General features: G+C 39.1%; 1 protein-coding gene and 1 pseudogene across 5 annotated transcripts; both read right to left on the bottom strand.

The window, feature by feature from the left end:
* Nucleotides 1–7,003: 7,003 nt before the first annotated feature.
* Nucleotides 7,004–8,109, bottom strand: LOC149206858 (DNA mismatch repair protein PMS1 pseudogene; annotated as a pseudogene).
* A 35,667-nt stretch (nt 8,110–43,776) lies between these two features.
* LOC149206857 (uncharacterized) lies at nt 43,777–120,285 on the bottom strand. Of its 5 annotated transcripts, XM_089395607.1 has the most exons (6): nt 119,588–119,784; nt 118,934–119,120; nt 68,378–68,480; nt 67,580–68,118; nt 44,775–45,381; nt 43,777–44,356 (listed from the first exon to the last, which is right to left on the bottom strand). In XM_089395607.1, exons 3-6 carry the CDS (start codon nt 68,429–68,431, stop codon nt 44,288–44,290), a joined length of 1,269 nt encoding a protein of 422 aa, XP_089251733.1. In that variant the 5' UTR covers nt 68,432–68,480; nt 118,934–119,120; nt 119,588–119,784; the 3' UTR covers nt 43,777–44,287. The 5 variants fall into 5 exon arrangements, with proteins under 5 accessions (XP_089251733.1, XP_089251735.1, XP_089251732.1 ...); XM_089395609.1 differs by lacking the exons at nt 118,934–119,120; nt 119,588–119,784 and adding an exon at nt 119,791–120,285; XM_089395606.1 differs by lacking the exon at nt 118,934–119,120 and having other exon boundaries at nt 119,582–119,784.
* Between the last annotated feature and the right edge of the window lie 23,894 nt (nt 120,286–144,179).

Genomic DNA, 144,179 nt, shown 5'->3' with positions numbered 1-144,179 from the left:
TATTATCATAAAATAATAATAATAATAATTGGGGTTACGGGCCATCACCGCCCCCCCTCCCCGCCCCCCAACAAAATTATTTATATTACGGGTTGGGCCAACAGAGACCCGGCCTGCCCAACCTTACAGTGTGACAGATGGAGGAGGCTGGCAGGGTTTGAACCTGCCCAACCCATGTAGGTCAGCCTGCGAATGGACGACCCCATATTTAAAAAGCCACCAACCATTTTAAAAATAATGTCGTTAATTAAAAACAAACACAAGTTACATATGGAGTACAAAAGGTTTTGAACCCAGTCTGTCCCCATCGTATTTTCCTCTGCCACCAATGGACCAATGACCCATCCATTGAAAACTCCGCCCACCACAACATATAAAAACCTCACTTTTCCATTCGACTAGGGGAGGCGTGGTGATACTGGGATAGCAACAAAACAATTTGTAAGTGGAACCAAGAGTGCCTAGGCCAGAACCACGCCTAGGCGGGCATGGCATTCGAGAAATATTCCTAGGGAATCTTGGGAGAATATTTTTGTAGGGAATCTTGAGGGAATCTAAATATTCTTTGGAGCTCTAGAGGTCACCTGCTTAGAATATGATCAATTTTATAGTCGTTCGACACAATTTCATGCCACGAATCCAATGGTGATGTTTGTTTCTGCATCTGAGCTTTTCATTTTTCATCCATGACATAAATTGGAGGTATACAAATCCTTTATGTAAAATTGATTATAATTCATTTTTGCTTCCATTTAATGAAAGAGGCCTCCCCACTTTGAGTAGGGCTTGAAGACATAGTCCACATTGGGTGAACTTTGTAATCAAATCATGTTTTGCCTTTGATCTCATGGTTACTTTATGATTTCCGCTTCTTTTTCATGTGTTTAAGTTACTTGGTGACATGATATTTTATATGCAATTTTGTATGCATCCTTGAAGTGAAATATCTGGATCAATTTTGGTACAACAGCATGTCCTCATGATGCGAGTTGCATGAGTGAATCGTGGCAGAGAAAGTTGACAAGTTGTTTGCTTAATATGACAAGACAATCAAGCCCAAGAAGAAATAACTAGATGAACATGCGTCGGTAAATCATGAAGGTGGAAGAAAAGAGCCTCTTGAACCTACCTCTCCATCCTCTAGTGACAGTTCTTCTTCTTCTTCTTCTTCTTCTTCTTCTTCTTCTTCTTCTCATCACTCTAACATACATCATATGAATACAACTAAAAATCCATTTTTAAGCTAAATGTAAAATTTTATTTGCCCACATATAATGGAGAATGTAATGCAGAGAAACTAAACAATTAGATTAGACAGGTCAAGGTTTATTGCGAAATTCAGCAAATCAAGGAAGATGAGGCCAAGATCCAATTAGAATCTCTTTCGCTGAATGGCATTGATCTCATCTGGTGGGAGAGAAAGTTGCAAAAAGGCAACAAAAACTTGGGTAATCTCCTTTCTTCTTGGTCCAATTTTGTTTCTACATTAAAATATTAGTTTTATCCTTTGGGTTATCGACAAAAGACTTTAATGGAATGGAAATATTTGAGACAAGGAAAGGGTCAAAATGTACAAAGCTTCATAGAAGAGTTTAGAAAACAAGCTTTGAATTTGGGCATTTCATTTGATTCACCTGAAATTGTAACAAAGTATATTGGTTCTTTACATAGTTACATCAAGCATTCTTTATTGTTATTTGAGCCTACTACTATTGATGTGGCTAGTGTAAAGGCCATTCACCTTGAAAGCGGGGCAAGAATGATAAAGAAGAGAAACCAAATAAATCATCTTTCAAACCTCATAATGGAAAGTTCAAAGGAAAATGCAAGGGAAAGGACAAGAAGGCAGCTACAACCAAGAAGGAGGAAGGAGAAAAGCCATCTTGCACACATTGCAAGAAGGAAGGCCATGATGATGAACACTATTGGAAGTTGCATCCAGAGTTGAAACCAAAGATATTTGGTGGGAAGAACAAGAAAAAGATGGTGGCAACCGCACAACAAGACCTTGGATCTAATTCCGGTGAGGAGACACTGATCATAGAAATGGGCATACAAGGTACTCTTTCTCCTCATGCTAATGAAAATTCTGAATTACATGCAAGTACAATTTCTTCAAATGAATCTCTTGTTAATGAATGAAAGAGTATTGAATTGTTCCACATTAGAGTCATAATGAAACATACTACAATGGAAACCTTGTTTGATCTAGGCTCACAATCAAATTTGATTTCAGAATCCTTAGTTAAGAAGTTAGGATTAGAGGCCAAGCCTCATCCGAAACCCTACCATCTTGGTTGGGTATGTGATAAAGCCAAATTACATGTAACCAAGCACTGTAGAGCTATATTTTTTATTTCATCCAAACTAGTAGATGAGTTTGATCTTGATGTTGTACCCTTGGATATTTGTGATATTGTATTGGGAGTCCATATTTGTATGACAAGAAATAAGTTTTCTTTCGCCATGAAAACAAGTATCATCTCACGAAAGATGAGGTGGAATACATTGTTAGAGGTCATTGTGCCAAAATTAGTGCTAATCTTGTAAGTACACGTCAGATTAAGAGATTGATCAATTCTAGCAAAGGGTGCATGCTCATGGATGTGATAGAAAAAGATGCAGAGACATCTGAAGCTTTCCAAGGTTGTGATACCACTTATAAAAATGAATTGTATCAAATTGTTTCTAACGATAATGGGATTTTTTAGGAACCAAGTGGGTTTCCTTCAAAGCGTGAGATCCAACATGAGATTCACTTGAAACAAGATGCTCCTTTACCCAACATTGGTATGTATACGTTTTAAACCATTGAGATGGAGGAGATAAAGAAGCAGGCACGGGAATTGTTGAACCAAGGGGGCATAAGGCCAAGTTCTTCTCCATGTGGCTCACCTATTGTGTTGGTGCCAAAGAAGTATGGTACATGGAGGATGTGCATGGACTACAAAGAACTCAACAAAATAACAATGAAGAATCAATACCTTCTCCCTCACATTGATGATTTATTAGATCAATTGAAAAATGTTGTCTATTTCACAAAACTAGAGTTGCGCAGTGGCTATCATCAAGTCAGGATTGCAGATTAGAATGTATGGAAGACTGCATTCAAGAAAAAATAGGGGTTGTTTGAATGGTTGGTGATTCCATTCATACTATGAAATGCTCCGGCCACATTCATCAGGGTGATGAATGATATTTTCATACCTTTTCTTGATGGTTTTGTATTTTTGTATCTTGATGAAATTCTTGTTTTCAGTAGGACATGGGAATATCACATGAGTCATGTTAAAATGATGCTTGATGTTTTGCAAAAAAAAATGTGTGTCAAAAGGTCATAATGTGAATTTGGAAAGATCTCTTTGGTTTACTTGGGTCACATTTTCAGAGGTGGACAATTAAAAATAGATCCTTCTAAAATTGATGTGATTGTAAAGTGGCCTAAGCCCACCAATGTTACAGAGGTTTGTAGCTTTTTGGGTGCATTACAATACTGGAGAAGGTTCATTGCCAACTTCTCCATCATTGCATCCCCCTTACATGCATTGAAAAGTGTGAAGCAAACCTTTCAGTGGGGAGGAAAATAGTTGAAAGCCTTTGATACATTGAAAGAGAAGATAAGTACTGCATCATTTTTGGCCTTACATGACCTCCAACAATCTTTTTAGATCGAGACAAATGCCAGAGGATACGCCATGGGAGCAGTATTGATGCAACAAAGGAAACTTGTATATTACCATTCAGAGACATTCTCCCAAGTTGTTGTGAACTATCCCACCTATGACAAGGAGTTGTATTCCTTGGTTCAAAGCGTGAAGAAGTGGAAGCACTATTTGATTGGCAAGGAGACCATCATTCACACAGATCACCAACCCTTGCAGTACCTCCAGTAGCAAATCAAGCTTCAACAAGCACGTCATTTCAAATGGATGGGATTCCTCCAGTAGTTTCACTTGGTAATAAAATAGAATAAGGGCACCAACAACAAAGTGGCAGATATGTTTTTTCGCCCTCTTATTTCTGTGTCTATAGTTTTTCAAACAACTTCTTTATCTTTTGAAAGTTATGCTAAATAGTATGTTGATGATAATGATTTTAAAGATATCTATGCAAATCTGACTCATGGATCATGGGTGGATAATTACCATTTGCAAGGAAAGTTCTTGTACCACATTGGAAAGTTGTGCATCCCCACCAATGATAGAATACATGTAATTAGAGAGGCACATACCTCTCTTGTTTCAAGTCATTTTGGTGTAGGGAAAACTTTGTGTCATTTGTAAAGGTTGTCTTACTGGACCCACATGAAAATATTGTGACTTTATATGTAAAGGGATGTGTGTTGCATTTAGTTAGCAAGCCCACTAATAGAAAATTGGGGCTCTACAAACCACTCCTTGTTCCGAGTCGTCCATGGGAAAGTGTGTCAATGGATTTTGTAGGTGGTTTTCCTTTGTCTAGGAGAGGTCATGACTATTTTTATGTCATTATAGATCGATTTAGAAAAATGTGTCTTAATTCCTTGTAAAAAGCAGGTCACTGCAGAGCACACTGCTCATCTCTTCTTCCAATTTGTATGGGTCCACTTTGGGCTTCCCACATCCATTGTGTCTGATCGAGTCTCTTTTGTTCTTAGAGAGTTTTGGACAAGTTTGTGGAGAATGATGGACACCAAGTTGAAGAGGAGCATGACATTTCATCCGCAGACCGACGAACAAATAAAGGTTGTCAATCACACAGTGATACATTTACTTTGTGTAATGCCCCGCTTAATCTTATCATGCAAATTTTATTAATGTTTAAATTACCTGAAAATATTTACTTATAATTATCAAGAAATATTGGTGAATACCTTCATTTGGGAAACTGTAAATTTTATTTATTGATATAAAATTTATTATTGTTATTATTCAATTCCCAACTTGTCTTCCCAAATTTAATCTTGAATAGGATATGGTCTCCTTCCATTATTCCAATTTAAATATCCATATCCCCAAAATGTCCTCTCATATTTACTTGGGAGAAGACATGGTCCTCTCCAATTAATTACCAATTTATATATTCATCTCTCATCCCCAAAATATTTACTTGGGAGAAGACATGGTCCTCTCCAATTAATTACCCAATTTTATATTCATATCACATCCCCAAAATGTCCTCTCATATTTACTTGGGATAAGACATGGTCCTCTCTAATTAATTACCAATTTATATATTCATCTCTCATCCCCAAAATATTTACATGGGAGAAGACATGGTCCTCTCCAATTAATTACCAATTTATATATTCATCTCTCATCCCCAAAATATTTACTTGGGAGAAGACATGGTCCTCTCCAATTAATAACCTAAATTTATATTCATATTACATCCCCAAATGTCCTCTCATGTTTACTTGGGAGAAGAGAAGTCAAATGTAAGGATGAGGGAGTAGTTATGACATTAATGAGAGGTGGTTGAAGTGGAGAGGAGAAGGGGGAGCATAAAGGAGGAGGATGAGGGAAGGAAGAAGGGATGCTTGGTCTTGCTTTTGGTTTTGGTTTGGCTGTGGTTTTGGAGGAATTGTTAGAGAAAGAGAAGGGGAGTATTTTTTTTATCTTGGACACACTACATCTGGTTGGACTTGGGCTCGGAGGGCTAGGGAACCTGTGGAAGTTTCCTCGACTAGGAATTACTTCCTAGTTGGCTGGGAGATAAATCAATTCGGTAGTCAAGAGGAGCGTTCCAGTAAGAGCAGCAGCTCAAGGGCATCTCCACCGAGTTTTCGGTACAGGTATTCCTCTATGCATAGGTTCTCATGTAAGTGATTGAAATGAAATATTCACAATTTAAATTGTAGGAATTAGATTTTAAATGGTAAATTATCATCGTTTAAATGTGTTGTCATAAATAAAATATTGCCCTTTTATTTCATATAAAATTAGAGAATATATATCTGGTAGAGGACCCTAGGAGGGGACCTTACACATGGTATCAGAGCTTAGGTTCAAAATCTGGACCTTGAAGCCGGTTACTTTATCGAATTTCATAGCCAAAACCAAAGCGAGTAGTACCCTCTTGATATCCCCAACCTAGCATCTTTCCTATCATGTCGTCGAAGTAGTAAACAATATTCATCTGAATAATCAGATCAGAATGTAAGGAATGTCACCTCTGGAAAACTGATTCATGTTTTCAAATCATCAGATATAGCTGAAGGTATGCAATGTGTTGCAAGAATATCAGGAGTTGCTTCCTTCGATTTTTTTTGTTGCCAAAACAACAATCTATTGATACTCCAGGTCATATCTCAGAAAGTCATCCTCACAGTTTTCCACCATGTCTGCAAGATGCCTGAGATTTTTACATGCACTCCATTGGAAGCCAGGACCTGTGTATTTACAATATCCTCACAACCAATATTTATATCTGCAACCAGGACCGAGAAATCACCACCAACCGTTCATCTTTTGTTCGTGCCATAGAATGCAGTAGCTTGTCCAACAGTTTTACTGGAGCGTCATAGTCATAATCCTTTCCATATTCAGAACGAAGGTATGGCACAGACAGAGCTGAAAATACAAATCTAGCTATGATGTAATAAGATGGAGGCTTCCCCTTTATATGTGCAGGAACTAGGCATTTGTGAGTAGAAAGCTCGATATCAAATTCATGATACTCAGAATCACGTAGAATTTTGACTCTGGCATGCTCTCCTGTGTACTTCTTTGAAACAAGGTAGCTAAAACCTATGCACTCACCATGCCGGAAAGGAACAATTCCATCATTAGAAATATGAATTCCATCAAAACTTAGAAGAATATCTGGAGATGTCAAGAATTTTGTTGTTGGAGCTGTCAGTTCTACCTTTCCCACATCATTGCTTCTTTACGGAGGACTCCTAAAGCAGCTTTTCATTGTAAACATTTGGCCTATTTCTTCCAAATTTGGATTTACCTTTATCATTTACATTTTCAATCATCTCACAATCCTCCACAAAAGAAGGTTCCTTTGTTTCTGCATTCTATGATGATAACAATGGGTTGCATGTGTGCCTCAACTGCGAGTCACTTTCAAAGTTATTTATAGCATAAGTATATTTATTAGGAGCATAATATTTTTCTAAGGACTCTCTTAGAGTAGACATAATAAGACCTTCATCATGAAGAAATATCTTTCTTTTGTCTGGAGTTACATTCACATCATATGTTATAGAGGGAAGGATGAAATTTAAGATGACCATAGGATATTGCCGAGAGTTATAAGATTTGTATAGCTCATTCAAAAGTTTCATCACTTTTGGCATGTCCACAAGGCAGCCATTCACATAGATAAACTGTCGATCTCCTGAAGCCCTTCCACTTCCAGATGCGGGCTTAGAAAAAAATCCTTCAAGATAGCATCCATCTGAGACACATATGTCTAAAGGGTCTAAACATGTGTCTTGGTACCAAACACTGTTACTATATTATCCTTAATGGAACCACTTCCCTGTGTTCTTAAAACCACATTCTTGGCATTTTTTCCTGTCACATTAGTGCAGAAAAATCGGACACCTTTGGAAATAAGAGCATAAGCATGTAATAGGGACAGAAGTCGGCCATATTCTCGGCGAATATTTCGACTGAACTCCTTATACCTTACAGGCAAAGATGAAAACAATTTTGTCACTGTAACAGTAGTACCAATCTGACGTGCCATACTTTTCTGGGAAGAAATCAAACCTGAATGGTCAAATGTCAATTGCGTACCAACAGTTTCATGCCTTGTTCTAGTTACAATGGTCACATCTCCCAAAGCACAAAGTGAACTTAGTGCCTCTCCTCAGAATCCAAAGGAAGTCAATGATTGCAGGTCAGAAAAATTTGAAATCTTGGAAGTATGATACTTGAGAGTCACACTCTGATAATTGTCAGGTGAAATACCACAACCATTATCTCCAACCTCAAAGGATTCTCCTCCATAATCTTTTAGTTTAACCTCAATGTTGCTTGCTCCTGCATCCAAGCTATTTTCTACAAGTTCCATAACAGCACTTGAAAGGTCTAGAATAACTTGTCCAGAACATATTCTATGCACATATGCTTTATTGATAGGTTTGATGGTTGTTGAATCTGCCCTTCCACCCATCCTCAGACATAAAATGATCCAATCAATTTTTCACATAACATTAACCTGCATGAGTATCGGGACTTGTACTCAATGCATCTTATAAATTAAAAATCCGCACTTTAAAGTCCAATGCAAAACAACACTTTAGTTTTATACTTTACATTGTCTGAAAAGTCTATTGAAAATGCAGATATTATGGACAATTCTATCAATGAGAACTTCATATAAACAATCCAATAATTATAAGATCAGCAATTTGGCCAGATTTGAAGTTTCTTGTGACTTCAAAGAATTAATATTTACATCAACCGTAGATATTGTTGGCTAGCTTCTATAGTCTGCAAGATTGTTTTAAATAAGGGTGGGTTCTCACTCTACCCTGATGAGGTAGGTCAATCATGTGCAGTGTAATCTCTTCTTGTCAAACTCTCCTCCTCAAAACACTTGCGAGTCCCAAACATGATACTAAGGTATAGGTATGGGTTTCTTGGTATCATCAGCTTAATCTTTTGCCACTTTTCCTCTGAATATTTGGCACCATTGTATATAATTCTTTCTTGCACTTGATATCCCAGCGATAAAAGCAATCTATTTGAATGATGACAACTCTTGCACCTTGGAACTTCTATGCTTAAATTCTATCAAGTTTGACTAAATTCAGAATTTCTTGAAGATGCACCTGAAGGGAAACAACAGTCACTTTAACTTCCCTTCTACCTTTAGAACTTTGTTGTTTGTTTTTCTTGGCTTCTTTGAATTCCAAACTGTCAATGTCATCTTGTGAGAATTGCACAAGTGAATCAGAGTCTTGCAAAGATAGTTGCAGCTCATTGTTTTTGAGGAATAACATAGCTCCTCAATAATTGTTCCTGAATGTATACTACTAGTCTAACTTTATCTCAGATGCTGACTTATGCACCATATAAGTTGATCCAACACCATTCACAGTCAAATCTTTATTTCTACTATTTTTGAATACCTGCCTTGAAATCAAATAACCTGAAATACACTTCCTTTGATGAAGAGAGTCGCCATGTGACTATCTCCTCTCCAAATCATAAGTGTGTGGAAAATAAAGATCTCTAGCGCAAGACATGCTCTTGGAAACCTTCATTGGACTACCAATTGGGAGGATAGAAATAGATTGAGATCCACAAAGTTACTGAGACAGACGTGTTGGATAGGCCTTGTTTATGTTATTAGGATTTTCATTGTGTTCAAGAGTCCCCCAAGTTACCTAGACCATTATGATTGGAAATTTCTAAATGGTTGGTGTGGGCCTCTCAAATTAGAATGAGAACATGGGTGCATAACAAGCAAGCACGAAGTTATGATTGAGCACTAGGCTTTAATAGCTCAAAAAATAAATAAAAAGAAAACAAATATGATGGTTATTGAGCATATTAATTTTACAAACCTGAAAATGTTTCATTGGAAATTGCCTAGAAACATATGTGGTTTTCAATTAGTTCACATGCCTTGGCATTTCTTCAGCTCTTCTTGTTGAAAAAATAGCAGTTGTGGTTATTGCTGCCTATATACGGTTGTTAGTACCGTTTCTTTTATTTTTGAAAACTTGTTCCCAATGATCTTATGTTTGAGATAACTATCATCCCTACATGCAGGAATCTCTATCTTAGAACTTGTATACTCTTTTAAAAGTATATGCAATCATATTTTGGTATTGAATTTATGAACTGCCCTCCTCACCATATGGTAATGAAGTAAATCCATGAGCAACTCTGAGTTAACTATTTTGTTCCTAAATAACTATGTTATGAAAATCAAAGCCATCTCTATTATTTATTTATTTATTTATGTTGGAAGTTGCTTGAAGAAATACATCTAGAGGTTGAGGGTTGCACCACATAGCATAGTTTTTCTTTGACTTAAGTGCTAGCTCTGAGGGGTAGCTATTTTGCCAAAATCATTTTGTATTTGCACTTGGCCTCGTCTCTTTTGAGACATGCTATTCAAGGGAGGCAGACTACAATTATAACAGAGCCATGGGGAATGGTTGCATACTCTGTTGATCTGACCAGTGAACCAATGCCCCATTTGTCACAGTCATTTCTATTTGCCTTTCCAAATTCTTTAATTAAAGCATAGATTGTTTTTGTACTGAATAAGTTTGAGTTGTAATTTGTAAATCTTCACACATAAGATGGATAAAGAAATTAGTCACGGGTTTCTACATTTAGACAATGGACATGTTAACTTAGAGAAGCCTTGTTTTACAGTACTATTATGTGAAAGTTAGTTTTAAGGAATTTAACCATTGGAACATGTAACTTTGACTACTGGATTCCAGTTTTATAAGGCATTTGGAGGTAGTCTGCCTTTAAAACAGAAAGGCTTTGAATAGATTTGGAACTACCATGTGTCAAAAAAAAAAACTCTTATCGGGGGTTTAACCGAGGTCCAAGATGTACTGTGATTGTCCTTAAGGTAATGATGAGTTCTAAATTAATGAACCCTAGATAGACAAGAGAACACATTCTAGACTTGGACAGTTCTAACTTCTCATCTTAACTTAGAAAAGTCCTCATGGTTCTCACGTGCAGAAATCAATATTCAAAAGAAATCATTTGAACAATGGCTCTTTGGCTAACTTATATAGGAGTCACCCATATTATACAGGGCATATGGAGGTTAGTTATCTTGAATGTAGATCCATTGGTTCAATAGGATTATTTGTATCTATTGTTGAAGTATTATTTTAGACAATCTACTTGCATTATTGTGCAGAATGTTTTAGGTCTATAAGATCATTTTGGTAGGGATTGTTGATGTCAACTAAAAAAAAAATGGGGTTATCTTATCATTGATTGTGTCCATGAATCTCAATGGCTATGGTTATGTTGCTGATCTCTCAACCTGCTAGAATTGTGGTAATTAGTCTTCAACTGTTTTGAAGGTTGACAAAAAAGTGGCCAGAATTGTTATTGATCTCTTATAGAATTTCTATTTGTGGTTTTGGAGCTGAACAGAGATAATTGTGTTATAGATTGTTGTCATTCCTAGAGCTAACTTCCTGCTAAAGTATAAAGTTGGTGGCTTTTCAATTAAAGCATAAATATTTACATTTAGAGTTATTCATAAATTAGAAATCATCCATTTTTACAAAGATATTCTCTACATTATTTGATGAATTGTTAGGCAACATTTAGGCATGAGTCACATTCTCATCCTAGACATGTGCTTAGTGTATGCTGACCACTAGAAATTAACTGTGAGATATGTCCTTTCCTTTAATGGGAAATACGAGGAATGAAATTTAACATTCATAGATTGGTTAAGTTGCTCTGCCACTTGCAATTAAGTCAAGATCATTGTACTAACTTAACTGTAGCACATTCATGTTAATAATTCAATAATAAGTGTGGATGACAGTGAAAGACATTTTATTTTGAAATCTAGATGTAACAAATATATCTATGTGTGGGAGAATTAATTGTATTCGGTTGCTAAAGACATAAATGATTTTATTGAGAGTTTGGTCTTTGTTTTCCATCCAAGCAACTTTTGGATTACTCTGTGTATGCCATAAAGATGGAACATATAATCATTAAAACCACCACAAGGAATTCAATATAAAAGTCTTACTGAAAAGTACCATCCTTTAAAGAAAAGACAAAGCCCCTGCCTGCTAGTGCCATAACATGAAATATGGAGCTGGCACTTCACTACCTTCCAAAGGAGATGTTTTTGATGAGTGCATGGCATGCAAAAATAAGGATGGGTTATGGTGAAGAAGGATTTAATCAATAATATATTATATGAAAAATACGTTAAGCCTCTCCAATCATGTCGTATTCCGATGTATCAGCGATTTGTTGTAGTAATATGTTTTCCAAAAATTAGATCAGTTCTTCATTACAGTTTGTATTTTAACTGTCTCGTTTAAGTGGCAAAATTCTATTTACATTATTTAAGTGGTGCTAGAATGAATCCTGTGAAGCCCGTAATGTGCTTTGTCAGTTTCATGGTCTATGCAAGTAGGTTATCCATTAGGTTGGGCTTAGGCTTCCTTTCTGTAACCACTAATCAACATTGATGTTAATATTAGCTATTAATTGATATTATTTTTAAAATTTATTGAGAAAGTGTGTTTTAGTTGGTACATTTTGGTGAAATTTATTAGCTCTCACAATCAAGAAGCAAGCATCAGGATGCAAGTCCTTGTGTTGACATCCTGCTCTTTGTAAGTGCTAACATCACTTGACCATGCCTATGTACTTTGTAGACATGGTTACTGGAGTCAATGGGTTTGACTTGGACTTGTGGGCCTGATTCACTAGCATGCTTGTGTTGTTACAAAGTGATAGTGAGTCAAACTTGCCAAGGTGCATTTTACATGTGAGTATTTTCATGTCAAAATTGGACCTGTCAAGTACTTGCAAGTCATTCATAGGTCAAAAGTTGATTCACTGATCCATTGACCCCTTTTGCTCATTTTCAGCATCATTGGAACACTGGTCATCCTCAAAACTGTCTGCAACAACACAGCCTAGGACCACATAATCTTGCTTGGAATTACCTACATAGTCCCTTTTATCATCCTTTATAAAATAAAAAAATAAAAAGACAAAAACAAAGCATGACCGTACTTGAGTTAACATGACATCTGGATTCCAAAGGCACATCCACCTCCAAACCCTCAACTACATTCTTTACTGTTTTTGAAAATCATTTCTCTTTTGACTTTGCAATTAGATCAATGGCAGGAGATATACTAGATTGATCTCTCTCTTCATTCTTTATTTAGCACTTGAAACAACCATGAGAAACTTTCCATTAGTTTCGTTCACATCATCTTTGATCTCACCAAAGGCTTATTTGTAAAGCTCCTGTTCAGTGCCAACATCCCCCAGAATAACATCACCTGGCTTGGACATTTCTGGTATATTTTTTGCCTCCATAAGATACATTTTCTTATCATGACATAATTTTATTAATGATGGGCATCCTGCAGTAGTTTCTATTTTACTTAATCCACCCACAAAATTTTCCTATTTTATATCTGTAGAAGAGCAAAATGGCACTATATTTTTAATTGTCTCTAGTACACAATAATTTTCAGGTCTTCACTTTAGTTGAAGTCTCTGCACATGACAACTCAGCTTCCATATGTAGACTGCAATTTGGAACAAGTACCTTTGGCATATTATTCCCACACAGCTCAGCCATTGATGATTGTTAAATAATAGCATTTGACCTTGATCTAGATCTGATCAGTTTGTTTGGAATCGAATGCTCGAAGGCAATGCGAGAATAGATTTGACTTCATCTCAAGGGATTTATAATGGGCTAAAGTTGAATTGGTTCCATTTGATCCATTTGGAATTCGATTCCTTGACTTCCAAAGTGAATTTACTTCTGTGGGATCCAATTCAAAAATAGTTATGGGCGGTACATTAGAAAGACAAATATTAGAGAGAGATTATGGATAAGTGCCTTTAATTAATAAAGTCACATGTTATAAATAATATTAAGTTAAACTGGGTTAGTCATGTCTTAATGAAACAGGGTGGTTGTACGGGGTAGTCTCGCTCCTCTTTATATATCTAGTCTTGACAATTTCCATATTAAGTTATAACAAGCAATACCTCCATTTCTTCTATCTCTTCTCTTTTTTCAAATATTCTGCTATTGTGTATGTCCATTACCCAACAAAAATGGGTCCAAAGACCAAGGTAACATGAGAGTTGAGTGTATTTAATCACCAGAAAAATATAGAGTTAGTGGCAAATTCAATTTGCGTAGAGTTAGAAGCAATCAAACTAAGAAGGGAATAAAATAGTAGGTGACCGAGTCAAGATATTTCCTAGCATCCATGGACTTGAGATTGAGCTGATCATATTCACTGAAGTATTAAAGAAATTATATGCATGAAACTTATACTAGCACTTTCTAGTGGAATTGATAGTGCACTAATCCATTGCTTGCCAATATTTTGGTCTTTTTTTTACTTTGGTACCACCTTGTAGCATATCCGGGTTCAAATGCTATTTTCCATTGTGGACAGTTGACTCTTGTTTCAACTCTAATTGTTGTTGAGGGGTTTCACAAGGTTGTCACATGAGCATCTGTGATGCCCATTTTGACTTAGATAGCTACCTATGCTAAGGCTCTATTTTGCAGTTCCATGTTATTTATTTATGAACGCTATGTAATATTGATGCATTTAATTGGACAGGTGAAACTACTTATATAAATCATTAGGTGGATTAGGTATTGATGATGGAAATTTTTGATGTATGACCAAATGCATGACTTACTTGATTACAGTTTATCTAGTGCATGACTTATCAGAGTTATTGTTGTATTGTATATGTCTTAAGTGGATATGATTTATCTAATGAATGACTTAGTGGAACTATGATTTATCTAATGTAAGATTTATTTCCAGTATGAACTACAAAATTGACACGTGGATACTAGACTTAATAACATGATGTCTAAGATCATGTATCTATATCTATTTTGTTGTTATATATATGCATGGATGAGAACTAACTTGCAGATTGGAAAGAACCATATGATAACCAAGATCTACTATTCCATTGGGGAAGGTCGAGACATCCAATGAGGAAAGGTATGATGTACATTGTTCTATTACATTTGGTATCTACTTGATATACACTCTTATGACATGGGTAAAATGTAAATGACAGGTGGCAAGACTACCTGACTGGATTATTCGATGACAAGTCCAACCAGCGTTGTAGTGTGGTCCATATTAGGGTTTTGACCCTAGTTGTAAGGAGGGGTGGAGGTATTTCCCATTGTCTAACCTCCAAACCTGGAATCGTGGGAGGGCAATGATGGACACGCTCCCCTAGACGTGTGATGACGATTACCAATTGGTGTTGACCCTAGTTGTAAGGAGGGGTGGAGGTATTTCCCACCGTGTAACCTCCAAACCTAGAATCGTGGGAGGGCAGTGGTGGACACGCTCCCCTAGACGTGTGATGACGATTTCCAGTTGCCTACTGGGGAAGTTAGGTCGATATAGTCGATGCTTCCACCATATTGGTTTTATCAGTGGTTACATTGGTATAGTCGATGGCATAGTATATAACAACATAGGATGGATAGGGTGGGTACGGAAGTAGGTTACGAAGGATAGGAGGATATATATTAGTTAAAGACTCTTGATGGGAAGTGGTATCATTGCTTGACTTATTAAATTTTACTACTATAACTCTCTCTCTATTTTGTTATGCCTTCGAACTCTTTGTATCTTTTCACTCTAACTTCGGGACAAAGTTTTCTGAAGGAGGGGTGTATGTAATGCCCCACTTAATCTTATCATGCAAATTTTATTAATGTTTAAATTACTTGAAAATATTGACTTATAATTATCAAGAAATATTGGTGAATACCTTCATTTGGGAAACTGTAAATTTTATTTACTGATATAAAATTTATTATTGTTATTATTCAATTCCCAACTTGTCTTCCCAAATTTAATCTTAGATAGGATATGGTTTCCTTCCATTATTCTAATTTAAATATCCATATCCCCAAAATGTCCTCTCATATTTACTTAGGAGAAGACATGGTCTTCTCCAATTAATTACCAATTTATATATTCATCTCTCATCCCCAAAATATTTACTTGGGAGAAGACATGGTCCTCTCCAATTAATTACCAATTTATATATTCATCTCTCATCCCCAAAATATTTACATGGGAGAAGACATGGTTCTCTCCAATTAATTACCCATTTTTATATTCATATCACATCCCCAAAATGTCCTCTCATGTTTACTTGGGAGAAGACATGGTCCTCTCCAATTAATTACCCAATTTTATATTCATATCACATCCCCAAATGTCCTCTCATGTTTACTTGGGAGAATAGAAGTCAAATGTAAGGATGAAGGAGTAGTTATGACATTAATGAGAGATGGTTGAGGTGGAGAGGGGAAGGGGGAGCATAAAAGGGGAAGGATGAGGGAAGGAGGGGGGAATGTTTGGTCTTGCTTTTGGTTTTAGTTTGGCTATGGTTTTGGAGGAATTGTTAGACAGAGAGAAGGGGAGTATTGTTTTATCTTGGACACACTACATCTGGTTGGACTTGGGCTCGGAGGGCTAGGGAACCTGTGGATGTTTCCTAGACTAGGGATTACTTCCTAGTTGGCTGGGAGGTAAATCTAGTCGGTAGTCAAGAGGAGTGTTCCATCAGGAGCAGCAGCTCAAGAGCATCTCCACTGGGCTTTTGGTATAGGTATTCCTTTATGCATAAGTTCTCATGTAAGTGATTGAAATGTAATGTTCACTATTTAAATTTTAGGAATTAGATTTTAAATGGTAAATTATCATCGTTTAAATGTCTTATCAGAAATAAAATATTGCCCTTTTATTTCATTTAAAATTAGAGAATATAGATCTGGTAGAGGACCCTAGGAGGGGACCTTACACTTCGAGACTATTGTGGCAAGCATCTCAAGTTGTGGGACGAGAAACTTCCTTATATACAACATGCATACAACCGGACAGTGCATTCATCCACTCAAAGCTCATTGTTCAAGACATGCTTTGGATATTTTCCAAAGGATCCCTTAGACATGTTATTTGGGAGAGATGAAAATTCTAGTGGGCAAGATGACAGGGAAAAAGCACAAAAGTCCTTTTAACGAATTCAAATGATTCACGAGGCAGTGAAGGAGCAGTTGGAGAAAAGTCAAACTCAATAAAGCCTGACATGACAAGCACCAAGCCGATCACAAATTCCAAGTGGGAGACAAAGTGTGGCTCCACATTAGCAAAGAAATAATGAAAGGGGAAGGAAAGAAGTTGAGACCAATCTGATATGGCCCATTCACCATATTAGAGATGATTGGAGACAGTGTTTGTCGTCTCGATTTTCCAACATGCATGTAGATGTAATCAATGGTGAAGGTTAAAAATTTGAAGCTTTATGAGCCTCCTTTTATCATGGACACTAAAGAGGTTGGACAGATTCCTACAGTGGACGACTTTGCACTTGAATACTTGGACAAGCTACCTAAGGATATCATTCTTGACAAGAGGACTAGAACTTCACGAGGGGGAGACATGGAGTATCTCCGTATTGCTTTTAAGAGAATGCATCCAAGTAAGACTTGATGGAATGAAAAGGAGAAAGTGAGGGAGTGACTCCCTCACTTTCTAATTGATAGATAAGACTTTCGGTAGACCAAAAGCTCATTAGTGGGGAGGAATGATCTAGGTGGCTCTAGAAATAAAAGTAGTCTTGAAAAATATCAAAAATAAAAGTCATCAAATTAAAGTGAAACCAAGATCATATCGTAGTGCTCATTGTCCTGATTCCAATGGTGCGAACGACACTCAAATTCGAGTTTCTATGCTCAATATATAATCGGTCAAAGTTCAGGTCAAACTAGGTCAAGTGGTAGTCACTAACAAGGCAAGAATTTGGCAAAGGGACAACGCACAGAATCTGGCGGTCAAAACAGGATAATTTGTCGCCTCTTTAATTTGCCCAGTGACCCTTAAAAACTACCACTGAATTTTTTTCTATTATTATCATAAAAAACAAAAAAAAATATAAAATTGGGGTGGCAGGCTGCCACCCCCCCCCCAACGACATTATTTATATGTATATATATTACGGTTCGGGCCACCAGAGACCCAGGATTGCCTAACCTTGCGACGTGACACGTGGAGGAGGTCAACGGGGTTCGAACTCGCTTGACCCATGTGGGTCAGCCTACTAACGGGTAGCCCCAAATTTAAAAATTTGCCAACCATGTTATGAAACCAGCTCAAGAAAAGATAGATCAACGCCTTAGAATTCAGCCTCTTCGAGGGGGAAACCTCCTTTACATTACATAAATGAACAATTCTTGGATGATTCAAATGACAAAACCTCCTTTCTATATATAGGAGTCTGAGGAGTCACAATATAATCCAGCCGACCTAACAATAATAATATAAAGCCACAAAAATAACAATAGAGGGATTCTATGGGGCACAGTAATAACAATATGGGGGAAATAGGGGCACAACAATATTAATAAGGGGTATAACTACAATAGTAATGGGGTAATCACTAGTATTATAGGGACCCAACAAACCATTTTAAAATAAATTTCATTAATTAAAAAAAACGCAAGTCACGTATGGGGTGCGGTGGGTTTTGAACCCGGTCTACCCCCGTTCTATTTGCCTTCGCCATTAATGGGCCAATGACCTGTCATTGAAAACTCCACCTGCTACAACATATAAAAACTTAACTTTGTTATTCGACTAGGGGAGGCGTGGCGGAATTGAGACAACAATGGAATGATTTGCGGGAGGAACCAAGAGCGCCCAAGTGGGCACGGAATTTGAGAAAGATTCCTAAGAAATATTGGGAGAATCTTTTTGTAGGGAATCTTGAGGGAATCTAAAGATTCCTTAGAACTCCAAAGGTCACGTACTCATAATATGGTCAATTTTATAATTGTTTGACACGATTTCGCACCAAAAATCCAATGGTGATCTCTGTTTCTGAATCTAAGCTTTGCATTTTCGTCCATGACAAAAATTGGAGGGTCATTTATGTAAAGGTGATTGTAATTCATTTTTGTTGTCATTTAACGAGAGAAGCCTCCCCACTTTGAACAGGGTCTGGAGACGTATATCACAGTATGTGAACTTCGTAATCAAATCGTTTTGTGCCTTTGATCTCATGGTTTCTTTATGGTTTCCGCTTCGTTTTCATGTGTTTAAGTTACTTGGTGACATGCTCTTTTATATGCAATTTTTTTTGCATTCTTGAAGTAAAAGATAGAGATCACACATATATGCGAGGAATCCATCCTAACACATGCATTCATCATATCTACATAGAAAAACATGCAAAACCTATAAGACTCTTGGATTCAAAACTATACTAAGAGAGAGGGGGGGTGGGGGGGTAAATCAATATAATGACAATTTTTACTTATTTAAAGCTAATTATACATCATAAAACATCAATCTCATAAACTGAAAAAGTAACACCAAGTATATGTGGAAACCCATACAAGAGAAAACCATAAAACTTATTTATATGAAAGATCTTGTAGGAAATAACCTACTATTATATCAATTTGTAGGCTCTAACCTACGAGAGACACCAATCCCTCTGTTGCTTTGTAGGCACCAACTCACATGAGACACCAATCCCATATTTTTCTATGTAGGCATCAAATCACATGAGACACCAATCATGTCTACTTCTTGGTAGGAACCAACCCACATTAGACACCAATCCCCCCTGTTGCATTGTAGGCACAAACCCATAAGAGATGCCAATCCCCTCTGCTGCTTTATAGGAACCAACCTAAAAGAGATATCAATCCCCACTTCTTGTTTGTAGGAACCAACCTATAGGAGACACCAATCCCCATTGCTACAAATATTTGTATGCACTAACGTACTTCACCGAGTCTCCTTGCTTCCTCACAAAGTCTATTAGTTTCTTCTACTTTCACCGAGTCTTCTTGTTGCTTCTATCTTCATTTGTTCTGTTAGTTTCTTCTTCCTTCATTAGGGATCCCTGCTGCTTCTTCCTTCACCAATTCTACTTCTCCCAAAACTTGTTTCATTTGGCTTCTTCCAAATAATGTGTTAATTTTCCACAATGTTCTATGTCGTTATAATCACTTTAAATTTTTCTTCCAATTTCAATCACCCCAATAATAGATAATAAATTATAGATAAAACAGTAAACAATAAATGCACAATAGAAGATAGTCAAGCACAATGAGACCCATAGATTTGGTTAAAGACCAAGGAAAAACCCCACAAGGGGGAAACCCTTTGATTAATTCTTCTTCTTCTATTAGTCAATCAATTTTCAACATGAGATACATAGTTCAAATAGTACATCCAACAATCAATCAAAATCAAATCCTTGAATTTCCAAATCAACCAATCCAATATAAGTCAACAATGAGAGATAAAGTCAAATATTGTCAAAGGTACCAGTCTGAAAATTACAACCCTACCAAAGTATAGTCAACAAAATTCAATGATTTTCGCTAACCAGTGAAATTCAATGGTACAACTATTTAGAAATGTTTTGTGAAACCAACAATGAACTCAGCCTCCCTTTCTCAGTCAAACCCATTCAAAACAGTCAAAAAAATCCTCCTTCAATTTGGTTAAATTCCATAGTCAACCTGCGTCAAACCCTAGCTCAGATGTACGATCAAACCTAATCAAGTATGCCCAGAAGTTCAGTCAAAATCTCCCTAAATTTGGCCTCCCAAAAAATATCATAAATTTAATAAAACCAAGTCAAATAATCTAAAGTCAAACATAGTCAACATTAGGCAACACCATCCCAAAACAGAAAGTCGCCTTGGCCAAAATAGAAATCCTTATCCTCCTTCGCATTTGTGAAGTAAACCTACAATTTAAAATATGTACAAACCAATTTTGATGTGATGTGTGATGTGATGGGATGGTCTCCAAGTGAGGTCAACAAATGCCTATTTATATGAGGTTAAGGAGGGCTAATTTCACACATGTGGGGCCGACTTGTCAAACTCAAAAAAACAAATTTCATTTGACCATTTTTAAAATTCCTTTGGAGGAGAGGTTCCTCCATGTGGTTGTTTGGATTTTCCTTGGGGAAATTCATCCTGTAGCTACCAATTTTCAACACTCCCTCTCATTTAGGGAGGAATTTCCAGTTGCACCATAAGTCTCATCTCAAATGTACATGTCTAAACATAGAAGAACCTCATCTAGTCTCATCTAAGTTGAACAATCAATGACTCGATCCATAGAAGAAGAAGAATAATCCACTTGATAATAGGGGAGATTGGTTTACTACAACCAAGTCTATGGTAGTCATAAATGACCTTGGTAAAGATCACACACCATATGTCCACTCACTGATCCTCACCCAACTTGATCCTTAACAACCCGCATCCAATACTTAGGGGAGATTGATTTACCATAACCAATTCCATGGTAAGCATGTCCACCATTAGGTAAAGATCACACACACGTAAGTCTCCTCACCCACTAGCCAAATGAGTGACAATCTCGGCAAGCTTAACCACCTCATTGTCTCCCTTGTTCAGTAATGGCATGAAGGTGACTCACAGGTAGGATGCATACTAGGGCATGTACTAAGCCAAGTTCATGACTTCAACAAGTACACTCACACCTAGGATCGGCTGCATGACCCCCTTCATGAAGTCCATGGCTAGTCATAAATACGGGGGAAGGCATGTGTTCAGTGTTCTCAATCAGCAGTGTTCCCTCTTGGGGAGGGATACATTCTCCTACAATCCAAGTTTCTCTCTAAAGAATAAGAACTTTGCTTTCGACAATGGCTTGGTGAGAATGTCTGCAACCTGCTCATCTGTCGAGATGTGTTAGAGCCTCACCTCTCCTCGTAGTACCATGTCTCTAATGGAGTGGTACTTGATCTTGATGTGCTTTGACCTATCATCGAATACTAGACTCTCTAATGGACCAAATGGTAGCGTGTATGGGAAACAAGTGCAAATATTTCGTCATAATATTCTCCTTCTTTCTAGGATAATCCTCTAGCCACGAATCTTGCCTTGAAATTCTCAATGCCACCATCAACTACATGTTTGATTTTGTACAACCACTTAGAAGTCACAATAGACTCCCCTTCAGTCTTGGAACCACCTCCCATACATCATTCTTGATGATGGACTCATATTCCTTTTCCATGGCATATCTCGAAACTTGTTCCTTCACAGCTTCTTCATAACTGCAAGGTTCATATTGTATAATGTCACTCATCAAAGTTGCATATCCCTGATATCTACAAGGTTTCTTGCTTTCTCTAAATGTGCCTCTCAGGGCTAAGTTTCTTTTAGGATCCTGTAATGTATCACGAATCCATATAGGTCTCTTCCTCATGGGAGGACCACATGCAAGAGGATCCAAAAGATCCATGGGTGCCATAGGCTCATCTGCAAGATCAAGCTCGGACATGGATGGTTGAACATCTACATCCATAACATCATCCCATCTCTCAGTGCTAGTAGGGATAGGAGAGTCCCTTACTTTCCTAAGGGAAATATCCTCATCAAATATCACATCTCGGTCAAACTCAATGTTCCTCTGGCCTGGAACATATATCCTGTAAAGATACCTTTCTTCCCTAAAGCTTCCAACTTGTACCTCTTCTCCTTTGGTACATGAAAGTAGATAGGGCAGCCAAATATTATCAAGTGTCCAACTTCCAATTTCACACCTGTAAACACATCTTCAAGAGTCTTGTTTCCAAAGGAACAATGAGAACTCCTATTTTGGACATATACAACAATATTTGTATCTTCTCCCCACAGAAACATAGGAAGCTTTTGATTATGAATCATGTCTTTGGCTTATTCCAAGATAGTCATGTTCTTCCTCTCGACAACTCCATTTTTTTGAGGGTTGTATGGAACGATGACCTCCTTCTTAATCATGGATTCTCTATAGAAGTCTTTTAACTCATTTGAAATATATTCTCCTCCATTATTTGTCCTTGATATCTTGATCTTCTTTCTTGTTTGATTTTCTACAAGAGCCTTGAAATCTCTGAACACATCAAAAACCTAATCCTTAGTCTTCACATAAAATATCCAAGTTTTGCGATAACAATCATCAACAAATATCGCATAGTATAAATATCCTCCAAGATATTTCACCGACATGGGCCCACAAATATCACAATGAATAAGATGAAGATATCCTTAGATATGCTACTGCTAGAAGAGAATGGTCCCTTGGCATTCTTCCCATTAACACATCCATGGCATACACCTTCATGATCAACCTACACAATGGGTATCCCTGTAACCATCCTTCTCACAATAGGAAAAGATTTATAATGAAGGTGAGCAAATCTCTTATGCCAAAGTTCACACTAATTTGAACTATGATGGACCAATGTTTGAATTGGTCATCCACAAACTTTGTATAGTCCATCATCTCTGACACCCATTGTGAATGTTTCCCTCATATTAGAATTCCTTAGCCAAGCAAGGACTTTACCATCAATGAATGCAATTCTAAAACCTGTGTCTTCCATGGCAAAGATGAAGACAAGGTTCTTCTTTAGGCTTTGCACATACAACACATCTTGTAGAAGAATGGTTTGACCAGAATTCAAATGAAAAGAAGTAGAGCTAGACCCTTTGACATCATGAGTAGAATTATCCCCAAGTAAAATTTTCAAATTGGTTTCCCTCTCAACCAAATTTGAGATAACTTCATAACCTAGTCCAATGTCAAGATGCCCCACTATCCACTAGCCAACTATCAATGCTATCCAAAGAAGTTCTAGAAAGAGCAACAACAAGAACATATTCAGATTGAGAATTTGCAACATTATTAGCATACCTTGTATTTCTTTATCTTTTTTGAGGGTGCGAGGGCTCTTCAACACTTGCATGGTAGCAGGATATCTTCCTCTCCTTCTATTGTTGAAGTTGTTTATGTTTCCATTATTGTTGTTATGTGGCCTTTGAGCATTTCTTCTATCAAGACAATCTTGGGCCATGTGGCTAATCTATCACACCTGAAGCATTGCACTTTGGAAAAGTCTTTCTTATTGTTTTTGAAAGGTGGGTTTGGCTTCTTTGGCTTCCCTTTGAAATATTTCCCTTTTTATTTTCCTTTCCCTTTCTTGACATTGGTTACAAAGGTTGTAGGTTCTCCTTCCTCTTGCTTTTCTATTATCCCTCTAGAAATGAGCCTGGATTCCTATATAGTGCAAAAGCCCAAGAGTTCATCACATGAGGGAGGTTATTTTCTGCTACTAATACCTGCAATGAATGACTCCCAAGACATGGGGAGCCCACCAAGGGCCATCTACACAAGTTCCCTATCAGAAAAAATTTCTCTAATGGAAAGAAGTTGATCTCTTATTTGAGAGATCCTCATGAAGTACCTTGTTATAGATTCTTGCTTGGACATCTTGATGTCAAGAAGTTGGCTCTTCAAAGAAATAATGTGGCTAAGATTGTTGACCTCATAGATCCCAATCAATTTTTCATACATCTCCTTTGACTTCTTTAGCTTGGACACATAAGTGATGATCTGATCTTGAGTGAATCAATATTGATTTTCATAGCCTTGACCTCACCTTTCTTGCACTTGGATTTAACACTGGCAGTGGCACTCTTCAAATATTCAACTACATTACCTTTCACATATTCCACCACCTCATTTTCTTCAAGGGTCAAATCTAATCTAGCCTTCCATGCTACAAAATTGGAAGTGTCATTCAGCTTATCCTCGGTCTTAAAGTAGAAGGAAGTCATATTGCCCAAGAAAGTGATCTCTAATCAGCAAAAAGAGTCTCTCCAAGGGGTACTCTTTGGTCTCCTTAGACTAACCTTCATCTCATCTCTGATACCATGTTAATTTTAAACAATGTTCTATGTTGTTATAATCACTTTAAAATTTTCTTCCAATTTCAATCACCCCAATAACATATAAGAAATTATAGATAGAAAAATAAGCAATAAATTCACAATAGAAGATAGTCAAACACAATGAGACAGAGATTTGGTTCAAGACCAATTAAAAACCCCAGAAGGAGGAAAACCTTTTGATCAATTCTTCTTCTTCTATTAGTTAATCAATGTTCAACATTAGATAATAGTGCAAATAGTACATACAACAATCAATAAAAGTCAAATCCTTGACTTTCCAAATCAACTAATCTAATCTAAGTCAACAATGACAAATAAAGTCAAATCTGGTCAAAGGTACCAATTTGTAATTTTCAGTCTTGTGAAAGTACAGTCAACAATAATCAATGGTCTACCCTAACTAGTCAAAGTCAACGGTCCAACTGCTCAGAAAAGTTTAGTCAAAACAATAGTGAACTTGGCCTCCTTGCTCAGTCAAACCTAGTTAAAAAAGTCCATAAATTTTTCCTTTAATTCGATCAACTTACATAGCCAACTTGTGATAAAACCTTAGGTCATATCTGAGGTCAAACCTAGTCAAAGTATGCCCAAAATTTTGGTCAAAGTATCCCTAAATTTAGCCTCCCAAATTAGATCATAAACTTGGTCAAACCAAGTCAAATAAGCCCAAATCAAATAGAGTCAACATTGGTCAACACAATCCCAAAACAAAAAGTCAACTCAGCCAAAACAAAAATCCTTCTCCTCCTTCACACATGTAAATTCAACCTGCAATTTCAAAGATGTACGAACCACTTTTGATGTGATGGGATGGTCTCCAAGTGAGGCCAATGAATCCCTGCTTATATGAGGTTAAGGAGGGCTAATTTCATACATGTGGGGTTGACTTGTCAAACTCAAAGAAGCAATTTTCCTTTAACCATTTTGAAAATTCCTTTGAAGAAGGGAGGTTCCCCCATGTGCTTGTTGTGCTTCTCCTTAGGGAAATTCATCTTGTAGCTACCAATTTTCAATAGAATGAACTTGCACAACATGCCATGTATCCAATTTTGCAAATATGCTTATGAAATTCTACCACAAGTTCCCAAAGATCTCTTCTATGTCTCATCAAAATTTCACAATGTGAAACATCTCAATAGAAAAGTTATTGCAAAACTTCCAAGCTAGCCTAATTGAATCATGATTCATGAACATTCAAGAAGCCTAACTTCCTCACACTATATCTCCAAATTATAATGATTTTGAGGTCTGAGATTTCTACCAAAATTACCTCGAAATATCTCCTCTATCTCATACAAATTTTAGATTTTGAAACATCACATAAATAAATTTATAGAGAACATACAAAGTTGACTTGTTTGAAGTAAATTTCAAGAGAATTCAAGAAGCCTATATTCTTTAGACCATATATCTGATATTATAGCGAACTAGGGACTAAAATTCAAATTACAAGTACATGAAAATATTATGTCTATATTCTCCATGTTTCACTATCTGAAACGTCCCATAAAAAAATTTATAGAGAAAATTCCAAGCTGACCTATTTGAAGAATATTTCAGGAGCATTCATGAAGCCCAAATTCCTTAAAGTGAATTCCTTAGAGAATCAAGGTCTAGAATTTGAACCATAGGTACAGGAAGATATTCTATCTATATCCTCCAAGTTTCACAATCCGAAACATCCCATGTAAGGGAATAACTGTAAGTTTTAACCCCGTACAGAAATTACCTGCATACAAATCCTAAAACACAGAAAATAAACAATGCGACAGCATAACACATAAAACACATATACACAAAGATTTTCCCCTGGATCCCAAAACCGGGACTACCAGCTTGAATTTTCATTATTTTCCTTTCAATGTTATAATACATATTTATCCATGTCGAAGCATCCAATACCATGGACTGAAACCATCGCATCTAAAAACATGTGCGAAAATCATGCACAAAACCATAGGTGGGTCTGCCCATCCTAACATAGGGTCCAAAACCAAAATTTTCCGAGGCGCTACCCCGGACTCCATAAAGTGGGGTTACAGGTACACCTCAAACCCCATGTGACACCCCCCCATCCCCCTGCTACACAATTGATGCAACGAAGTTGGGCTCCACCCCCCCTCTAACCCTCCGGTTAACTACGCGGGCTAGTCGTGGAAAGAATATAACACAATGCAACATTCTTCCACTTGTTGTTTTCTTTCCACAGGGGGCCACAAGAGAGCTTAGTCATTTTTCCAGCCCTGAAATGCCCATTGCCTCTCTACACCAAGAGAACTTCTCAGAGCTCACAAATTTTGTCAATGCATCTGCAATATTCTTCAAAGTGTCCACCTTTACAAGCAACACCTTTTTTTCTTCTATCATATCCCTCACAAAGTGATACTGAACATCAATGTGCTTCATCTTTGAATGGTATGCAGGGTTCTTTGCCAAGAAAATTGCACTTTGGCTGTCACTATCTATCCTTATAGCTTCTTGTACTAACCCCATACTTGAACACAATCTCTGCAACCAAACTGCTTCCTTGCTTGCATGAGTGGCTGCCATGTATTCTGCCTCTGTAGTTGACAGTACCACTACAGATTGTTTCTTACTTATCCAACTAACTACACCTCCAAATATGTTAAACACATACCCACTTGTAGATCTTCTCTGATCTAGATCTCCAGCCCAGTTTGCATCAACAAAGCCATGAATATCCAACACTCTGTCCAATCCTGTTCTTCCTAGGTAGCACAAACCATAATCACTAGTGCCACGCAAATACCTGAAAACCCACTTCACGGCTGTCCAGTGCTCCTTCCCTAGTTTTGACATAAACCTGCTCAATACTCCCACTGCATGTGCAATGTCTGGTCTGGTACAGACCATTGCATACATCAAACTACCGACTGCACTTGCATATGGAACACGGGACATGTCCTCTTCCTCTTCTTGTGTCTTGGGACACTGTTCAACAGATAACTTCACACCTACAAGAATAGGAACCTTCACCAGTTTACTATCCTGCATATTAAACCTCTGCAGTATTGTCTCAACATAATTCCTCTGGTTTAACCAAAGCTTCCTCTTTGCCCGATCTCTTTCAATTTCCATGCCCAAAATATAGTTTGCAGCACCAAGATCTTTCATGTCGAATTTGGAGGACAATTGGGTCTTCAAATCCTGGATAATTTCTTTTTCAATTCCAACCACCAACATATCATCCACATATAAGACCAGATAAATAAAATAGTCACCAATTAATTTAAAATATACACAGTGATCTGCTTTGTTTCTAGTGAAGCCAAGTCCCCATATAAATGTATCAAACTTCTGATACCACATCCTTGGTGACTGTTTTAACCCATACAGAGACTTCTTTAACTTGCATACCAGTTCTTTCTTACCCTTCACTGCAAAGCCTTCAGGTTGCTTCATGTATATTTCCTCTTCCAGATCCCCATGAAGAAATGTTGTCTTCACATCCATCTGTTCTACCTCAAAATCAAAAGCAGCAGCAATAGATAAAAGTAATCTAATAGAAGTTACCTTGGCAACAGGAGAAAAAATATCACCAAAATCAATTCCCGGCACTTGGGAATAACCTTTTGCTACCAACCGAGCTTTGTATTTCTCCACCTTTCCTTCTACATTTGCCTTCTTCTTGAACACCCATTTGTTGCCAATGGGTTTCCTTCCAGCCGGCAACTCCACCAGATCCCAAGCCTCATTTTTTTGCAAAGGGGCCATTTCATCAACCATGGCCTCTTTCTAGAGTTTGCCATCCTTTGAATCTACTACTTCCTTCACAATTCTAAGATCATCGTCAGTAATAGATAAAGCAAAATTTGAACAGAAAGCAGATGGACTATACCTTTCTGGCTGTCTTCTTTCTCGAACTAATCTTCTCACACCTGGAGTTTGTGGCTCTTCATCTTCTAATTCCTCCTCTGTTGTAGAGTCTGATTCTTCTTCCTTAAGCTCAAACTCTATCTTCTCAGGTTCCTTTGGTTGAACTTCATGTTTAATAACATCTTTTACCTCTCTGAACACCACATCTAGGCTGTACAAAACCTTCCGTGTGACTGGATTCCAAAGCTTATAACCCTTTAAACCATCCTTATACCCAATAAAGATGCACTTTTCAGATTTACTATCCAACTTGATTCGTTTCTCCTTTAGAACATTTACATATGCATCACATCCAAATACCCTCAGATGTGAAAGAGAGGGTTTCTTACCAATCCATACCTCTTCTGGATTCTTATCCTCCAACACTGATGAAGGTGACCTGTTGACCAGGTAACATGCAGTATCCACCGCCTCTGCCCAGAATTCTTGCCCTAACCCAGCACCACTGAGCATGCTTCTTACCCTTTCCATCAACGTCTTATTCATTCTTTCTGCAACTCCATTTTGCTGAGGTGTATATGGAGTAGTCTTCTATCGTGTTATACCACACTTCTTACAAAATTCTTCAAATTCCTTGCTGCAAAACTCTCCACCATTATCTGTCCTCAGCACCTTTATCTTCTTCTCTATCTGATTTTCCACGAGAGTCTTAAATTCTTTAAACCTATCAAAGGCTTCAGATTTCTTCTTAAGTAAATATATCCATGTATTCCTTGAGAATTCATCTATAAATGATACATAGTACACAGACTTACCTAGTGATGGAACCTTCACAGGTCCAAACACATCACTGTGCACAAGTTCTAATATCTATTTGCCCTCTTACTACCAGAGGGGAAACTCACCCAATTCTGCTTCACATATACACAACTTTCATAGAAATAAAAATCCAGAGAGCTATTACTCATAGCTTCTACCATACCTTTATCATGAAGTATCTGAAGGCCTTTCTCTCAAATATGTCCAAGCCTTTGATGCCACAACATGATCTTTTCTCTAAAGACCACTAAATTTTCTGCTCCACTTTCAGGAACCACAAAACTATTTCACCCATCAATAACAGTGCTACCTTGCCGCTTGTACAGAGTTTCAATCCAAATTCCTCGCATCAATACCAGTGCTCCCCTAACCATCTTGCAGGTATCCTTCTCAAACACTGTTTTTACACCTGCATCATCTAGCTTGCTAACAGAAATCAGATTTCTGTCTAATGCAGGAATATGCAGAACACCCAGAAATGTTCTAACCCTTCCCCCTTGCAGCTTCAACTTTACTTTTCCACAACCAATGATTCTAGCCTTCTTGTCATCCCCCAAGAAGACATCACCACCTTCATATTTCTCATACTCGCAAAACCACTCTCTATGGGGAGTGAAGTGAAAGGATGCACATGAGTCAATCAACCATGCCTCATGATCTACATGTGTACTTGAAGAAGCCAAGTACACATCCCCACCTTCATCTGAGGTGGTTTTCGCCTCTGCAGAAGGAGCATCATCAGATCCCTTTCCTTTATCAGGAGATTTAGATTTACAATCCCTTTTGTAGTGTCCTTCCTTTCTGCATTTCCAGCACACCACCCTTACAAGTTTTCCTAGAAATTTAGATCTCCCTCTAGATTTAGATCTCCCACTCAATGACTTACTTTTGTTTCTGTTCTGGAACCGTCCTCGTACAGACAAGGCATCACCATTATGGCTCTCCATATTTTTCCGTCTCATCTCCTCCATCGGCAAAGATGAGACTATTTCATCAAACTGCAAGGCAGTTGCATTGCTACCTATTGCAATAACCAGACTATCCCACGAATCTCGTAGAGAACACAACAAACTAATGCACTTATCTTCATCTGAAATTTTAATATCAATAGATGCTAACTGACTTACCATAGTATTAAATTCGTTCAGATTCTCTGTCACTGAGTCTCCATCTTTCATCCTCATGTTATATAGTTTTTCCGCAAGAACAGTTTATTCACCAGAGACTTAGATTGGTACAAAGTCCCTAACTTGTCCCACAAAGCCTTCATCGTAGCTTCCCCTGATACATTCAACAATACTAAATCTGAGACACACAATCGTATTGTGCTCTTTGCTTTCTGATCCAACTTCTTCCATTCTTCATCGGACACTCTCGTTGGTTTAATACCCAGATCTACCGCGATCCACTGATCTTTATCCACCAACAGATCCTCCATCTTGAGTTTCCACAACTCAAAACTCTGACCATTAAATTTCTCGATCTCTATCTTTTCACTGCTCGCCATCTTTTTTTCACCACCAGAATCAATCTCGTAGATCTCCCACTAAACAGGGTCTACCACAGGCCTGAGCGAAACCCCTCAGCAACAAAGGCGTCCCCTTGAAGCCAAAACTGCTCTGATACCAAATGTAGGTTTTAACCCTGTACAGAAATTACCTACATATGAATTCTAAAACACAGAAAATAAACAATGCGAGAGCATAACACATAAACACATATACACAGATATTTTCCCCTGGATCCCAAAACCTGAACTACCAGCTTGATTTTTCATTATTTTCCTTTCAATATTATAATACATATTTATACATGCCAAAGCATCCAATACCATGGACCGAAAATCATTGCGTCCAAAAACATGTGTGAGAATCATGCACAAAACCATAGGTGGGTCCGCCCATCCTAACATAGGGTCCAAGGGGTTACAGGTACACCTCAAACCCCCTATGAACCACCCCCGCTCCCCCCCCCCCCCCCCCCCGCTACATAATCGGTGCAACGAAGTTGGGCTCTGCCCCCCCTCTAACCCCCCGGTTAACTACGTGGGCTAGTTGTGGAAAGAATATAACACAACCCAACAATAACTAAATTTTCAAACTTACTTGTTTGAAGAAAATTTCGAGTATTTATGAATCCTAAATTTCTTAGAGAATATCTCCAAAATTGAAGTGAACCAAGATTTGAAATTTGAACCACATGTACATGACGATCTTATATCTCCATCTTCCAAGTTTCATGGTTTGAAACCTCCCAGAGCAAAAGTTATAGCGAAAATGTCAAGATGACTTGTTTGAAGAAGATTTTAGCAAAATTTATGAAGTCTAACTTCCTTAGAGAATATCTTTGAAATTATAGTGAACTAAGGTCTAAAATTTGAATTAAAAGTACATAACAATCTTATATCTGTATCCTCATAATTTCATGATTAGAAACATTTCAAAGCAAAATTTATAGCAAATATGTCAAGATGGCTCATTCACCCCATAAATCACAGTTTTGCTCCTACCCTTAGGCTCCAAGAATCACTGCAAAAATTATTTCTCATTTCCTCTTGCAACTTCAAATCTCTTCTTCGATGGATTGGTGTAAGAATGAACTCATATGCCCTTTATTTATAGTGTTTGTATGCTCACTTATGGGGCTGACTTGTGAAATTGGTTGGATCGGTTTGCTTGTACGTTGATTGGGTTATCCTGACTAAATATTTCATATCTCCTTAATCATATGGAACTAGAGGGATTGCCAAACATTGTTGGAAGGGTATTGGAATAATATTTCCAACCATATATCATGTTGACCTTGCGGCCTACACCTACCTTCAAGTCAGTGAGAAAAGCCTTCAACCCCACAAGGTGTGGTTGGTGGCAGGGAACTCAGAGAAGGGGTTGTCACACTAATCTTGACTTTCTCTATTTGAGCGATCTCCTAGGTTAGCTAAAGGGGGTGGTCCCTAATGAAAAGTTAAGTTAAAAGATGTGAGTTTCTAAGAGAGCGTTATAGTGAAAATGGATTACTTTCTAAGGATTTATGAGCAAATATGAAGTGATCAACTTGAAATAACAATGTCAATCATTAATATGATAATAAAAAAACATAAAACCAGTGCCTTATAAGGAATTTGCTCAACAATTTAAAGATATATTTGCTCAAAGTAAAATGCAATGCTCTCAAAAGAGAAAGCAAAGTAACCCTGAAATGTAAATAAGAATTGTTAGCACAAGATATGTAAGATACAAAATGCTTTTGAGATAATCAACTTTATAAATCAAAGCATGTGAAACATATCTTGCCAAAACCCAGAAATTAGTAATTAACTTGGAAATGTAAAAGAAATGAAGTGCCAAACCAAGACATCAATATGCAATTAGACTTGAAACATGAAAATAAAACACTTGTTTGAAATGATTACAATACTTGCTTTTGGAATAGACTTTGCATATGAAAACTCAAACCATCAAGAGACAAGTAAAGTAAATGTAATGGAAAGCGCTCTTGGTTAATTTTATTAATTAGCTCTACAATAAGATTACAATTTAACTTTTCAATCCTCAGACCTCACCCTCGCCCAATGAAATGGATCTCACAGTGAGAAATCAATAGAGGATCTTTAAGATGTCTACTTCAACCAACTTATGTTGGAGGAAAAATTTTAATAAGGCTTGGGGCCTTCCTACACTAAAATGCCTAAATGAAATGCAAATTGTGTTAATTCCCCAAATTAAAATAGTTATACATGCAAATGCTTCAAAGAGATTGATTTGCAATGCTTGAAAATGAAATAGTATTCAACATAAGTTGCAATTATAACTTCAATTGGAGGAATAAAATTAGCTTACAAATGTTGCATGTGTTTCATCAATGAATTAAAATGATACAAGTAATTTGCTTGAAAGTAATTTGCTCCAATATTCAAGATAACAATGTAGCATAAAATTGAAGCATGTATTCAAGTGCTCATGAAACAATTTACCAAAGTAAATGGAAACGAATCAAAGTTTGTTAAGAATATAAAATGCTTGCATGTAAAGGACGAATTGCCCAAAGTAAAGTATAAGCTTGTAGCTCCAAGCAACAATGAGAAAGAAAATGCAACGCTCAAATGAAATTGTAACAAACTTTAACTTAATGAAATGTGATAATGAGGTTGTGTTAATTCCCAATTAAAGCATGCATGTAAGTGAATGAAGTATGAAAGCTTGAACCATGCAAATGTCAATATACCCAAGAGAAGCCTCCCTCTAAATGGGAAGATAGGATACCATGAGAGAAATCTCAAGCTCCCACAAGCAAGTTAGATCTTTTATTAATATTACAATGAGAAGAGGGCCCTTCAAAGTCCTCAACTAAACTTCAAGGAGAGTCCTCACAATAATTGCTTGAAACTTGGACACTAGACCTCCTTTCTTGAGAAAGTAGTGACAAGATCTCACAAAACTTATGCAAGGGAAACAAGGTCTGAGTTTCCTCCAAATGCCCACAACTTAAAGAGGAAAATGGGCAGCCCTCTAATGAACTCGACTTGGCCAAAATAAGCCTCAAAACGGCTCACGACATTCTTGGAAATCGAACCCCCAACACTTGCCAAAGGTCCTGCAAACAATTATTAGATGTTGCGGGAAGTTGCTCTTCAAAATCTACCACACAAGAGTTAGCAAACAATCCAAACAATGAATGCAAAATAAGTTAAGTATTAACGGAAAAATCAGCAAGATAAAATGTATATGTACAATTATAATTTACAAAAGGCTAAGTTAAAGAGTGAGAGTAAACTCTCGTCTTTGCTTAGCCATCTTCAAACTCTTAGATAGCAAATGAAAGAAATGAAGTATAATGTTTTTTAAAAGAGATTTAAATTTAGAAGTTCTCACCTTGTGTACAAGCTATGTGCTAAAATCCCTGCAAAGCCACTTTGTAAGATAAGACTATGAAAGTTCAAAGAACAAATGAGAGCTCTTTTAAAAATGTATCAAGAGTGCGTTGGTCTCTCCAAAGACTTCCCCAAACGCTTGATTCTGTAATCCCAACAAGATCTTCCCTCTACAAAACTTCAGTCAAGAATTAGTTCCATATAGATTTAGCAATAAACAATGATAAGAAACTTTAGAGATTTATTTAAAACCAACTAGAGCATTATATACCTAGAGCATACTCCTAAATCAAATGTCAATGCAAGATAACTCTACATTAACGAATCTACAAGAGCATATGGAAGCAAATTAGACCAAAGCATGAGTTAAAAGAATTATACCAATGCTCAACAATTCATCACACTTGAAAAGGAGGAACACCTCATGAATGAAACCCCAAAGTCTTTATTGATATTTCTGAAAGTGTACAAAGCAGCAGCGCTTCCGCAAGCACAATAGCTAGTAACAATATGATACAATGTGAGAGCCCATGGCTCTATTATATATAGAGTTGGGAGTAAATCCCAATGAAGAATGACAATGACAAATGGCATTGGAGCCAATGCCAATGTAGAAGTGATTAAACAAGTGGCATGAGGTGACAATCCCAAAGAAAAATTCAAATTTGTTGAATAGAGTTCCAATGCCAAGTGTAAAAATCGAATTATGGCAAGTGGACATCATTTTCTTCATCCCTTATGTGCCAAATTCAAATTTTATGGTGGAATGACAAGTGTATATGGGGGTAACCTATGTGGGGACGATTCCCACAAAAATCTCCACCAAATAATCTCCCAAATGTGCATTAAATTCACAGTAATAGTAAACCTGTAATAGTAATAGTAAACCTGTAATTGGAAACTTGTAATATTAAATTGACAGTAATAGTAACCCTGTAATTGGAAACCTGTAATAGTACTCGGATGGGAAGGGAACACACGAGCGAAGATACATCACAAGCTAGAAAGCAAGTCAGTTGGCAATCCATAGTGATGGCTAAACCAATCAACACATTTCAGAAAGATTCATACATACTCATATGGAACAGTCCATACATGCATGCGTAAGAAAACAAATATATATGTCATTTAGAGTAAACAAGACAACTGGAATACAATACAACATATACATGAAACGTGTTGGCTCTTATTATATAAATAAGTTTAAGTTCCAATCATACAATACATCCATGTACACCCGCTAGCCCCAATAGTGGAACATTACAGCCACATCCGCCTGCTCCTCCAAATAGATGAACTATCTCTATGTAGTGGAGAAGCCAAGGCACGTTACAATATTGTCCAAGCTCTCTCCAAGGTAGTCTTATCGGAAGCTTGGCTAACCAAAATCCTATACAATGAGTTATGAGGTTCTATTTATAACAAAGAGTGGGGTGTCCCTTGACATTCCCCTTTATGATAGTTCATCTACCCTCATGACTCTTCATCTACTCTATGACTGTTACATCCAACTATTGACACTTGAACTTCCACTTGACATGACATTACATTACAATGCACATGTGCTCATGTGAGACGAAATGGATTGAACAAGCCATGCAAGACATCACTGGCACTTGGTCCATTGAAGTGAGACCAACTCTTTGACATGCTTGTAATGGTGAGGGTGGTGAGTTGATGCCAAGCTTGGTCATCCGTGATGGTGTGCATGCACCCCATGGTGACATCTTACTGAAGCAAACTCTTCCCTCCGTTGCAACCGGTGCATTGGTTCGGCTCCTTCATCCAACTCATCCGCTAACATGCGCATGGTCTTCTTGGGTGCGGCTGAACCGACAACACAATAATTCATAATGTCTGTGTTGATATTCAAGTGTGTGCCGGTGGTCATGCACATCAACTTGTCGAAGTACATGCTTAGCTCCAGTTGGACTTACTTCTTGTCTTCACCCTGGTGAGTGTGCTGAATGGGTTGGATCGCATGCGTGCGCACAATGACATGCATACTGCTAAATCCCTTGCATGCGATCAATAACACTGCTCACCATGTCTGCTTTGTGCCAGCTACTGGGATGGATCTTTAACATGTACGGGCGTAGTTTCATCCATGAGTGCATGTTGCGTCCACTGTTGTTCTTGTTCCTATTGCAACTCATTTGTCTGTCTGTGCAACTTCATGTTCTTTCCTGATTTGTTGCTTCAGCACATGCAACTCATTCTTTGTTCCATTCTCTGTCTTCATGCGATCTTCATGTCGTGTCGTTACCTCATAGCCTGAGTCTCCAAAGTTGCTTTTATCATTAATGGATATGCTTGAGCTCGCAACTTTTTTTTGCCTCTGTGTTGTCAACAACCTTCCTCTTGCATTTGTTGCATTCATTGCGTTCGTTGCATTCGCTGTGTTTTTTGCATTCGTTGCATTCGATATGTTGTCTTCCACTGTTGTTCATAATGTTGCTGCTGTCATATCTTAATGTCCTTGTCTACGAACAACTTGATATCTTCGTGAGTAGGCAAGCTCATAGACATTTGATCGACTGCATCTCCAAGTGTGCTCTGAACAGTGCCTTCAACTCTGCTCTCTTAGAAACAATTGTACCTGTACTGCTGAGAGGCAAATGAACACCTGCAATACCTGGAGACATGGCAACACTCATGGCAAGCAATCTGTCAGTCGAACACGAAAATGAACTTGAGAACTGACTTGCAACATACCTATGTGACTAATCATGAAGGTTGCGCAATTTTTTCTGGGAGGTCGGGAGACGGACTACCAAGACTGCACAAGGCACAGTCTGGGCTGTTGACTGCTAGAATTGTGCAATGTGCAATCTCAGCTGGCAATGGCTACAGGCTCAGAAAATGCATTGCGCAATTTTCTAGGCCAGTAGTCACTGTCCCTCAGAAATGCGCAAAACAGTCTTGGAGGATAGTGCCTGGGCAAAAATGCGAATTTCTTGAGAGGAAGACAGAGCCTTCCTTCTCAGAATCACGCAATGTTTTCTTGGTGAGGCTGAGTCTAGGTCAAGGCTGCCTAGACTCGCCGACGGGAAATTGAAATCAAATGTCGAAGTGAATGCATAGCGATACCAAGTGTAAGCATAAGTGAATGATCATGCATGCAAATGCTGAATGACAGACTCAGAAAACAGAACAACATGCATGTGGGTGAGGCGAGTCGCCGAATCGACGACCATTCGTGAAAAAGAGTTTCATCCATACGACAACAGTGAGATGTTGATGAAAACTGAAACGGTGCTAGTACAAACTAATCTGTATTAAAATGACAGCAGGCACTCACTGAAATCAAATAGACAACGTTCATACAAAGCGAAACACAAAAAATGCCAAAAATGGAACACAAGTCATGGAAAGAGGGCTTACCCCAAAACAGTTAAACTAAATGTGCCGACAGCTCCAAGATGTGATGTGGGATGTCAGAGCTGCAAGGTTGATGTGAGGAATGAGCTCTGCAGTGTCCAATTGATGAGTTTTGATAACATCGAGGTTGTGACGCGCATGCCACAAATCTAGGGAAAGCGACACTTGGTAGGAGGTTTCTGAAATGATCATTGCATGTAACCTCCAACTGCCAAAAATACGTCCCTGAAATAAGCGTTGCCTTTGCATGCTACCTTGGGAGAAGAAGCCCATGCATGCAAGTCTGTTGTTCTTGGTCCCGAAGGGAACCGGTCAACTCAACTACACATACAAGAGGTTGCTCAACTACTGGGAGAAAATGCACATTTCTGGCTGGGAATTGGGTTGGATGCCCAGGAGATTTTCACAATTTCTGGGCAAAGTAGCTGATTGCTACCAAGATTTGCGCAAATTCTGGGCTGAGCAGCACTACTGGGGAAAATTGCGCAATTTTCACTGAGTGTTCACTACCAGAATTGTGCAATTCTGGAGCCCAGCACGCTGTTAGTCAGGATTGCGCAATTTCTGGAGGGAAAGCTGATTGCCCTTCAAAATTGCGCAATGTCTTTGGGAAGTTGCTCATTTTGCAGCTGGACCAAGTCCGAGTGATCAACCCATGAGGGGAATGCATCACGCTATGATCGACAGGCTGCCTTTGCGCAAGAAAAACACTAAAGCTTGTGTACTTGACAAAGCAAGACATGCTGTTGTAAAGGTTGGAAGGGAGGCTCCCAAACAAATCTAAGGCAAAATTTTGGAGGGTTTTTGTAGCCGCTACAACATGTGTGCATACTAAATAGAGCCAATCATAACTATGAAATTATCTATGAATTTGAAACTCGGTAACTTAAATTAAATGAGCATAAAATAACATAAAGAAAGTGCATAGAAAACAAAGCATCTAATCAAAAGACTTGAAATAAACTTTGCAGAAAATTAACATTAAAGAAACTAATCTATCTTGCAGAAATGAAACACTAAAATACATTCATACTCATCAAGTGGCCATCATGAAGTGCATGAGAGGCGAAAATTTAGTTATTGATCAAACACCAATTCTCATCATGAAAGCACAACCATATCAAAGGATTGTATTAAAATCAATGGTATTCATAATATCAAGTATAAACATAACCAATCCTTAGCATTCCAAAACTTAACATTGAAGCATGAGCATAACTCCCAAACTTAACACCCTTTGAATGAAGAAGACACTCCTATTTATACAAAAGCTAAGATAACTAATTCATAAATATAGATCCACAAATCTCTCCTAGATCCACAAATATCTCATGTGGTTACAACCATGTGTTAACATCTAGCAACTAGTATCTATTCATATCCTTTCACAAATATCTCATGGCTTTGATAGGAGAGACTTATGAAAACTTCCATGATTCTTTTCCATGAAATGTGCTTGATCAACGATCTTAAATCTTCCTCAAATCTTCAAGAGTTAGAAGAGGAAATTCGAATTTGAGACTTAGAAGCCAATTATGACTATGCTGGAATCTTCAAATATGCCTACACATATCACAACACTCATTCAACTTTTATATATAGGTGAACACATATTATTTTTCTAATATTTAACCATAAATTCACTCAAAATACCAAAATAAATGTATTGGAAAATAATATGTCAAAACCCATATCTAATCATGAAGATCGACTTAGTTCATGGTTATGGAGTTGCAGAGTATGATAAATATTGAAGGAAAATGAAAGAAAAGAGGGTGAAATGAATGACCTTTTGAAGTCCCAACATGGCTTATGCTTCCTTTTTTCTACAATTTAACACTTTTGACTAACATAACTTCCCTTGATGGTAAATTCTCCATTTCTACAACTTTTGTTTTTGTCATCAAAGGGGTGTTCCCCTCAAATTGGTGCTTCTCCTTATTTATAACTCTCCCACTTTGTAGATGTCAAGAGAAAGATGTTTCTCCCCCCTGAACTTATGCACTATTGTTAATTGAAATGCATCATTTGCTTTAATTTTTGTTGTTAATTCATATCCTACAAACTTTCCATTTCACCATTCTCCCCTGCAACTCACTCTCAAAAGTTCTCCTCTTCTTAATGCGGTGTAGTCTCTTATTTGTTTTTTTTATTGATGAGTTGTTAGGCATGTTACTCCCATGGAGGAGTTTTTCTCTTTTAATCTTATTGAGGACATATACATTGTTTGGACCCTTGATTGCAATTGCTAACAATCTTCCTTAATCTACTTTTCTTGTTTCACATCCTTTGGAATTGAATGCGAGAGATCGTACCCTTGACCAACCATTTGAGCTACACTTAGTAGATTGCACTTTAGACCTTCAACCAGCAAAATTGAGTCTTTGTCATTCCATTATCAAGATTGATTGTACCTTTTCTAATTATCCTTCACGAATCATTATTTCCAAGGGTGACACTTCCTCCTTTGACTTCGTTTAGAGAGAGAAATTTGCTTCTATCTTCTATCATATGAGCTAAACATCCATTATCTATATATCGTTGGCTATCTTCAATTTGAACACATAGGGCTAGACCACATTTTACCTACTCCTCTTGCTTCCTTCTCCACACTCTTGTTCTTTGATTTGTACCTCTGGCAATATCTTCTTCTCTACTTTGATTTGGAAGCCTCAATGCACTGCTTCTACAATCATGAGCTTTGTGCCCAAAATTATTGCACTTGAAACATTCAACATGATCTAATAAGGGGGAAAATGAATTGCAATTTTTGACATTATTCTCATTAAAACTTCTTGGATTGCTGCTCACACAACCATTCCTTGAGATCTTATATAATCCCCTACTTCCATTCCTCATATAATCATTTCTTACATATGCTCTACAATTTATTGCCTTATGACCAGAATTATTACATGTGAAACAATAGCCATAAAATATATTTTGATACCTAGATGTAAAAGGTCGTCTTGAGAGAATTATTATTTTGAATCCATCACTGGTTCTCGGTTGGTCTTCACTTCTTTTCTCAGTGTTGCTTTCTTTCATTTGTGGATTGGATCTCTATTAGTCCTCTCCTTCTTTCTTGTTGACGTTTTTATTAATATATATTTCAAGCAAATTAATATAACTTTTAGGTTCCTTTTTTCATTTTTCTTCTGATGACATAAAGCTTGATTCTCCCTTGGAAATTTCATGATATCCAAGACTTGTTTTAATAAGAGATCTTTGGAAACTAAGAATGTTATCTAATAATTCAGTCCCTTTTACAAACTTTAAGTTTAGATTCAACCGAGCTTTTTCCTTCTCTATATCCTTCCTTAAGGATACAACCTCTCGTTCTAGATTCTCACAAATTTCTTTCCTTTTCTTTTAGTTGACTTATCAGTGTATCTTCTATTTTCTTAGCCTCTTCTAGTTCTACTTGATGCTTCATCAAAATCATTATCTTTCTTTTCATATTTATGTAATGGATCCTTTAGCAATTTAATTATTTCATCTATATTTTTGTTTCTTCTAGGGTACTCATTATATCTCCTTCAAGATCTACCTCACCTTCAACTTCTTCCTCTAAGTTTGAATCTTCATTTTTTGATGACCAACAACTTGAGCAATCATGGTTAGGAACCTTCTTCATCATCAATATATTCCAATTTTGAATATGGACATTTAGAAGAAAAGTGACTTACTTTACATAATAGTCATCAACCAAAAGCATACATAGAGACCAATATCTCTTGGAGAGTCAAAATTCTTAGTCCTCAATTAAGGACTAATTCTCATCAACTCTGTTGTGAAACAGGGCGCTGGAAAAGGCCAAAGGAAATGTGGGAGGAAAGAGTATGCATTTTTTGTTCTTCTAGAAAAGTGGAAACAAAAGAACATTTCATTTTAGAATGTGAAATCTTCAAAGACAACAGAGAAAGTTATGTAGATATGCTGGCAGCTAGCTCTTGGGATAATCTATTTAGCGAAGAATTTGTCGAGAAGCTGGGAGCATTTATTTTGAAGCTTCACAGAAAAAGGGCCGAATACATCAAGCAGATAAAGCAGCACTCTGTCCCATAGGCTACCTTTAGCCTCGTGGAAGTTAAAATAATTTCCTTCCTTCCTTCCTTTTTTCCATATTTCAAAAACAAAAAACAAAACAATACAATCTGGTTAAGTCGCATTAATAATAATAGTTGTGAACAGTGTTGAAAATATCGGTATCGGCAAAATATCGGCGAGGGTCCAAAAAATATCTTATCGGAAATATCGGCAAGTATCGGCAAGCATAAAAAATGCATAATATATTCATTTTTTTCAGATTTCCAAACATATAAAGCAATAACAACATGAACTAAACACATTGGCCCATAAATATGAAGAAGGCACTGATATATATGATGTCAAATAGAAATGATACATCAAACTTCAAAGGCGATACCAAATCCTGCTGATCCCTGATAATTGTCCAATCAAAGACTCAAACAAAATAACATCACATATCCTGCTAATCCCTGATAATTGTCCAATCAAAGACTCAAACAAAATAACATTACATATATAAAACTTTAAAATTATTTCATCATCATGAGTTATAAACTTATATGTAGCAAAAGTTGCAAAACAAATAAAAGTAGCAGCTATCTATCTGAGACCATTGGCCTCTCCCTAGCAGCTTTCTTTCTGTCTTGTTCAACAATTGCTTCAAGAGCTTTTTGTATAACCTCTGCACTAGAAACCATACAAGGCATTACATCTGCATCATGTGCAGAGAGTCTAGCCAGATGGTATTTCAATCGTGTAACCCCTCCTGACATCTTGGTCCCACACAATTTGCATGATATATATGCTTGATTTGCCCCACCAACAGCCTCCCCATACTCCCAAAATGGGTCCAAGGCTTTTGGCATATTTGACATTTGTAGTGAACTAATTCAAACCTAGGGCATAAAAAAAAACAAAAAATTGGCATTAAACCCCCCAACACAAAAAATAATAAGTAATAACCACCTCATTTAAAAAAAATTACTACATTATTTGCATTTTGCAATGTGAATGAAAAATGGCAATAAGAGGGTGCATAAGAAAGTTGAAAAAAAATGAAGCTTGCTGTCCAAATATGGAGAAAACCCTTGCAGTGGCTCATGGGCATGAAAATCATAGCAAATGGAAAAAAACAAAGAAACAAAATATTGGTAGGCAAAGAGGCAAGCAAGCATAACCCTAAATCTATGAAAAAGTCATTAGCATAGGGGTTTTTAAGAACATAACTATTAATGGAAGAAATGAAGTTTGTCTCACTATTCTTCAATCTTTGATCCACAAAAAAATCTTAGTTGGTAGTGATAATCGTTGTTTGATCCTCAAACCCTCCTTGACAACCACCACAAAACTCTTCCCCTTCCTTCTCCAACACTCAGAAACAAAAATGAAGAAAAAAAAACGATTTTTCATTTTTCTAGCCGCGACAAAACACGGCCGGCGATATTTTATATCGTCTCGCGATATTTTTCCGAGATATATATCACGAAATATTTCCGATATCTCGGAAATATCGCGATATTTCGGCTCGCCGAAAATATCGCGATATTTCCGATATTGAGCGATATATCGCCGATATTATCTTCACTGGTTGTGAATATCTGAATGAGTTAATAGAAGAAATATTGCCAAGGCTACCAACATAATGTCTATGTAAATTACACTGTAATCACTAAATTAACCTTTTTCATCAACTAAATCTATAACTAATGAGTGAGTTTAGATTCCTCCTTATAGCGGTCATCACTCTGGTCTTTCAATATAAACATCACAGTGTTTAACATATTATTAAACATTATACTAAACATCATAGTGGTCAAGTAAGAGTAGACCAAGTGGTCGAAATGGATTGTTAACTCACTCACCACCTGTGTTCCATTTCCCAAAATGACATGCTTCATTGTATTGATTAGGCTCAAAGCATAGACTAACAAGAGAGGTAATTTCTTGCTCGACTAACAAGAGAGGAGGGCGAGAAAGTTAGGCGCCAACCAAGTGAGAATTTTCCAGTCTGTCCGAGGCCAATAAATCCATCTTTACCGTTAAAAATAAAAATATTATTATTCCCCTGCTAAACTGCCCATGCGTTGTGTGTGTATTTTTCCAAAGTTTTGGTGCATCGACGGCCTACATATGTTGAAATAAAAATAAAAAATGTTATTATTCCCCTGCTAAACTGCCCATGCGTTGTGTGTGTGTGTTTTTTCAACGTTTTGGTGCATCGACGGCCTACATATGTTGAAATTTGAGGAAAACAGAATTTTCCCTGAAACGGCCACATTTAACATGGGTCATTCAAAATGCATTACTTTTTAAGAAACCGGAAACAAGTGCTAGAAAGGTGTTAATGATGCGTTTTCCATCACTAGCTGGGTGTTTCACCCATTAATGCTTTCTTATTGTCACGTCTCAGGTAATTGGGCCTATTATTCTAATGGTTCTCTATTGGAGACATACTCATCACTTCAGGGACGCTAAATTTCTTTTTACCCAAACAAGTTCTGGAAAATTTGATGCAATCTGCAACTTGTTTGGCAGGGATGCCAACCCATCTGTACAGCTTTGCATATTAAGGGACTTGTATAATTACAGAAACAAAAACAACCCTGCAGCAAGAAGTAGCATCCTAGAAGAATATTATACATGATTTCGTTCTAAAATCAGTTTTCAGTTTAATTCCCGCATTTTGTCGTCAAAGAAATATAACATTTTTAAATATAGTGTAACCGATGAAATTAAACGTGCCAAATTACAAATGCCTGCCAAGGGACTATTATGTTGCCCCTAGTGTGTGCAATAATCCTCTCCAACATTCTTTCCATTACAGTATGCCAGACAGTAGGGTCCAAGGGAGCACGATTCTTAGAATCGATGACACAGAAAACATCTTCGATAGACTCTTCTTATGTGGAAATTCTGCCTCTCTGTACACTGCAGCAAAAATGTAAGTGGTTCAGGTTGCAGGATAAGGTAACTTTCATAATTTAGAACAGAGTTTCAAAAGCAACATTCCAAAGTTAAACCCCTTCCTCACATGGACGCAATGATCATTCACAAATATGTAATTATTAAATATCTTGCACTTGGTAATTAACCTGCTATACTTCAATGACCTAAAATAGAGAAGGGATATCACATGCTTAGATATAAGACATCTTATTCCTAGAGTCTTGAATACAGACCTAATTCCCATTTCTATAAACATTGAGGTGATATCAGTAAGAAGCATGTCCTGATCAGGGCCCTCAATTATGATATCAATATGTGACAATTTGTTTAGGAAATGAACCCTAAAACTAGTCCTGCTGTTCTTTTGTTCTGGCTCTAATTCAGGTTTGTATATGCTTACTTTTGGATGTTCAACTACCGAAACATCTTTTGGATCTTGAGCCAGATATCTTGGCAAAGCTTCACTAGAAGTTGACTCAGCCAATCTCGCGCCTGCGAAAAATCCATTTGTAGGCAGCTCTTTATCCAGTATGCCTCCTATTTTCTTGTTCAACATAGAATCTTCTGGAAATGACAAAGGGCTGGCATGTGATACATAACACATATGGCAGGCTTCCTTTTCATTGATATACATTAACTGTTCGTCAGTTTGGGGGTATTTAACACCATGGCTTCGCATGCTGCATTCACCCTCCGTTGAGAGTGGACAAGTATATGAGCAATCTGTCTCTCTCCCCACTTCTTCCAAATATCCTCCATCCATTGTTTCCTTGGAGTCATTGACTATTTGAAAGGGGGGTGCAGAAATGATGGCATCTTCTAGGGCATTCTTTTCAGTATCACACTCCCCACATTGATCTGAATCACTAAGTAGGCAATTGTTGGAAGAGTAATTTGACTTGCTACCAGAACAAGGCAATGTTCCATCTGACAAGATCATATCCTCATACTTACAGCAACCGTTGATTTTATCAATATCCTTGCCGGATTCACAATACAGCAGTCTCCTGCACAAATGTTTATGTAGATAGATTAGATCTATCCTTTTAGGCTAATAAAACGACTCAAATATGCAATAAATTTATATCATATTTTTGGACACTCTGAAGGTGGCCATAGATGGAGACTGCAGTATAAAATATTTATATATAAAAAGCTAAATTAGAATAAAAAATCAAGGAATATCATGTTTGAAAGAAGTAGCTGGTGAAGCTATATTAGGATCGGTATTCAGATTCAATCACCGGCCTTTAAATTGCAAGTAGGATTACACAAACATGTTTCATTCGCAACACTTTTGTACGAAGATCCGTTATTACGCTAAAATAATGTAATGACGTGTAGAGACATAAATTTAATTTGATTTAAATAATAATGTCCACCAGTGATCATAGTTGGCCAATAGAACTGTAAAAAGTACAGAGGTGTTGATTTTTCAAATGCATTATAGACTAGCACTTATTTCTGAACACTGATAATTACTTCTGATGATTATATGTCTTCTTTTAGCATTCACAACTTCCTCATCAAGCAATTATACTTCAGAAATTCAACCATGCAAGAATAAGAAAAAGTAGTGATTACAATGCACAGAACCAACACAATGTTTTCCCTGGGAAAACCCACTTGGGGGTAAAAACCCAGCAAATCTTTCCATAGAGAATCAATTCAACAAGAGATATCAAAGTCATAGACAAACTGACCAAGGTGATAGTCCAACAAGTGCCAAGTTAACCCTTCAGAAATCAGAACATCCACAAGCTGTCAACAAAATACTCTTGGTCAAGGTCTCCTTCAGGTCTGAACTAGAGCCTCTTTCTCCATCACAGGGAGCTCACACTTCACCTCAGAAATGGTCTGCTACAGGACTGTACTAGGGCGAAATGCCTCATTAATGATAAACAAGCTCACTCTAGAAAGAGATCTGAGTGGCCTCTAGGACTATTCTCCAACCAAGGTCTAACTGACACAAGGAGAATATCCTTTACCGGACCATTCTTCAAACCAGGGTCAAAGTGACACAAGGAGAATGTCTTCCACTAGATCACTCTCCAACCAAGGTCATAGTAATATAGGAAGCATGTCAGTCTGCCAGACCATCCTTCAACCAAGGTCATAAAGATACAAGGAGAATGTCAGTCCATGATGCTATCTAATCTTTCAAACCATTCTCCAACCAAGGTCATAATGACACAAGGAGAACTTCTCCAACCGAGGTCATAATGATATAGGGAGAATATTGAACCATTCTCCAACCAAGGTGGTGAAGACACAGGGAGAATGTCCATTCATAATGGTGTCTCATCAGTTCTCCTTCAATGAGAGAGACAATTTCCACAAGCCCTAGCTTGTACTAGAAATACACAAACTTCCCTTTAGAAAGAGGCATCGTAAGTAAATAAATTATCAGCTCATCAATGGAGATGTAATGGAGCTTCACAGTTCCCTTCAGCACCATTTCTCAAATGAAATGATTTTTGATCCCCAATGTGCTTTGACTTGTCATCATGGTCATCACTAGCACTTGATCAAGATAATCTTGTAAGTAATCACACTACTTGTCAACCTGCCAATATTGCAATATACTCTACCTGCTACAGATGACTGCTTCATGCTCATCCAATAAATTATAATAAAGTCCAAACTGAAGCAACATCTTGATGAATTCTTTCTGTGAACTCTCTGCAAAAAATCTGCAGCTGTGCTTCTCAAAACATCCATGACCAACTTGTACCATGCTGGTACTTCAACAAACGTCAAACAACATATTTAATCTCAACCACAAACTGATTTGCTCCCTTCACTAGATCACAGATACTTTAAGACACCCAAACTGGGTGCTCCCTCTTAGACTATTACAAATCTTGTTGTGGTAATACAGGAAGCTCCTTCTGCCACTCTTATATTTCAGTATATTAGCTATGAGTAATAGTCTATTACCACGAACTCAAAGATCAGCTCCCTCTGAAGTTAAAAATAGGGTTCCTAAGAAAGTCTTGATTGCTAAAATTCCAAAAACAAGAATCCTATTGCAACAACTGATATTATTTCTCCTAATTGTTAATTAATTAACAATTTATCTGCTATGACAAATATCGAAATAAATACACTACAACTTTCACAAATAAAACTGCGGAAAAATAATGCGCTGGAAACTGAGAAATGCTAGAACACACATAAAAATAACACAATTATTTTTGGACAAAAGTCCCCAGAAAAACCCAACTTGGCAAAACCGGTGCAGCAGCTGAGGGTTTTATTATTATGCAACAGTGAGAAATTTTAAGTAAAGCAAGATGCCAAAATCTGGCGATCCTAAAGAGAAAAACACTGGCAAAAATCTAGTGAGGAATTTCCCTCACCCCACAGCACTCCCGGCACGACTTGCCTTCAGAAATTCGACCCTCTGACCGACTACGATGCTCTGCGTAGCCCTCTGGACATCTAGCTTCAGACTAGCCTCTGATGAAGTCATTATGCCTTCTGCTGACTGGAATTGAAAACGTCTCTCCCTCTTAGAAAATCGATCTTGCCTCTAGAAACTGTTGCGCTTCCCCAACGTCAACCTCTCTATGGTTCTTCTGCCTCTCTGTAAATGCACTCGTTGGATCTGGAATTCTTCCTCTGGCCTCACTGTCTCTGCCCCTCTCTCACTGCTTCGATCTCTAACTCTCTCTCCGACAACTGACTGTTGCTACTCAGGAAATCGATCTGCCAAGAAATCGAACTGCTCAAGTGTTTTCTCCATCACCACATCGACCTCCTCTTATAATCCTTTGTTGGAGCACCAACGGCCAAGATTAAAACATAATCGATGGCTAAGATCATCTTTGGATCAATCTGTGTGAGTTTCTAGATGATTCTCGCCTTGAATTAATTAATACTGATTAATTAACCATATTCCCTCAGTTTAGACTTAGGAAATATTTAAAAACAAGTTAATAATCTAATTAAGTCATTTCTAGGCAGAATTTCCAGAAACAATTTTTTGGTTTTGGATATCTCATGTATTCTAGCCTCTCCGCAAAAATTCAAAGCTAGAACACACCTGATGCTACAAAAACGAGCACTCCCTCTTAGCGAGGAATGTGTTCTAGTGCTGCACACCCTGTCTCTGCATCATCTCCTGTCACGCTGCTGATGTCTAGCTACTACTACCCAACAACCACTACACAACTTTGATATATGTTGCATCTATGTTGTTGCTGACACTACCAACACTACATCTACATTGTAACTCCCTCTCATTTGTTGTTGCTAAAACTACAACATCTACAACTGAAAAGCATCCAAAATACTAAATCAACTTTGATCAGTATAGCATCTGTCACCCGAGTCTCTGACTGCTGCTAGCATCTGCACTATCATTGAATAATTTGCACTGCTACTAACTCTGCACTGCGCTCCCCAACATCTGACTGCTACTAGTCTCTACAACTGTCACTCTGGCATCTGACTACATCAACTGTCACTAATCCATCCTACTACTAAATACTGTGGGCCCCCGTAGCCAGGTGATGATCCAGGGGGTGGACTCCTGAAGGATCTTGCCCATTTGTAGCAATCTGGGGCTACAACACCAAATCTCCCCACCTGACTCCTGGAGGTATATCCGCAAACATGGCGAAGTCTTCCTCCAACCTGCAAAACAACCTATCGATCTCTGTTGAAGTTGCCTGTTGGTTCTGCTTCTCCTCCTTTTCCTTCTTCCTGAGAGGACACTGGGTACTGTAGTGACCAAGCTCACCACACCTGAAGCACTTGACCTTTGACAGGTCCTTCTTCTTCTTTCTCTGCTCCCCCTGTCCCTGACTGGGACCCTTTGATGTGAGGGCCACATTCTCCTCCTCCTTCACCTGCTTCTATCCGCTGTTGTTGCCACTAATGGAGCTCTTTAGAAGAACTCACCTCAATTCCTCCTACTGCAAGTCAGCCCACATCCTGTCCCACTTTGGTAACTTGTCTCTGCCCAATATGCTTTGGACAAAGACCTGCCAGTCCTCGGAGACACTGTTGAGTGTCAATTTCACTAGCTTTGTAGGTTGAGACGCTACCCCAACAACTGACAATTGGTCTCGTACCTCCTGAATCCTGGTGAGGATGGGATTTATGCCCTCCCCTTTTTGCATCCGGATGAGCCTCAACTTCTCCTCAAGGTACATCTTTCGCTGCTTGGAAGTATCTTGATATAACGTGGCGAGAGCATCCCACATCTACTTGGCAGTATCTTTGCCAACTATATGCGAGACTATATGATCCCAAACTATGTCTAGTATCAGCCGCTTTGCCTGTGCCATCTCCTTTCTGTACTCTTTCAACTAATCTGCATCCTGAGGAACTGCCACCACTGCATCAATATAGGTTTTCAGACCATATTCATCTAGAAGGAAGGACATTCTTGCCTTCGAGATGACGTAGTTGGAAGCTCCATCTAACTGTGAAAATTTCTAAAATAGAAATCCTACTGCAGTGATTAATATTATTTATTCTACTTATTACTTTAGAAATAAGTTATCTACTGTATTCTTATGGCAAATATCAAAACATATTCTACTGCAACCTTCACAATTAAAACATTGCAGAAAGTAAATGTAAGTAAAATGCTAGCACATATACAAACACAATGACAGTTATTTTTGGACAATTGTCCCCGAAAAAACCCAATGCAGGAAAACCGGTGCAACAGATGAGGATTTTATTATTCTTCAGCAAAAATCATCATGTATAAATTGCACTCAGCAATATTTCTAAGAAAAAATTACAGACGTTCCTGAACAAGTATCTGACCCGAGAGAGAGGTTGCTCCACCCTCTGCGTCTCTCTGGCTTGCCCAGCCTCACTTTCTCTGGCCTACGCAATGCCTACGTCACTCAAGCCAGCGCTGCCACTCCAAGCGTCAATATGCCCAGCGCTATCCCTTCTACTGCTCTGCGTCTTTGTCCCTGTCTCCCTTACTGATGTTGAACACTTTCTGTCTCTCCTACACCTGCAAATCTCCCTTTGAATCGATTTTCTCTTACCGAACTTCCCAATGAGAAAATCGATTTCACTTGGGCAACTGAGTATCTGCCTAGTGTATTTTCCAAATGATCCTCAAGTCCCTTCTTATATCTTCCTATTGGACAACCAATGGCCTAGATTAAATCATAATCAAAGGCTTAGATCGTTTTGGCTTGATCCGTGGCTTTTTCTAGAAGTTTCACCCCTGATTAGATTAATACTCATTAATATTTTAATTTTCCCAAGTTTAGACTTAAGAACCCCATTAAAAATATTAATTATCTTAATAGAATCACTTACGGGTGGAATTTCCCAAAATTCTTTCTGGGTTCTTTGGAATACATGTTCCCAAGCCTCCCTGCAAAATTTGAGGCTTGGAGCAGATCTGATGCTACCCCAAATCAACACTCCCTCTTAGCGAGTAATGTGCTCTAGCAATACGCTGCTACTGCATACTGCTCTGACTCTGAAGCATCATCCTTTGCGCTGTTGATTTATGACATGCTGTCCACCAACTACTGCGCTGTTGCTGCTACTGTACTGTTGCCTTTGACACTGCCACTACCAATGCTACATCTGTACTACAACTCCCTCTAAATTGTTGCATCTATGCTGTTGTTGGCACTACCACTGCCAACTGTCCCTGCACTACAACCTGCTATTGCTACTGAAACAGATTTTCAACCATACCCAACTGCTCTAAACTGAATAAACTTAGCTCTTCTGAGAGCCTTTGTGAGTATATCAACCACCTACTCTCCTGTGGGAACATACTATAGTTGTACTGCCCCACGCTGAACACAGTCTCTGATAAAGTGACAACAGATATCTATATGTTTCGACCGATCATGAAATACTAGATTCTGAGAGAGTTTGATGCAACTCTGATTATCACAGTAAACCTTGGTTGCCTCCATCCTTTTTCTGAATAGGCTCACAAGCAATTTTTTGCTTCTACTAAACTCAGTGCTACCGATTTCTGCTTCTTGCTGCACCAATATATCATTCCTGATCCAACACTGAAGCAGTACCCTAAGGTACTTTTTCGGCCTACTAAATTCCCTGCCCAATTTACATCGGTGAACACATTCAAGTTGATATCATCCCCTCTAAAGTACTTAAACCCATATTCGACTGTTCCACGTACATACCTAAGTATGTGTCTTGTTGTTTCCCAATGCACCCTTTTTGGTTCCACCATGAACTGACTAAGAGTGTTGACAACAAAACAAATGTTTGGCCTAGCGTTGACCAGATACATAAGCGACTCAATGAGCTGTCTATATAAGGTGGGATCTACTTTATCCTCTGATGCATCTATTTTCTTCCAGTTGGTGATCATGGGAGTAGCCATGGGTCGGCATTCTTGCATTCTGAATCTCTTCAGAATCTCTGTAGCATACCTTCCTCGTCCAAGGAAGATCTCCCCATTCTTCTACCAAACTTCCAACCCCAAAAAATAATGCATCAATCCCAAGTCCTTCATGTCAAATTCGACTTCAAGATTCTTCTTGCAGTCCTAGATGAGCCTAGATGATCCAGTTAGGAACAGATTATCTACATATAGTACCAGAATAAGTGGCTCATTCTCTACCAGTAAATAGTAGAGATTGGGATCAGCATCACTCTTAACAAATCCCAACTGCTGCAAGTATCTATCAATTCGACCATACCATGCTTTAGGTGCCTTCTTGAGCTCGTACAGGGATTTATTTAACCTACAAACATGAGACTTCTTCTCATGAGTTTCTAAGCCTTCGGGCTATTCTATATACACCTCTTCTTCTATCACTCCGTTCAAGAATGTTGTCTTGACATCCATTTGGTGAACCTCCCATCCCATTTGAGCTGCTAGGGATGTAATAGATCTAAATTTCTAATAGAGGTGTAACGAGCAACTGGGGCAAAGGTCTCTTCATAATCTATCCCTTCTTTCTGAGCATACCCCTTTGCTACGAACCTTGCCTTGTACTTCTCTATGCTGTCGTCTGCAGCATACTTGATCTTGTAGATCCATCGTGATCCTACAACTGATCTATTTTCTGGTCTAGGTACTACTTCCCAGACATCATTCGTCATGATGGAGTTGTACTCTTCCACCATGGCATCCACCCGTACTTGGTGTTGAACAACTTCCTAAAAGCTAGAGGGTTCTCCAACTTGAGCTACCAATGCTTGGTATCTATCTGGTTGTCTACGCTACCTCTTCTCGGCTCTAAGAGCTCCAACAAACCCCTCTATGTCCCTAAGTGTCTGCCGCACCTCTCCACTTGTTCTACCACTGGTGGTGGGAGGTTCAACCAACTCTTCCTCATGATCGTGTTGTTCCATCCATCGAGAAGCATCAGCGTGTCCTCCCTCTGCAGAAATGCAGGTACTAGTCACTGTACTCAACCCAGGTGTATGCTCTCCTGCCTATCCTTGCCGTTGTTGAAATTTTTAAGTCTAACTCGTTAGAAATCCCTACTACATTATCTGGTTTATTTCTCCTACTTGTTTATTACATTAACAAGTTATTTATAAATATAAATACTGAAATAAACACAAATGTAGCCTTAACTCATATACAGATCAACAACTGAAATACTAAGACAAACACACAAGGGGCACTGTTATTTTTGGACAATCGTCCTCAGAAAAACCCAATGCGGGAAAACCGGTGCAACAGTTCTGAGGATTTTATTATTATGCAGATTCTTGAGTACAACTAGGGTGCCAAAAGGGCTTATTTTCAAGGTAGTCTCTCTCTGAGTGAGTAGATTTAGAGGAAGGACTCCCAGTTTGAAAGTTTGTTGAGGTAGAGGGAGCAGCGTTGAAGCCTCAGCGTGAGGATAAGTTGTTGGGATTTCTGCAAGTCGTTTTGCTGGGCAGAAAGATGTCAGAAGAGAAGGAAGGAGCACGGTTGAGGGAATTTCTTCCTCAGAGAATTCCTAGCCAAGGAATTCTAATTCTCACGAGTTGAGCAACAATAGAGGGGCAAATCTACAAGCTCCAGAAGGAAGTGCGTAGGCCAATCCATGGTTGCGCAGAGGAGAGAGGAGGCTATTCGACATTTCTATTTCGCAGAGATGGCAGCCGCATCTCTAGGAGGGAGGTGGGTTGATTTGGAGTTGTAGTTCGAAAGAGCTACAGATAAGCAGGATCCTTGAGGAGCCCACCTCTCGGATCAATTCCTTGCTACGGGAGCCCAAATCAGAAGTAGCAGGATGGACTAGTGTCGGATGGTGCCGAGGAGTGTCGGGGAGATAGTTGCAGTGGCTAGGAGCACTAGAGACTGAACAACGCAGAGCAGAGTTGGCAGCAATGCAGATGGCACAGAGCAGAGGTCAGCAGCAACACAGTAGATTTAGAGGGTCAGCGCAGAGACTAGCAGCAGTCAAGCTTCAACATTCATGTGGTATCATACTGAAAACAGTTAGTTCAGTAATTTGGGATGTTTTTGCATTCCTGATGGAGTAGCAACAACAGTTTGTAGTGCAGTGGCAGTTGGCAGTCGCAGTGCTAGCAACAACACAGATGCAGCACTTGAGAGGGAGTTGTAGTACATATGCAGTGTTGATAGTGGCAGTGTCAACAACAGTACAGTTACAACAGCAGCGCAATAGTTGGTGGACAACATGTCAAACATCAGCAGCGCAGAGGACGATGTTATGAAGTCAGGATGATGCTTCAATGGGAGGCATTGCTAGAGCACATTCCTTGCTAAGAGGGAGTGTTAATTTCTGGTAGCATCGGATGTGCTTTAAGTCTCAAATTTTGCAAGGAGGCTTAGACACATGCTTTCTCCAATACCCAAAAATCGTTTTGGGAAATTCCACCTAGAGACAGTTTTATTAAAATAATTAATTATTTTTAATGGGGCCCTAAGTCTAAACTTAGGAAAGTAAAATAATTAAAGGGTATTAATATAAACTATGGGTGAAACTTCTAGAAGAAGGAGGAGATCAAGTCAATATGATCCTAGCCATTGATTAGGATCTAATTTGGGTCGTTGATTGATCAACGAGAGGATTATAAGAGGAAGCTTGATGGGCACTTGGAGAACAAACAGAGTGAATTCAGAAGTTTGATTTTCTGACGCAGAGTAGCTGCGGGGAGAATAACTATAGTGAGCTTGTACAATGAGGGGCAGGGATAGTTGGGTTGGAGTATCTTCTCCAGGACCCAGGATACGCAACAGAGAGAGGCAGAGAGACACTAGAAGGGTTGACGTTGGGCTAGAAGGGCCCACGTAGAGCTTGACGCTGAGCCAGAAGGGCTCACGCAGAGACAGCGCAGTCATCCAGAGCAGAAGTCCGAGTTTTGCAGAGGAACTCACAGTTCTGAGTTGGGAGGGCTAGAAACTGCTCTAGAAGGCAAGACGTTTCCCAATTGAGCTGACGCAGGGCCAGCGCAAAGATAGCTGGGGACAGTTGGTTCAGCTGCCGGAACAGTCAAGAATGTCTGATTAGAGTGAGGTAATCTCACTAAGTTTTTCTGCAAGTTTCTATAATTGGATTGCTGGAAGGGCATCCAGAGTTGTATTCAAAAACTAATGCTTAATAATATAAAATCCTCGGAGTTGCTGCATTAGTTTTCCTGCATTGGGTTTTTCCGAGCACATTTGTCCAAAAAAATATTGTCACTTGTGTGATTTTTTCTCTATTGTTTTGTTCTTGTTTTGGGAAAATTAATTAATTAAGTGAAGGCTGCAGTTGCATTAGCTTCGATATTTGGTGTAGGAAGCAGTAGATAATTTGTTTCGGTAATTAACAGATAGGAGAAGTTTATTCAGTTGTTGCAGTAGATGATTTAGGTGGGATTCTTGAACTTTCACAAAGTATAGGCACAATGCAAGAAAAATGGCAGGGAACTCCACCTAGGCATCATGCACCACCAACAATGTTTGATCATACCAGGTCACCTGGGCATGTGATCACTAGACAACATAAGAATACAAGCATGTAAAGTGCCATCTCCATCATGAACAAGATATACACTCAGAATATTACCACAAGGTTGAAAACAGCATAACCGGTAATCCTGCTAAGCTCCAGGGGCATCTTACAGTTGTCTATGCAAGGAGCCACTCTCCTAACACCACACACCCATGGCTAAGACAGTGGTCAAAACAAGCCATAAGGGAAGTGCTAGGGAGAATGTGGACATCTATAATAGTACTCATGGATCTGATCACTCATCCATCAAGATCCTCTGTAAATATTTGTCACAAAATGCAAGGTAAACCTCATGCAACATAATAGATAAAACCACCAACACTTAATACATGGGATCATTGTGTTGAGTACATTTCCTAGCATTACTTTGTGTTAATATCTATGAGGGAAGTATGAATGTCAACTGCAGGCACACATTCTAACTAATTCTATTCTTGCCTTTCCAAATCATGCAACCTACATGGAGAAATTATATTCAAATTTCAAACAGAAAATGAATTGCTGAGCGCTAGACTAGAATATTTGTACATTAGATCATAGTTGTGGACCACACTATTATCTTAGAATTCAAATATTGAATATTTGTGATACTGTAGATGAAAAACAATTATGTTCTGCCCATTCTATATAAGTTTTTAATGTTGAAGTGTAACTAGGTTCGGTCTTCATAATGACATTGTAATTATGATTTTTGTAAATAAGAAAATGAATTTATTATTATGCTTGCTTCATGGGTTTCATGAGCAAGAATTTTTATGTATAGATGGCTCCCATTGAGAGCCTTAGGATTTATCTTTAAAGGTCAAAGAGTCAATGTCATGTAGGAAGAACCCTTCTTGGGCATGTATCAAATGTATTTGAGTCATAAACAATGTCAAGAAGCCCTCCAAATGATAAGCACAACCCTCTTCGTCATGTTGACCTGCAAAATCGAATTAAAAGCATGTTATTTTTGGTAGCATCAAAAGTGCTCTAGCCCTGAAAATTGGTGAAGAGGCTAAGGCACGTGAGTTTTAAAGAACCCAGAAATCCTTTGGTGAAATTCCACCCGGATTCTGTTTTATTAAAATAATTAATCTTTTTAATGGAGTTCCTAAGTCTAAACTTAGGGAAATTAAAATATTAATGGGTATTAATCAAAATATGGGTGAAAATGATATAGAAGGCAGATCAAGTCATGTTTTAATCTTAGTCGTTGATTAGAGACTTAATTCGGTTGTTGAAGACTCAACAGGAAAAGTATAAAATGGAGGCTTGGGGTTCATTTGGAAACACACACACACACACATAGAATTGATCTAGAGTTCGATTTCTGGGCCTAGGAAGCTGAAAAATTCGAACTAAGTGATCATTCGGCAGCAAAGGGGCAGTGAGAATCTAGAAGGAGGACTTTCCGGAGAATACTAACAGAGAGACGGAGAGAGCTTGCACAGAAGCAACGCAATAGCCAGAAGAGCTGACGCTAGGCCAGTCTGGGCCTACCCAACCTTGATGCAGAGCCAGAAGGGCCAGTGCAGCGCAAAAACGATGCCTGTCACGCAGAAGCCAGAACTGTTGGAACAATGAAAACTGTCAAGAACGGTTGGAACAGTTGGGATAGCTAATGCAGAGGGCAGAAGACGTGACGCAGGGCTGACGCAAACCCTGAAAGGCTAACACGGGGCCGGCGCAAAAATTAGCCAGGGTTAGCCAGTCTTGTACCGGATCAGCCGGAATTCTGCCGGGTGAAGTGAGGTAAAACTCACTCAGATTTTCTACCAGTATTTTTCTCGGATTGCTAGACGAGCATCCTAGATTTGTATTCTGATATTTCTCCTGCATAATAATAAACCCTCAGAACTGTTGCACCGATTTTCCCGCATTGGGTTTTTCTGGGGACTATTGTGTCTAAAAATAATTGTGTCCTATGTATCTTGTGCTTTGCTTTGTTTTCTGTTTCATGAGATCAAATATTTAATTAGTGTAGGTTGCAGAAGTAATTTGTTTCAGTATTCAAAAGAATAGCTTGATGATTAAAAATCAAGTGAAGTAGATTCAGATTTGCTGCAACAAGGGTTCCTTTAGTCTAGGAATTTTCACAAAGCAGTCATAATGAGACACATCGGTTCACTCTATCCTATCGGCTCAAATATGGAGGACAAACTACTATATATACCCCACTAGGGTCTGTGCAAAAGAGGAGGAGCAAAACTCAGATTCTCTGTGATTTTTGGATGGGTACAGGTCTGAGATCTTCGCATATACACCTCTAAAATTTCGGATGGCAAAAACAGTGAGACACTTTCGGATGGGTACCACAGAGGGACAATCTCGGCATAGTTGTGACAAGGAAGATCTCGGTGCAAGGAGAACACAGTCACAGTCTCAGTGAAGATCTCAGTGCAGGAAGAAAATACAGTCATAGTCTCGGTGATGAAGATGATCTCAAAGATCCCACAGTAGCACACACAGTCTCAGCATAATTATGATGAAAAGATCTCATAGTGACACACTCTATCTCAACATACTTCAAGGTACAGTCATGATCCTAGCATAGTTATGGTCTCGATCTTGATGGAGACATAGTCACAAGGTTATGATCTCGGTGAAGGTACAACTATGGTGAGACAGTCATGATCTCAGTGGATCTAGGTGCAGCTCTCATTCATATATATACATATCTCAATATGGAGATCTCGTTGATGAAGACCTTGGTGAAGGTGCAGTAATGGTGTTGCAGCAGTAATGAAGATTTCGGTGGTGCAGTAGTGATGGCCTCAATGGTGCAGCAAAGATGATGATCTCAACAGTGACAGAGGAGGATTGGTGTCTTGGTCTTGAAGTGGCTAAATAGGTCAAGGGTCATGGTCTTGGTATTCATCCATTGGAATCCCTATAAGAAGAATTTCGTGCGGGTTTTCCTCTCAAAGAGTGAGAGGATTTGGCCCTAGAAAAAAGCCAACATCTTGTGTTCTTGTCTCTTTGTTTTGGTAGCTATTTGATGAACTAAGAAGACACACTCTAATATTAAAGATAGTGCTAATAAGAAAAATTAAAAACACCTCACAAATAGTTATCATGACTAGAAGAATCTCATTAACCTTGATTGCCCTAGATGCTTCAACATGGTATCAAAGCTAAGGTGCTAAAGTCAAAGTAAGGGCAACAAAAAGAGACATTCAAGGATCATTTTCCAATAAGGGCATCAAAGCAATTTGAAGGGCTTTTTGTTTCAAAACCTACATCAAAGATTGAAGGATCAGTATACAACAACAATATACAATGGAAAGGGCTTTTGTCTATATAATCAAGGAGATAGTCCTACAACAAGACTGATATGGATCCTTATTTGAACTTCTCAAATAATTTCATAGTCTCATACTACCCACAGTCTCGGAGCTATGCTATTAACATCTCGGTGCCACAATATGATTAAGTAATCTCAGTCAAAAGAAGAGAAGGCAGTTCTTTGTGTTGATTTTGGGTAGCATCGGATGTGCTCTAGCCACGAAAATTGGTGGAGAGGCTAAAACATATGAGATCTCCAATACCCAGAAAGGGTTTGGGCAGATTCTAAACAGTTTGGGAGATATTAAGAGTATTTTTAATATTTTTAATGGAGTCCCTAAGTCTAAACTTAGGGAAAATAAAATATTAATGTGTATTAATATAAAACTGTGATAGAATGGTTCAAAAGTCATGGATCAAGCTAGATCTAATCTTAGCCGTTGATTAGGGACTTAATCTCGGTCGTTGATCTGTCAACAAGAAAAGTATAAGAGGAGGCTTGAGGGTCACTTAGAGAACGCACTGAGGGAGACCAGTCAGTTCAATTTGTGGAGCGGGGTTAGCTGAGAAATTGAACCAGTGTTCTGGAGAGCAGTCAGGAGGCAGCAAGTACGGAACAGAGAGACGGGAGATCAGCACAGAGGTAGAAAAGGCAGACGCAGGCCCAGAGGAAGCCACGTAGAGGCAACAGAGACTGCGCAGAGCCAGCAGGGCCTGTGTCATCCACCAGAGGTTGCAGGAGTGACACAGAAGGTCAAAGAGGTTGCGCAGAGTCTCAACAGGCTGACGCAAAGGGTTTCAGGTCATGCAGAGGTCAGTAGGGCTGACGCTGGGTTTAGAAGAAGTTTATCTATCTATGGGTAAGCCAGTTTGGCACCCTGTTGTATTAGAAAATTGTTGAATAATAAAATCCTCCCTTGCTGCACCGGTTTTCCCACATTGGGTTTTTCCAGGGACATTAGTCCAAAATAACTATGTCAATGTGTTGATTCTTGTGCATATGTTTGTTTCTGTATTACGGTGTGATATCTGCAGTAGTATTTGTTTTAATGTTTATTGAAGTAATTTCATGAATAACTTATGGTGAAATAAGTAGGAAAAGTAAATCAGTTGCTGCAGTGATAGAATTTTCACATGGTATCAGAGCAAGTAATCAAACTGCAGAAAAGGGATATCTGTTGGGATATAGTGAGAACGCTAAGGCATACAGAATCTATCTTCCGGGGAGCAGGAAGGTAGTAGTACGACAAGATGTAAAGTTCATGGAGGACAGAGCTTTCAAAAGATCTCGCGAAATGCCTTCCGAGGAGTAGAAGAAAGAGGATACGTTGGTCATGCCTTTTCAACCAAAAGAAGTGAAGAATTCTTCCTCAGGTCAGGAAGATTCTCAGGATGAGGAGGAGGAGCGAACAGAAGCACCTGCTGGCAGAGGAAGAACTAGCAGGGAACTTCGTCAGATTCTGCATGATGCAGAGAACTTCATCGGTGAGCCAAGGAACAATAAGAGGGAGCGAAAACAGCCAGACAGATATTAGGCGTTAGTAGCTCAGGATGGAGAGCCTGCCAGTTTCAAGGAGGCAGCTCAGCATCAAGTCTGGCTAGATGCAATGATAGAAGAGTATAACTCCATAATGGTGAACGATGTCTGGGAGGTGGTGTCAAGGCCTCAAGACAGATCTGTGGTAGGTTCAAGATGGATCTACAAGATCAAATATGCTGCGGACAACAACGTTGAGAAATACAAGGCCAGGTTTGTAGCTAAGGGGTATGCTCAAAGGAAGGGATTGACTATGAGGAAACCTTCGCCCAGGTAGCCAGGTATACATCTATTAGGACCGTGATATCTCTTGCAGCCTAGATGGGATGGGAGATCCATCAGATGGATGTCAAGACGACATTTCTAAACAGGGTAATAGAAGAAGAGGTATACATTGAACAACCAGAGGGCTTTGAAACTCATGAGAAGAAGTCTCATGTATGCAGACTGAAGAAAGCCTTGTATGGGCTGAAGCAGGCACCGAGAGCATGGTATGGTCGAATAGATGGCTACTTGCAGAAGATGGGGTTTGTCAAGAGTGACGCGGATCTGAATCTCTACTATCTGGTCGTAGAGAACGAGCCGCTTATCTTAGTATTATATGTGGATGATCTCTTTTTGACAGGATCATCCAGACTCATTGAGGACTGCAAGAAGAATCTAGCCACAGAGTTCGATATGAAGGATTTGGGACGAATGCACTACTTCCTAGGGTTGGAAGTTTGGCAGCAAAAAGGAGAAATCTTCTTTGGGCAAGGGAGGAATGCTACAGAAATCCTGAAAAGGTTCGGGATGGAAGACTGCAGACCTATGGCTACGGCAATGATCACCAACTAGAAGAAGATTGATGCATCAGAAGACAAGGATGTCGATCCCACCCTATACCGGCAGCTCATAAGGTCCCTGATGTATCTGGTCAATACCAAGCCAGATATTTGCTACATTGTCAACACCCTCAGTTAGTTCATGGTGGAACCAAAGAGGGCACACTAGGCAGCAGCCAAACATGTTCTCAAGTATTTACAGGGAACAGTTGATTATGGGCTCTTATACACTAAGGGGAAGGATATTAGGTTGAGTGGATTTATTGATGCAGATTGGGCAGGAAGTTCAATGGATCGGAAAAGTACCTTTGAGTATTGTTTCAACATTGGATCAGGAATGAACTCTTGGTGCAGTAGAAAACAAAAGTCTGTGGCTCTGAGCTCATCTAAGGCAGAATATATGGCAGCAAGCACAGCGTCGTGTGAGGCCATATGGCTTAGAAAACTGCTGGTGAACCTATTCAGAAGGAATATGGAGGCGACCAGGATCATGTGTGATAATCAGAGTTGCATCAAACTCTCTGAGAATCCAATGTTTCATGATAGGTCGAAGCATATTGATATCCGATGTCACTTTGTCAGAGATTATGTCCAACGAGGCGCTGTACAGTTGAGCTACACTCCTACAGGAGAACAGGTGGCAGATATCCTCACCAAGGCCCTTGTAAAGTCAAAAATTGACTACTTCAAGGAAAAGATGGGGATGGTAAAGAACCCCTTTCAGAAGTAGAAATGAGTGTGTTAGCAACACGAATAAAGAGGGGGTTGCAGTGTAGATGCAGTGTTGGGAGAAATGACCAGCAGTAGCACAGATATAGAGGGAGTTGCAGTGCGGATGCAGTGTTGGGAGAAAGGACCAGCAGCAGCACGGATGCAGAGGGAGTTGTCGTACAGATGCAGCAGTGGCAGTAGCAGAGTCATGGGCAGCAGTACAGGATGCAGCAGTGCAGAGGATGTTGGGCAGGGAGGCTTAGCATCAGCACAGGGACCGATGCCGGATGATCAAGGTGATACTCAATGAGGAGTATTACTAGAGCACAGTCCTCACTAAGAGGGAGTGTTGATTTGGGGTAGCATTGGATGTGCTCTAGCCACGAAAATTGGTGGAGAGGCTAAAGCACATGAGATCTCCAATACCCAGAAAGGGTTTGGGCAGATTCTAAACAGTTTGGGAGATATTAAAATAAGTAATATTTTTAATGGAGTCACTTAGGGAAAATAAAATATTAATGTGTATTAATATAAAACTGTGTTAGAATGGTCCAAAAGTCATTGATCAAGCCAAATCTAATCTTAGCCGTTGATTAGGGACTTAATCTTGACCGTTGATTTGTCAATGACAAAAGTATAAGAGGAGGCTTGAGGGTCACTTGGAGAACATGCTGAGGGAGACCAGTCAGTTCAATTTTTGGAGCGGGGTTAGCTGAGAAATTGAACCAGTGGTCCGGAGAGCAGTCAGGAGGCAGCAAGTACGGAACAAAGAGATGGCAGATCAGCATAGTGGCAGAAAAGGCAGACGCAGGGCCAGAGGAAGCCACGCAGAGGCAACAGAGATTGCGCAGAGCCAGCAGGGCCTGCGTCATCCACGCAGAGGCTGCAAGAGTGACGCAGAAGGCCAAAGAGGCTGCGTAGAGTCTCAACAAGCTGACGCAAAGGGTTTCAGGTCACGCAGAGGTCAGTAGGGTTGACGTTGGGTTCATAACAAGTTTATTTATCTGTGGGTAAGCCAGTTTGGCACACTATTGTACTAGAAAATTGTTGAATAATAAAATCCTCCCTTGCTGCACCGGTTTTCCCACATTGGGTTTTTCCGGGGACATTAGTCCAAAATAACTATGTCAATGAGTTGATTCTTGTGCATATGTTTGTTTCTGTATTATGGTGTGATATCTGCAGCAGTATTTATTTTAATGTTTATTGAAGTAATTTCATGAATAACTTATGGTGAAATAAGTAGGAAAAGTAAATCAGTTGCTGCAGCGATAGAATTTTCACACTTTGATACCTCACAGTCTCGGTGCTAATTCAATCTCTCTATTCAGTCTTAAAATAACCACAATGCTAGCCACAAATTTGGTGTCATTACAATCTTTGTCATACCACAGTGATCTCAATAACTTATAATCTGGAGCAGTTTTGGTGCTTGGTGCTTGGTGCTGGACAATGCAAGAGAGTCTCAAAATAGATCTTTGAAAAAGGATTTCAATTGTTCAACTCAAGCAAGGATCTACAATAAAATCACATCAACTCGAAGATCACTCGGAGGAAGCATCAGTGCATCTCCAACATGATCAAGATGAAGTTTTATCTTCACATGTCAAGTAAGTATTTTCATTAATCAATTTGGTAAAATGACTTCATGATTGCAAGGAGATCTATATGTTGGATGGGTCATCAAAGATCCTTGCATGGAATAAGGAGAATTGTCATCCTCATACATAAGAGAAGTCAATGAACATATCAAGGAAAAGGTCTCCTTTGAATTCATAGGAGGGAACTCTTAAGGTCTTCTCATCCCAATGTAGTAAGAAATGAGAAATAAAAGAGATATATGAAATGCTAGAAGATATACTCTCTGAAATACAGTGAAGAAGGTCATATCACTTAGACCTGATTGAAGAATGAAGTAATATCTTCATAAGATCTCAATTGAGAGATCCGGGAGAGATGATAAGAAGATAATCATCATTGTTCTAACTTCTAACTGATATGCAAGGTAACAAATGTCCATGAACAAAAAGGTTACCTCATTCGACAATTTGTGGTCTCTATGCTAGATAGAGAAAGACAAGTTGATGGAAAAAGTGTTGAAGGTTAAAAGACTCAAACATTTGTTGAAAGGAAAGGGAAGTTTGGTCCTCAAACAAGACAAAACAGTGCTATGGAAAGATTATGGAAAGAAAGCTCATATCGCTGGAAAGATGGAGGGATCTGATGAAAAGGGCTAAGGAAAGAGGGAGTAACATATCTCTACTATGATTGAGATGGTATCCCTCACAAAAGGGTCCTATTATAAGCTCCTAAATCTTGTGTTATAGATATGGCCATGATAATAAGATGCATCGTGGCATCATGAAAGCATTAGAAACAAGAGCTCATGACATCACCATGGGAATCATGAAGGACAAAATCCATGGCAATCAAACATGAAGGATATAACTCTTGGGAACCTCATTGAACATTGAAGGAAAGAAAGATGTCATCCAGGACAAGGCTCATCATACATCAAGACAAAAAGGAAACATCTGCCAAATGGGGATATGCAAGATCCTCAAGGTTCTCTGATGGAATCCTCATCGGAGGGTTCACTAATCTAGAGAGGAAGCAAGTGTTTCATCAAGAACTCCAACTTATGGAATTCATGGGATGATGGTATGATGACATGAGAAATGAAGCAGATCAAGGGATTGAAGATCTTTTCAATCAAGGAAGCTGCTGAAAGAAGCCTAGATGACCTAAAGGTAAAATGAGGTATGTATGCTTGTGTTTAATATTATAATGTCATGTCATATGGTTGCAGGTGGCATGGATCATTACTTCTATCTTAAGAAGCATGATCAAGAGAAAAAGGATCTCCTCCTCTGAAAAAATGCAAAAAGGCATAAGTCACACTAGATGAAATCAACATAATATGTCTTCATATGAAGTATGAGGTGGTTGACTACAATTAAGAAACTCTGATTGAAAAATCCTGGGAATGAAATGTGTGAGGAAGGAAGAGATCGTGAGATATGCAACCATGATAAAGGCGATCAACATCCAAAAGACCAAGAAGATTTGACTAGGAAAGCTCCCGGAAAGATATGAAGACTCTAATGAAATTCTGAAAAAAGATGAAGACCCTTGACAATGGATATCTTTGGGAGATGTGTCAACATGTATGTAGGATGTTGATACCTACAGGAAGATGTCATGGTGAAGAGCCATCTCGAAAGGTACAATTTGATTTAGTGTTATATTTTGATTTCTTGAATAATATCTGGATGAGTTCATGCAGGGCTACTAGTACAAGAGTTGTAAGTACAAGTACAACTGGCATTCATGTGGTGGATGGAAATCCCTGAAAGAAACATGATGAAAAAGTAGCCATATGATGAAGGTTCCAGATATGTATCAAGAAGGCCACTTTCCATGAAAGGAATGACATGACGAACCAAGAAAGAAAGTGATGGATGGATGATGCCCTACAAGGAAGAAGCTCGACTGAATTTCATGACATTAAGGAAAGAAATTGATCAAACAGCTAAAGGACCCACAAAGAAGAAGTTGCTAATGAAAAGGAGAGTCCCTAGTTAAGAGGGAGATCTGACAAGTCCCTAATTGAGAGGGAGCTTGGGCAAGTTCCTAGTCAGAGGGAATTTGAGTACATTCCTTTACAGGAATGGGCATATCTTCCCTAGTTGAGAGGGAGAGATAGACACAACATTCTTGTCTTCACTTGGGAAGAAAAAAATGGAAGGATTGGGTAATCATCTGGCATCCGATGCTCTTTGAGGATATGTATAGCATCCAAGATAAGAGTAGGCAAGAGGACCGATATTCTTTGAGGGTTGGTAACCCAAGATAAGAATAGTCTTAGAAGGTCATACTCAGTGAACACCCGAGTGGGTATGCACCTTGAGAGACAATGATGAATGTATCTATAGTCATTGGTCTCGCCAAAATTGTGCTCTGATCTAATGAGAGACAGAGTTTTCAGTCAAGGCCTTGCCGTGGAAACAATGTTGGTTACTATGATGCTATACAGATGGGTTACCAATCCGATTCTTCTTATGAGAAATTCTTCAGATTGAGAATGACCAAGTACCATTATGAATACCTCCCTAGTTAAGAGGGAGTGTTAAAGAAAGTGTAACTAGGTTCGGTCTTCATAATGAGATTGTAATTATGATTTTTGTAAATAAGAAAATGAATTTATTATTATGTTTGCTTCATGGGTTTCATGAGTTTTATGTATAGATGGCTCCCATTGAGAACCTTAGGATTTATCTTTAAAGATCAAAGAGTCAATGTCATGTAGGAAGAACCCTTCTTGGGCATGTATCAAATGTATTTGAGTCATAAACAATGTCAAGAAGCCCTCCAAATGATGAGCACAATCCTCTTCATCATGTTTGCCTACAAAATCGAATTAAAAGAAGTCATAAGGAGACACATCGGTTCACTTTGTCATGTCGGCTCAAATATGGAGGACAAACTACTATATATACCCAGCTAGGGTCTGCGCAAAAGAGGAGGAGCAGAACTCAGATTCTCTGTGATTTTTGGATGGGTACAAGTCTGAGATCTTCGCATATACACCTTTGAAATTTCGGATGGCAAAAATAGTGAGACACTTTCGGATGGATACCACAGAGGGACAATCTTGGCATAGTTGTGACAAGGAAGATCTCAGTGCAAGGAGAACACAGTCACAGTCTCGGTGAAGATCTTAGTGCAGGAAGAAAACACAGTCATAGTCTCGGTGATGAAGATGATCTCAGAGATCCCACAGTAGCACACACAGTCTCGGCATAATTATGATGAAAATATCTCATAGTGACACACTTTGTCTCAACATACTTCAAGGTGAAGTCATGATCCTAGCATAGTTATGGTCTTGATCTTGATGGAGACATAGTCACAAGGTTATGATCTCGGTGAAGGTACAACTATCGTGAGACAATCATGATCTCAGTGGATCTAGGTGCAACTCTCATTCATATATATACATATCTCAATATGGAGATCTCATTGATGAAGACCTCAGTGAAGGTGCAGTAATGGTATTGCAGTAGTAATGAAGATTTCCGTGGTGCAGTAGTGATGGCCTCAGTGGTGCAGCAAAGATGACGATCTCAGCAGTGACAGAGAAGAGGATTGGTGTCTTGGTCTTGGAGTGGCTAAATAGGTCAAGGGTCATTGTCTTGGTATTCGTCAATTGGAATCTCTATAAGAAGAATTTTGTGTGGGTTTTCCTCTCAAAGAGTGAGAGGTTTTGGCCCTGGCAAAAAGGCAACATCTCGTGTTCTTGTCTCTTTGTTTTGGTAGCTATTTGATGAACTAAGAAGACACACTCTAATATTAAAGATTGTGCTAATAAGAAAAATTAAAAACACCTCACAAATAGTTATCATGACTAGAAGAATCTCATTAACCTTGATTGCCCTATATTCTTCAACATTTAAAACCTCTACATGCATTTTATGGCTTGTCAGGCTGTGTACATTATCATATAATTTATCAGACGGTATATTTTATAGGGTAGTCATGTAGTCAAATGTATTTTTAGTTATAACTTACTAGTATTGGATATACAATGAGCCTTAATCTGCTTTCTGGCCATTCAAAATCAACACTGACTTATTGTCTAATGGGATTGGATTAGTACTACTGTAAATGCCAGGCCTGCAGAAAATGAGGCTATTTCATTCTTGTGTTATTTTAAGTTGCTCAGAGATACACCAGCTAATGCAGTAGACTGCTTGCAAATGACTTGGGCCTAAAGTTAAGGCATGTGCAAATGAATCTTATACAAATAAGATCCCGATATATCATCACTAAGAATCATTAATATTAACAAAGAATCACTGATATTATGTACATACTAAATACTGCAAACTTGTAAAGTTGAAACTTGAAAATATGGGCATTAACGTACCCTGATCTGAATTCATTCCAGGACAAGATTTTTGTTACTTCAATGCCTCTTCCCAGTGGCAAAGTTGAAGAACGTACACCCGGCTGTCTGCGTACATGCTTTATGTATTCATTAACTGCCTCATCAAGTGCATTATCCGCCACAATAATTGCCCCATTTTTTAGCCTCAAGAGATCAAATAGTTCAATGTAACATTCTGAATTTTCAGAGAGAAAAGCAAAATCAACCCCTTCGTGTAGAGGTAGCACATTTTTTGGTTCATCTGTCATAAATTTTACATATTCTACTAAACCAAGATACTTTACATGGTCATTCACAGCTTCCTGCTTATCTTTATCAAAATGTATTGACAACACAAATGAGCCTGTAGCCCGTGCAGCTGCTGCTAAAGCAATAGTTGAAATCCCACAACCGATCTGCAGAATATGGTGAGCATTATTCCCTGCTGCTAAAGCTGCAATAAATTCTGCAATGGATGGCTCTAAAACCTGTAACAAGGGTGACTTGGGTAATTGCTGTCTTTCTGTTACACTCCTACACTGCCACAAAATATGGGTGCCATATTCAAATAGATGGTCAGTTAGTCATTCTAAAGTTAACAAGACTATTATAACAGCCATAGTCTGATAAAATATAGCCACTTCATCTAAACTACAATGCTTATAGGCTTGACATATATCCTCAGAACTTAAACCATCACAAAATTCAAATTAGAATGACCAGGCGAAACCCAACGTGACGGTTAATTTACTTTCATTTCTAGCAACATTGATAATTTAAACTTGGGAACAGAGGTACCAGTTGTATTGTATCCCAAAATGCTGAACCAGCAATTTCTGGAAACCAAGGCATATTCGAAACTTCCTGTCACTTTAGCATGGAAACATCTGTTTGGAATCAACTGCAGTATCCACACACATATAGTCATTACCCCCTTCTCTCTAACAACACACTAAACATCCATTCAATTAGCACAGCACAAGCAAGACCATTGAAGGACATGATTTCTAAGAAATTTGAGTAACATAATGCCAAAATCGCCTCTAAATCAATCATTTTAATAACATCATGAGCAATTAGGTGTTTGAAATAATATCTTTTCCCTTAGGCTTAAAGAGAAAATCATATATGATAGGGTAAACTTGAGTCTTGACTCGGTGAAAGAGTCAAAGTTGTTAGGTCCAAAGTGGTTATTTTGGAAACATGGTTTTGGTGGCTAGTGATATTAGTGCCCATGTATTACATGTGATGAAGCCTTTAAAAGGTTTGGGTATCTCCAATGTAGTGTGTCTAAGTTGAGCAGAGGGCTCACTTGGCCGGGCCAGATGTTGGCTGGATTGGCTGCTTTTAATCCATAAGATAATAATAGATACATTATTAGCTGGTTTTTCCAGGTTTTGTGTTTTCCAGGATAAAATTTGTGCGTTTTATGCGTTGTTGCTACTATGATTGTTTTCTCTCACACTGTCTCTCTAGTAAAAACAAGAGAAAAAATTAAATAAATCATAAACACATAAAAAATAAAGCATAGACACAATCTTTTTTACCCTGGAAACCCTTATGGGAAAACCAGCTAAATCATAGATCCACAATTCTTGGCCCAAAGGAAAATTGCAATGGAGTCTCATGCCTTTACATAGGCTACAATACATAAGAATACCATGGGAAAAACCATGGGTTATCAAAACTTGGAGCCCGAAGACCACCAGCAGCTAAATTGCAGGAAACGTGGGTCTAGGGTTTGTTTCCGTACGGAAACGAAACCAAAACAGGGAAACCCGTACTGTACAGCCCGGAAACTCGTTTCCGACCATACTGGCCCGTTTCTTGAGGAGGAAACATGGCAAGTACGGCCGGAAACGAGTTTCCGGGCCGTATGACGGAGTTTCCTCATGCAAATTGACTTTTTCTTATGTTTTTTTATTATTTTGTTTTCTATTGTTTTATTGGGCGACTAAAGTGGCTTCTAAATTTAATCATAATGTTTAAATGTAATAAATTATAATGTATCATGTATGCTTTATGATTGCACATAACATTTCTTAAATGTCCTAAATTCTAATATATATATATATATATATATATATATATATATATATATATATATATTCGCATTTCCCCGTTTCCAAAATTTGGGGAGGTCACGTTTCGTACCCGTGCCCATTTCGGAAACTCGTACTCGTTTCCCCATTTCATGCAACTTAGATTCGCTGAGAGGGGGAGACGTCTTCAGTTCTAGAGGTCGGGAAGGAGTGCCAGAGAAGCATCTTTCTAGTCAACAGAAGGCAGAACAACTTCATCAAAGACTAGTCAGAGGCTTGACATCAAGCAGGCTGCGCAAAGCAGTGCAGAGTCTGACGCAAAGGGTTAGAGGGTCGAGTTTCTGAAGGCAAGTTGTGCCAGTAGATTGCTTGTGGGGTGAGGAAAATTTCTCACTAGATTTTTGCCAGTATTTTTTCTCTGTAGGATTTCCAGATTTCGGCATCCAGTTGTACTCAAAATTTCTCACTGCTGCATAATAATAAAACCCTCAGCTGCTGCACCAGTTTTCCCAAGTTGGGTTTTTCGGGGGACTTTTGTCCAAAAATAATGGTGTTATTTTATGTGTGTGTGCTAGCATTTCTCAGCTTCTAGCGTTTTATTTTTTTGCAAAATTTTATTTGTGAAGGTTGTAGTGTATTTATTTTGATATTTGTCATAGCAGATAAATTGTTAATTAATTAACAATTAGGAGAAATAATATCAGTTGCTACAATAGGATTCTGTATTGGAATTTTCACATGGTATCAGAGCGTAGTTGATCAGCAGGAGAGATCAGGAAAACAAAGGAAAGGAATTTCGCTGCTCAGTGTGGGCAGCAGGCCGAAATTCCCAATGGCAGTGCAGTCTTTTGCCAGAGGGACCGCGTTGCTTGACGAAGACCAATTTTTCTAATAGGGGCAAAAAAATTTGATTCTTCCAGATCGAGTGATTCCACAGGCAGAGGGAGAAACTTAGATTTTTCGTTGGGTAGATCTCTAGCTGGACGCAGTGGTTTTTGCAGTAGTTCGCTAGAGCAGAGCTAGTGTTGGGGTGGAAGAGAGAAGAGCACACACAGAGGGAAATTTTTCCTCAGAGAACTTCTAGTCTCAAAAAGTTCGATTTTCCTTGCAGATTGACAATGGTTGTGAGCAGATCTTCTCACTCCAGAAGAAAGTGCGAATAGCATAACAACAGCCAAGCAGAAGGAAAGAGGAAGTTTTCGACAGTTCGTTGAGATGGCCATTGCTGGGCTTCGTGATCAAGACAGGTTGGATGGAGCTTCCAACTACATCATCTGGAAGGCAAGGATGTCCATTCTTATAGATGAATATGGCTTAAAAGGCTATATTGATATAGTGGTGGAAGTTCCTCAGGATGCAAATCAACAGAAAGAGTACAAGAAGGAGATGGCACGGGCGAAACGGTTGATCCTTGATGGCGTTTGGGATCATGTTGTTTCACATATAGCTGGCAAAGATACTTCCAAGTAAATGTGGGATGCTCTCTCCAAATTGTACCAGGTTACTTCCGAGCAGCGGAAGGTGTACCTAGAGGAGAAACTGAGGCTCATCCGGATGCAAAAGAGGAAGGCATAGACTGTAACACCCCCTCCTCCCAGGTCCACCCAAGCAACCAGCCAGTCGGGAAAACATATGATGAGAGAGATTACTAGGGGATTCAATCTCCTAGGTGACCTTAAGGAAATGGAATCGACAGAATATATCAAATAAACCCATCCACATCAGTAAACCACCCTCAGGAGACATGCCAGCCACTCCGACAGCCTATCCTTGAGTCCCACTGATGATTTAAGCCTTTTAACCCAGAGTCGCTCTCATGCTATAGGCAAGACAACAACCAACAACTCAAAGTCACTCTCATAGGCCTCTGTGCCAACGACTATGGACTTTTCTCAGTAGACCTGTGCCAGCGACCTCGAGATTTGAGCCACTTTTCTAGCCCAGAATCCTGGCCTTTGCCCAGAACTTGTTACAACCTTCAGAATCCATCAAAGACATGATAACAATGCTGATAAATCAAAATCAACCTCAGGACTAGGCCTGAGCATCCCCAACCGGGACTGACATTCTGTCAAACACTTGGTATCAATGCAACCTACAGGTCTAGGATACAAGACAGAGCATAAATGACTAAAAAATTATGAAACATAACCAGAAGGATCACCTCCTCCATTGGACTATTATATCATCAATTAGGTCTTGCATCCATCCATTTAACAATTAGAAGTAAATACATGAAATAGCCATGACAAGAACCAGTCGCATAACCATGCTTATAACCAACATTAAACCATATAAATATCAAATATATGACAACCATTAAATCCACATATAACGCACCACCCGACCATATACATGGCTGAACCAAATCTCTCTTTCAGCCAGTCACCCCCGTGCTGTATTCCAAGCATGAATGCGGGATCTCATAGAACAACCAATCCAAGAACAACTAAGGGAATCCAGAGGTTAAACCACCTCCACCCTCACTAAACCGTGATCACACCAAAACTGGTACTCCGATCACAACCGAACCGAACTTGGAATGCCATCCGGAATCCATCACTATCCTTAAGGAATTTTTCATCTCCTTGTCTCTCAAGCTTTACCACAATCCAATCCCAGACTACTATACCCTAAACTGAGACCAGTCTCTCAAGCTTTACCGCAATCCAAACCTAGATCACTAGGCCCTAAACCAAGACTTCTCCCTCAGGCTTTACCGTGTATCCTGCCAAAATCGGTCAAGGGATTCCTAGGCCTTTGGGAATGAACCTTGAGACCACCTCCGCTCTGGATTCTGAAATCCATCCAGCAAACCAAAGCTCAAAACCGAAATAAACATCCCAACACCATGGCATTCAGAAAAAGGCAAGGCTAGGCTAAAAACCACTGTCGTAACCCAACGAAACCATGCCACCAACAACAAGAGAACCATACACCAACATGCAAAGCCATGCATGTCCAAACCAGCTAGGAAATCACACATGCAAAAGGTTACCTGCAAGTATTCCTACTGAAGCTGCTTGATCTTGCTCTTCTTCCTTGATCCTTGCTTTCCTTCCTTTCCCTTTGCTTGCTTTTCCTTCCTTGATCCAAAGCTAGAGTGCTCCAAGAAAACTCTAAGTGACCAAGAGTGAGAGAGAGAGAGAGAGAGAATAATGAGAGAGCTCCAAACTTGAACTAACAAAAGGTTAGCAAAAGCTTGCCCACTGATCCTCAGAAGCCTTTTTATTAATGAGGCCTCTAATTTCTTCATTTTCCATTATTTTCCTTCAATTTCCTCCTCACATGTAACCTATGACCTTTCACCTTACTTTTATCCTAATTTCCTTTATTTTCATAAATAAATGTGCCAAAAATGCTTTTTTTCCTTTTAATGCCTTAGCCTTTGCCAATTTTCCTTAGCCAAAACACACATCCAGTGATGCCCACTAGGATATCTTTGCCCAACATTCAGCTTGGAATAAGTGTCCCTTAACCGTGGTCTTATTTTGCCTTTATTAACTTTTATTACATGAAATTTTCACCAAGGATGTTACATAGACCCCTTCCTTACTAGGATTCAGGAGGTCCAAGACCAGTTATCAGCTGTTGGGGCAGCGCCTCAACCCACAGAGCTAGTGTTATTGGAACTCAATAGTGTCTCAAAGGAGTGACAGGTCTTTGTCCAAAGCATATTAGGCAGAGATAGGTTACCAGACTGGGATAGAATATGGGTCGATTTGCAGGAGAAGGAATTGAGATGAGCTCTATTTAAGAGCTCCATCAGTGGCAGCAGCGCAAATCGAAGCAAGTAAAGGAGGAGGAGAATGTGGCCCTTGCATCAAAGGGTCCCAATCAGGGACAGGGGGAGTCGAGAAAGAAGAAGAAGGACCTGTCAAAGGTCAAGTGCTTAAGGTTTGGTGAACTCTGTCACTACAGTGCCCAATGTCCTCTCAAGAAGAAGGAGAAGCAGGACCACCCTGCAGCTTCAGCAGAGATCGATAGGTTGTCCTCCAGGATGGAGGAAGACTTCGCCATGTTCGCTGATATACCTCCAGGAGTGAGGCGGGGATATTTGGTGTTGTAGCCCCATAGCGCTACAGATGGGCAGGATCCTTGAGGAGTCCACCTCTTGGATCATTACCCGACTACGGGGGCCCACAGTATTCAGTAGCAGGATGGATCAGTGACAATTGATGCAATCATATGCCAGAGTGACAGTTGTAGAGACTAGTAGCAGTCAGATGCTGGGGAGCACAGTGTAGAGTTGGCAGTAGTGTAGTCGACAGTGCAGAGTCAGCTGCAGCGCAGATTCTTCAGTGACAATACAGATACTAGCAACAGTCAGAGACTCGGGTGACAGATGCATTATACTGATCACAATTGATTCAGTATTTTGGATGCTTTTCAGTTGCAGATGTTGCAGTTGCAGCAACAAGAAATGATAGGGAGTTGCAGTGCAGATGCAATGCTGGCAGCAGTACAGTAGAGTCAACAACAGCACAGATGCAGTGTATATAAGAGTTGCACAATGTTTGGTGGGCAGCAATAGCCAGACACCAACAACGTGAGAGGAGATGATGCAGAGACAAAGTGTTGTGGCAGGATGTGCAACACAAGAACACATTCCTTTCTAAGAGGGAGTGTTAGTTTTTGTAGCATCGGATGTGTTCTAGCCACGAAATTTGGTGGAGAGGCTAGAATACATGAGATCTCCAAAACCCAGAAATAATTTCTAGAAATTCCACTTAGAAATGACTTAATTAGATTCTAAGTCACTTGACACGGGGCCACGAGACTTGAAGGACACGAGGATTCGACTGTCGAACACAGACACGTTGACCCCCCGGAACAGGACACGTTAGGACATGTTATATATATATTAAAAATTAGATATTTCTTACACAAATTCTCATTCATGATACAAATTCATTGATTCAAACATAGATCTTCATCTAGATGTAAGTTTTACAAAATTGCAAAGTAACATTATACATAAAATACAATTGTGACGTAATACATATTCATCAATGATCCAATAGGATAAAGACATGATACTATAGTTTTCTCATTAAGTCATCAAAATCAAAATGTGTTACATAGGTAGTAGCAATGCCAATGGAAAATAGAAATAGAAAATACAAAACAACTATAAGCCTCAAGGCAGTGGGTAGCTCATGAGTCATCAACCCTCATCATCAAATCAGCATCACTGTACTCATCACCATGGTCACCACTGCTCTCCTCTACTGCATCCTCCTCTGTATCAAATATCATCTCTGCATCTATTGGTGTGTAGGATGACCCCTCTACAATATCACCATCATCAAAAGTTACAGGCTCTAGCTCTAACTCATTAAGATCCAAGTTGGCCAACGCCAACTCAACACTGTTGTCCAAACCCATATCATCATGAAAGACATCCCACATATTTGTCTTTCCCTTCAACCACTCATCCCTCTGCCTATAAATAAGATGAAGGTTGGTGTGCACATACACAATTGTCTCTGTCATGGACTGCTCAAGCTTGCTCTTCTTGACACTATACAAATTCCCATATGTGCTCCAATTCCTCTCGCAACAAGAGGATGAAGTCACCTAAGAGAGGAGCCTTATGGCTAACTACTGTAGAGGAGGGCTTATTGCCCCATGAGTTTCTCACCAAGAATAGGGCTTCTTAGCCCCCCTGTCTAATATCGTCATATCTTGCAAATCGACCAGTGCCAGTGGAAAACTCTACAAAGGCATCTTCCACCTCATCAAGGGACGCTCTATCCTGAAAAATCTACCTCAATGCATCTTTCCTCCCCTGTGAAATTTCACCATCCATGTGAGGATGGAATCTGTGGGAAGGTCCACCATTCAACCACTCATGGTTGTAGTATTTTGGGTTCAATGAGTGAGCCAAACAATGTAAAGGTGTGCAATTATTGTCCCAACTGCTGACAAGAATATCCTATATGGTGGTGAAGAAGGCCTCTGATGATGTCTCATACTCGCGTCACTCACTCTGTAAAATAATGCTCCTCACAGACTCAATCATGGAATCCCATCTCTCATAAACCTCTCCTAGGATGGGTTGGTCTATATCTGCAAATCGAAGCAAAGAAATGATAGGGTCCATGATCTGAATAAGTAGATCTACCCTCTCCCACCAAGCATCATCTAACACTGTGTCCTTCACTCTTTTTGAGGTTGCTTGATCTGTCTTTCTCCAAAAAGACCAAAACTCTGAAATAACCATGGCCCCAAGAGTGGTCTTGACCTCCCTCAACCTCTTCAACATGATGAATGAAGAGGCAAACCGTGTATCCGCAATCTTCAACAATGATAGATTGGTGTACTCCTTGTAGATAGTGAGGGCATTTGTATGATTTTGTACAAAGTTGTGGATATGCCATGCATCCTCAATAATGCTTCCAATCCAAAGCACATCAGAAGCAATAGATTTAAGTGCTAAATTCAAAGAATGGACATTGGACAATGCAAGGTGTCCAAAATACTAGTGGATATTTAGCTTCCACAATCATGCCAGTAGCCTCGCAAACAGGTGCATTATTTGTAATGATTTGCACACAAGAGTCAACACCTACATCTTCAATAACTTTAATAAACAACTCACCCATATATTGTGCATCCTTGTATTGTCCAAGTGCATCCACTGATTTCAAGAAAACTGGATCATTCAAGGAAGACACCATGAAGTTGATGAGTGGGTGTCGTGCTGGATCTATCCAACTATCAGAAACAATGCTAACCCCAAATGTTGGCCATGTTGGTTTAATAGGCTCAAGCATTTTGTCCACCTCTTTCTTTGCCTTCGTCAACAATGTGGTTCTAAGCTTCTCTGACCCAGGAGACACATACCCTGATGGAGCCCCTTGACTTAGCGCTCAACACATCTCAATAAATAAAGGTGAACATGCAACATTAAAGGATATGAAGTTTTGATAGAAAAAAATGCAGTGGTGAGATCAAGCTCTTCCCGTTTCTCTTTCTGAAAAATATTGTCCATTGGACCAAGTGCCATTGCCTTTCTTTTTGTTGCTTGTCCCCCACCAAAACTCTCAAATGGAAATTTGTTGTTGCTTTTTCTCAAGAATGGAAGGGGATTATCATTCTTGTTGTTTTAAAGATGTTGCAGCCATCGTTTCCATACCAACATTGGCCTCTTTTTCCATTTCTTTCCTCTTAGCTAAAGACACCTGTGTACATGTTGCAATTCCACAACTTGGTAAAGCCAACAAATGAACTTCCACACGATAATATGTGCTCATGAAATGATTGTTGCAATAGTTGCATTTCCAAACAACATTGCCTCCTCCCTTCATCTTGCTGCCTGGATCTTACTCTCTTGTGACATATTTCCACAAGGGATATTTGTTATCTTGAGGTTGTTGCCTTCCCTCAACATTTGAAGTTGTTGTTGCAGCCCCACTTCCAATAGAGGGAACACTTGCAGACCCTGATGAAATTAGAACAGGAGGGGCATCTCCAATGGGGACATTCTTCCCCTTCCTTTGCCCCTTCCCTGTTGCCCTTGATTGAGCCATGAATGCTGTAAAAATATTAAGAAAAAATGCACAAATTTGTAAAAAAATGCACATGCAAACTGTTGTAATAAAAATGCAAAAAATAATAGAGACAAAATGCACTTACTTGTTGCTTGAATCGCCTCCAAAATGCTCCCACACCCTTTTCTCTTCGCTCTCACACACCCACAACAAACCCACAGCAAGAGAAAATGAGAAATGTGATGTTAGAATGGCCCAAATCCGCCTTTTATGGTCGTGTGATAGTCCAAAAATCGGGACATGTGTCCCAGAATCGGGACACGAGGGGCCTAGGCACGAACCCGATGTCTTAGAATAATAAAATAGGAGGTTCTAGAGGGGACCATCAGATCTATAAAAAAAGAGGACGAGCCCATTGGAGGACATCTTGGATTGATATTCCTTCTTGTATGAGAGGTTGGGAACTCAGTTCTCTAATTCCTTGGTAGCCCCAGGACGGAAACCCTCGAGTGATTTAGTGAGATTGGGCAACCACCCATATCCCCTTGGTGAATTCATCCAGAATTTACCAGAGAGCTTAGTAGTGGCAGTTCAATTCAGTTTTGGAGGTCGGTGCAGTGCAACATATTATCTTGGAGGCCAGGGTTCATCTCAACTATTTTGGTTGAATATGAATGTAACCCGAGTTTATCCATTATAATAAAAGATGAGAATTTTTTTGTTCAATGTGTCATTGGATTGGAGTGCTCTGTTTGTTTTATTTTACATGGCAATCTTCTGTGAAATTAATGATAATTTAATGGTGAAATTTGGGTTGAGTTTGGTTTCTACAAATTTAGCAAAATATCCCGTTTGGAAAATTGCAGTGGTATCGGAGCCTTGGTCTTGGCTCACCCTATGGAGTTGCAGCAATTATGGTCTGACAAAATGCCCAACAAATTGTTGTCCCATGAGCAAATTGTTGGATGCATAATAATCATTCTACAAATTGAATCCGTTGTGAAAAGTTGTCAAAGAGCCGAGAATTAAAAAAAATATTTATGGAACCAAAATTGGCATCGTATTAAATTTTTATGGGCAGTGGAATATTATGTTGATGAAGATCAAATTTTTTAGACAAGGTCGAAATTCATAATATTAAAGGAGGCCGTAAATTTTTTATTGAAGGCAGTCGAATCTTTTATGAAGGCCATTTGAAGCCCAATATTTCATTGTCGTGAGAATTTGTAAGGAACCAAACTTAAATTATTATAAGGAGCCAAATATTTATTTCAAAAGCCCAAACTTTAACAAAGAAAAGGGGCCGACAACATTGTGTTTGAGCGATTCATGCTTCGTGGGACCGAGAACGCTACATATTATAATGTTACGGGCTGACTATGTTTTTAGTGTGTTATTTAAAAGGGGGCCCATTTCCAAAGATTTTTTTGAACTCCAAGCTTCATAAAGATGAAAATTTTGCCATCGAAGGTTCCAGGGGATGCAAGAATTTTTTCGATTGTTGTCGAAAACTTTGTTGGAAGTCGCCATCTCAAAATCGACGGAAAGATAGTTGTATTGGTTTTTTCTTCTCTTTCGAGCAAGTCTAGGATTTGAGGTCGCAATTTCTCTTCTCTGCATATTCTCATATTTTCGATCAGAGTTGAATATCCATGGATCATTGGGGGCATCGATTTGTTTAATTGCAGGTGTGAGTGATAGAAAAATCATATGTGGAGATCTGCGAACGTGGAGGTGACGTCAATACAAATTGTTAATTACTGTGGGATGTGAAAATTCCTAAAACTGGAATCCTATTACAACAACTAGAAATTATTCTCCTAATTGTTAATTTTATTTAACAATTTATTTGTTGTTTTTCTACGACAAATACTAAATAAATCACACTGAAACCAACACAAATAAAACTGTTAAAGAATAAATGTTGGAAGGAATGCTAGCACACACATAAAAATAACACAATTATTTTTGGACAAATGTCCTTGGAAAAACCCAACTTGGGAAAACTGGTCCAACAGCTGAGGGTTTTAATATTAAGCAATAGTGAGAAAATATGAGTACAAATGGATGCCAAAATCTGACAATTCTACAGAGAAAAACATTGGCATAAATCTAGTGAGGAATTTTCCTCAACCCACAAGTAATCTCCCAACTCAACTTGACTTCAGAAATTCGACCCTCTAACCCTCAGTGTAAGCCTCTGCACTGCTCTGCGCAGCCTGCTGGACGTCTAGCCTCAGACTGGTTTCTGATGAAGTCTTTTTGCCTTTTGTTGACTAGAAAGACACTTCTCCGGCACTTTGGGACTCCTTCCCAGCTTCTGGAACTGAAAACATCAATTCCTCTCAGTAATTTGACTTTGCCCCTAGAAGTTGCTTCGTTGCCCAGCGTCAACCTCTTTGTGGCTCTCTTGCCTCTCTGTAAATGCACTCGTTGGATCTAGAATGCCTCCTCCAGCCTCACTGTCTCTGCCCCTCTCTCACTGCTTCGATCTCTAGCTCTCTCTCCGGCAACTCGCTGCTGCTACTTTGGAAATAGATCTTCCAAGAAATCGAACTTCTCAAGTGATTTCTCCATCCCCACATCTATCTCCTCCTATAATCCTCTGTTGGGGCACCAACGACCAAGAATAAAACTTAATCAATGGCTAGGATCATCTCTGGATCATTCCGTGTGAGTTTCTAGATGATTCTCGCCTTGACTTAATTAACACTGATCAATTAACTATATTCCCTAAGTTTAGACTTAGGAAATATTAAAAAACTGGTTAATAATCTAATTAAGTCATTTCTAGGCAGAATTTCCAGAAACGATTTCTAAGTTTCAGAGATCTCATGTATTCTAGCCTCTCCACAAAATTTCAAGGCTAGAACACATTCCATGCTATAAAAACTAACACTCCCTCTTAGCGAAGAACATGTTCTAGTGCTACTGTGCACTCTGTAGCAACACCCTGTCTCTGCATCATCTCCTGTCACGCTGCAGATGTCTGGCTGCCGCCCACCAACGACTACGCAACTCTGATATATGTTGCATTTGTGTTGCTTCTGACCCTGCTGAACTGCTATGAACATTGCATCTACACTGCAACTCCCTCTCATCTTTTGTTGTTGCAACTGCAACCTCTGCAACTGAAAAGCATCCAAAATACTGAATCAACTGTGATCAGTATAATGCATCTGTCATCCGAGTCTTTGACTGCTGCTAGTATCTGCACTATCACTGAAGAATCTGCATTATTGCTGACTCTGCACTGCTGCCAACTCTGCACTGCGCTCCCCAGCATCTGACTGCTACTAGTCTCTGCAATTGTCACTCTGGCATATGACTGCATCAACTATCACTGATCCATCCTACTACTGAAAATTTGTGGGCCCCCGTAGCGAGGTGATGGTCCTGCTGCAACAATCTGGAATTGATCTAATTGATCTCCTTGTTTCCACTGTGCAAGACCTTGCCCATCTGGCACACTGGAGTCTCATACTCCTCGTCTTGGATCAGGTGCCCCACTATCTCCTATCGAGCCTAATCCCTGGCTAGGATCCTTCCTTTCTTTGCAACTCGCACTGGACAACTCACACTTCCTCCAACAACTGGAAGTCGATCTGTTGCCCACATATGCATTCTGGCTAACTCGCACGGCCTCTTCTGGCAATCTCGTACAGTCATCCCTCAAAAGCTTAAAAACTATGTTGCACGAAAATTCTAGGAACCTGGCGTTTCGAGATGTACCCATACTTGAAACTCTGAAACTTGGCCGAAACTCAACCGAAGCTCGAACTCATGTAATCATCTATGAGAGTTAATATAGACTTGGATTTCCTTCTAAATTGTCATCTATGGGTCTTATTCCCTTCTTTCTTGTAAGATAATGTGCTATTCACTTATTTATAAATTTCATTTTAGATATATAAACATATATGACATTTCCGCCAACGTTTGGACCAACATTTCCATTTTTGGGAAGTGACATTTCTAAACATACCCATTTCGGAAACTCTAAAACGTTTCGACGCTTCGTGCAACTTAGTTGCAAAAGTATGGAAACTCAAAATTAGAGGAAATAAGACTGAAAATCTCTCTCTTTCCCACTTCTCGGCTGTTGGATCTGTTATTCACACTCCTTTCTAGAGAGAGAATATCTGCTCACAACTACTGCCAATTTGCAACTAAAAAAATTAGATCTCTAAATCTCGAGATCCCCTGAGAGAAAATTTCCCACTGCTATGTGTGGTCTTCTTCTTTCCACCAGATGTTGGCTCTACTTGAGCATACTATTGCAAAACTTCTGCGTCCAACTAGAGATCTGCTCAACAAAAAAGAAAAACTGAGTTGTTCCCTTTGCCTCTAGAATTACTAGATCGAATTTTTTTGTCCTTCTCTTAGAAAAATCGAATTTCCTCAAGAAATTCGGCCTTCTGGCAAAAAGACTACGCTGCCCTTGGGAATTTCGGCCGGCTACCCTTACTGAGCAGCGAAAATTCCTTCTTTTCACTTCTGAGCTCTTCGGAAGATCAACTGCTCTCTGATACCATGTGAAATATCCTAAAACTGGAATCCTATTACGACAACTGGAAATTATTCTCGTAATTGTTAATTTTATTTAACATTTTATTTGATGTTTTGCTACAACAAATATTGAATAAATCACACTGCAACCTACACAACTACAACTGCTGAAGAATAAACGCTAGAAGAAATGCTATCACACATAAAAAAAAAACACAATTATTTTTGGACAAATATCCCCGAAAAAACCCAACTTGGGAAAACCGATGTAGCAGCTGAGGGTTTTAATATTAAGCAACAGTGAGAAAATATGAGTACAACTAGATGCCGAAATTTGGCAATGCTACAGAGAAAAATACTAGCAGAAATCTAGTGAGTAATTTTCGTCACCCCACAAGCAATCTCCTAGCTCAACTTTCCTTCAGAAATTCGGCCCTCTGACCCTCTGTGTCATCGTTTGCGCCGCTCTACACAGCTTGCTAGACGTCTACCCTCAGATTGGTTTATGATGAAGTCGTTTTGCCTTTTGCTGACTGGAAAGACACTTCTCCGGTACTCTGGGACTCCTTCCCAGCCTCTGGAACTAAAAACGTCAATTCCTCTTAGCAATTCAACTTTGCCCCTAGAATCTGCTGCGCTGCCCAGCGTCAACCTATCTGTGGTTTTTTTGCCTCTTTGTAAATGCACTCACTGGATAAGGAATGCCTCCTCCAGCCTCACTGTCTCTGCCCCTCTCTCACTGCTTCAATCTCTAGCTCTCTCTCCGGCCACTGACTGCTGCTACTCTGGAGATTGATCTGTCAAAAAATCAAACTTCTCAAGTGATTTCTCCATCCCCACATCGAACTCCTCTTATAATCCTCTGTTGGAACACCAACGGCCAAGATTAAAACTTAATCAATGGCTAGGATCAGCTCTGGATTGATCTGTGTGAGTTTCTAGATGATTCTCGCCTTGACTTAATTAATACTGATTAATTAACCATATTCCCTAAGTTTAGAATTAGGAAATATTTAAAAACTGGTTAATAATCTAATTAAGTCATTTCTAGGCGTAATTTTTAGAAAAGATTTCTAGCCTCTCCACAAAATTTCAAGGCTAGAACACATCCGACGCTACAAAACCTAACATGGGAGCATGTGTTGGGATCATTGGAGTCTCGATCGAATCAGCACCAACACGAAATTGCCATATGCTAGGAAGACAAGTCGTGAACCGAATATCACCACTGAAGTTAAGTTCTCTCTGATGAATCGAACCCTGGAGAAGAGATTGAGGCCAACGTAGTTCTTTTTGGGCGATTGCACCACGCCATAAACAAGCGTTGACGTCGCGTTCCAAGTTTCAGCGGAGTTATCACTGACCTGAGTCAACTTTCTTTGGGCGGAAGCATTGACACTCGTTGACTGGAGTCGTTGAGTGTATTGGGCTTGGTGACAGAGCTATTTTTTTTGGAGCAATTTAATATGCTTGTGACCGCATGACTGTTTGCCTGGAGAAAGCAACCAACATAAAGAATTAGTGGCCACATATGAAGGGAAAGACAATGTACACTATATACACCTATAGCATGTTGATTTGGGGTAGCATCAAATGTGCTCTAGGCCTCAAATTTTGTAGGGAGGCTTGGGCACATGTATTCCAAAGAACCGAGAAAACGTTTTGCGAAATTCCACACAGAAGTGATTTTATTAAAATAATTAATATTTTTAATGGGGTTCCTAAGTCTAAACTTAGGAAAATTAAAATATTAATGGGTATTAATCTAATCAGGTGTGAAACTTCTAGAAAAAGACACGGATCAAGCCAAAACGATCTGAGCCTTTGATTATGATTTAATCTAGGCCGTTGGTTGTCCAACAGGAAGATATAAGAAGCGGCTTGAGGGTCATTTGGAAAACAAACTGAGAGATCAAAGAAATCGATTTTCTGAAGTGAGAAGTTCTTAGGAGGAAAGTCGGTTGAGGAGATTTCTTGTAGTAGAGAGGCAATGAGAATCTGGAAGAAGGAATTTCCGGACAGTACAAGGTAGAGGGAGAACAGAAAGACGTCCAGAGGAAGACTGACGCTGGCCCATACAGTGCTCATGCAGAGGCAACTTAGTCCTTGAGGGGCAGTCGAGTTTCCTATTGAGGGAAGTTGAGTTTCAGTTGTCGGGAGCCTAGGTGTGAGTCCAGAAGGCAGAAGTTCGAGTTTCTCAACTAGCAGAGGATTTGGAAGAGGGGCAGCGTAATACCCAAGAGGGGTGATGTAGAAACTGCCGAGAGTGACGTAGTTTTGCACAGAAGCCACACAGAGGGTGGCATAGAGCCTCCAGTGCAGTAGGATCAGTCACTGATTCTCCAGTGACAGGGTGAGATCATTTCACCAGTCTTTTGTTCAGTATTCTCTCTGTATCGGATTGCTAGTTGAGCATCCTAGAATTGTACTCAGATTTTCTCCTGCATAATAATAAAACCCTCAAAACTGCTACACCAGTTTTCTCGGATTGGGATTTTCCGGGGACTTTTGTCCAAAAATAACAGTGTCCTATGTGTTTCTATTTTCCTTGCTCAGTTTCTATGTTTCAGAATCATATTTAATTGGTGTAGGTTGCTTCAGTAATTTACTTCAATGTTTCATGAAGAAATTTGAAATAAGTTTGTAATGTAATTTACAATCTAGGTGAAGTAGATTCAGCTCGTTGTTGTAGGATTCCTGAGATTGTTAGAACTAGGAATTTTCACATGGTATCAAAGCTATTGATGTAAAACAGGGAAGAGCAGATCTAGCACTGAAGCAAGGGCCAACTCACTGCAACAAGCATCAGTTCGAATCCCCTGAGGGATTGCGCAGTCCTAGCCAAGAGAGTTGTATTTTCGTGGGTGTCTCTCTTTAAGTGAGCCGACAGAGAGGTAAGACTGCCGATCGAGAATTTGCCGAGGCAGAGGGAGTTACGCAGTGCTAGAGAGATGCAGTTTTTTGCAAGCTAAGTGCTGGGCAGAAAATCCGTCAGAAGGAGGAAGCAAATCGCATAGTGAGGGAATACTTCCTCAGTGATTTCTTGCCGAGGAAATCAATGTTTCTCATTTGCTGAGCAGCAGAGGAACAACAGCTTACCAACTCCATCAAGGAGTGCGTAAGGCAGCCTAGGAGCTACGTAGTAGGGAGAAAGAGGGAGTTGTTCGACATTTTTCGGAGGACATGGCAACTAGTGGCTTGAGGGATCAAGACAGTTTGGACGGAGCTTCCAACTATGCCATCCGGAAAGCTAGAATGCCTTTCCTTCTAGATGAGCATGACCTCAAGACGTATGTTGATAGTGTGGTAGTTGAACCTACAGATGCAGATCTGCTAAAGAAGTACAATGCTGAGATGTCAAAGGCCAAAAGGATGATCCTGGATGGAGTCAAGGTTCACGTGGTGTGCGACGTTGCTAGCAAAGGAACTGCTAAGGAGGTGTGGGATGCCTTGGCCACATTGTATCATGGATCTTCCGAGCAACGGAAGATGTACTTAGAACAAAAGTTGAGATCTGCTCAGATGCAGAAGGGAGAACGTGTGGATTCATTCCTCACAAAACTGAAGGAGACCCGTGATGAGCTATCAGCTGCGGGACATACACCTCAGGATTCAGAGTTAGTGAGGCTGGCTCTAAATTTCGTCTCGGATGATTGGCAAGTCTTTGTCCAGAGTATCCTGGGCAAAGCAACATTGCCAAATTGGGACGAGATGTGGGCAAATCTGAAACAAGAAGCACTGAGGAGAGACCTGCTCAAGGTCAAATTTGACGTGAGCAACAACAACAGTGGGTCGAAGCCCAAAGTAGAGGAGGATGATAACACAATCCTTGCATCGAAGGGATAGTGGGGGCAACAAAGACGAAAGAAAGACATCTCCAAGGTGAAGTGCTTCGAATGTGGCGAGATGGGCCACTATGCATCCCAGTGTCCTTTGAAGAAAAAGGGCAAGGATGAGAAGCATGATCCGAAAGTTGCAGCCGCAAAGATCGAATAGAAAGACGAGTTCGCTATGACATCCAAATTACCTCCAGGAGGGAGGTGGGCTAATATAGAATTGTAATTCGATAGAGCTATAGATGGGCAGGATCCTTGAGGAGCCCACCTCTTGGATCATCACCTTGCTATGTGAGCCCATAATCAATAGTAGCGGGATGGAGAAGTTTTCAATTGGTGCCATGGAGTGTTGATTCGACAAATGCAGTAGTTAGTAGCGCCAGATCTTGAGCAGCACAGAGCAGAGAGGCAGCAGTGCGTGGAGGCACGGTGCAGAGCTTCAACAATGCAGAGGCTTCAGAGGACATTGTAGGACTAGAAACAGTCACGATTTCAACACTGAGGTGTATCGACTGGATACTTGTCCAGTTTTGGGCGTTTTTGGTTGCTTCTCTCAGCAACTGAGTTGCAGTACGGATGCAGTGTTAGCAGTGGCAGTGCTAGCAGCATAGCAGAAGCAGCGTTTTGAGAGGGAGTTGTAGTACAGATGTAGCATTGGTAGTGGCAGTGTCAAAGGCAGCAGTGTAGTAGTTGGTGGACAACATGTCAGACATCAGCAGCGCAAAGGACGATGCTTCAGAGTCAGAGCAGTGTGCAGTAGCAGTGTATTGCTAGAGCACATTCCTCGCTAAGAGAGAGTGTTGATTTGGGGTAGCATCGGATGTGCTCTAGGCCTCAAATTGTGCAGGGAGGCTTGGGCACATGTATTCCAAAGAACCCAGAAAACGTTTTGGGAAATTCCACCCAGAAGTGATTTTATTAAAATAATTAATATTTTTAATGGGTTTCCTAAGTCTATACTTAGGAAAATTAAAATATTAATGGGTATTAATCTAATCAGGGGTGAAACTTCTAGAAAAAGACACGGATCAAGACAAAGCGATCTGAGCCTTTGATTATGATTTAATCTAGGTCGTTGGTTGTCCAACAGGAAGATATAAGAAGGTGCTTGAGGGTCATTTGGAAAACACACTGAGATATCAAAGAAATTGATTTTCTGAAGTGAGAAGTTCTCAGGAGGAAAGTCGATTGAGGAGATTTCTTGTAGCAGAGGGCAGTGAGAATCCAGAAGAAGGAATTTTCTGAGAGTATGAGGCAGAGGGAGAACAGAAAGACGTCCAAATGAAGGTTGACGCTGGTCCACGCAGAGGCAGCGCAGTCCTTAAGGGGAAGTTGAGTTTCCTGCTGAGGGAAGTTGATTTTCAGTTGCCGGGGTGTGAGTCCGAAAGGCAGAAGTTTGATTTTCTCAGCCAGCAGAGGATCCGGAAAAGGGGCAGCGTAATACCCAGAAGGGGTGACGCAAAAACTACCGGGAGTGGCACAGTTCTATGTAGAAGCGACGCAGAGGGTGACACAGAGCCTCCAATGCAGCAGGATCAGTGAATGATTCTCCAGTGGCAGAGTGAGATAATTTCACCAGTCTTTTGTTCAGTATTCTCTCTGTATCGGATTGCTAGTTGAGCATCCTAGAATTGTACTCAAATTTTCTCATGCATAATAATAAAGCCATCAATGTTGCTGCACCGGTTTTCCTGCATTGGATTTTTTCAAGGACTTTTGTCCAAAAATAATGGTGTCCTATGTGTTTCTATTTTCCTTACTCAGTTTCTATGTTTCAGAATCATATTTAATTGGTGTAGGCTGCTTCAGTAATTTACTTCAATGTTTCATGAAGAAATCTGAAATAAGTTTGTAATGTAATTTACAATCTAGGTGAAGTAGATTCAGATGGTTGCAGTAGGATTCCTGAGATTGTTAGAACTAAGAATTTTCCTAAGATGGTTGCAGTAGGATTCCTGAGATTGTTAGAACTAAGAATTTTCACATAGCAGACGTTGTATCCCTTGTTGATTCAAATTTAAAGAAGGGTTGAGTTGGGGTCTTTCCTTGAAGGCACTCACTCAGTCTATTAATCACAATTGATTCCAAAAATTGCATAAGAAACGGGCCAAATTCTATAGAAGTATATATTGCCATTTGGATGCTTGCTCAAAGGGGTCACATTTGATAGGTCATCGACACCTTGAACGAAGAGACATCTTCAACAGTCAAATCCATTTCTCATATTTAATTTACATCTGGAAAGTGCTATCATTCCAAGAGGACGAGACTCATAAGGGTCCAATTTATATCTTCATCAGAGGTCGAGAACCAACGAGGATTGCATGCCAAATAAAAGGAGGTCGAGCTTTCAGCCTTCAAGCCTGAAGATTACACTATGGGATCTCTCATTACAAAGTCTGGATGTTGAAGTCTGCATAATGAGCTTGTTCCAGGTTCTTCTGCTCCTATACCTAGTTCATGAAATATTTGTTTGTTTAAAGTCCTTTGCTATGCAGACTTATGTCAATATTGTGTAAATTATGGGCATGATATTTGTGAGATTTGTAATATTTAGAGTATTTGTAGTGTCAACTTGAAGTACATATTCAAACATCAAATTTTTGCTACGACAAAACCCTCCACACTTATCACTTAAAATTCTATTAAACTCAAATTTGAAGTGAGGTTCAGGGGTTATCCACTTCTGTCATGTTTTTGAGTCCTTAAGAGTCAACGTCATTATAAATTGTTGAGTGCATTGTGACACTTGTCGAGGTATTGAGAATAGCTTGGTGCACTATCCATTGTAGTGTGGCTGCTGGTTTATATGTTGCAGAGACTTGAGTGTGGTATTATAGCTGTCCTATGAGGACTAGATATGGTTGTATGAGTGATGTATGAACTGCTTCCATCTGTTAATCGTAAGAGCCAAAGTTTGATGTGCAGAATTGTGTACTAATTCCATAGCCTTGTATATGTTACAGAATGATGGAGTTTGTAAAACACCTCATGAACCAGCAAAGCAATACTTCCATGGGTTGTAATATAGATCAAAAACAAGATTGGCCAACAAACCTTTCTCAAAAGAGATCCATGCCATTTTTAACCATGAGTAGCCGAGAGATTTGCAGAAGGAGCCGAAAATTGGACACAAAATCCTTGCACTTGGGACAAATTTAAAACACATGGGGGTCACATGGAAAGTCCTTTTTAAACTAGATGAACTGGATGAACTCCTTTCTAGGATAGACCAGTTGAAGGGGAAGAAGTTGTTGTTGTTGATTTATGATAGCATCGGATGTGCTCTAAGCCTCAAAATTTGCAGGGAGGCTTGGACACGTATTCCACTATACCCAGAAATCGTTTTGGGAAATTCCACCTGGAGACAGTTTTATTAAAATAGTTAATTATTTTTAATGGGTGCCTAAGTCTAAGCTTAGGGAATTAAAATAATTAAAGGGTATTAATCTAACCGTGGGTGAAACTTCTAGAAGAAGACGAGGATCAAGTCAATATGATCTGAGCCATCGATTGGAATCTAATCTGGTCTATTGATTACTCAACTAGAGGATTATAAGGACTTCGATGGGCATTTGGAAAACACACCAGGCAGATACTTAGTTACCCAAGTAAGATCGATTTTCTCACTGGTCGAAGTTCGGCAAGAGGAAATTGAATTAGAGGGAGAGTTGCAGGTGAAAAGGAGAGAGGGCATCAGCATCAGTGAGGGGTGCAGGAGCAGAAGAGTGACAGCACTGGGGCTGTGACGCTGAGATTGATGTTGGGACTGCGCAGTCCCTACACAGAAGATGACAGTGGGACGTAGAGGGAGCAGCAAGTCCTCTCTAGAGTCAGAATTTAGCTGAGAAGCGTGAGAATATCGTCTGTAATATTTCTCACAGACATTCCTCTTCTTTTCTACTGGTTGTATCTTGTACATGAGATTTTTGCTGAAGATTAATAAAGAAACCCTCATCTGCTGCACCGGTTTCCCACATTGGGTTTTTTCGGGGACAATTGTCCAAAAATGACTGTGTCATTGTGATTATACTTGTGCTAGTATTTTTCCTTGCATTTACTTTCGCAGTATTTCAATTGTGAAGGTTGTAGTAGAATTTATTTTGATATTTGTTGTAGAAATACTGTGAATAACTTATTTCTAAAATAATAAGTAGAAGAAATAATATCAGTCACTGCAGTTGGATTTTTATTTAGAAATTTTCACAGTTGTGGGCTATGAAACTTGCCATGCTATCTTTAATACAGCCCAAGTTTTTGGAGTACCCTTGTGAAGGGGTCACACTTCCAGTTGCCTCTTGTCTTAGTAGCATCATGATGTTGACTACCCCTATAGCTCCTTACAATGATGATGTTATGAGGAGAGTCTTCAAGCTGATGGTAGAAACCTTGCGAGACTTGGATAACTCCGTGGGTCTTACATTTGGGAAGAAGCTTCAGGTTTTGGAAATTATGGCCATGACTAGGACTTATGAAATCATGTTTGATCTTGAGTGTGATGACTTGATCCTGCAAATGTTCCAATGCTTTTTCAGCATTAGGAGACATCATCCTGACTCAGTCAAAACACACATGCAGTCCATCTTGTCATCATGTATGAGAGGTCGTGATGCCATTTGTCGGGAGTTGCAGTCTTGATTGCTATCCATTTGGAGGAGAGAACAGTTGGTCTCACCTGCTGCTTATGAACTAGTCGAAAGGTTTGTTGAGTAGAACATTGGGCTGTTCAGAAAACAGATGACCAGGGAGGAGTTGCTCAGGTTTGGTGGATCATGCAACAAGAATGAGCTGAGGAGGAAGGGTCTTTGCTTCGACCCTGACCACTCATGCTCGAGTGACACTGAGGAGATGACAAAGGTAGAGCAAGTGGAGATTACTTCTGATCTTCAAGGTGAGGATTCTTCTTTGGACGAGTCCATGGGTTCATACGAGGATGCCTCTGAAGAGCATGAGTCATGTAGATTTGTTGACAACCGGCCAGATTTATATGATGAGTAGTCAATGGACCCTATGGGAGACATTCAAGATGATGAGTCACCAGTGATGATTCAGCATGAATAGCATATGGTGGAGCACGAGTCAGCTGAGGAGGATGATGTGCACAGTATGCATGATGAGTCTTCTGGGGAGAGCCAGTTGGAGGATCATATTGAGCCCGTGATGGAGGAGGATGAGCAGCCACCCTTGGGGTCAACCATTGATGAGGAGCAAATAGATGTACAAACAGCTAGCAGGGTGGCAGTGTTTGCAGACACTTGTCCTCAAGAGGTGTTGGAGGCTGATAGGCTAGTTTTGCGAGAGTGCGGAGTTCTCGAAAAGCGGAGGGAGGAGCTGTTGGAATGGTGGTGCATCCATCTTTGGGCCTACCCATTGATGTGGTGCATATAGGTGCAATGGCAACTGGTAGAGTTGCAGTATTTCCAGGCTGCAACCCTCTCCAAGAGTACATAGACAGGGCTTGTAGCACATCTTGCCCACTTTTGCCTATTTTAGAGAGAGGGGCAAGTTTCCTTAGAAAAATCTGGTTGATTGCCTAGATAGAGCATCATCAGTCGAGCAGGGACCCATATCAGCCTAGTAGACTTGTCCCTTACACAGGTATCCATGCATTGGATTGGCGAGAGATCATGAGCTGGTACGCTGTTGATAGGGTATCAATTTTAGTCAGAAGCATTGTACTACAGGAGCCCTTAGAGGTGAGGGATACTACATGCTTCAGTTGACAGCAAGATGTAGGATGGCCATTCATCAGTATTTCAGCACAGTATCAACATGGTGAGATTGACCTTGGTCTATGCCAAGGGTTGGATTGGAGAGAGGTGATGATTTGGTACGCGGTGGATGGAGCAGCACTCATGGTTGGAGTTATAGCACAACAGGAGCCATGGAGCCTTGATACTTGTTCTTGGTGGCATTGGGATCTAGGAGGATTTGTTGATGACAGGTTCAGTCAGAGATTGGTCTGGGATCCGGGGATTGAGGGGTCCATTCATGGTGGGTTGACACAGAAGCAGAGCATCACCCAGTGGTTCGTATGGGATGCGGGCATTATGTCTCAGTTGCTTTGGGCCACCAGATTGGTCCATAGGTTTGGATTGCCTAAGGGCAAGCAATATTGGGGTGGGAGGATTTGTAATGTTCATTTTTCTGGTGTTCCTTATGACATGGTTAGGATGGACTTTTAGATTTGGGGGTAGATAGGTCACAGGTGCATGTTGCTGTCATCAACGGGCCCAGAGTCTTTTCGAGGGGTTTTGAGGAGTTTTTATGAGGTTCGATGGCATTCGCTTGGTATATTCCATCATCCTCAGAGTTTGGCTTTCGTTCTTGTGCATTCCGACAACTTCCAAAAAAACAAAGTTATTAGTGGGCCTAACTCAATTAATTATGCTTAAGGTGGCATTACGGGAAGAATATTTGACAAAACACATTAGTGTAATAGCTCATTGGAACCGGAACGAGAAGATCTACAGGATCGGATGGTTAGATGCGAGTTTTAGTGACTTGAGGAGACATGGTGGCCAATTTACCCTTTTCCCCTTTTATATTTGTTATAAATCTTAATTTATTTTTATATTCAACCTTTGACTTTGGTATTTTATAAAAAAAATTAGTTTCTTATTTATTATGCTTTGAAACAAGAATAATATTTCCCTTTATTTTTATATATTTTTTACAATTCCTCTTTTAACTAATAAAGCGTCCAAGGTCTCATTTTAAGGATTGGGTAAAAATATCTCATCATATTATATATATATATATATAAAAGAAAATTAATTTTCTCCTAATTCTTAGTCCACTCAAAAGTAACCCCCTATTATGAATTGGGTAAAAACGTATCGTAATTTCAAATTTATTTGAAAAATAATATTAATATTTATTTATATATATTTGATTTGATTATTTAAATTATGAAGTAAATTAATCCTTCACCTATTTTTTGACCTAGTCAAAAGTAGTCGTTTCTTTATAGCCGTTGGAATGATCTATCTCTCTATTTAACCCGTTGCCATGATCTGATTCTTCATCTTGTCCCAACGATGAACCACACTAGTTGGTTGAAAATGCGTCAACAAATGTATATGGATGTGATTATCACCGAAAAAAATTTCTTAGAAAAAAGAATATTTTAATTGAAATAAAATAAGGAAAAGTGCTCCATGATTAAAATAATAATAAAATAGGAGGTTGTAGAGGGGACCATCAGATCTATAAAAGAGGAGGCCATTAGAGGACATCTTGGATTTGATATTCCTTCTTGTATGAGAGGCTGGGAACTCGGTTCTCTACTTCCTTGCTAGCCCCAGGATGGAAACCCTTGGGTGATTTAGTGAGATTGGGCGAGAACCCATCTCCCCTTGTTGAATTCATCCAGAATTCACAAGAGAGCTTAGTAGTGGCAGTTCAGTTCAGTTTTGGAGGCCGGTGAAGTGCAACAGATTAACTGTTGATTTTTGATAGCATCGGATGTGCTCTAAGTCTCAAATTTTGTATAGGCACATGTATTCCAAAGAACCCAGAAAGAGTTTTGGGAAATTCCACCCAAAAACAGTTTTATTAAAATAATTAATTATTTTTAATGGGACCCTAAGTCTAAACTTAGGAAAATAAAATAATTAAAGGGTATTAATATAAACTGTGGGTGTAACTTCTAGAAGAAGACGAGGATCAAGTAGAAATGATCTTAACCATTGATTAGCTTCTAATCTGGGTCGTTGAATGTCAATGAGGAGATTATTTAAGGAGGCTTGAGGGTCACTTGGAAAGACACACAAAGAGTTTAGAAGTTCAATTTTCTGAAGCAGAGCAAAGGAGCTACCGGGAGAATTTCGATAGTGAGCTTTTGCAGTGAGGGGCAAGGATAGTTGGGTTGGAGTATCTTCTCCAGAGCCCAGGATATGCAACAGAGAGGCAGAAAGAATACCAGGAGGAGGTAGTGCAGACCCAGGAGGGGTTGACACTAGGCTAGAAGGGCCCACGCAGAGCTTGATGCTGAGCCAGGAGGGCTCACGCAGAAGCTGCGTAGTCTCCAACGCAGAAGTCCGAGTTCGCTAAGGGAGGTGACATTTCTGAGCCGAGAGGGCTGGAAACTGCTCCAAAGGGAAAACGTTTCCCAGTTGATATGATGCATAGCCTTTTGAGGCTAACGCAAGGCCAACGCAGAGATAGCCAGGGACAGTTGGTTCAACTACCGGAACAGCTGGGAATTGCCAGGTAGAGTGAGGTAATCTCACTAAGTTTTTCTGCTAGATTATTTCTTTGTAACTGGATTGCTAGAAGGGCATCCAAAGTTGTATTTAGAAACTACTGCATAATAATATAAAACCCTCAAAGCTGCTACACCGGTTTTCCCGCATTAGGTTTTTCCAGGGACATTTGTCCAAAAACAACTATCATTTGTGTGTATTTTTCTCTATTGTTTTGTTCTTCTTTTGGGCAAATTAATTAATTAAGTGAAGGTTGCAGTTGTATTAGCTCTAATATTTGTTGTAGGAAATAGTAAATAACTTGTTTCAGTAATTAATGTTGGAATTTCTAAGCCTAACTGTTAGAAACCAATCATGTACTTTCTAATTTATTCCTTCCTACTTGTTCTGATTAATTAATAAGTTATTTACAAAGTAAATACTGAAAATAAACACAAGTACATGCTCAACACAATACAAATTAAGAACTGAAGGAAACAGAAACTAGCACACAAATGACACTTTTATTTTTGGACTAATGTCCCCAGAAAAACCCAATCTGGGAAAACCGATGCAGCTATCTAAGGGTTTGATTTATTAAGCAGTTTCAGAATACAATCTGGGTGTCAAATCCGGCTCACCCAACAAAGAAAAATCTTGGCAGTAGTACCTCTCAATCTGAGACAGATGTTCTGGCCGAAACCCCGGATAAACACTCCGGCAACTCGTCAACTCCATTCTACCCCACGAAAAACCCCAGCGTCAACCTCTTCTGCCCTCTGGATCAACTTTCCCGGTAGTTCTGGCAGTTCCTAGCAGTACCGGTTGTTCCCAGCAGTTCCAGCTTCTGCCCTCTGCGTCAGCTTTCCTAGTAGTTCTCGGCAGTTCCAGTTGTTCCCGACAGTTCCGGCTTTTTCCCTCTACATCAGCTTTCCCGGTTGTTTCAGCAGTTCCTGACAGTTCCAGCTTCTGCCCTCTGTGTCAGCTTTCCTCGCTGTTCCGACAATTCTCGGCAGTTCCGGCTATTCCCAGCAATTCTAGCTTCTGCCCTATGCGTCGGCTTTCCTAGCTGTTCTGGCAGTTCCCGGTTGTTCCCGGCAGTTCTGGCTTCTGCCCTCTGCGTTAGCTTTCCCGGCTTTTCCGCTGATCCTCTAGGCACTATCTCTACGTCTCTGCTTCTGTATTCACTGCCCATTAGCTGCAACTCTGATCACTCTCTCAACTTTCTCAGCAAACCTAGCCCCAGAAAGTCGAAATCTTGATCTCTTGGTATATTCTCTAAGTGACCCTCAAGTCTCCTCTTATACTTTTCTCGTTGAAAAATCAACGGTCGAGATTAAGTCCCTAATCAATGGCTAAGATTAGATCTGGCTTGATCCATGACTTTTGGACCATTCTAACACATTTTTATATTAATTCACATTAATATTTTATTTTCCCTAAGTTTAGACTTAGGGACTCCATTAAAATATTAATTATTTTAACATCTCCCAAGCTGTTTAGAATCTGCCTAAACCCTTTCTGGGTATTGGAGATCTCATGTGTCTTAGCCTCTCCACCAATTTTCGTGGCTAGAGCACATCCGATGCTACCCCAAATCAACACTCCCTCTTAGCGAGGACTGTGCTCTAGCAATACTCCTCACTAAGTATCACCCTGATCATCCGACATCGGTCCCTGTGCTGATGCTAGGCCTGCTGCCCATCATCTGCACTGCTGCATCTCGTACTGCTACCCATGGCCCCGCCACTGTCACTGTCGCATCAGTACGGCAGCGCCCTCTCATCCTGCTGCATCATGCTGCCCATACCACTGCCACTGCTAACTGCTGCACTACAACTCAGTTACTGAGAAGTAAGTAACTGATCTCCCAACTCCGACATCTCTGTCAGGCTAGAGACACCCATGAAGCTGAAAACTCCCTCTGTCGCTGACAAGTGCTCCCTCTCTAACCTCTGCGCTGCTGCAACTACTCCATGCATCTCGCACCATTGCACACCTCTTTGTGCCATCCTGCACTGGTGCAACACTCCCGTGCTTCTCGCACTACTGCCTCACGTTGTCCTGGGAATCCTGCACTGTAGCTCCCTCTGTCGCTCCAGCCTCATCCGTCTCTACTGACATCCGCCAGTACTGCTACTCCTCATCGGGGCTCCCGTAGCAAGGTGTAATCCAAGAGGCTGGGTACCTCGAGGATCCTACCCCTCATCGCCTGTAGTCCGTTTGACTACAGCTCAATGTCTCCCCACTTTCGCGCTCATGTGGCGTGTGAGCACTCATGGCATAGTGATCATCTGTCTCCTCTGTCAACTCCTCCGGGTCTCTCTACTTCCCGGCTGGAAATTCTCGGTTTGACTCCTGCTGAGTCTCTCCACTTCCCGTCTAGAAGTTTTCGGTTCGACTCCTACTGAGTCTCTCTACATCCCATCTAGAAGTTCTCGATTCAACTCTTGCTGAGTCTCTCTACTTCCCATCTAGAAGTTCTCGGTTCGACTCCTACTGAGTCTCTCTACTTCCTGTCTGGAAATTCTCTTCTGGACTCCCTTTGAGTCCCCATTTCCCTCCTGGAAATCCTTCTGCCGATGTCGAGATGCCCCCCACTCTGATTGTATGTGCAGCCGCACCACTGATCCAGATTTCTCGACTAGAAACCCTCGATAGCAACTCCCTCCTCCTTGGCCTTGCCCTGTTAGGTATTGTTCTGACAACAGTACCCCACCAGCTCCACTCTACAACTTACCCACAGCCTCCTAAACCCCAGCAGCCTAAAGCTAAGAGCTCCTAGGCTCTGTGCAGTCCCGACACCAACAAACTAGCTTCCTCAACCAACTGCGTTAGCCCTCCTAGCCTCTGCCTGGCTCTGCGTGACCCTGTCTTTGCCTCCCTCAGCCTCTGCGTAGCCTCTTCTTGGCTCGAACTTGATGATGCAGGCACTACGTCACCCCTCCCTTACTGCTTTGCTGCTAGGAACAACTTTTGTCACTCGGGACAACTGTTTTCTGTTGCTGTTGTTCCGCTCTGTTGATGTCCTCGATTCTCCTATGATCTGCGACCACCCTTTGATACCATGTTGGAATTTCCAAGTCTAATTGTTAGAAACCCTTCATGTACTTTCTGATTTATTCCTTCCTACTTGTTCTGATTAATTAACAAGTTATTTACAAAGTAAATACTAAAAATAAACACAAATACATGCTCAACACATTACAGATCATAAACTGAAGGAAACAGAAACAAGCACACAAATGACACCGTTATTTTTGGACTAATGTCCCTGGAAAAACCCAATGCGGTAAAACCAGTGCAGCGATCTGAGGGTTTGATTTATTAAGCAGTTTCAGAATACAATCTGGGTGCCAAATTTGGCTCACCCAACAGAGAAAAATCTCGGCAGTAGCACCTCTCAATCTGAGACAGATGTTCCAACTGAAACCCCAAATAAACCCCAGATAAACACTGCCCCACGAAAAACCCCAGTGTCAGCCTCTAGGGACTGCGTCAGCCTCTTCTACCTTCTACGTCAACTTTCCCGACAGTTCCGGCAATTCCCGGCAGTTCTGGCTTCTGCCCTCTGCGTTAGCTTTCTCGGCAATTCCGGCTTCTGCCCTCTGCGTTAGCTTTCCCGGTAGTTCCGACAATTCTCGACAGTTCCGGCTTCTGCCCTCTACATCAGCTTTCCCAGCAGTTCCGACAGTTCCCAGTAGTTCTGGCTCCTACCCTCTGCGTCAACTTTCCTGGCTGTTCCAGCAGTTCCCTACAATTCCGGTTGTTCCCGGCAGTTCCAGCTTCTGCCCTTTGCGTCATCTTTCCTGGCAATTCCGGCAGTTCCGGCTCTTCCCAACAGTTCCAGCTTCTGCCCTCTGCGTCAACTTTCCCGGTTGTTCCGCTGATCCTCCCGGCACTATCTCTGCCTCTCTGCTTCTGTATTCATTGCCCCTCAGCTGCAACTCTGATCACTCTCTCAACTTTCTCAGCAAACCCAGCCCCAGAAAGTCGAAATCTTGATCTCTTGGTATATTCTCCAAGTGACCCTCAAGCCTCTTCTTATACTTTTCTCGTTGACATATCGATGGCCGAGATTAAGTCCCTAATCAACGGCTAAGATTAGATCTGGCTTGATCCATGACTTTTGGACCATTCTAACACATTTTTATATTAATTCACATTAATATTTTATTTTCCCTAAGTTGACTCCATTAAAATATTAATTATTTTAATATCTCCCAAACTGTTTAGAATCTGCCCAAACCCTTTCTTGGTATTGGAGATCTCATGTGTCTTAGCCTCTCCAACAATTTTCATGGCTAGAGCACATCCGATGCTACCCCAAATCAATAATTAACAAATAGGAGAAGTTTAATGAGTTGCTACAGTAGTTGATTTAGGTGGGATTCTCGAATTGTCACATGGTATCAGAGCAATGCAGGTGAAGCAAGAAGAACAGTGTCAGAGAACCCAACGCTAAGCAAAAGAGGGAGATCAAAATAACTGCAGGAGGCAGCAGTTCGAAACCCTAGAGGGTTTGCGCAGCCCTAGCCGGAGGGCTGAATTTCGAGGTAGTGTCTCTCTGAGTGAGTCGACAGTGAGAAGTACTACCAAATCGAGATCTTGCCATGGCGAGGGAGCAGCGCTAAAGCCTCGCCGTGAGGAGAAGCTAGTGGGACGCAGTTTTTGATTTGTGGTAGCATCGGATGTGCTCTAGCCACGAAATTTGGTGGAGAGGTTGGGGCACATGAGATCTCCAATACCCAAAAAGTGTTTGGGAAAATTCTAAACACTTCAAGAGATATTAAAATAATTAATATTTTTAATGGAGTCCAAAAGTCTAAACTTAGGGAAATTAAAATGTTAATGTGAATTAATATGAAACTGTGTTAGAATGGTCCAAAAGACATTGATCAAGCCAGATCTATTAGTCGTTGATTAGGGACTTAATCTCAGTCGTTGATATGTCAACGAGAAAAGTATAAGAGGAGGCTTGAGGGTCACTTGGAGAACACACCAGAGTGATCAGTCATTCTATTCTCTAGAGCGGGGTTTGCTAAAAAAGATAGAATCAGTGATCGGAGTTGCAACTGAGGGGCATTGAGTACAAAGAGACAGAGAGGTAGAGATAGTGTCGGAAGAGCAGCACAGTAGCCATAGAGAGTGACGCAGTAGCAGCTAGGGCTCACGCAGGGCCACGCAAAGGCAGTCGGGAGCTGCGCAAAGCTTCAGAGAGGTCAGCGTTGCTGACACAGAGGGCCAGAAGGCTAACACAAGGTCTCCTAAGGCTGACGCAAACCCATTCAGGGTGAAGCGGGGCTAGCGCTGGGCAGAGAGGGGCTGACGCAGTCCAGAAAGGCAGACGCAGGGCCAACACTGGGCAGAGAGGGGCTGACGTAGTCCAGAAAGGCAGACGCTGGGGTTTCTAGGGCAGATTGGAGCTGAGGAGTTGCCGGAAGGTTTATCCAAGGTTTCAGCTAAGACATTTGCCTCAAACTGAGAGGTATTACTGAAAAGGAAACTCTGTTGGGTAAGCCGGATTTGGCACCCAGATTGTACTCTAATATTGCTTAATAAGACAACTCTCAGATAGTTGCACCGGTTTTCCCACATTGGGTATTTCCGGGGACATTGGTCCAAAAATAACGGTGTCATTTAGTGTGATTGTTTCTGTTTCCTTCAGTGGTTGATCTATTTTTGTTCATCGATTTGAACAGGCACGCTTGCAGGTCTCGAAGTTGAAGACTGATCTAGCTTTTTTGAAAAGATGCAGAGATTCAGCTGTTATCTCGGTCTTCGCTCAGATCAGCCATCACCTCCACACTCCTTCTAACCATGGGGTGTTCATAAAAGCCAGTCTAGCACTTTTGAGATCTGAAATCAATAGGGTCAGAAGAGAACTCTGTCGTTTCTCTCAAGGGCTTATGGGTTTGCACTTGGAACTTTCGAACTTGATCTCCCCCTCTCTGTGGGCCAGAATAGATGCATGCTCTGCATTAAAATCGCTGCGTTTAGAGGAGATCAGGGGACAAAAACAAGCTGCAAAGTTTCAGATTCTAGCTCAGAAATTTACGGGATGTGGATCGGTGAATGATGTTTCCCTGAAACGCATTTCTGCTTCTCAAATTTCGGCCCTCCGGTCGTGGGTGTCTTCCATTCCTTCGGATGGATCTTTCTCCTCGGCGTTGGCAAATCAGGAGTTTTCTGAGGAGTTTTCTGGTGTACATATGAATGAGATCTCAGAGGAGCGCTCTGCTGAACCTGCACCTTCTTTGAGGCAACCTGCTCCATACAGCTCGGGTTGCTCTCCTTCGATTTGCAGAGGGGGGCCTGTCCCAGCATCGATGGATGTTGCTGATCGTTCGGACGGTACTCGGAACCTGCGATCTGGCTCGGTGGAGCTTCTTCCTTTGGCGGCAGACAGAAAATCTTCTCCTCAGTTAGCGGCTCCCTCTGGTTCCCCGTTGCAGCTTGAACACGGTGATGATTCTGCTAACCTGCATACGCTGCAAAAACCAGCCCGGGGGTCTCCGTTTCAACTGGCGCGTGATCGTTCGAAGGTCGTTTTCTATGCCGGCGCTGACCAGGGAGGAGGAAGGGCTTCCTCTCAGTCGCTGGATCAACATTCGCCTCAGGCCTCCGCGTGGTGCAGACCGGCTGGTCCTTCTGTTGTCAACGGTCCAAGTTCACCGTTTTGCAGGTATATTGATAATAGGGTCAGTCGTAATATTAGCATCGTGCCTTTTAGTTTGAATAGCGTTCATGGTTTTAGTAATAATTATAAAAGCGTTATTAATAAAAATAGAAATTTATATCACTCTAACGGTTTTAATAAGATTTTTAATAATTATAATAACGCTTCTATTAGTAATAAAAATAAGAATTTATATTATTCTAACAATAGTCATAAGAATATTAATAATTATTATTATTACAATAATAATATTATTAATACTCACACGACTATCTCTAATAATGAAAATCTTTATAATTTTAATAATTTTCTTAATAATAAGAATAATATTAATACGAATAACATTATTATTAATAATAAGAATTTTTATTCTAATAATAGTCTTATTAATAATAATAATATTGATAACAATGAGAGTAATAATACTATTTCGGAGAATAATTTTTCTAATAATAATAATGATAATTCATATAATAATAGCATTTTATATCGCAATGGAACAGAATCTTCTAGCAATAACAATGATGGTAACCTGGACAATAAGGTTTTTTCCTGCAATTCTAAGGTTGTTAATCTTTCTAGCTTTTCTTTTTCCCCTTCGGTTTTCAGTGTCTTAGGCAAAGGTCTAAACTTTGCCCTAGCCCCTAGAAAAATCCCGGTGGAGGACATTATTTGCGACGTGGAATACGGGATTAGAGATCTTCCGGATAATATCAAGGACACTATTAGACAGGATTGTGTTGTCGTCCTTAGGAAGGCTAAGCCCCCTCGGAAGAACCTCAGCAACGAGGAAGCCTCCGCCCTAAAATCCTTAAATCAGAACGAAGATATTGTCGTTCTGAAGGCAGACAAAGGAGGAGCTACGGTCATCCTTAACAAGGATGATTACCGGAGGAAGATGCTAGATCATCTCCACAATAGTGGCAGTTATAAAAAACTGTCCAAGAACCCTCTGAAGAAGATTTCTAGGACAGTGGCTCTCGCCATTAAATCTAATAATTCAGTGAGTTCCCTGTGCCACAAGCTCATTGAAAGTAGTCCCATTGCTCCTAGGATCTATGGGTTACCGAAGATTCACAAGGAAGGGGCCCCTCTGAGGCCTATCGTCAACACCATTGGCGGTCCAACCTATCTTCTGGCTAAGTTCCTTGCCCTTAAACTTAAGCCCCTGGTTGGCCGCACTGAGTCCTTCGTGAAAGACTCTGCATCCTTCATTAAGGAGCTTAAGGATATTAAGCTTAGCCCGGAGGACATTCTCGTCAGCTTTGATGTGGTCTCCCTTTATACTTGCATACCTATAAAGGAGGCCTTGGAAGTGATCTATCGCCTAACAAATCCCGATACCGCGCATCTGGTGGAGATCTGTCTCACTTCCACGTTCTTCTGTTTCGAGGGTGAATTCTTTGAGCAGACTTGTGGTGTTGCCATGGGTTCCCCTCTTTCCCCTATTGTTGCGAATCTTTTTATGGAAGATTTCGAAGCCAAAGCTTTATCCTCATCTCGTCTTCTTCCTAAGCTTTGGAAAAGGTATGTGGATGACACTAATGTCATCTGGCCCCATGGCCCGGAGGAGTTGGATCATTTCTTTAATCACCTCAACAACCGGTCCTCTGCCATTAAGTTCACCATGGAAAAAGAGGTCAATGGTTGCCTCCCTTTCCTGGATATTCTTATATCTCGGAATAAAGATGGCTTTCTCTCCCACTCTGTGTTCCGAAAGAAAACGCATACTGAGCAGTATCTTCATGCCGATTCCCATCATTTCCCTGCTCAAAAGTTTGGTGTTCTTAACACCCTCGCTACTCGTGCCCTTAGGATCTCTGATTGTGAGAGCTTTGATAAGGAGAGATCCCATCTCCTTAATGTCTTTGTGGAGAATGGATATAGTAGACGCCTGGGTCAGAAGGCTTTCCATAAAGCCTCTAAAAACGCGTTAATTAAGAAAGAGCCAAAAGAGCATCGTCCAGGTGTCCATCTTCCCTATGTTCAAGGAACCACAGACAAGATTGCTCGGATCCTTAAAAGGTATGATATTCCCTCAACCTTTAGGCCCCTCAACACCATTCACAAATCCCTCCGATCGGTGAAAGATCCCGTTAACCCTAAAGACATGAAGGGTGTCTACTTGATCCCTTGTTCTTGTGGGACCCCCTATATTGGGGAAACAGGGCGCTCCATCCGTCAAAGGATCTGCGAACATGCGGCCGACCTAAGACATGGGAGATCCAAGTCTTCAGCATTAGCTGAGCATGTGGAAAAGACCAAGCATCAGGTGTGTATTGAGGAGGCCAAGGTTGTTGCCAAAGTTGCTCAGTTCCACCATCGTAAATTGAGGGAAGCTATTGAGATTGAAAAGAAGCCGAGCAATCTCAATAGAGATGATGGCTGGAAAATCAGTAGGTGCTGGATTCCAGCACTCTCTTCTTAGTCGGTTTTTCTGCCCCCTCCTTTTTTTTTCTTTTTTTTTCCTAATTTTATAATTTTAGTTAGAATATATATGTATATATGCAACATTAACAATATTTAATAAATAATTTAATTAAATAAATAAATTACCTTTTTAAACTAACCTTTGAATTATTCTATTTATTTATATAGTATTTTATCCTAACTTTATAATTTTTATTATAATATATATAAATTATATATATATTTGATTATTAATAAATAAACTATTAAATTACTTTTTTAAACTAACCATTATAAATTATTATTAAATTAATAAATGAAAATTCTCAACCTATTATTATGATTTTAATATATATATATATATATATATATATAATAATTATTAAATAATTTAAGTAAATAAATAAATTATCTTTTTAATCTAACCATTAAAATTATTTTATTAATCCTAACTTTGATCTTAATAACCTAATATTATAACTTTAATTAGAATATATATATATATATATATATATATATAATAATTTAAATAAAAATAAATTACTTCTTTAACCCACCATTAAAATTATTTTATATATTTTTAACTAATTTCCATAAATAATAATTATTAAAAATAAACTAACCATTAAAATACTCGTCACTTAACAACCTAATATTATGATTTTAATTAAAATATATATATAATAATTATGAATTAATTTAAATAAATAAATAAATTATTATTATTATTATTATTATTATTTATTTTTATTTTTATTTATTTTTTTTTTTTTTTAACTAACCATTGAAATTATTTTACTTATTAATCCTAACTTTTATCTTATTAACCTAATATTATAACTTTAATTAAAATATATATATATATATATATTAATAATTAATTTAAATAAATAATTAAATTTCTTTTTAAACCAACCATTAATATTAATTTATTTATGTATTTTTACCTAATTTAACTTATTTCCATAAATAATATTAAGATAAATAATAATAAAAATAATAATAATATTAAATTAATAAATAATAATTAGACCTGGGTCCTAAGGTCAAAATTAGCCGTTAGTCAATTTAGCCGTTGGAGACTCTGCTCAGACTATTTATCATGCTAAGCTGGATCTGTTTCTTCAACTTGTCCTGACGATGAACCACACTAGTTGGTTCGAAACGCGTCGACAAATGTCTGTCTACATGTGATTTACGCCAAAGTTATTCTTTCAACTATTATGGATCACAGAAGCCTCAATTCAACTATTGATCTGTAATTTGTTGAGCATGCACTAGTGTTTATTTTCAGTATTTACATTGTAAATAACTTGTTAAGTAACAAAACGAATAGGTAGGAATAAATCAGATAAAGTGCATGGAGGGTTTCTACCTGGTAGACTTAGAAACTTCAACATGGTATCAGAGCATGATTGCAGATCACAGGAGAACTGAGGACATCAGTCGAGCGGAGCAATAGCAGCAGAAAACAGCTATCCCGAGGTGACAAAAGTTGTTTCTAGCAGAGCAGCAACAAGGGAAGCGTGATGCACTGTCTGCATCATCAAGGGTGATCCAGGGAGAGGCCACGCAGAGGCTAAGGAAGGCAAAGGGAGCCTCACGCAAAGCCACACAGAAGCTAGGAGGGTTGACGCAGTTGGCTGAGGAGGCCGGGTTGCTGGTGCCGGGATTGTGCAGAGCCTAGGAGCTCTCACCTTCAGGTTGTTGGGGTTTAGAAGGTTGTGGGAACATTGCAAAGTGGAGTTGGTGAGGTATTGTAGTCAGAACAGTACCTGATAGGGCAAGGCCAAGAGGAGGGAGTTGCTACCGAGGGTTTCTAGCCGAGAAACCCAGATCAGTGGTGCGGTTGCACAGACGATCAGAGTAGGGGGCATCTTGACATCGATAGAAGGATTTCCAGGAGGGAAATCGAGACTCAGAGGGAGTCAGATCGAGAACTTCTAAGAGGGAAGTAGAAGAGCATCATGGCACTACACGGAGTAAGAGACCAGGACAAACTGGACGGAGCATCGAACTTCGCAGTCTAGAAGGCCAGAATCTTATCCGTACTTGATAGAAATCGTGTCAAGCTCTTCGACTTGGAGACGATAGCTATCCCAATCGACCCAGCTAAGAATGACAGGTATGAAGAGGCAATGGCGCGAGCCAAGAGCATCATCCTTGATGGGGTCAAGGACCATGTAGTACCACACATTGTCGAGAAGGAAACGGCATATATGATGTGGGAGGCCCTATATAAATTGTACCAACATACTTCTATGCAGAGAAGGATGTTACTTGAGAATCAACTGAGGTCGTATCAGATGAAGAAGGGAGAATTGATTGACACCTTCCTCGGAGGACTGAATGAGATCCGAGATCAGTTGACTACTATAGAAGCCACGCCGGATCAGGAATTGATGGTGAGGACAACCCTAAATGTTGTCTCAGAAGACTGGGAGGTATTTGTCCAGAGTATACTGGGCAGAGGGACACTTCCACCTTGGGATGAGATGTGGGTGGCTCTTCGCCAGGAAGAGATCAGATGACAGTCAAAGGCGGGAAGCAGCAATAAGGGGATCAAAGTCAAGCAGGAGGAGGAAGATGTTGCCCTAGCATCTGAGGGAAAGCAAGAAAAGTGGAAGAAGAAGGATCTCTCCAAGATCAAGTGCTTCCACTGTGGGGAGCTAAGTCATTATGCGACCCAGTGTCCAAGGAAGAAGAGTAAGGGAGAGTCTTCCGAGACTAAGGCAGCGCCAGCAAGGGCAGAGAAGGAAGTGTTGACAGACGATGACTGTGCCATGAATGCACACGCACCACTTGAGCGGAAGTGGGGAGACATCGAGCTATAGTCAGGCGGACTACAGGCGATGAGGGGCAGGATCCTCGAGGTACCCAGCCTCTTGGATTATACCTTGCTATGGGATCCCCGAAGAGGAGTAGCAGGACTGGTTGATGTGGCCTGTGGGTAGAGATGGATGCGGATGGAGCCGCAGAGAGAGCTACAGTGCAGAAGTCCCGAGACAGGCGAGGCTAGCAGGCTGCAGCAATGTGAGAGGCACAGGAGTGTTGCACCAGTGCCGGATGGCACAGAGAGGTGTGCAATGGTGCGAGACGCAAGGAGTTGTTGCAACAGCGCAAAGGTCAGAGAGGAAGCACTTGTCAGCAGCAGAGGGAGCTTTAGCATCAGGAGGGTCTCTAGCCCAAAAGAGAGGTCAGAGTTGGGAGATCAGTTACTTACTTCTTAGTAACTGAGTTGCAATGCAGCAGTGGGCAGCACGATGCAACATGATGAGAGGAGTTGCAGTGCGGATGCAGTGTTGGGAGAAAAGGACCAATAGCAACACAGATGCAGAGGGAGTTGTCATACAGATGCAGTAGTGGTAGTGGCAGAACCATGGGTAGCAGTATTGGATACAACAGTGCAGAGGATGGTGGGCAACAGGCCTAGCATCAGCACATGGACCAATGTTGGATGATCAGAGTAATACTCAGTGAGGAGTATTGCTAGAGCACAGTCCTCGCTAAGAGGGAGTGTTGATTTGTGGTAGCATCAGATGTGCTCTAGCCACGAAATTTGGTGGAGAGGTTGGGGCACATGAGATCTCCAATACCCTGAAAGGGTTTGGGCAAATTCTAAACAGTTCAGGAGATATTAAAATAATTAATATTTTTAATGGAGTCCCTAAGTCTAAACTTAGGGAAATTAAAATATTAATGTGAATTAATATGAAATTGTGTTAGAATGGTCCAAAAGACATGGATCAAGCCAAATCTAATCTTAGCCGTTGATTAGGGACTTAATCTCGGCCGTTGATATGTCAACGAGAAAAGTATAAGAGGAGGCTTGAGGGTCACTTGGAGAACACACTAGAGTGATCAGTCATTCTATTCTCTAGAGCGGGGTTTGCTAAGAGAGATAGAATCAATGATCAGAGTTGCAGCTGAGGGGCATTGAGTACAGAGAGACAGAGAGGCAGAGATAGTGCTGGAAGAGCAGCGCAGTAGCTAGAGAGAGTGATGCAGTAGCAGCCAGGGCTCACGCAGGGCCATGCAGAGGCAGCGGGGAACTATGCAAAGCTTCAAAGAGGCTAGCATTGTTGACGCAGAGGGCCAGAAGGCTGACACAGGGCCTCCTAAGGCTGACGCAGACCCATTCAAGGTGACGCAAGGCCAACGCCGGGCAGAGAGGGGATGACGCAGTCCAAAAAGGCAGACAGTGGGGTTTCTGGGGCAAATTGGAGCTGAGGAGCTACCGGAAGGTTTATCCGGGTTTCAGCCGAAACATTTGTCTCAAACTGAGAGGTATCACTGACAAGGAAATTCTCTGTTGGGTAAGCCGGATTCGGCACCCAGATTGTACTCTGATATTGCTTAATAAGAAAACCCTTAGATAGCTGCACCGGTTTTCCCACATTGGATTTTTTCCGGGGACATTGGTCCAAAAATAACGGTGTCATTTGGTGTGATTGTTTCTATTTCCTTCAGTTGTTGATCTGTAATGTGTTGAGCATACACTAGTGTTTAATTTCAGTATTTGCATTGTAAATAACTTGTTAAGTAACAGAACAAGTAGGTAAGAATAAATCAGATAAAGTGCATGGAGGGTTCCTAACTGGTAGACTTAAAAACTTCAACAACAGTCTTTTTTGCAAACCGTTTTGTTGGGCAGAAAGTCGTCAGAAGGAAGAGAGAGACACAGTAGAGGGAATTCTTCCTCAGAGGACTTCCAGCCAAGGAGTCTGAATTCTTACTAGCTGAGCAGCAACAGAGAGGGGCAGATCTACAAGCTCCAAAAGGGAGTGCGTAGGCCAGTCCAGTGCTGTGCAAAGGAGAGAGGAGGCTATTCGACATTTCTATTTGGTAGAGATGGCATCCGCATCTCCAGGAGGGAGGTGGGGAGATTTAGAGATGTAGTTCAAAAGAGATACAGATGGACAAGATCCTTGAGGAGCCCACCTTTCAGATCAATTCCTTGCTACGAAAGCCCGGATCAGAAGTAGCAGGATGGACTAGTGTCGGATGGTGCCAAGGAGTGTCGAAGAGATAGTTGTAGTGGCTATAAGCGCCAAATATTGAGCAATGCGAAGTAGAGTTGGCAGCAGTGTAGATGGCACAAAGCAGTAGTCAGCAGCAATGCAGTAGATTCAGAGGGTTAGTGCAAAGACTAGAAGCAGTCATGCTCCAACATTCACATGGTATCATACTGAACACAGTTAGTTCAGTAATTTGGGATGTTTTTCCATCGTTGATGTAGCAGCAACAATTTGCAGTGTAGTGGCAATTGGCAGTGGCACTGTCAGCAGCAGCACAGATGCAGAATTTCAAAGGGAGTTGCAGTACGGATGCAATGTTGACAGTGGCAGGGTCAACAGCAGTACAGATGTAGCATTTGCACAGTGGTTGATGGACAACATGTCAGACATCAACAGCGCAGAGGACGATGTTATGAAGTTAGGATGATGCTTTAGTGAGAGGCATTGCTAGAGCACATTCCTCACTAAGAGGGAGTGTTGATTTCTAATAGCATCGAATGTGCTCTAAGTCTCAAATTTTGCAGGGAGGCTTGGGCACATGTATTTCAAAGAACCCAGAAAGCGTTTTGGGAAATTCCACCCAAAAACAGTTTTATTAAAATAATTAATTATTTTTAATGAGACCCTAAGTCTAAACTTAGGAAAATAAAATAATTAAATGGTATTAATATATACTATGGGTGTAACTTCTAGAAGAAGACGAGGATCAAGCAGAAATGATCTTAGCCATTGATTAGCTTCTAATCTGGGCCGTTGAATGTCAATGAGGAGATTATTTAAGGAGGCTTGAGGGTCATTTGGAAAGACACACAGAGAGTTCAGAAGTTCGATTTTCTGAAGCAGAGTAGAGGAGTTGCTGGGTGAATTTCAATAGTGAGCTTTTGTGGCGAGGGGCAGGGATAGTTGGGTTGGAGTATCTTCTCCAGAGCCCAGGATACGCAGCAGAGAGGCAGAGAGACACCAGGAGGAGACAGTGCAGACTGAGGAGGGGTTGACGCTGGGCCAGAAGGGCCCACGCAGAGCTTGACGTTGAGCCAGGAGGGCTCATGCAGAAGTTGTGTAGTCTTCAGCGCAGAAGTCCGAGTTTGCTGAGGGAGTTGACATTTCTGAGCCGGGAGGGCTGGAAATTGATCCAGAGGGAAAACGTTTCCTAGTTGAGTTAATGCAGAGCCTTTTGAGGCTAACGCAGGTCCTACGCAGGGCCAACACAGAGATAGCCAAGGACAGTGGGTTCAACTGCCGGAACAACCGGGAATTGCCAAGTAGAGTGAGGTAATCTCACTAAGTTTTTCTGCCAATTTATTTCTCTATAACTGAATTGCCAAAAGGGCATCCAGAGTTGTATTCAAAAACTACTACATTATAATATAAAACCCTTAGAGCTGGTGCACTAGTTTTCCTGCATCGGGTTTTTCTGGGGACATTTGTCCAAAAACAACTGTGTCATTTGTATGTATTTTTTCTTTATTGTTTTGTTCTTGTTTTGGGCAAATTAATTAATTAAGTGAAGGCTGCAGTTGTATTAGCTTCGATATTTGTTGTAGGAAACAGTAAATAATTTGTTTCAGTAATTAACAAATAGGAAAATTTTAATGAGTTGTTGCAGTGATTGATTCGGGTGGCATTCTTGAATTTTCACATTAACTTGAAGGCCAACGTTCATCTCAGCTATTTTGGTTGTATATGCATGTAACCCCAGTTTATCCATTATAGTAAAAGATGAGAATTTTCCTGGTCATTGTGTCATTGGATCGTAGTGCTCTGTTTGTTTTATTTTACATGGCAATCTTCTGTTAAATGAATGATAATTTAATGGTAAAATTTGTCTTGAGTTCAATTTCTGCAAATTTAGCAAAATATCCCGTTTGGGACATTACAGAGATTTCATTACATGTTTGTTTTTGCACCATTTTTGTAAGAGACAAACATGTGTAAGTATATTAAAATTACAAAACTCAAATATAAATGACATTAATTAGTCTCATCAAACATCATTGTTGAACATGACAATCCTATAGCCCTGATCTCTCTTGAAAAAATTATTTAGTCTCAGTTAAATCATTTTAATATATCTGATCATCATGTTGGTTTTCAAGAAAGCCATATGGTCATATTCATTTTCTAGAATCAAAGTTAGTTTTGGCATGTAGATTTTGATTCTAGAATCTTGGCTCTAAAACAACTTAAGTAGCAAGGAACCTGAACTCAGATTATTGCAAGCTTCTAATAGGCTTGCAACATCCCCAAATACCTCTTTAGGCTAAAATGGAACTCACATACAAGTCACACAAAATATGTTTATTTTTGCATTTTGTTTTACTTGTAAACTCAGTCGCAGGTAGATTCTATTTGATTTTGTGCTACTTCCACGTTGCTTAGCAATCTAGAATAGGCACTTCACAGTTTAGTACTTCATTTATTATAACTAGTTTGGTTCCCAAAATCAATTCATATACTAGTTTTTATTATATCCCATTTTCATTTTAGTACTTAGATGTCATTTCTGTAATTTCCAATTTTGTAATACTAAGAGTAGCTAGAGAATCATCAGACATGAAAGCTCCTTGTTCCATAAACCAATGGGAACCCTTAGAAGCACTTGAGGGAGCTAGATACACCTTTCAGTTAATCGAAACAGGGTGTTTGAGAACCAAAGCTAGCATTCAGAGTAAGAGTGGTAAACTCCCTTAGTGGAGTTCTATCCAAGCAATCTCCTCCACTCTTTTGGTTATATCTGGTCGATGTATCCTTCGTTCATATGCTTCCTATGGGAATCTCAGAGTTGATGAGATAAAAGATGTTGTGCATGTGCTGGTGGAGCTTCATAACTTGTGGTCAAAGTTCAAACTATGTGTTTCTGTTAAAAGATAAATTTTGCTCTGAAAATTTAAACAAACACTTAAAAACCCAAAACCAGGTCACTATACCTCAGCTTGGGCTCAGCATGGCACTTCCCTAAGCTCCCCCTAAATTGCAAAAGAAACTTCTCCCTCTTTCTTTCTGTTTCTCTTGCTTTTTTGCCTTTTGATTCATTTTTGACTTAACTATTTGCCTTCTCTAACTCACCTTTGAAGCATGTGCTGTGCCTGTTTGGCACAGCTAATGGGTGTTGCATTGGCACTGTCTGATTTCTGATAGATTTTGCCAATGACACCCTAGAAAGTGAAATCGATAATACTCCAGGAGAGGAAAGATTCCTGGAGACAATGTTGTGCCACAACAAGTCATCCAAGAAACTAGGAAAACTAGGAGGCCAACATAGAGTAATATCTTGTCTAGCACCTGAATCAGAAGATGAGCCATCATCATTCACCGCTACAAATGTGCCAAGGTTGATCCTAATAGTGCTCTCCGGAGAATTTCCACAAGATATTGTAATTTGAAGTTGTGAGTGCCATTATTAGCCAACAATGGGGAGATTTTTTTTTTGGATCGATTCTTAATCTAATTTAAACAAGGTTTGAAGTCCACTGGACCTGCTGCTGAAGCAAAATTATTATTTTTTTATTTCTTGAGCACTTTCAAAGGAAAAAGAAGCTTTCTTCCCACATAATGGGGGAACATTGAATCTCATTGGCATTTTTTTTATTCAGGGGGAGTATTATACAAACTTTCATGAAGAGAAGATTCCCTTGTAACTATGTTTTGGGAATTGCCAATGAACCTGGTCAAATCTGTCTTGAGGACAGTGCAAAGTGTGGGAACCATTCAAGAGAAGGTCAAATAGTTCGAAAACATTTTCAATTGCCATTTGTGAAAGCAAACTCAAGGGAATATGAGGAATGATCTTCATTGAATCAGACAAACTTCATGACTAATTACAGCACTTGGAAGTTCAAAATAAAAAAAAATCCTTATCAAGAAAGTTGGGGATTCTTGTGACAATAATGGAAACCAGACCAACAGATACTTATAAACAAGAACATTATGAATCATGATGATAGGGAATGCAACGCCTTAGGTATAATTGGAAATGATTGCCTCACATGAAGTTTTTCTTCTCACTGTAGTTTCTAAGAATAATCTAGAGGCCTAGAATATGGTGAAGTTGATTTGTGAAACCTTAAATGTTACGAGGTTTTTGTAATTAAGAAATCAACAATACAACATAAAAATGGCAAAAGTAAAAGAGTGAGAGGTCAATTGTCTGCAAGATGGGAGAAGATTGATGAATGAAATTTGGTTTCAATCACTTTGAATTTCCTACCTGAGCCTTAATAATAAGACGCATCACGTTTCCAGGCAGTTTTTGAACAATTCCTGGGAGGAGTTGTGCAGTCTTGTATTGCACGAAGAGCGATGAAACAGGATGTATTAAAAAGAAAGCTGATTAGAACAAGCATTGGCATCCAATTACAGAGGAAGGCAGTAGGACCAGGCCTACTGGAATGAGCACTATGTCATGAATGAAGATAGAAGACCAATGTACTAGCTAGTCCTGCTCATAAGCTTTCAGAGGACCATCCAAGGGGCAAATTTGAAGCTGTTTAGGTCCATATTTAATGTTCATTGAACTCTCTGCATGTATACGAGCATCCATAAAATGGTTAACTTTCTTAATGTAAGGAGTACTTATGAGCATTGTCTTTTGCACCGGCCATGCATATGTTCTTGAAGTAGGTTTCTGGGAATCTGGTACATTAGGCAGAGCCTCTAGTACTGGCCCTTTCAGTCATATACTGTTAGGAATTTAGGGTAGTTTGGGTAAACTTACTCGGTCATAGAGTCAATTTACTGCTTGATTAACCTTTTTCCTTTTATTTATTTTTCCTCATTATTCTGCTCAGGGCTCAAGGGGATGAGAGCATGATGTGTAAGATGTTGCAGTGATTACCCCCTTAAGGTGGGGCAGTTCATCACCCACCAAGGTTTGGGGCAATCATGGTTTTCTTAATGATGCAAGGGGCACTCATAGGGGCCCTAGGAACCAGGGTGATGGCCATAATGATAGGTGGTAGAGCTCATGCTTGGCTTTTGCCCACGTGCTAAATTTTATTGTCCTAGCCATCTTTTGCATTATGTCGTACATTTCCTATTACATGTGGCCATATTATGCTTTTATCTTTCTTTTTAGTTGCATCAACCTCTAGGGCATTGTTCTAGGCCCAACGCAAGGTGTGGACATTTGTGATGGCCATAATGATAGGTGGTAGAGCTCATGCTTGGCTTTTTCCCACGTGCTAAATTTTATTGTCCTAGCCATCTTTTGCATTATGTCGTACATTTCCTATTACATGTGGCCATATTATGCTTTTATCTTTCTTTTTAGTTGCATCAACCTCTAGGGAATTGTTCTAGGCCCAACGCAAGGTGTGGACATTGTGGACCCAATGGACAAATGTGGACCCAGATGGGGAAATGTGAAAGGGCTTGTAATGAGCGGAGGGAGGTGAGATATATGGTATTGGGAAGCGGGACCATGTAACCAAAATCAGGGTTTCCCATGTAGTGCCACTCCTAAAGCTAGTAGCCAATAAAGGAGATCCCATGAGACTATGGTATAGGATTAACCCCCCAGTTGGGGTAAGGGAACAAGAGCACAGTGAAAGCCCTTTCTTTCACTGAATCCCCCCACTAATTCATGCCCAAATGTGCCCAAGAAGAGCAAGCATAAGAACCCGATTACATAATGAAAAATCATACCTTTGGGGTTGGATGGTCCACCTTCAAACATACAATCATAACAAATGAACAAGGGCACACAATGGCTGGCTAAGGTCCCAGAGAATAGTAGCACATCGAGCTATCAGGTGGCTGCAAGGGGTTGTTGACTTCCAGCTGAAGACAAATCTAGGAGAAAATTTCTCCTATAGGGGTCACCCACTAGTGGTGGGTAACAGGCCCTAGCTAGAGGCAATATCGTCTAAGGAGAAGGCCATAAGTGTTTATTGCCTTCTTGGTTGACTTACATTCTAGGATTGATTATTACATGTAGTTCTCGATTGAATTGCATGTTTAATCTCATCATTGTGTAAGTAACCACCTAAGCTACTAATGTTGTCTTGCAAGATCTCTTTCAGTGTGATACAAGTTACTCTCAAGCTTGGATTTGGGGCCATTCTTGGTTGAATCAGCCATCTTCAAGCCATTTGTTAAAGCACTAGTCCCACCACACCAAGTGATTCTCCAAAGGGCTTCAAAAAGGATATCAAGAGGGCTTCAAGAATCCCCAAATCTCTTATTTATTTCCTCATTTAAATATCAAAGTTTCTTGGTTACCTTTTTTGTGCTTTACATTGTTATATCAAGCATCTAAGGCTTCATTTGAACTGTTGTCTTAACAACAGCAGTTGAGCTAAGAAAAGGCCAAGTCTTCTTGGTCTTTCCTTGGCCAAATAGAGTAGAAATCTAGCCCTAATCATAGATAATTTTACTTAGTATTTTGGCTAACAAATGCTAATTTTTTCAAGTGTTTTCAATCTCTTTTTCATCATATTTTGTGCTGATTGTTTGCTGAATTTTAGCAGGTCCTCGCCATAACAAAGGGAGATGTTGGCAAATTTTCATCAACATTAAGGATTTGGAGCACCCAAAGAAGATATACAACCTCCTACCTTGTGAAAACCAAACAAAACTCGCCATTGCAACCTCTTCAAGAGCTTCTTTTACCCTTTTATCTTTCAAGGGATCGATTTGTAACTCCTCCAAGTACTCTCACTCCCCTTATTCATAAGGGAGCTCTTCTTCTTCTCCTGATTTGATCCCTTTATTCATAAGGGATCTCATCAAGTAGTGTAACCTTTATTGGGAGTTAGGGGATTTCCCCCCTAAGTATCCCTCATCCCCATTTGGGGATATTCTTGTGGTTGTCTCTTTTTGTGGTTGCTTTTGTGTTTGGATTTAAAATTAACTTAGAGTAGATAATCACATCATAACATTAGAGTATATTGCAAATTCCCTTCATTTCATGCAATCTAGCTTAGTTTCTCTTTCATTTCAACAATCTAATTGCAATCTAGTTTAGTTTCTTTTCCATTTCATTGAACTAATCTAGAGTACTTTTCCTTTATTGCTTTAGATTAGATCTAATTTCATAAGTTAGAGTTCATTTTACAAAATGTAATGAGCCTCTACCAAGTTCCAATGGCTTGCTGGTTGAAGTAGATTAACTAGGGACCCTTCCTTTAGATTAGATCTAATTTCATAAGTTAGAGTTCATTTTACAAAATGTAATGAACCTCTACCAAGTTCCAATGGCTTGCTAGTTGATGTAGATTAACTAGGGACCCTTCCGCTTCTATGTCTTCTTATTCTAAGACTAGGGGAAACCAATAAACGTTTGACTTGAGAAGTAAGACTTTGGGCTTGTTCCCTTAGTGTTGGACCTCCTTGCAAGCGCGCTGACTTGTGGGCTATTGGGGGCACTCATTAAAGCCAAAGCTTCCTCCTATAGGATCCCCTTGTAGTTTTCCTCAACCCAACGAGGATAAGGCCTGAAGAGGAAGTTAATATTAGATTAGTTTTAATTTTTGCAATCACTTGTCATGTTGTGCATGCACGCACGAAATTAACTTAAATCCAAGTGGAAATCCAACCTTAATCTAAAATCAACCAAGTATACTCTCCATCACATTTGATTTTCAACATCTTGTACTTGATCAATATCTTATTGCCTTTTACATTTCAAGCTTATTTACTTTTAGGCAATTGTCATTTTCAATTTCAAGTACATTTCAATTCAAGCACTTTATTTTCCAAGTACTTTATTTTCTAGCAATTTACATTTCAAGTACTTAACTTCAAGCATCTACTTATACAAGCACTCTTTTGGCACTGGTCTTATTGATCATATCTTTTGCTTAGTAAAAAACTTCATTCATTTGCTTATCATTGTTACATCTCTGGTTTATGAATGATTCATGATGCTTATGGTTATTTACTTGTGAATGCTTTGAAGTATATGCTATGGTTCATTTTGTTGATGGTGGAATTGTATCTTGTCTAATTTCCTTTAACTCCTAGAACTTGATTTACTTTTCTTAGTTTAATCAAGCCTTAGTTTATTTTGTCTCATAGGGTCCACCCCCCTTGGCTTCACTAGGAGTTAGCCTAGACGGAGGAGTTCATATTTGAGTGACAAGCACTCAACTCGAGACATGCCCCCAAGGCCACATCAAGTGGAGTTAAAGATTTTCTCCATGTTAACCCAGGTGTGGATTTAGGCCGCAACAACTTATATTATCCTTCTATCAAGGATGTGATCATTCAAATGGATGTTGTGTTTGATGCAAAGCACTCCACTCCATATTTGCTTCCTCTCATTTGTTCTTCATATAATGGTCATACTTTACCTAATGAGTTATATATGTCACCTCTAATGCTTTCGACTATGAGGTGGACAAAATCATGCCTCCTTAAAATGTTCCTTCCACATCTTATTCTGACAACGAGGAGCCTCTTTATGATGTTCCCAATTCTACTTCAATTTCTTCTAATGATGAGGTTCAAAAATCTGAGTGGCTTGTGAAGAATCTTGAAGTTGTAGGCCCTAATGTGTTTGACGTTTTAAAACCAAGTACTTTTCATGGACATTAACATCAAGTCGACTTTGCTCTTTTGTCAAAAGTTTTGGAGACTTGTCATTCCTAGACTTATGTAGAGGCTAGAAATCAACCAAAATAGGAAGTGGATATTGCAAAATAATACAACTCCTTGGTTAAAAATCAAACATGAGAGTTAGTACATCTTCTTCTACAAAATGAATTTACTTTAAATGGTTAAATTGAGAAGCACAAAGCTCATTTTGTAGTTCACAACTTTTCATAGAAGGAAGGTATTGACTCGACCAACATTGTTCCCTCGATTGTCAAAATGGATATAATTTGAATCATTCTTTTTGTTGCTACTAGCTTCCGATGGGATCTTCATCAAATGGATGTGAAATTAATGTTATTAAATGGGGATCCTCAAGAGAAAATTTGTATGAAACAATCTTCGTGTTTTGTAAGAATGGCACTTCTCAACTTATAAGAAGTCATTATATGGGTTAAAGCAAGACCCTAGGACATGGAATGAAAAGATTGATAAAATTATTTCTAGTGCCTTCTCTTGTTGCTATTCTAAGCCCAACTTATATGTCAAATATATTGATAATGAGATCATGGTACTTGTCTTGTTTGCAAACAACTTACTTTAAAGGAAAAAGTCATCAGATTATTATTGACATGAAAGAGAAACTTAAGAACAGCTTTGAGATGACTAATTTGGGTCTCCTCCATTACTTTCTTGGCATTCAAGTTTTGTAGTTAGACAATGGTTTTGTCATTTCACAAGAAAAGTATGCTCCCGATTTTGTTCGGAGGTATAATATGAGATAATGAAAAGTTCAAACCTTCTCCTGCCCCAATTCAATCTAGACTCTAGAGTCAAATTATCTCCTAAACGTAAGTAACCCCCCTCCCCCTTTCAAAAGAAAACAAGCACCCACATTGAGGCTACTCTATATTGACAATTTGTTGGAAATCTTTTGTGTTTGACTCACAACTAACCTCACATTACCTCTGTTGTTCATCTAGTTTCTTGGTATATGCGAAATCATAAGGAAAGTCATTGGATTGAACAAAGCATATTTCGAGTATATCAAAGGTATTTGTCATTCTTGTATCCAATATTGTAATCCGGGACAAACATCGTTGGTCAGATATATAGATTCAAATTAGGATCAAGATCAAGATGAGTGCAAATCTACTTCTAGGCATGCTTTCTTTATGGGCTCACGAGTTATTGCATGTTGAAGCCAGAAGCTATAATGATTCAAACTTTCTTGTACTAAAGCAGAATACAAAGGTGTTGTCACTGCAAGACAAGAAGCTATAAGGATTCAAACTTTGGAACAACTTCAACTTTGTCAAGCCATCCAATGATCCTTCTTGTGATAATCAAAATGTTATTCAAATAGCTCATCATGTAGTACATTATTTGAAAGACCAAACATATTAGGGTCCATGAACACTACGTTCAGCAACTCATCCATGATCAAATCATTCAAATAAAGTACTATCTTCTAATGACCAAATTGCTAACATCTTTCACTAAATCCTTGATAGAGGCCAAATTTGTAAGCTTTGAATTTTTGAGGATGAAAAGTTGTCACTAACAGAGGATAAATATGTTGTCACTTCCCTAGTCAAGCTTAAGGGGGGGGTGTTAGTGATAATGTGTATGATCACTAATAATTTTGTAGTCTTGGCTTGGGGATATTATGTTTCATTTATTGATATTTGACTAATAAAACAATACGTGACATTGTTTGGGTAGTTAAAGACCCAATTCTATTCTCATTTCAAGTTGTTATGAGATCCTAAAGTTGTGGATATGTCTAAGTCCTATATAGGTGGAATTAGAGAGATTCTCTTTATGGTTAGGAGATTGTTCTATTGTTACAATCACACGACTCGTATATAATGGATCCCTCTTACTTGTTAATTACTCATTGTGGTGACACAATAATAAAGCCCCAATTGTTCAGAGTGGATGTTTCCTCTACAACGTAGAGATTTAACTACTATAGATCTGGTGTCATTGTCTTGTATGTCGTATGGAGACTCTACATTCGTAGGCTTTATCCTATGCTCGTAATTTCATCATTTTATATCCCCCTTGAAATGATAGTAACTATTTGAAACCCTTTTTTCAAGTATAATCTTCTACAAATAGGCAAGACTAAGAAAAATGTGAATCCTCGACAATCATTGAGAATATGTATGTCCTCTAGCATGCTATGAAATGAATATATAAACACCGAATATTCTCACATGTTATCCCCCACAAGTTATTTTCTTAAACATCTTTCTTTTAAGCTTTGAGGGAAGGGCAACCCTAGTCTTGGACAAATGGCCTGTGTGAATTGCGAATGTAGCTGCAAGGATTTCTTTTCCCAATTTATCAAAGGCCCTATGCTTGAAAGTCTAGTCTTCACTTATTTGACAGAGCTAGTAACTTCAGGGATAGTGATAGCATTATTACAAAGAAAGACACTACGTAGACTCTTCACAGAATTTTGTGCCTTAAGGTTGACCCAAAAAAGTACTCTAGCTATCCAAAACTTTTGCCTTTATTAATTTGCAACAATTATTTTGATTAGCAATTAAACTAGTCTATTTAAAACAATGAAGGAAAAATTCATTTATCCATCGATTTGAGACAAATCTATTTGAAACAATGCAGGAAAAATTCATACATCCAACAATTTTAGATTTATCCCCAACATGTATTTAATTAATGTAGTCAATAACCTCCTTGACAGCTGAGGTGCCAGGATAACATGGACTGGATTAGAGTAGGCTCTGATAGAATATGTTGGAATCTACTGAGCTTCTTTTTGTTGGTGGGCTGCACCCAACCTCTAAACTCTTTGTATTTTTGCACTGTACAGTTCAACCACAATTATTTTTATTACAAAAATCTAATTGTTACTGTTATATATATATATAACCAGAACTTGCCTGTAGCCTATGGGCCCATAAAAGAAAATCTTAGCATAAAAAAGCAAATTGGCTTTCCCTTGTTTCAAATTTCAATCCTCAACTACTATGACTATATCAACCATTCAAGTCTTAAAAAGCTACCAATACTAACTAAAAAAAAAAGTCAAAACTAGTAGTTGGCAGCTGATCCTAATGGCAGACCTAAACTAACCCAACAATCACATGTAGACCAATAAAATCAGCACAAATATCTTGCAACATGGATTAATTCACATGCCTAAACAACTTTGTATGAACTCCATGTTTGTTCCAGTCACAGCAAAGAACATAATCAAGATACTACAGCACATTAAAATGGCCAACAATGTTTCAGAAATATAAACCATGAGCAGCACACATACACTCACAGTTATAATGTACAGCCCAATATGCTCGACCCAGAGCTTGTACCTTCCGAGTTGGATCATTTATTGAATTGGGCTGCTATAACTGCAGAAAACAGTGGTGTTTACCTAAAACCCACGAGGCAAATCCCAGGAGAATATTCCGAAAGTAGACATACCCACGGGTGGCTTTTTGCAGAATTCCAACAGGGAGAAAAGTAAAATACCTCATTTTCTTGGACTCTTCTCATCAATTATTGCTACAGATGGAGTGGATACTTAAAAGGAATGGCGGTAAAACTGGAAATCAATTATTGCTGCAGAATAGGTGTCTACTTGCAACTTGAAAAAAAATGGAGATAGAGTTGAAAATCACGGCAAATTTGGCCCACGTGGGCCCAATTACAGTAAATCGGGGGCAGTCAATGCCTATCGATTGCGATCTGGAAGCCAGCAAAGCAAGCACCGGAAGATTGAACTGATGAAATAAATAAAAGGCCACCAAAGACATAAACGTTGCCATCATATCATGCCCAGCTTTATCCACTAGGATAGAAGAAGCTGAAAACCACCACCGATAGAAGAAGAGCTGTCCATTTCTTGAAGAAGTTTTGTCAACCTGTACTTGCGGCTGTTAATAGTACGAAGTATTGCACTAAAGTGGAAGCGGTAGTTAATACTGGCTTTTGGGATTTGGTGGTTCACATTCGATTTGGATAGCTAATACTCCTAGAGCCAAAGAGGCTGGTAGGCTGCACAAGATTAATGGAGGACCATAATTGATAGACAGGAGTGTTGGTCTCGCAAATATAAATTTTCAAGTAGATAGACAGACCCATAATCAAATAGATCGCATGATTGTAAGTTTTATTTTATGTGAGCTGAATTCTTACACCGACAGATACATAATCATATAGAATGTCAGATTATTAGTTTTATAATATAAGAGTGTGTATTCGGAGGAAGGGTGGATATCGAACTGACTGTGACTTTCAGATTTGCCATTTTGTCGTTTATTATTTTTGGTATTAATATGAATGATTAATTAAAATAATAATGAAATTTTGTTTAGAGGAAATGAACTTTAATTAATTTTGTAGTGTGTATATATATATATATATAATAGAGAAATCATAGTTTTGAATGGGGTGTTTATCAACATAAAAGAGGGGCAGGATGTCACTATTTTATCTGGCCAAAGGACTAGGGACGTGACAACACATTCTTATGATAAATTTAATAGCTTTGCTTTTAATGCATGTCGACTGTCATTCAATTTAGCGTACGTTTGGCTCTTATTTGTTTCTCATGCATATTGCTTGTCAGTTGGGTTTTCGCTCATGGGGTTTTCCAACAAGGGGAGAATTTAACCATGGCTCCAAGTATTCTAGTTCATTATGTGTTTTGCTCTACAACACCTGGTGGACGTTGTAAGTTGATAGTTTCGCTAATAAGGACATGCAACAGTTCAACTCGTGGCCTTCCATTGCCTTGTTCCTCATTGCTCCGATTAGGGAAAAATTAGCCCCCTAGTTGGACAATTGCTAATTCAAGGAAGTCACTCCATCCTCAACTCAATCTTATTGCAATGCAGTTAGTAACTTCCTTCCTCTCTACAATTCTAATTCCATTTCGTATTCACCTTCCTTCTGCAAGTCAGAGAGATATCCATCCGCTTTTGTGCTCAAGCCTCTTCAACTCTAGAGTGTTTCATGTATTCCTGACAACTGACTTTAGATGTAGCCTTGTCATTCTTCTCCTAGTGCTTTGTCCTCCCCTCAGACTTTACCCCCTCTCCCACCCTCTAGTCTCATTTTTCCCCATTTGCACTCCCCTCTCTATTCTCCTCCCCTTGTCTTTATGCTCTGCTTGTTCATCCATCCTGGGGCCTTCACCACTCGTATCTGCCCTAGGTAAGTCTCTATTTAATTTTTTTCCCCTCTTCTATATCGTTCCTCCCATTCTCTAGTGGACGTGGCTAGTGGCATCGTTTAGCTGTAATTATTTTCGCATTGATCCTCTGCTCCATGCACTTGCAATGTGGCGTTCTCCTCATAATTTTTTTGCTCCTTCCTCTCTCCCCCTAGTGCTTGGATTTGTTCCCATTTCTAAACCCTCCCTTGTTGCATTTCCACGACACATGAGAATATGGTTTGGATCTTAAAGTCTCTAACACAAACACACTCAAATGCCACAACAATACTACTTTGCACGACAAAATCTACACACATCAATGAATCAAATAGTGCACATGACAATTTTTAACCATTTTAACCCACTACATGTTATATTACAAACTAGAATACAACAATCTTAAGGCTCCCATACCAGGGATCATGGCCCTTACATACATCCCTAATACAAGGACACAACTAGGGCTTGGTGTCAATCACGTTGACAACCAATCTACCCTAAACAAGACACACTTGACCTACTTACTAATGTGCCACCCCACAACCCTTTCAGTCCATGTGCTTTGAACACATCTGCAAGTCCTTTGCAACCTATCCAATCTACCACTATCACTGATCACTACTCCTTTAATGTCACTGAACTTTGGCCTTCTAATATTCCCACTAGCAGCCTTCTAGCTCCATTAAGAAGTTTTCACATTGGGTCTTCTAGATCTACCATTTATTCACTGAAGTTTTCCCATCTACAACTTCTAAACTAGGGCTCCATAGATCTGCCTCCTAACGGTCCATGGCTCCTTTCATGAATATGTACTTGAGGCATGCATCCTACATTGTTCACAACTTCGTTTGTGAACAATGTTCACTCTTCCAAATTTGCCCACTTGTCTTGATTCTAGCTATTCCATAATGTTGCACCTAGGGCACACTAAATCTGCCTTAACTCTATGACAATTAGTTGCTCATGTCATTGTATTTAGGGTCAACAAATCTGCCCACATATAGTCAATACCTTGACTGATCTAGGGCTCCAATGTATGTTGCCCTCTATTCTGCAATTTGTTCCTCAAATTGCATAGATCTAGGCACCAAATCAATGTTGCTTATGATCTATGAATAGTCCACCAAAACTTCAATGCTCCCTTGATTATGCCCCCTAACCCTTACCTTAAGGAAATCCATCACACAGTCCTAATACTCATTGTTCTTTTCTTCAATCTAAAAAATGCCTTGACCCTCTTTTTTCTCTAAAACTTTTATACACTTCCCTTAAGGCTTGCAGACCTCATACTAGATCCATAACACACATGTATGTCTCCTTTTCTGGGTTTCGGCCTTTTGAGAGATGCAAAAAACTAGGTCATTGTTGGACTGATCTTGCCTGAAGGGTAGGTCTGTAACTAGGGCTCAAGGACTGTCATCCTAAAACCTTTTAGAACAACTCCTTTTCCTCATCCACTCAACTCTTTTCTCTGCTCCACGCTAGTCTCATTCCACATGTCATTTCATCCTTCTTTTTTGTTTAAAACTCATTCATTTGTTCATAAGACTCAACCTCCCTAACCAGAATTCTATACACACATATTTGCGACATAGTCATAGGATTAGGGTCTTCTTTCTAAGGGTCTCAGTGCTTTCTCCTGCATAGAAACTAACGCTCAAAAAATAGACTTTTAGGGTAGACCCTAAGGAGAAAGCAGCCATAGAATTATCCCTTAACTAGGGCACAAGCTAGTCACAAAAGATGTCCTCAGAATTCTACCATATCTGACCTACGTAAGGGCTCAAGCTTCAAATCTAAGCTTTTCTATGAACCAGGGCTTTCTCGACCTTTATTTACCATGAAGCAAACCCTAAAATCTCTACATCATCCCTAATCTAGGTCTGTGGCTATCCTAAGCCATTCACACTTCACTCTTGAGAAAGATGCTCCCTTGGATGAGATCACAACCTCCACTAACATCCCTACTCAACCTACTAGCTCGATCTCTACTTGGACTACATCTCTCCTTGCCTCACAATCAAATGAGCTCCACCCACTTGATTCATCTAGCCTTGATCCTTAAGCCTTCTTAAATTGTTTCACCTTAGCCTCTCCAGAACCCTCTAGATCTAAGGTTTTAGTCCTCTAGGCCTTAGTCACTATAATTTTCTTCTTAATTTTATTTTAGGTTTTAAACCCCTTCTTGGGTCTAAAACCCCTCTGCTTGGGTTCTTTTCCCATAAATCATTTTGTGACCAAAATTCTCACAAACCCAACTCCTAGGTTTGTGGAGTACCTCCCAAGCTATATAATTCAACATCCCCCGTGCCTCGTCAATGTGCTCGTGTTCGCAAGGGAGTGGCCTATTATCATGAGCAGGCCCATATGGTCAACACGCATATACATCACCATATGGAGGAAGCCACCTCCCTTTTCTATGACCTCACATCAGGCCCCATCCAGGAAGATCTAACCTCTGCCAAGGGAGAAGGCTTCTCCCATAGACTTCAACACTCGAACACGAAGGTTCTTGTTGACCTGGTAGATTGGGTATCAGACATTGGGCACACTCGCATCCAATTTAATCAGTATATGTAAACAATTGATCTTTAATGGCACATGAAGTTCCTCCTGAACAAAACATTAGTGGACCAACAAGAGCATCGAGTAGACATCCTCCATTCCCTTGAGCATTTGCATCATCACATGGAGGACCTAGACCAATGAATAGAGTGCAAAAATTAGCACCTCAACATGCCTCCCTCAACAGGAGGCGCCATCAGAGAAAACAAAGATCCCATCCAAGTTGTTGCCACAAAATTTGATCCTTTGGCCTAAGTTTATGCCATGCTCCTATTATATAGGTCATATATTCCTACAGTATATTCCCACGAATGACTTGACCAATTATTCAGTTTTTTTATGTTAAATTTTGATTATCCTAATACTCAACTATCATGTACCTTGGTATGGAGAGTAAATTATTGGCCTTGGTTAGGTCTCCCCAATGAGAAACTGACTTAAGACTTCTCAGTACTATTTTGTAATCCCCAGTTCTGAAAGAAATACAATTTACCCCACAAAAACTAATAAATAAAATAAAAATTATCGTAGGCTAATCAGTGATATTCAAACCTTGCATCACACATTTTATTAATACTTTATTACACAATCAATGTTAATTGAGTTGTGTCCTAAGGAAATAATTTTAAATTTGTTACTATGTAAAATTTATTATTATAATTAATAAATAAGGTGTTCTCTAGATGCAAAATTTATTAATAATTATTTTTAAAATGTATATATTTTATTATAAGTTGAATAATTGGTGGATATAATTTTGAATAAATAGTTTTAAAAGAAATTTGATTTGAAAATAACTATATAATTCAAACAAAACTAAAAAGCAAATTTATAAATGGCCTCTTATGGCACCTAGACTTCTTGCTTTATGTCCTTTTAGCTAATGGTCTTTAATTAATGGTCCTCTAGGTGCATGTTTGTGTTGATAGCTTCCAAATCCAGCTTGTTGTAGGTGTCAACATTTATGGTTTCATCATTCCATGCCATACTTGTAAAGAATTATGAAACAGAAGTGGATTGATAAACATCCCTAGGTAGCCCCACGGGGTAGGCGAGTTGGTAATCGCGTTGCGGTGTAGTTCGTCTGTAAAGCGGACTCTGTATTTGACATCACGAGTTCAAATCCGCGGACTTACCTGGAGTTGTGTTATAGCGGGCAGGCACAGTTCCCAAGGGTTATAGTGGTGGCAGCCAGAATCGACCTCGTGTTACGCGAGTTGTGAGGCTGTCCCAGTTGCCGATTCCCCTGTCAACAAAAAAAAGAAGATAAACATCACCAAGTAATTTTAGAAATACAAAGACCATAAATAAGTGAAACCACCAAATCTACCTTCAATTAAAACTCTAGGAACGTGTTGCTTTGGATTTGTATAAAAGTCCTCATCTCTTGCTCCAACTCTCGAAGTTTCCTCAATTTAACCTCTATTTCAATAGCAAAATAGTCTCTTTCCTAAAGTTCCACCAAGAATTTTCCTTCCCATTCCTCATGCCATTGACACCACTAAAGGTTGGATGACAACAACAACCAGTCTACCTCTGTTATACCATGCTCTCATCTCTTAATACTGTGGAAAAATTCAAACAATTGATACATAACACACATGTTACCTCTACCATGCACCATTATCTAAAGGGGAAGAGGGGAAATAGAAATGGAGGTTCATACAAAACCAACTCAGTCACAATGTCCAAAGACCTATACCAATTATTACCCATTTTTTTATAAAAGCACCAATGCAAACCCAATCCCCCACCATTGCAACAAATGGGAGCTAGAAGAATAGGGATGGTATCGAAATCATTCAATATCCCCTGAGGAAGAGAACCACATGCAATACAATGACAAAACATTGGACCCTTATTGATTACAAGCCTCAATTTTATGAAGCATTAGGAGATGGGGGAGAGTAAATGCCTTAAATTCGACCTTCAATGATTCAGAGTCACTATACATTTGAACAACATCTTCATTATGAGAAATCAATATTATGAGAGTAGGGGATTAAGGATATGGCCCCAACTTTTATTGCTCCTTCTACCATGCCAAACCAATTCTTGTTAAATTGTCCACTTCTTGATTATGAACTTGTTAGAACTCTACAATTTCAAAATACTTCACCTATGCTAATATTCTTTGGATCAAACAAGATAAATAGGGGCATTGAGGAATTGAATAACAAAGATGGAACCTAAAGATTATGTAAGAGGCATCCATTATTCTTTCATTTCCTTCCTCTAGTGTCGTGAGATGTAAAATCTTTGGTAAACCATCAAGATCATGACATCATTGTTAGTGGAAATCCTTCAGGATCATAAATGATCCTTACATTTGCCACCCCTCGTCCAATGATTTCTTAGTTAAATGCTACGAATAATATTTTCTATTGAACTCGTTATGTCATAAGGCATTTTATATTGTGAACATGGACTTACAAATTCATCTATGGATCCAATAAAATAATGGCATCTACTCTTAGTTACCATTGTCATCTTTCCATTATAGAATGTGTCTTATATATTGACATTATTGAGGGATACAACATATGATCAATCGATTTGCATAGTTTTTAGTAGTTTTTGATAAGTCCATGTCACACTTGGTCATTTATTCATCACATTGCTTATGGTCTCCCTAGTATCTCAAGATATAATGACACCCAACTTTCTATCCCCATCCACATCTAAGAACATCGACCCATACAACTTATCATCAATTACAATGTTAATGAAACAATGTGAAAAAGTTGATATTTGGTTCTCATCTTGTCTACTCTTATATTAGATAGAAGAATGTCTGCACCTCCCACACAAAACAAGGAATTGGGAAACAACATGGATTTGTTAGTGCCTATGTAGAAATTCAACATACAAATCTTGACTTTCACCACCATGGAATATGGATCTCTGAGGCATTGTGATACTAACAAATTTCTAGCCAAAACTAGAGAAACGTCCCCTACATTGCATCCCATTCCTGAGAGATCATAAGTAAGAATACCCTCTCCCATTTTATAGAAATTGCAATCATATAAACTAGTGAAGGTATCAAATTGAAAGCACTACAATTAATAGCTAGAATCCCAATATGTTAAGGCCTCATTCCTCTACATTTCTCAAAAGTAGAGAAACAACCCCTAGATTGCATTCTATTCCTAAGAGATCATTAGTGAGAATACCCTCTCCCAATTTATATGAATTTCAATCACATCAACTAGTGATAGTATCAAACTAAAAGCATTACATTTAATGACTAGAATCCCAATATCCTAAGGCCTCACTCTTCCACATTTCTTAAACAATTCATCCACAACACCAAACATCAACATTTCTACTTCTCTCCAAGCCTCGTTCAAGGTGGGACAAGGTAATGAAGCTAAGATATCTTGCAAAGAATAATCTCTCTCTCCAATCCCCACTACCTCCATTATTCTTCTATGGAACTCCATATTATCTCTTACAATATCTAGATTTTCTAACATGTAACAGGAAACTTTCTCAAGTTAACCTCAACTCGTTGTGAGCCTTGCAACAAACAAATGCCACATAATATATTGGAGGTCACTTAAGCAATATAAAGTAGCATGGAATGAATATAACCAGTACCAATAAAACTAATAAGTTTATAGTATAAAAAATAATCTAGGTATTTACCCATGCACTCTATAACTCTATAAAATTTCCTCGAGCCTTGAAATGAATAAAAATGTAATTACATCCTTAGCCATCTTGTGTTGGACAATGTAAACTTATAATATATCCAATATTTATATTGAAGTTGATTGTTGTATAACTAAGTCTTAAGCTTCAACAAGCATAAAATATGATCAAAATATGGTTAAAGCTCTAAACAATATGACAAGAGTTCAAATAAAAATGTGAGATTTGATTAGTTGTTTTTTTCCCAAACTATGACAAATTTGATGACAATGGCATGCAAATATATAATGTAATACACTTCATGAAACCCTAGCACTCAATTATTTAATTTTAAGATATCCTTCATGTCACTTTAAATTCTTGTTTCTCAACAATGCCAATGGAATCCACAGATTCTACATATAGATGCAACATCTTCCATATATATTCAAATAAATATGAGAGATATGGAGGAATTCAATTTGGCCTCTGAATTATAGATATTAAATTCAAAAACCCCTCACAAGTAATTAAAGGAAACCAAATTTGGATGTCAATATTTATGAACATGAGGAAGAGAATTATCCCTAAATGTAACAAAATAACAAACATATCTACTAAATTGACAATAATTGAGGCCATTTGGGGTTGTTCAAACCTACTAAATTGGTTAACTTCCACTACTATAACTAACTAGTAGATTACCCATGTATGTCAATCAAAATATATATGGATATGTTTTACAACCCAAGAATCATAAGAGGCTACGTTAGTTTGTATATGGATACACTTTCTAATACTTTTCCCTCATATAGGAGGATACATATGAGATTCTAGAACATATAAGAAAATGATTCTAATACAATTATCAACCCTAAAAATGATGCATTTATAGTCTAGTATTCTTGCAAAGCCATCATCCCTTAGTTGATTAAGGGTAGCCATTAAACACATATTTCTTTTGTTGAAATGGTTCATCATTTTTTTGGTTTAAAAAAATTGACAAATTTATTTTTCCCTCAACCATAAATTATGAATATTCAAATCCAACAAAATAGAGAGGATTTCTTTTAAAAATTACTCATATAAACCACTATGCCTTTTATTCTTCTTTCTTTTTCTTTCCTTCCATATAGAGTCAAAGTGTGGAGCAAAAATAACTTGAAAGAGCTTAGTTTTTATTTTAAGCAATCATTGTACCATTCCACTTCATTATTCGTTTGTTGCTCATTCACTCACTTTTGTTTAGGGATGGAATTTGATGGCCAAAATGCCTATCGTGAGGCATTTTAACCATTAGATATAATCAAAGCGATGATTCACTTATCATCAAAGCTAATAAAAACGGAAAAAATGTTTTTACATTGTTATGCCAGGCATCCTTATTTCCAAATTCCAACCCTACTTCCATTTTGTTAAAGGAAGTCCATGTCTTTTCATGAGGATATCCATGTCTTTATTATTTATATATTATGTTATATGGAATTGTTATGTTATATTATATGGAGTTTTACACATTCTTCTTACTCATTTGGCTTCACTAAGTGGAAAGGTGGTTTTTCAAGCCTATCATATATAATAGTTGGATGAGTGAGCCACGCTATGCAATTCCCTTATTTCTTTGCTTGTATTGTGTAAATGGGAGAAAATTTCATCCATTTATAATTCTTTAATTACATCAACAAAGCTTGTGTTCCATTCTAAATACTCAAAACCTCTCCATGGCCAAACGCTAAGAAACAAACTCTTTCTTTCAAAATAAGCTTTTTTTGTTTCTAACATTTTATTTATATCAACAAAATTGATATCCCATACCAAATACTAAAATACTCTCTATGGATAAAATGTGTTTTGAAATGGGAAACTTCGGTCAAAATTTTCATTAGCAAACTAATGGTGACAATTAATTTTTTGACTTTGACCAAGTCGGCCCTAAGAAGTTCAAGTCGGCCCCACAAGTGAAAAGACACCTCCTTAAACACATATAAATAGAGGCATCATTGGAGCTCATTTGACACATCTCATCACACACCAATTCATCTAAAATTTGCAGAGGCTAATCCACACATGCAAAGGAGTCATAGGAGGGTTTGTGAGAAATGTTGACTAGCTTCTTTATCTCTATTTTGACTTGCTTTAACCTACATTGACTTGGGTTGTTTTGGATTTGTTTGGATGATGGTTTTGACTATGGTTGGAGGTCGAACATTGTCAGAGACTTTGACTTTGTTTAACTACACTTTTCATCTATGTTTTGTGCAAGTTGACTATAGGTCAACTCTCTCTCCTTTGACCAAGATATTGACTGTTGAAAGAGGCTAAAAATTGCAGGGATACATTGACCATCTTTAACTGAGATATTCACTCCTCTTCTGGTTTGTTGACTTGGTTTGACCACAAGGTTTGACTAGCTCGTTGATTGCAGGCTTTGACTGTGATTTGACTGAGGTTGAATGTAGAAGTTGCAGGCCAAAAATCGACCCTTTGACTAGACTATTGACTAGTAATAGATTGTTGATATTTCTCTCTCTTTTGACTCGATTTGACTTGGAAAGTCAAAGGATTACTTTGATTTTTTATGGATGTAAAAATTGGTTTATGTATCTCAGTTAAACATTGATTGAATATATAAGAAGAATTGATTATGGGTTTTCCCCCTTGTGGGGTTTTTCCTTGGTCTTTAACCAAATATATTTGTGTCTCATTGTGTTTGGTTATCTTCTATTATGCATTACCGTTTATTGTTCTATCTATAATTGCTTAACTGTTATTAGGGTGAATGATATTAAATGCTACATTGTTTTATGTAATTATAACAACATAGAACTTGAGAAAAGTTAACATGGTGTCAGAGATGAGGTAAAGATCAACGATTGGAGAACATAGGATACACCCCTTGAGACACTTCTCTTGTTTATTAGTGATCAACTCTCTTGGACAAGATGACTTCCTCCTACTTCAAGATTGAAGAGAAGTTGAATGATGCCTCCAACTTTGCAGCATGGAGGGCTAGATTGGATCTTACCCTTGAAGAGAATGATGTGATGGAGTATGTGGAGGGAAAGGTAGCTGAACCCCTTGAGAATGCCAATGCCAATGTCAAATCCAAGTACAAGAAGGGTGAGATCAAGGCTAAGAAGATCATCATTGATTCTCTTAAAGATCATCTCATTACTTATGTGTCCAAGCTGAAGAAGTCAAAGGAGATGTATGACAAATTGATTGGGATGTATGAGGTCAACAATATCAGCCACATCATTTCCTTGAAGATTCAACTCTGTGATATCAAGATGTATAAGTTTGAATTTATTCAAGCATACTTCATGAGAATCTCTGAAATAAGAGATCAATTTCTTTCCATTAGAGAAAACATATCTGGTAAAGAGCTAGTGAAGACGACCCTTGGTGGAATTCCCATGTCTTGGAAGGCATTAATTACAAGCATTAGTAGCAGAAAAGAGCTTCCTTAAATCGATGAAATTTTAGGAAATTGCACTCGAGAAGAATCCAGGCTCATTTCCAGAGGAAGAATTCATAGACAAGAAGAAGGAGAACCTACAACATGTGAATTTTTCAACTATTGCAATAACTTGAAATTATTCTTCTAACTGATTAATATTAAGTGAAATTTATTTGCTATGGAAAATAAAAAATAAAGTCACAACTACAATTTTCACCATAAAAGCATTGCAGAAAATAAAATGCTAGAACTGAGAAAATGATAACACACACACATAAAAATTGACACAGTTATTTTTGGACAAATTTCCTTGAAAAAACCCAATGTGGGAAAATCAGTACAACATATGAGGGTTTTATTATTATTATTATTATGCAGTATTGAAAATCTAAGTACAATCTTGATGCCAAAAACTGGTAATAATCAACAAATAATTTGGCTAAAATTATTAAGGGAAATTTTCCCTTCTCCACAAGCAATCCCGACACAACCTACTTCAAAAAATGGCCCTCAAGAACCATTGCACAAGCCCCTATGAAGTTCATTCATAGACCCTCACACACACAGCCTGAATCTGCCTCTGATCAAGTCATTATGCTTGTTACTACCACTGGAAGTGGTCCTATGTACCTCTAGAATTTTGTCCCAACCTATAGCAATTGAATCGACCCCCCACTCAGCCAAACCGAATTGCCTCATTGAAGTTGGCTTTGCAGTCCCTACACAATCTCTAGTGGAATAAATCAACCTCTTTGTTGTTGCCTCTCTAGAATTGGAAACTCCTTCAGAATCATTGTCTCTACTTCCAACTTGTCTATGCATCCCTTCTGGCTTGAACTCTTCTTCCCTGCTTGACCTATGTAGTTGGATAAATCGATCTGCCAAGGAACTCAACCTCTCCCTTGTGTTCTCCATCTACCCATCGAGTTTCTCTTATAATCTCTCATTGGTTAACCAACAACCGTGATTAGATCCCCATCAACAACTAAGATCATCTCTAACTCAATATGTGTGAGTTTCTAGAGAATTCTCACATTTCTCAATTAATTACTATTTATTAATCACTTTTCCTAAGTTAGACTTAGGAAATATTTAATTATTGATCTATTAAATTAATTGAGCCATCTAGATGTTTTCTCCTGAAACCTTTTCTGGGTTTTGAAGATGTTGTATTCCTTAGCATCTCTGACGAAATTCGAGACTATAATATCAATCTGATGCTACAAAAACTAATACTTTCTCTTAGCAAGGAAGGTGTTCTCATTCTCAGCCTCATAACATCCTCCATACATGTTGTTAATGTCTGACAACTATGACAACCTATCACTATCCACCAAGCCACTATGAAACTCTGATTCATCTACCACTTTTCATCTGTGTTATTGTTGACACTGCACTGTACATCTTGTATTACTATTAACTCTGCTCGGCGTTGCAAATGATCTCATGTTGTTTTTGCTATTGCAACTACTACAACTGAGAACTTTGAATCAATTGTGTCCCTATACTACAACTGTCTCTTGTGTCTCTGACTATTATTAGCCTATGCACAGTCCATTGATTAACTATCTATGCTACAACTTCTTTGTGCTTCTCAGCATCTGACTGCAACTAGTACTGCAACTATCCCTTAAGAACTAACTGCATCATACTGACACCAATCCATATGGTACTAAAAACTGTGGGCCCCTATAGCAAGGGTATTGATCCAAGAAGAAACACCTTTCTGATGTAGTCCTCCTTGGACCCTACCCAAATCTTTGCAACTCTGGGTTCTAGAGCTCAATGTCTCCCCACCTCTCTCCTCGAGGTATAGCTACATACAGTGCAAATTCGTCCTCCAGTCTAGAAGACAAATTGTTGATTCTCGTTGAAGTTGATGCCTGCTCTTGCTTCTCCTTCTTTCTTTTGGGATGTTGGGTATTGTAGTGACCAAAATTACTGCATCTAAAGCATTTAATCTTTGATAGATCCTTCTTCTTCTTTTCTCCTCTCTGTGACCTTTTCCTTGACTAGGACCTTTCTTTGTCTTTCCTTTTGATGCAAGGGCTACACTCTCCTCTTCCTTCACACCCTTTGTTTCTTTGTTACTACTACCGATAATATTTCTCTCAACTAGAGAAAGCCTCATCTCCTCCTATGTAAAATTTTCCCACAACCGATCCCAACCCCGTAGATTATCTCTTCCAGTGATACCTTAGACGAAGGTAGCCCATTCCAGGGTGAAACCATTGAGAGCTATATGCACCAACTCACTCTCTTGAGGTTCTTCTCCAACTGTGGAAAAATCATCTCAGACACTTTGAATCCTGGTGAAATAAGGAGTGACCCCTTCACCCTTATGCATCTTGGTGGTCCTCAACTTCTGCTTCAAAAAAATCTTCTTATTCTTGGAAGGATTATGAAAAAGAGTGGCAAATGCATCTCACATATCTTTGGCCATATTATTGGCTGCTAAGTGTGAGACTATATGATCTCGAACTCCAGCGAGAATCAACCGCTTTGACTTGGCCATCTCCTTATTGTAATTCTCTAGTTGTTGCGGCTTTGTATGTACGAATACAACTCTCTCTGCATACGTCTTTAGACCATGCTAATTTAGTAGGAAAGGAATTCTGTCTTTCCAAATACAATAATTTGAGGCTCCGTCTATCCTATCCTAATCTCAAAGTCTTATTGAAGCCATTATCTGCAAAACTCACAACTAGGGAATAAACAAGAATCTCCTCCCTTTCCTGCTAGGCTTCTCGCTCTGCTACTCACACTCCCTCCTGAAATGTGCAAATTTTCTAGCTACAACTGCCACCTACAATTGGAAATCATATATTTCCTCAAGAAAATTGAATCTGGAAACTCTTTGAGGAAAAAAACCCCTGCGCGTGTGCTTTTCACTTCCACTCAACGCCGATTTGTTATTGCAACTACTACTGTAAACCAACTATGCCCAAAGATGCTTAATGATTTATTTATTTTTCTCACTAGAACTACTTCACAGCTACACAATTTCCTTATGTAAATGCTATTGATCTTGTTTGAACTTTTCCAGCCCCTACAACTGGAAAATGAACCCCTACCTAGGAATTCTCACTACCTGGCTAGACCACTGTGCAGATCCAGAAATTTCGCTTAAAGACTCCCTCTAAAACTGCAAAATTTCTCCTTACTTCTGAGCTCCTCATTTGTCTTCAAATATGCTCTAATACCATGTGATTTTTTCAACTATTGCAACAACTCAAAATTATTCTTCTAACCGATTAATATTAAGTGTAGTTTATTTTCTACGAAAAATAACGAAGAAAATCACAACTGCAATTTTCACCATAAAAACGCTACTGAAAATTAAAATGTTGGAACTGAGAAAATGATAGCACACACACATAAAAATTGACAGTTATTTTTGGACTAATGTCCTAGGAAATACCTAATGTGGGAAAATTAGTGCAGCAGGTGAGGGTTTTATTATTATTATGCAGCAATAAAAATCTGAGTACAATCTAGATGCCCAAAACTGGCAATACTAACCAAATAATCTGGCCAAAATTATTAAGGGAAATTTTCCCTTCTCCATAAGCAATCTCAGCACAACTTGCTTAAGAAAACTAGCCCTCTGTTGGAAATACTAAGGGGGGGTGAATCAGTATTCCTTAGCAATTAGCACTTTTTAAATCTTTTAGAGCATTAGTTAATCTTCAATTATTATTAATGTTTATGCACTAAAAACAGTAAACAATAGAACATAGTAGGCACAAGAATTTTAGGTGGAAAAACCCCCTCCAGGTCAAAAGCTACCACCCTACCACCCTGAAGTGTTTACAGGCCCCAACCTATAGGTGACTTCATTCACCTGCCTAGCACCACCCTACCACCCTATAAAGACAAAAATTAAATACAAAGTGTGGACTCCCATACTAGGGACAATGATCCATGTTACAATGATAGTACAATGATTTTCCTTGACTGAAATAACACTAGGACCTAAACTACCCTTGACTCAACAAACCTAGAACCCTTGTCCCAACCATAATACAAACCCTTATCCCAAAACAAATTTGCCTTCTTCAACTCTAGGCAATGACACAACTTTTACAATTACAATGTTTGACTTCAATTTACAAAAGGGACTCTAGGACAAATTTTACAGTATGTATTCAAAACTGCTGTCCCAACTTTTCTTCTTGATGAACCTTCTTGTTGCTTAGTTTGTATTGTCGTCACTATTTCTTCCTTCTACTATTCTGAGGCCTTTGTTGATGTTGCTTCTGCTCTTACTGTTGTAGGAGAAATTATTCTTAATAGAACACATTATGTTGCACTTCTTTAAATAGCACCATGCCACCTTCAAATGTTCAAGTAGTGAAATATTAGACCTTGCTGCTCTGCGCTTACTGCTTCTTTACCTTGATCCCTTTGCTATATACCTTGAATGTTATTCCTTGGATTGTCGTTCTTAAGGGTCTATTGCAACGCTTGAGTCAATTTACCTACAAGGAGTAGTGCTAAGACAAATGCCAATACCCAAAAGAAAATAAAAACGTATGACCCCTTCATCATAAATCTTACCTTTTCCTGCAAAAGTAAGAGTCAAGTGGATCCTGTGTTAAAATAATAAAGCAATAACTATATTATAGTAGGACCAATGCAAGACATAAGACTTGTGACACCTTCTCTTGTTAGTTCTAAACTTCTTAAAAACAATATAAATAGGCTTGCAAATATGTCCTAGAAGGGAATCAAAAGAAAATACATCAGGATTTAATCAATACATTAACCAACATTTTGACAATGATAAAATCTAATAAAATAGTGATACCTCAAAATTACACTAATCTTGACCCTAAAAGAATTTACAAAAATAGGACTTACCTTGACATTGCTTGATGATAAGACTGATGTGATTACCTTGTAGTTGTAACTACCGAGTGCCTTTCCAACTTTACTTCAGAGATTCGTTGAAATAAATTTCTCCTGGATAGTGTCAGATGATCAATCCTTAATTCTGGAACAACTAGATGAAATAGTTCAAGGTAGATGTCGACTTCCAAATAGACCAATATGTATCACGTTAAAAAAGGATTGGCTTCCATACGATAGGAATGTGTGTGAGGCTTAGACTTTTAGTATGACAGATTGACTTCTGGAGCATATGCATATCACTTGCAACCTTCAATGAGTGCTACATAAATGATGGTTTGCATCCTCAACGAAACCAAACAAAGGCTTAAAAATTAATCCGCAACAATGATGAATTTTAGGACATCTTCATATTTGAAGAAAAAGATGAATCTCTTTATCTGGAGATAAGCACGTATCCCTGAAATTAACGATACTCAAGAATCCTAAACCTTAATTCCCAAATGAACCACCATGACCAAAAGCAAACTCTGACCCTCTCTATTGATGCATGCATCGATCTCCTCAGGAGTAGCCGAAATATTTCAGAGCAATTTCACAAGATAATACACTTGGATACATTGTATAATAGAAGGTATATGATGGTATTTTATAGCTAAGAAGAGCTTCTATTATGGATGTTGGAGGTAGACGTTGGAGGTAAAAAAAAAATATTTATTTAACTAAAAGATATATCACCTTAAGCCTTAAGAAAACGAATTACATGTTGACTGTGTTTAGAATGTGTTATAGTGTTTTGGAGAGGGACACATTTTAATTTTCTATTTTTTGCTTTTATAATAAAATTAATCTAATTTAATAGTTATTGATAAATTGTTTGTTAAGCTCTAAGGAATTTTTACGCTAACCCTTTTTGGTGTGGTTGTAGGTGACACATGAGTGTATTAAGTCAATGATTGGTTTACTGCCTTTGGATTTTCAATATATTCAACTTATACGAGGTGAGATTACAGTGAGAATACCTGTCATACATTAACAATCATTGGGGAATAAGGTGATGTCTCAACCCCTGGGGTTTTAGCCCACTAATGGGGGTTTCCGACTTCAAACACAAGTAACTCTCAAACTGTGAAGAACTGGGAGGGGTACCATATATCAACGGAAACATCTCGATGAGAAGAATCCATCGAGAAGACCTTTGATGCAAAATAATGAGTTGTCAAGTAAAAATGCCCATTAAAGTTCGGGGTAGCCCCTGGTGCTGCTTGGGTTGACATCAATGACAATCACTGATTGACAATCTCCCCCTTTGGCATTGAGGGCAACACAAGTACTCCCCCTGCGATCATTACACCTCTTCCTACTGCCTTCTCTCCCCCTTTGTCATCAATGGCAAATGGTAACTCCCCCTGACAAACAGCCATCCTACGGACCTGTACACACCTCCAATCCAACTTTCTACTCGAGTAGATAAGAGAAAGAGTCTAATGAAAACTTGGGAGAATCCCAAGCTTTTGGCAAAGATACTCAAATGCTTCATGAGGTAATGGTTTGGTAAAGACGTTAGAAATTTGTTCCTTTGTGCCAACATATTCAAGATTGATATTCTTTTCGGTGACCTACTCTCTAATGAAATGATATTTAATCAGAATGTGCTTCATTTTGGAATGCATCACAAGATTCTTGGAGATACTAATGGCGCTAGTGTTATCACAAAAGATGGGAACAGGCTCATCAAAATTGACTTGAAGATATTGCAAAGTTGCTTCATCCAGAGAACTTGAGTACAACAAGTTGTTGCCACGACATATTCTGCCTTTGCTATGGATAATGAGATTCAAGACTATTTTTTACTTAACCATGAAATAAGACAACCACGTAAATAGAATGTTGCTCCATTGGTACTCTTACGATCATCAACCTTTCCTTCCCAATCTGCATCTGTATAAGCTTTGATAACTAGATCATTTCCTTTGGGATACCATAGACCATATTCCATTGTGCCCTTAAGATACCGAAGAATTCTTTTGACGATAATAATATGATATTCTTTTGGTGCGACTTGGAATCTTTCTACTTGTCCAATTGCCTGCAACACATTAGGCCAGGAGGCTTTCACATATAGGAGACTACTAATCGTGGATCTATACAACCTTTGGTTCACATCCTTTGACGAATCTTCTAAGCTTAACTTGCAACCCGTTATCATGGGGGTAAGGTTTGTCTTGCAATCTTCCATCTGGAATTTTTTGAGCATTTCCCTGATGTACTTGGTATGATATATGAATATTCCTTTATCCTGCTGAGAAATATGAAGCCCCAAAAAGTATGTCATCTCGCCAAGCATAGAATTTTCAAACTCACTTTGCATATTTGTGGCAAAGTATTTACTTAATATGTCATCATTGCTTCCAAAGATTATATCATCCAAATATACCTCGATAATCATTAGGTTATCTTGATCCACTTTCACATAGATTATTGTCAGCAATTCCTTTCTTGAATCCTTGTTGATGTAGATACCTATCAAGACGAGCATACCAAGCCCTAAGAGCTTGTTTGAGACCATATAGTGCCTTATCTAATCTGCAATTGTAGTTTTCTTTGTCAGTGAGCAGAAAACCTTCGGGTTGTTCAATGTAAACTTCTTCTTCCAATTCACCATTTAGAAAGGTTGACTTAACATCCATTTGGTAGACCTTGATTTTTCTCAAGAATGCATAAGTGAGAAACATCCCGATAGCTTCCATTCTGCCAACGAGAGCAAATGTTTCCTCAAAATCGATTCCTTCAACTTGTACATATCCTTTGCAGACTAATCTTGCTTTGTTCCTGGTAACATGTCCATCCTCATTCAATTTGTTTTTGAAGACCCATTTAGTTCCAATAACATTTTTATCCTTTGGTCATGGAACCAATTCCCAAGTGTCGTTCTTCTCAATTTGATCTAGTTCTTCATTCATAGCTGCTACCCAGTGTTCATTTTGACTAGCTTCCTCAAAATTGCTAGGCTCAAAAGTCGCTAAAAGGGAAATATGGGCTTATTGTGATGAATGAAGTTGTTGACTTCTTCTAGTTCCAATTCCTTCATTTATGTTGTCAATGATCTAATTTTATGGGTTATTCTTTTGATACCATTCTTTTGAACCTTTTGGAGAAACTTGTTGTACATCCTACTTATCAATTCTTATTCCTTCTTTGTTGACTAGTGTTTCCTTATTTGATTGGTCTTGTTTTGGAGCTTCTTCTTTCATCCTTCGCAGATTCTACCTCATGCCCTTTAGATTTTCTTGAAGAGACAATCTCAGTGTTATCCTTTAGAACACAGTCTTCGTCAAAAGTAGGGAAAATTTTAAGGATGAAAATTGATCTTAAATATTAGAAACCTTGGCAAATATTACTAATCCATAATATGCAAACTATAAAACGCTTGGCAGAATTTTAGTAAAAATATTTAAACATGTAATGATTTTATATAGTCTCTATAAAATTTTGGCGATTTTTAAGGTAAAATAATTTTCCCTTATAAAATTTGGGCAAATCATTTTTACGAAAAAAATGGGAATTGGCGAATTGTTTTTTTGGAAAAATCATGGAAAATTAGCCCATCTATGAATATTAGCCCCTAAAATTTTCCTTGTTCAAAAGTAACATTTATACTTTCAACTATTTGTTTTTGCCTCAAATTGTAGCATCTATAAGCCTTTCTCTTGCACGAATAACCAACAAAAATACCTTTGTCAACACGGGAATCGAACTTGCCCAATTTTTGGTCTTCTCTTTTGATGTAGCATTTAATTCCAAATATTTTGAAGTATTTGATGTTAGTTGGTCTTCCTTTCCATAGTTCGTACGAAGTCATGTTACAATTGTTCCTAAGCAGGCCTCTGTTTATAATGAATACGACAATATCAATTTCTTGAACCCATAATTTATCATCTAAGTTTGAGTCTTTTAACATGGTTCTAGCCAATTCCTATACAGTTATGTTTTTTATTTCAGCTACTCCATTCTGCTGTGGTGTCCTGGTGTTGAGAATTGCCTTTTTATTCCATGTTCATCACAATATTGCTGAAATGCTTTGGATGTGAATTCTCTGCCATTATCTGATTTTAGACATTTGATCTTCAAATCAGTTTTATTTTCGACCAATTCCTTGTATATTTTGAAACATTCGAATGCCTCAAACTTTTTCTTCAAGAAACTAATGGTTGTCATTCTAGTGTAATCATCTATCATTAACATAAAGTATAATTCACTGTATAAACCTTTTGTTCTCATAAGACCACATAGATCAATATCTATTAATTCCAATGGACGTGACACAAAATGTTCTTTTGTCTTGAACTCGACTTTCGTCTGTTTGCCGTGTCGACAAGATTCACATATCGTATTGGTAGGTTTTGAGATTTTTGGCTTTTTCTCTAACTGCTTCCTTTTTGCTGATCAACCAAATTGTCGAAATTTATATGTCCCATTCGTTTGTTCCATAACCATCTCTTGTCTTCTTTTTCCAAGAAACACCCTTTAGGTGTCTCATCCAAAATACATATGTCGTTTGGTGCTCTGCTTGCTGTAGCCACAATTTTACCAAACTTGACTTTCCTGATTTCACATTTCTTCGAGTTGAATAACATTGTGTGTCCTTGATCGCACATTTGTCCAACATTGAGCAAACTGTGATTCATATTTTCAACCAACAACACATCCTTTCCTAATACACCCTTTCCTAATGCATCCTTGCTTCCATGAGTGATCGTACCTACTCCTATGATGTTTGAAGACCCGTCATTTCCAAAAGACATTGTTCCATCCTTATTTTCTTTCAAGGATATGAACTTATTTCTATCTCCAATCATATGCGTTGAGAAACCACTGTCAACATACCATACGTTTCCACTGCTTTGAGCCTTGAGAGCGAGAGCACACCTTTTAGTCTTCCTTTTCCATACTTGTTCATTCTAATTTTTCGAGAATTCCTTTGAAGAACTCCCAAGTCTGCAATCTTTGGCCAAGTGTCCAAAATTGGTACATTTGTAACATTCGACATCATCCCTCAACTGATCCAATATGTTGATATTTTTCTGAGTTCTGGAATATCCATTTCTGAGAGATCTCTTGGAATTATATTCATTCCAAACATACATGCGACATTCTACAGCTCTATGTCCAAACCTTCCACATGAATAACAATGACCATAAAAGATAGGTTGATACCTAGGAGGAAATATTCTTCGAGGAATTATCTTCCAAGGTTCTTCCCGCGAGTCTTGATCTCTTGATCTAGCTGGGAGATCTACCTTCTTGGTAGATTTTGCATATCCATCTTCTTTAGTTGTCATAGAAGGACTTGACTCCTTTTTAAATTTTTCTTTGTAACCAAGACCAGCCTTGTGGCTGCATGATCGCTGGTTGCTGATGAGTTTGTACAAAGTCTTTGAGCTGTTGGCATAGTTTTGAAGAGTTTTTCCATTTTTTACTTCCTTTCGTAAAGAAACGATTTCAACTTCCAATGCTTCTCTTTCCTTGTTGCTTTCCTTTAATTCTTTCCTGAGTGATTCTTCAGTTCATTTGTATTCTTCAACCTTGATTTTAAGATTTAGGACATGTTCCCTTTCTGTCTTTAATTTGTCTTTAAGAGTGTAGACGTGCTTCTTCTCGGCCTTGATCTCTTTGATAACCTTGATCACTTCATTTTGAAATTCAACCTCAGTCATTTCTTCTTCTTCGTTTCCTTCTTCGTCAGGTGCCTCTTGCTTATTATGCTTGGCCATAAACAATACTTTTCCATTGAATTCTTCTTCGTTATCATTGTCTTCTTCGGATGAGGAGCTATCTTCTTTGGAGAAATTTTTTTCTTAAACCATTTCTTCTTGCCTTGCTTGTTGAACTTCCTAGGACTTTCCTTTCCTTTCGTAACAACCTCATTTTTGTGAGGACATTTGGCTGCAAAATGCTCAACCTCACCACAATCAAAACATATTAATGGAAGTTTACCTTTGAATTTTCCCGTACCTGTTCTCATTTTCCACGTGAAGTAGGAAAACTCTTTATTTGAGAATTCTTCTTCATCTTCTTCCTTTTCCTTATCCTTAAAATTGCAAGTTTTTTCTTTCGGAGTCTGCTTGTCCTTATTATTATTCTTGGATGTGGCAAATGTTGTTTCTAAGTGAGATGTGCCATCCTCTTCTTCAATCCTCATTTCATATGCTGTAATAATTCCATTCAATTCAGTTATGATGAGATTGGTCAGATTAGATCTATCTTCCAAGACAGATACCTTAGGGTTAAATCTTGCTGGCAAGGTTTTGAGGATCTTTCGGACAACAATTTTCGTTTCAACTTGTTCTCCCAAACCTTCCAATGTATTTGTTGTTTCATCAACATGTTGAAAGTATGCAGCAATATCTTCATCTTCCCTCATTTTGAGTTGCTCAAATTTTGCCCTGAAAATTTGAAGCTTTCCTTCTTTCACCTTTGAGTCACTTGCATATATATTTTCAAGCTTTCCCCATACCTCTTTAGCAGTTTTACAACTCAATACCTTAAGATAAACAGATTCGATAAACCCATTGATAATAAGATCTTTAGCCTTTGCATCATATACCATATTCTTCTTACCTCGTTCATCCTAGGTCGGTTTGAAGCCTTTGTCAACGATTTCCCATACTTCGTATCCTTGCGGCAACAAATGAACCTGCATTCTTCTACTCCAAAGTGCATAGTTATTTCCATTGAACAAAGGAACTCTATTAGTATACTCCATGATATCCTTCCAGTTTTAGACTGCTATTGAAGGAACCAAGATCTGAAACCAATTGTTGGAAATACTGGGGGGGTGAATCAATATTCCTTAGCAATTAGCACTTTTTAAATCTTTCACAACATTAGTTAATCTTCAATTATTATTAATGTTTATGCAGTAAAAACAGTAAACAATAGAACACAGTAGGCACAAGAATTTTAGGTGGAAAACCCCCCTCCGGGTCAAAAACTACCAAACGCTTTTCTAATAAATTCTTTAATCTCTAGCCCCAACTGAAATGAAAGTTACAACTTCCTAGAATTCTAGAAAAGCATTATTCTCCATCTCCCACTGGAAGGATGCCCCAATGCCTTAGTTTTATCAGCAATCAGCTGAATGGATGCCCCGACACCCAAGTGAGCCACAACTCACCCTAGCACCACCCTACCACCTTGAAGTGTTTACAAGCCCCAACTTGTAGGTGACTTAATTCACCTACTTAGCACCACCCTACCACCCTATAAAGACAAAAATTAAATACAAAGTGTGAACTCCCATACCAGGGACAATGATCCACATTACAACGATAATACAATGGTTTTCTTTGAATGAAATAACAATAGGACCTAAACTACCCTTGAATCAACAAACCTAGAACCCTTGTCCCAACCGTAATACAAACCCTTATCCCAAAACAAATTTGCCTTCTTCAACTCTAGGAAATGACACAACTTTTACAATTACAATGTTTTACTTCAATTTACAAAAGGGTCTCTAGAATTTTTTTTATAATATGTATTCAAACTACTGTCCTAAGTATTCTTCTTGATGAACCTTGTTGTTGCTTAGTTTGTATTGTCGTCACTATTTCTTCCTTCTATTATTATGAGGCCTTTGCTAATGTTGCTTCTGCTCTTACTATTGTAGGATAAATTATTCTTAATAGAACACATTATGTTGCACTTCTTTAAATAGCATCATGCCACCTTCAAATGTTCAAGTAGTGAAATCTTAGACCTTGCTGCTCTACCCTTACTGCTTCTTTACCTTGATCCCTTTGCTATATCCCTTGAATGTTATTCCTTAGATTGTCGTTCTTAAGGGTCTGTTGCAACTCTTGAGTCAATTTACCTACAAGGAGTAGTGCCAAGACAAATCCCAATACCCAAAAGAAAATAAAAACATATGACCCCTTAATCATAAATCTTACCTTTGCCTGCAAAAGTAAATGTCAAGTGGATCCTATGATAGAATAATAAAGAAGTAACTATATTATAGTAGGACCAATGCAAGACATAAGACTTGTGACACCTTTTCTTGTTAGTTCTAAACTTCTTAAAAACAATATAAATAAGCTTGCAAATATGTCCTATAAGGGAATCAAAATAAAATACATCAGAATTTAATCAATACATTAACCAACATTTTGACAATGATAAAATCTA

Source organism: Pinus tabuliformis, chromosome 1_2, assembly GCF_031772625.1.
Source record: "Pinus tabuliformis cultivar Carrire ecotype Pingquan chromosome 1_2, CPIR1, whole genome shotgun sequence".
Lineage (NCBI taxonomy): Eukaryota > Viridiplantae > Streptophyta > Pinopsida > Pinales > Pinaceae > Pinus > Pinus tabuliformis.
The sequence above is the reverse complement of the archived record's forward strand: the minus strand, read 5'-3'. Positions and strand labels throughout refer to the sequence as shown.

Coding starts and splice junctions, on each gene's coding strand:
- LOC149206857 (XM_089395609.1), bottom strand. CDS start 68,431: ATGCCTTGGTTTCCAGAAATTGCTGGTTCAGCATTTTGGGATACAATA. Junction 45,382..67,579: donor TGGAATGAATTCAGATCAGG/GTACGTTAATGC, acceptor ACATTTGTGCAG/GAGACTGCTGTATTGTGAAT. Junction 44,357..44,774: donor CGGTAGTTGAACATCCAAAA/GTAAGCATATAC, acceptor TTTTTGCTGCAG/TGTACAGAGAGGCAGAATTT.